This window comes from Molothrus ater, chromosome 2, assembly GCF_012460135.2.
Source record: "Molothrus ater isolate BHLD 08-10-18 breed brown headed cowbird chromosome 2, BPBGC_Mater_1.1, whole genome shotgun sequence".
NCBI lineage: Eukaryota > Metazoa > Chordata > Aves > Passeriformes > Icteridae > Molothrus > Molothrus ater.
In genome coordinates, this window is record NC_050479.2 from 58,293,875 (window position 1) to 58,438,053 (window position 144,179).

The following is a 144,179-nucleotide window of genomic DNA, read 5'->3' on the forward strand; positions in this document are numbered from 1 at the left end:
ATGAAGAGGCAGACTGATGAATGCCACAAAATGCTGGCTACTGAGACAGTGCATGAAACAGATATCTCTGATTCAGGATTTGTAAAGGTTTTTTTTTAAACTAATTGTATAATGTATCTCATTCCAGAAAATCCATATCTCCCATAACATGGCCCAATGTCTCAGCTTGTAAACTTTGCCAGTCTGGTTAGTTCTGATACTGTACTGAGTGGTACATAATTAATTGTTCATAAACTTGTTCCAGAATTAGCTCATTCAACAGCTGTATAAAACTGTGTGCAAAGTTCTCCATTCTGCAAAAAAGAAATGTTAACCAACCACTAAACCTAAAGTTTTCCACTTGGGTTATCCAAAATACAAGTCGGTAAGAGGTAGTACCATTCCACCAAGTTTTGCACCAATAGCAGGTTAACAGGATGGGGCAAAGAAAGAATAAAGCAGTAAAAGAGTAAGGAAAGATGGCAAGTGAATATAGGAAGGCAAGTGAGTGTAAGAATGAGAAAATACAGAGCCTTCAAAAGACAAACCCTTCCAAGGTATACCATCTGGAACTTAACTGAGTCATGCATCTGGTCATGCCATGGGTTGATAGGAAGACTGCCTCCCGTAGAGAAATTGAATCCCACACTTCACTCCCTAGCAGGAAGAATGTGCTTACTGTTACACCTTTATATAGGTGGATTTTTTTTTCAGCTTTAGGATTGTTTGGATGATGCTTGTTCCCATATTGTCATTTTATTTGGTGCGCCAAACAGAACAAGGGAGGGAATACAAATACAATCTATTCCTTATTTTATTCCTTATTTTACAGGAACTAAAGGACAGGACCACAGCAGACAGAATCTCAAGGAAACTACCCTGACCTAGCATATAGGTGAGAGAATAAATAAGTTACTTGCAATCTCTGTCTTATTGGACCTTTTTTCTATACAACAATATTGTCAAGAAACTCGCTTGGTTTAGCACAATAATGCATAAACTTTAACAAATGTTTTAATTCCTGTTTGCTGGGTATCTTGCTAACAATTAAGTATTTTTATAAGAGAAGCACCTGTTTTTTGAGGAAAGAAGGTTGGTTTTTCTTTTTTTTAAAATTTTGTTACGGTTTTGTTGTTGTTGTTTTGTACAGAGAATGTGTCATGAGCTCCTGGAGGTATGAAATTACTTAGTCATACACAATATTTCTTGTCAGCCTCACCCTTTGAGGTGCAAGATAGAAGGAAAGATTTGTTGTATAAATAGAAAGGCACCAGAGATCTCTTTAAAGTGGAGTGCAGAACATTACCTGAGATAAGAAAGGCATCCTTGCATATCCTAGTAATACCAGCAATACCAAAGATGGAAACTGAGAACATACAGATTAGTAGAAAACTGTTTGCCAGTAACATTTTCTGATGCTGAATCTTCCAGAGACAGCATTTTTGCAACTTTCCTAAGTCAAATAATGAGAATGAGGTTTCAAATTTGCCCAGCTAATGCTGATACTAGCCTTGTAAAAGACTTGGTCCAAAGAAGAGCCCCAAAGATGATGAAAAGGACTGGGAAGGCTTACAGGAGGAAACACAGAGAGAACTGGGTTTGTTCATCCTACAGAAAAGTAGGCTTGAAGAAGCTCTTAACATCATGTTCCAAAATTTAAAAGATGGCTGAAGATAAGGCCAGCACTCCCTTTTTAGAGCACAAAGAGGAGAGGCAATGGGTACAAGTTACTCCAGTGGAGATTCTGACTGGATAGGAGAGGAACATTTTCATAATGAGAACAACGAGCCATTGGAATACTCTCCCCAAGGAAATGGTGGATTCCCCCAATAGAGGACACTTCAGATTCTGCTGGACAGGGCTGTGGGCCATGTTACCTACACTGTGCTGTAGCCAAAAATTGTTGGGGCAAATGATCCTCAGAGTACCTTCCAACCCAATATTCTGTGAATCTATTATATGCTGAAAATAAACTGTTTTTTCTTCCTTTTCCTTTTTTTTGTTTTTGTTGGGTTTTTTTTTTGTTTTGTTTTGTTTTGTTTTAGTTTTGGTTTTTGGTTGATTGGTTTGGTTTGGTTCCTTTTTGTTTCCCTGATCAAGCCTGATTTCTCTGTAAAATTTTTGCAGTTGAAATTGCTTTTATATTAAAAATGATGCTGCTTTAGATCTCTAAATCTAAACTTCATTATTCTTTTTTTTAGTTTTGTTATAATGTTCAAGAAGTCACGTGTGTATGGAAAATATTACATTTGGACCTTAGCATAGGACCTGTTGTCCCTTCTAGTGGAATTATAATCACTCAAGAAAGCATACCAAATTTGCTAGGTGATTAATATTGCAGCAAAAACTTTTCTTTTCCCATGATTAAGTTGAACAATCAAAATATTGATAAACTACATTGAAATAAATAAAAATTTGGTAGTTTTAATGTAAAAGTATGCAGTAAATATAAATACTTATATTTACTAATATTAATTTGCTCTTTTTGGATAAGGTTGAATGAAAAGCCTCAGGTTGTGCATCATCATTGCATTTATCAAGTCATAGCACTAATTTTGAAGTGTGTGACAGTATAAATATTGCAGGACACATATAGCAAACCAAGAACTTTCAAATAATATTGAATTTTACACCAGACACACACTTTTCTTACACAACACCAACGCTTAGTGAAAACACTACAGACCACAATTGATTTTAAACCTTGATTAAGCATGATCAAGGAATTGAAAAGAATTTATTTCTGTTTTCACAAACCATAACTCTGTGAATAATCTAGTACTTTTATAAAAAATTATAAAACATGCTTTATTAAAAGTACTAAATATATTTAAATTGATAGCTGTTAAAATAATACCAAGAGACAGTCACAAGCAAGGACAAAAATGAAATTTCCTTAGGAGGTATCATTCATACCATTCAAAAGGGGATTTTTGGTGATATCTCCAAACAAGTTCAGTATATAGCCTGGTGTATGTTTGTACATGTACCTGCATATATGCATGTATATATGTACACTTGTACACATGTGTGTATATATATATATAAATATATATATAAATATAGCGTACTTAACGCACAAATGGGGATGATTTTGTATGACAGATTTACACTGCACAAAGAGTTTCTGAGGATTTGCTCTCTTTCCCTCTCTAGTGTACCTCCCTTCCCACATATACATCGTACGTCTGTTGTGTTCGGAAGAGTTCTGTCACTCTCTTGAGGCTTTTGTCCACTTCTTAGAGGCCTTCATCCTGGCAAGCTGACAGTATCCTTCAATGCTTATGGAATATTCCAATTCTGTCTTTTTTTAAGCACTTCACATTATGTCAAAATGCCATTCTGGGTGGCTTTGATCAAATTGGATTTCATTTGAAAAAACCTGTAAAGACAGCTAAAGTAGATACCTTCCTGAACATGTCTAATTCACTCCAGATTTCTTAGGTATCCCAGCTTCAGCTCTTGATGGCTTTCTTTGATATCTGTACTTACATGGCTTATTTTGATTAATGACATTAATTAATTTTGGGGTTTTTTACCTCTTTAAATAAACTAGTAATAGGTTTGGATTCTCCAACGCACATAACTCAAGACTAAAAGTACAAATCAATATAAAAATATTTTATACATTTTTCATTATCTTGCTTGAAAACAAATTTGAAATTTTGCAATAAATCTTTCCTACTAAGCAATTTGAAACTGCACAGGAGTTCATTATTTTTCTTATTAGCTAAATTTCCATAGCAATATCATGCTGATAAATATCATCAGTGATGCCATAAATTTTACTTAAATTAATACAAACGATGATACTTTATTAGTATGTGCAATGGAGCACATCTTAAATAATCATTAGATTCAAAAGAGTCTATTTTCTTCACTCTGTTAATTTGCTGTATGCATGTCCCGAAATTTACCAAATATCTTTTCAAACAAGCATTACACTAAAAGCTGTCTCTGCCCTTTATTCTGCTCTTCTATGGTTTAGAAAGCACAAAGGCTCAATAGCACTTAGGAAGAGAATCAGATTTTTTACCCAGAATCATACAGAGTATTCTGATTTGGAAAGGACCCACAAGGTTCATCAAGACCTACTCTAAAGTGAGAGTCTCATACAGGGACTGAAGCCACAACCTCTGTTTTATCAGCACCCTATTTGACTTTAGAATACTTAAATAGGGAACATGGGGTGAGAAAGCTGTATGCAAATGATATACCAGATTAGCTAGTGGAAAGGGAGGGAATAAATTATGTGTTCTTTTTAAACAAAAGAAAAACACAAACCAAATAATGTTTTTATCGCTCAAGAGTAAAGCAGTTAACAGATTGTCTAATGGGCTTTAGGGCAGGTCTGAGCAATTTTAACCCACATCGTCTGATACCCTGATTAGACTGTGGAATCCCACAGCACTGAAGGTAACTCCTGCCCTGCCTGATTCCTGGTGACATAGAATGATGCCAAGAGCTTAGCCTTCTAACATAGGCATCAAAGTGTCTCCTCACTTTAAACTTCCCTCCACACCCTAATATGGGAAAAAATGTATGGTTTTAAGAATTTGTTGCTTTATCACTGAAGAAAACTGAGAAGAGACCAAAAAAAAAAAGTAACTCAGAGGGAATAGCCAGTCAGCTAAGGTTGGCTAAGCTATGCAATTGTGCTTTGAAGCAAATGAACCTTACTTTGAACCACTTCAAACAACTGGAAAAGAAAAAAAAATCCTATCAAATCTGCCATAAGGGAAGCATATGTGAACTGCACATGGTCTGAGAAATGGGATAAAGGATCTAAATAGGTCTTTTACTGTCTTTATGCTCTGATTCATGGAAACAAGAGAGTACTTAAACACATGCTTACTTGCAGGCATCTGCTTTACGTTTATTGTCTTCAAATAAGAAAGCCAATAGTTAAGTTTATATGTGGTCCTGGATGGAAAGAAACATAAAACACTCTTTCAGTGAGGTTCTGCCTTCAGTCCCCACCTTTGCAGTATAATCAAAGTAGCTGCTTAAGTTTATTGCAAGTTATTTTTAGGCAAGACACAAATAAACTGTCAAGATCAGCTCTCAGATGTGAAATACAAAAGCTCCAGGTGTATATTGTGGTTTGCTTAGTGTCAGAGATTTGATTCCATACACTTCTAGGAAAGAGATACTGTAAAATTTCTCAAGAGACACTGAAGAAAAAAAGTTTGGGTATGTGCAGGTGAAAAACTATCAAGAAATGCACCTTAATATTTGGGATATTAATTTCAGTACCTCAATTCAGGACAAGCATTTCCCTATTTACACATTTCTCTGATTCACAGTAATCTTTACTTTGTGGACTAATTAAACCCCAAGTCATGGACCACTTGAAAAATAAATAAATACAAAACAAAACACTTCACTGCACATAGATCTACCCTTGGGGACATGATGAGAGACCAAAATATGTGACAGATGTTAGTCACATTGCTTAATGCACTACTGGAAGTTGCTCAGATACTGTCATGAAGAGTGTGGAGTGAGAATCTATATAGATTAGAACCATTTAGTAAGATATATCCTAAACAGACTGATTACATAGCTATTACTGCAAAAAAAAATTGGAGAGGAGGTGATGCATGAGTTGTAGAATAGCAGACTTGTAAATGTCTTTGTATATATATGTTCTCCTAAAAAAGCCTTGTGTCTATTATTACATGATAAGTAGAACAATTGTTTTCAATTTTAGATCATTTATCTATGTTTTAATTTGCCATTCTGTTCATGAAGAATCAAAGATGCAACAGCAAAGCCTTTAGAAAAGCTGCTTAGCACAATAATTAGCTTTTGTATTGAACATAAAAGGCAGTCATGAACTCAGAATAGAACAGTAATAGATGAACCAGAAAAATAGAATGCATCTGCCAGAAAAGATGGGACAGTGTTGTTCATTGAAATACTGTCCATTTCACTCTGGATTCATGCAGGTCGGTTGCAGATCACACAAGATAAACTGTGCAAATTGTATTTGTCTTTTATTGGACACATGAAATTTGCTTAAAATAAATTATACAGTTTAATCAAAAGGAATCTTTAATTGCAACCCCAGAACCACAGAATATTCCACGTTGGAAGGTACCCAAAAGAACCATTGAGTCCAGCTCCTGGACCTGCGGAGGACCTAAGGGTCACACCATGTATCCGAGAGCATTTTTCAAATTGTCCAAATGCTTCTTGAACTGCGTCAGGTTGTGACCACTTCTGTGGGGAGCCTGTTCCAGTGCCCAACCACTCTCTGGATGAAAAACCTTTTCTTAATGTCCAGCCTAAATATCCCCTGACACAACTTCAGGCCATTCCCCTGGGTCCTGTCACTGTCACCACAGAGCAGAGATCGGTGCCTGGCCCTCCTCTTCCCCTCATGAGGAAGCTGCAGACTGCAGTGAGGGCTCCTCTTGAATCTCCTATTCTCCAGGCTGAACAGACCAAGAGACCTCATCTGCTCCCCTCAAGGCTCTTCACCACTTCACCATCTTTGTAGCCCTTCTTTGTATCTTCTAATAGCTTCATATCTTTCTTATTTGTGGTTACAAAAACTGCAGATGAGGCTGCACCACTGCAGAGCAGACTGAGATAATCTCCTCCCTTGACTGGCTGGCAATGTTACTGTTTCCTTAGCAAATTTCTAAGGAACTTGTATAGGATAGAAATTAATAGTATAAATACAATATTTTCCAACAAAGTTATCCTAGCAAGTGACCAGGTCTATTCATCAATGCCCATAAAATGGAGGAAAACTCAGGTGTTCAAAATATTCTGTGTTCACCGAATTTCATAATCAACTTAGAATTTAGGCAGTTAATCCTAATGCATTAACTTATTTAAATAACTGGAATTGGAAAGGAAATCTCTTCCTGTGCTTTTATTTGTTGCTGTCTCTGTGCTTAAAGTACAATGTATTCATCACATATGATGATACTGTTCTGTCTCCTTTTTCTTTGCCAGTTACTCCAGTTATCTCAGAAAAGGATGAAATGGCACTTTATCAAATAACAGCTATTACATAATGGCTTATAAATGAAGCAGGATTGCTGAAGTCAATCGCAGCTATAAATTAAATTTGTCTGTCTCAGACACCAAAGGCAAAAAATGAGCACTTCAGAACAGTTTTTTTTTTTAATCATGCAACAGAATCTTCAGAATCTTAGAAAGTTCATTAAATTTTTGACAATTTTTTATGATTTGCCTGTTTAGTTTTCCACATTGCAAAAACTTTTTTGTTTTTCACAGTATCAAAAATAATGATTCATTAAAGAACCTCTTTGTATGTTTATTCTTTTCATTTTTAATTTGCCTAAATTTACTCAAATTTTGCATAGAATAACCTGATTTTACCTAAGTATGATAATCTAGTAATGAAAATTTCTCCCAGTGTTCTGACACTCACCTCAGAGTCTACAAAATTAGATAGGTGAGATTTCAGCAAAATCCACATTTCTGTTAGTGAATTCATTAAAAAGGAATAAAATACTACTGGTTTTAGCTGCAATGCTAACAGTCATTGTACTGTACTCTAAAGTATCAATTTTTAGTTCCAGAATTCTTTGCAAATTGCAAGTGATAGATCCTCATGTGGCTCTTGGGAAGAGAAAAAGCTGTTGTCAGCCTTTTCAGAGAAGATTCGTTTTGATTCCTAATATATTAGCAATATGTTAAGCATATTGTTGCAGGACACAAAACAAGCCTTTAAGAGAGCTGCATTGTCAGGAACTCCTAACCCTGTTCTAACTGCAGTGGACCACATTGTCTCTCATGCCTTGCCTGAAGCACACAAAGCATAGAGCACTCAACCTGTTGGATGTAAAGATAGTAAAGATAGCTCCAAGAGGAACTCACGTTGATGAATGAAGATTCGGAAGCAGTTGTGAAAGATAAAAAGAGCTTGACTTTTTACTTTAAATCCTTATCACAAATGTTGGATGTGATGTCTCCCACACAGGTATGAAATTTTCTTCCCTAAACTTCTGTTTGAATTGATTGTTGCTAAGCTGGTACTGAAATTCCCATGTCTTGACATTATGATCAGAATGCCTTTGGCTTTCAGGCAAAAAAATAAAAGAGAACTGAAAGACTAAAACACTACAGCACCCAGTAGAAGACAGCCATTTAGAGAAAAGTCAACAGTCTCCTAAGAGAAAGTAGTAATATAAAAATTATTCTGTTCACTTCTACAAAGAAACTGTACAACTCATCAAATTTCCTTTGCAACTTCAATAATTTAAAAACTCATCACTGTAGGTGCCCTGTGAAGTCAATAGAGCTCTAAGAAGCTCCAGAGGTAACTCAGCCAATCCCAATATATAAAGTGACATGAATTTACAGAGACAGTGAAGAAAACCCACAGTAGGCTATTTGATCATATACTTTGTATCAGATATTGTTTTCAAAGATGATTCATCATGTGTTGAACTTGGCTGGCTGCCATATGACCACCAAGCCAATCTCTAACTCCCTCTCCTCTGCCGGACATGGAGAGAATCATAGAATTATTTGTGTTAGAAGGGGCCTTAAAAATCATGTCACCCACTATAGACAGGGGTGTAACCTTCCACTAGATCAGGTTGCTCAAAGCACCATCCAGCCTGGCCTTCCAGGGATGTGTCATCCACAGCTTCTCTGGGAAACCTCTGCCAGTGCCTTACAAATAAAGAATTTGTTTCTAATATCTACCCTCTTTCAGTTTCTAGCCATTTGACCTTATCCTACCAGTACAGCCTCTTGTCAAAAGTTCCTCTCTAGATCTCTTATAGGCCCCTTTAGATACTGCAAGACTTCTATAATATCTCCTTGAAGCCTTCTCTTCTCCAGGTTGAAGAACATCAACTGTCTCACCCTGTCTTCATAAGAAAGTTCCATAGGAAAAATAAGATGAAAAGCTTGTGGGCTGAGATAAAGAAGAGGTGATTACTTATCAAATACCATCACAGGAAAAGCAGTCTTGGTTTGGGGAAAATTAATGTAATCTATTGGAATTATAAATACAGCAGGATAGCGAGAAAACAAGGGCAATGCAAACAATACCTTCTCTTCACTCCTAACCTTTGTCCTCAAGCCTATCTTTACTCCTTTGTTCCTGTTCCTGACTCTTCTGTTTCCCTCAGCCTTTGAGTGACACAGGAGGGATGGAGTACGGGGCATGTGATTATGTAACATTTCATCTCTGTTGCTCCTTCTTCACATTCTTCCACTGTATGCGTGTGGGGTTATTCCACAGGCAGTAGGTCTTAATGATTTGTTCCAGCATATGTCCTCTCCATGGGTAGAATCCTTCAGCAACAGACTACTAGAGCATGGATCCCCTATCAAGCCACAGCTCCTCGGAAAACCTGCTCCATTACAGGCTGCTTTCCTTTCTGCCAGGAACTCACTCTTGGGGTTATCCTTAGGCTGTAGCTTTCTTCAGGTCATCTCCACCTGCTCTGATGTGGGATCTCTCCCAAGCTACAATGTGGATTCCTGCTTCCCCTCAGGACTCCTGCTTCTCCCTCAGTCCTCTACTGCCGGGAGAGGGACAATTTGCATCACTGTGGTCTTCCCAGCAGGCTGCAGCTGCAGGGGAACCTCTGCTCCAGTGCTTTTCTTCCACTTCCTTGATGGTTTTTTCCATCACGTTTTTCTTAGTGCTCTCTCTCACAGTTAATATGCATAATTTTTACTCTTAAATATGCTATCATAAAATTGCCACCAGCTCAGGTTTGGCCAGCTGTGGTCATCTCTGTTGGACGTGAGGGTGGCTCCTGGTCCTTTCTCATAGAGGACACCTTACAGCCCCCCTGCTACCAAAACCTTGACTCAAATCCAATGCATCCATAAACATTTGAAAACATTCTTTAATCTTTGCTTTAGAACAAATCTTATTGTTCTACTTCTTACACAGCTTAGCATCAAACAATTATATCCATTAAATGTGTAATGTAAGGTAATAAAATGGACTTAGACCTGTTATATTGTGGTGTCTGTGTTTGTTTTAAACAGATTTAATAATGGATTTTTTCAAATCACAATTGATATAGTCATAGCATAACACAGTAGAACATATGAGATAGATGCTTTGATCTGCTGCTATTCTACAGCCCTAGAAAAAATCCATTTCAACAAAGATGCATAAATGTAAACTCACAAAAGTCCCAGGGGTATGCTTTAATGGTCATAGCATTCATTGGACATGGCTTCTCCAAAGAAAATTGCACTAGCCTATTGAATTGCTTCTTGTAGTGAAATGTTCTCCTCAATGATTTTCCCAGAGTTCTTATATTTTAATAGCACAAGTATTATTCATTTATTTTATTTTCTGTTTTATTATTTAGTTATTCAGTGCAGTAAAGTTGTTTCATTTTTTTGTTAACCTATTTCTGCCTGAGTGTTTCTTGTAATTGCTCCTTGAAATCTAAAGTTTCCTCTGTCACGAAAGAAGGATAATGTAAAGAAAACTCTACATTAATAATAATAAAAAAATAAAGTATATTTAAATTAAAACATTCTTTCTCTAAGCACACTTATGCAAAACTACTGCACGCAAATCCCACTATGCCTTCTGCATTTGTAGAGGGCCACTACTGAAGCCTTGCTGTATGCCAGAGAATTCACAAAAAAATCTTCTGTTCCATTATCAGTGAAGATAAAGCCCCAGCAAATGGAAATGCAGGGGAGGAGGAATGCTACTCTGTTAATCAGTTGTTTGTAACAACTTGCAAGGGTAATAGCAGCTTACAAACAGCACCTCCTCAGCAACATTTTCCCTGTCATCATCTGCCTGCTGTCCACCTGGGAGCATCAACAACTGGTTCAGAGCTACATAGCACCAAAGCACTGACACTTTAATACTAACAAACATCTTTTGTATTGACAATAGGTCCAATTATAAGGAAGCCTGGGGAGAAGTGATGGAGATAGATAGATTTTCAAAGGTAAGAGCACAACCTTGTCTTTTTCTTATATTTCATATTTTCCATTCTATGCCACTCTTATGGACTTAGCTTGTGTGGGTTCCTTACAGAGGAAGTTACTACTTTTTTCAATTACTTATACAAGAAAATGTGAAAAAGTAACATCACAATTGCAATGATTTATTGCAATTGATGATGATGATGATAATAATAATAATAATAATAATAATTTGTAATAAGCAGGTTCTATTTCCCTTCTGATTTCTCTGACTTAGAAGGGATTTTATGCAAATATCATAAATATCTATTTTTTTTTTCAAGCATCTCCTAGGCAGAAAAGAATAATCTGAGATTAAGTATATTTAAGACTCTAGTTCTATTCCCAAAGAGTCAGGGTAGGGTGACATTCAAGTTCCCTGACAAGGCACCCTAGGCCATGCACACACCCCACTAGTCCTACAGAAGACTATCTGAGTATCAGTGTTCTCACCTTCTACCATTCTTCAGTCAAATGCTAGAAAATATACACCGTAGAAAATAAATCTATATTTAAAACAAAGAAAAAAAAAACCAAAACAGAATAGTACTATATCTTTACAAGTTTCAGATCTTAATAATAAATGAATAATATAGGGAAATTTTTTGGAAACATGTAAATCTGGTAATCATACATAATGTTTAGACCCCTGAAATGCATTTTTATCTATAAGAACTGTGGCCATATAACAAACAAATGTTCTATCTTTCCTTTGGAGGTACAAATACTCTTCTACAGTTGGGTTCAGTCTGTTTTATGTAAATGGGAAGTGGTTTCTATCAAATGAATCCTAAAACCACAGAATTTCACTATTGGTGATGGTAAATCAAGCAGAAAGAATCCTATGTTCTCCTATTTTTCTTTCTAAATTCCCATGAAATTCAGGTGGCAGTGCCCCAATTATTGTTTCATGAAAAGTGTAGTCTATGTATTTTCCTTTTGCTACCAAAATATTTCCCCTGTTGATTCTTTGCAGCATTAATAAAAAGCAAGATGTGTAGCAACAAATGAAACAGAAGCTCACATAAACAAAAATAGTTGACATATACTAGGCCATGTATGGAGGCAACCAGAATTAACCAATTCATCCTTTTTATAAAGTAGTCATTTAAAATATTCATAATGTTATGTTGTTGATAGTGGTGATATGTTTTTAGACACAGCTAGTTCCAGTTTACATTGACATACTGTCATCAATTATGCTTCACCATCTGTGAACATAATTAAGTTTACCCTTAAATTTGATTTTAGAACATATCATTCACAAGTGACTCTTGTTTGCTAAACACACTTGGAATAAGCAAAAACTGAATAACATGAATTTTGAATAAATTAGAAACAATTTTGCATGCAGGCCTCAAAGGGCTATAAATGTATAATTTACCCATTCTCAATGTATAACACACCTGAGCCCTTTCCAGGATTCAGGAACTAACTTAAGCTTTGTATGCCATTATTCAAGTCTCATTTATACTGTTGTCATTGTCTATGACTCTGAATTAAAAAGAGGTTTTTAAATAGATGTAAATGCCATTGACACTACCTTAATGGTCAGTTAAGAGGAATCAGAAGTTATACCTCTTTTTTTCCAGAGGTAATCATTGATATTTCATACAACATTTTGTCAATTTTCCAAAGTCCTGAAGTATTGAACTCCATGGGAAGTATACAAAAGCAACTATCATGGGGTGCTCTAGATCTAACGGATAATCTCAGTAGTTTACATCATATATATTCTGTATCCTTACTGGATAAGCATACTATTTACAACCAATCTAGAATTGCTTCCTGTTTGAACAATTGTGAAATTTGATCCATTTTCCTCTTACATTCTAAAACCATTCCTAAAAATTACCTATTTTCCTGGATGTGCCTTCCTGTTAACCTGTTTGCTAAAATAAAGGTGGAAAGCACACACCATAGGGATTCAAAATAAGTCAAAGTGAATTAATTTAAAAATTCAAATGAAGAGTGGTGTTTTTTTTTTTTTCCTTAATATTCTCCCAGCTCTGATCTTGTTAATATATTAAGAAGAAAACTAGCACCATGAAGAAGCTGTTTACATCTCCTTAGTGGAAGCCTTTCAGAGTGAATGAGACAACAAGCCAAAAATCTATTAGTAATACTATTCTGTACTACCAAACCAGTGTGGCAACCCTGCCTCTTTTACAAGGTCAAAATAAGAGAGTTACTACCAAATCCTTCAAAACTACCATGTCTTAACACCTCTACATCTTCATAGTATTTATCCACAAAGTACCTCTAAGGGACAGCAATGCATTCTCATCCCAGTTTGCATATGAGGAACTAAGACATGGAAACTACAGTGCAGAGTTCAGAATGCACTTATAAATTTAAAAATACAGAAGTCTGAAGGAATCTAGTCTGCAGGAAAGTAAAGGACACTCCACTTGATAGGTGAACATTGACATTGTCTTTGCTTGTGCACAGGGCAAACAGGCCAAAGAGAAATCACTCACTCCTGTCAGGCAACATTCCTGCACAGGCTCTGCTGAACACCAACTTTTCACATGGACTATTTGGACTGTTCAGCATTGCTCTGTCTTCAGGCAGGACTGGGGTTTAGTGCTTCCTCAAATGCTATATAAGATGTCAAGATCAGTTAAAAATGCATTATTTTGAGTGGGATTTCATCAGGTGCATGCAGAATAGAAAGAGGCTGTAAATAAAGCACTGTGCATTTTCTGGTAGATCTCAATTTCTATAAGACAGGGAGATATCATAGCCTAGACCTATCTTGATATTTTTTTTCCTAAATTCTTGACACTGATTTCATAATTAGATGTTAGATGAGAGGTAGGGCACAAATTAATATTAGATGTTGTAGGGTTCTGTCTCTTAATTTGATGTCCTGCTTCTTGGCCCCACTTGGTCCTGATACTAACATTAACAGACATTTTCACAGCCTGTAGCACAACTCAATCCCATTAGGATGTGTTGTGCACAATCAGTCCTGTGGGGGATGTTGGGATTCTTCATAAGCAATTCCCTAGCTGTAACTGAACACACACATTCCTGTGTCTACCAGCAATATTAGCTGAAAGTGAGAGAAAACATTCTGGAGTGTCTGGAGGCAGAAACTTCAGGCACTAAGACTCCTATGACATGCTGGCAGTGGGTTTGAAAGGCAGCTCAACTGGTTCCAACCATAGCCAAGTTCCCAGGATTACTCAAAGAGTGCCATGATGCAAAGCTCTGTGTTTTCTTTAAGCTTCTGATGCCCTTCTCTCTGTTCAGTATTTCATAAGCCTTAAGTATCCTGGCCCAGTGATAGGAGACCCCTGTGAGTTTGGAGAAACCTTCAAGAGATCCTGCTGTTCAGGCATATCTGTCTACAAATCTTGGTATGGTCAGAAGCCATAGGGATAAGCATCTGCATACGATTTTGGAAGAAAAGAAAAAAAGTAGGTCAAAAGAGATATATTTGAAGAAAGGGTTTCTTCTGCAGCATAAAAAAACAGATCTAGCAGAAATTGCATCAGTACTGCTTAAGGTGCCTGAGGGACACAGCAATGGAAACCTGCCAAATCTCATAATGAGAGAGAGGCTACACACACCTGAGGCTAGATGCTTCCAGAAACCTTCCAAATTTTAACCTTTTTGCACAAAGCAAATGTAAGGCCAGTTCAGTGTGGTTAATCCTCCTGTGAGAGGCATTTGGTGGGTAAGCTTCTGTCCAAGAGTCAGAAAGAAATGGGAGACAGGTTAGCAGAGACTTCAGGAGAACAGGATGTGGCAGGGGAAAATAGCATCATTTTCACATCAGAAGAACACAAAAAATGCTTGTTTAGTACCAGTGGTATCAATAGATAGGACTGTTCTTTATTATTGATGTATCAGAAATGGAATGGAAGAAGACCTGAACTAAATAGGATTTCTTTCTTTTACTGCTCACATGTGTTTTTAAAAATACTTTTTATAATACTGGCAGCTTACTATAAGGATGAATTTCTATTAAAAATTTTAATATTGTTGAATGGTTTTAGCCTTTCTCTTCTGAGGTTTATGATTTTTCATTTGATGACCTTGTGTCTTATCTAATTTTTTTATCTCTAATGATGGTTTATATGTACGTGTACCTTTAAAGTTCTGACTCCCTCCATAACGGGATATTAAGCACATAAACATGAGTCAATAAGTGAATGTTGATGATGGCAACTTCTGAAAAATCAAGAAGTTTTACACAAGCTCTAAACAAATATGACTGAAACAGCTTCCTGTGAATACTAAAGCTACAATTTTATTTACTATATTCAATTTCTAAAAACATCTGGAATTTACTGAGCTCATATATGACACACAAAAGGTAAACAATGGAGCATATAGCTGCTAAAGGGAAAGTAAGGTCAAACAATTTTTAGTGCATTTTGGTGTTTCAATTCCTAAAACTCTCCTAATGTGGGAAAGTAGGAAAGGAAAATAGATTAAATAAATAATTTATTAAAATAATAATAACAAAATAAATTAAATAAAAATAGATTAAATAAATAAATTAATCTCTAAAGAGATTAAGAGGTCTGTAAACTCCCAGTGAGGATTAGCAGTTAATATGTGTTAAGAATAGGTTCCAAATGCTCACAGACTTACTTCCCTTAAGTTGCAGCAAGCCAAATTCTTTCAATTGAGGTAAGCATCGTCAGGGACACTGTCTTTTGTTTTTTCTCTTGGCTGGCAATCTCTGTTTTCCAGGGTGTATCAGAAAACATGTATGAGACAGAGATTTAGATAAGTGTGAAAGAGACAGAAAATATAGGTCATAGAGAAAAATCTGTTCAGAGGCTGGTGCCTTGTGTTTGAAATTATAAACTAAAGAAAAGCTAAACAGAATTATTCTGTAAAAAGTGCCTTTTGGAAAGTAAAAGCTGCTCTTTAGAGCAAGGAATGACAAGGATGAAATTTGAGACTAAAGACTTAACTTCTCAACTCATCTTTCTGTCAACCCTCTTTCAACACACCACCTTATAAATCAAGTCCACATGAATCCCTCCCAAGTGAGAGTCTTCTCAGAAAAGTGACAAGTTAGGATTCAGAGACAAATTCCTAAAAGATCTCAGGCTTCCTAGGGTTTAATGCTCTCATTAAACACTGAGGAAGACTTTAACTTGAACCTCCCAATGGTGAAGATATCACAGTAAAATTTCAATTTTATTTTTTTTAGTATTTGATATAGCTTTTAGTCTTAAAGATACCACTTGTTTAGTTTATACTGGGAAAATGATATTTCAGATAAAATTTAATGTTGGACACAAAATCAAGCTCTTTGCATTTTTGCCTCATTCACCTTCAAAAGAAATAAAGACTCTATGTTTGAAAAAAACCCCAGATTTTCTAGTTGATTTATGATGATTATAGAATCCACCTCATGCCTGTTGACTTTCAAACCATGTAGATTTTATGTGCATTTATGTAGACAGTAAGGCATTCAGGATAGCAATAGGCAGCTTTGATTCAAAATATAATAAGCAAAGTTCAGAAGTGATTTGTAATTTTATTTCTTTTTTGACACAATACTATAAACATGAGTTTGTATGTGAGACAATGAAATCTTGCAAGACAGGGTTTTTTTTAAAGGGTGACTGTTCTATATCATACAATATGATAATGCTTTTGTTCCCGGAAAAAAATTTGTTGCCTTTGCTTTAGAAGTCTCTGAATTCATTAAGCATCAAATCCTTTTACAGGAAAATCACTCATTTTGTCAAAGAAATCAAAAACTCTGTGAAGTCTATGTCATCTGAGCATGAGATAGGAGTCAGAGTGTAATTAGAAATATTGATTTAGTTTATTAATTTTTGCCAGAAATAGGCTAAATATTATTTTCTAACTTTTTTTTTAATTTTATTTTTGGCACAAATTTCCACAGAAGTAACATACTAACTCAATTAGGCAAGGAATACAGTTAACAGAGCTTTGATCATAACTGAAAACACTGAGTACCAATTACTATAAAAAAATATTTTCTGGTCTCTGATTAGAGAACTGTAGTGAATTAAACACCTGCCACACTTCACACTAATAAAGAAAGATTGATTTCTTTGGGATAGCTATTTGGCCATAATCATAGCAGGTCAGATGTTGCATACCAGATGTATTCAAAAGCTCTTGGCTATGGTATGTAAATCTTTAGATTTGATTTTGACTCTGAATGCAGTAGTTGTTTCTTGCTCTCCTCTTGTTCTTCTCTAGATTCTTCCAAACCTTTGACACTTTCTGACACTATGCCAGGCATACTTTTTCCTTCTTCATAAATGTTTTGCTTCAAATTCTTGATAACATTTTGCATTTAGATATTATCAAAATAGCTGTTGAACTTTCAAGGCTGCTGATTTGGGCATGGACATTCTCAGAAGAAAATAGAAGCAGCTCTGAGAAGAACCATACAGAATATTTATAATCTTGTGATAGTTTATGATAATGGAAAAGATCTCAGAAAGTTTGTGATAGTTTATGATAATGGAAAGATCTCAGAAATTCTACCTTTATGAAAGAAATACCAAAAGGACACATATGCATTGGTAAGGAGAAAGGAGTTGTAAATATTATATTGTGTGGTCATATACATTTATCTATGCTGTTGCTCCTATGATAAATATGAAGAATTATTGTCAGCAGAGGATGACCAAGACATAGAGCACTCAAACAAAATGTGTACAGAAGGCAATGACGACTAATGAAAGTTGGCTACTGCCACTGCAAGGCTATTCTTGAATACCTTTGAATAGTCATAGTGTCTGGAAAAAGTACACAAAGACTAGAGAGAAAAAATATCACTCCTATATTCAAGAAAGAAAAAAAGGAAGATTTAGGGAACTAGAGTCCAATCAGCATCACCTTAGTCACTCTGAAAGTGATAGAGAGAAACCTCCTGGAAAGATTTTCTAGACACATGAAGGCCAAGGAGCAAGATAGGGGTAATTAGCATGGATTTTCAAGGGTGAAATCATGGTGGACCAACTTGATAGATTTCTACAATTATTGGAATAGTTAATAGATGGTGGATGAGAGCACAGCAACAGATATTGTGTACCCTGACTTCAGAAAGCTTCTGACACTCTCACATAACATCATCACAGAGGAACTGACAAAGTAAAGTTTAGGTTAGTGGACAGTGAGATGGAGTAAAGATGAGCTGAATAATTGATCCTAGAGGAATGTGAATGGTGGCACCAAGTCCTGCTGGAGTCAGTTTCTAGCAATGCAGCTCAGAGGTCTGTCCATGCTCTAATATTCTTCTACACCTTTATCAATGACTCAGATAAGGATGACATCTTAGCAAGTCTGCAGACAATACAAAACTAGGAGGAGAGGTTTATACAAGATATAGTTATGCCACCATTCAGAGGAAGCTCAGTAGACTGGGTGGGTGTCAGCAAGGGTAAATGCCAAATCCTGCACCTGGGGAAGAAAGTTGATGCACCAGCTTATGCAGGAGTGAAACCATCTGAAAAGCATCTTTGCCAAAAAGGATCTTAGGATTCTAGTGGACAACAGGCCAGCAATGCACCCTCAGAGCAAAGTAGTCCACCAACTCCTCAGTTGCACTAGGAGTGTTGCCAGCAATTTAAGTGAGGTGATCCCTCCCCTCTGTTCAGTGCTAGTAAGACTGCACCTGCAGGATTGTGTTCAGCTCTCAGCTCCCACGACAAGAAAGATATAGACTTAACAGATCAAGTAACGCTCCAGAAAAATTGATTTAGTGATTGGAGCACCTTTCACAGAAGAAAAGGCTGAGGGAGACAGGATTTTTTCAGCCTGGAGAAGGTTCAGGGAGGCCTCATCAATGATTTATGTATATCTGAAGGAAGGGAATGATGAAAAGGGAGCCTCACATTTCTCAGTAAGGCTTATTGAGAGGCTACAGGCAATGGACACCAATCAAAATACACAAAATTCCATCTAAACATAAAAAATACAAATCTTTTTTTTTTTTCTTTTGTGAGGGTGGTCAAATGTTCTAAACAGGGTACAAAGTCTCCATCCTTGGAGAAAATAAATAACTTAACTGGACGTGGTCCCAAAAAATCTGCTTTAGTAGGACTCTGCTTTGAACAGGGAGAGTCAGACTAGATTAATTTAATAGGTCACTTCAAACCTAAACAATATTGTAATTGCTATATTTTTCTCCAATATGCAGCTTTATTTATTTACATTGGTTGTTTATTTAATTCTGTGAAATTTAAGAAAAGCCAGTCAGAAAAAATATAGTTGGAGATGTACAAAAAAAGGCAGAAGAAAGAAATGAAATTTATAAGTCAAGAAGTGGCAGTAGGCATAATGATAATTTTAATACTGCAATTACAAGATTGTTAAATGAATAAAAAATGATGGGTTTAATGCTCGCTATTTTTACTGGTTTTCACTGAGGGAGTTAGAGAGAATGTAGTAGCATTCAGAGCTCTACTGCTGTAAAGGAATGCTGTAAGTGGATGGAGTCAGGTGAACAGAGCAGCAAAAGTCTCACAAGGTTTACTGCCGAGCTGTGAAATCTGTCAGTTTTGTCCGTCAGAGAAACTAGAGCTTTTAAACTCTGCCCTCTAAAGCTGGATAATCTGGCACAATAAAAAGTCCATAAGACCCAACTACTAAATGCTTATAGGTTTGAAGAAAGAGCCAGAAAAAAAGGAAATCAAAGGCATTAGCCACCTGTTTTTTCAGTTCCACTACAAATAGTTTATTTCTGCAACTGGTCCTGAAACCTGCAAACAAGGTTTGACTGGCTTGGAATATGAGGGGAGAGAGTTGGATATGTATACCTGAACTTTTTTTTTCAGGGAAGCCTTTGACACTGACTTCCACAAAATTTCCATGGACAAGCTGACTGCTTATGTGCTGGATGGGAAGACCATGAGGTGGGGTAGAAAACAGCTGAGTGGCCAGGCCTAGAGGGTGGCAATCAGTGATAGGGAGTCTAGGTGGAGGCAAGTGACTAGTGGTTTGCCCAGGGGTTATCAGTACTGGGTCCAGTGCTGTATTACATCTTTATTGATGTGGATGATGAAGCAGAGTAAACCTCAGCAGGTTTGCTGATGAAGCAAAACTGGGAGAAGTGGTTTACACTCACCCTGTACATCTTGGACACCAGCAATATGCATTGCTGAAAAGAATTTCAATGACACCCCAGGCTGCATTAGGCAAAGTATTGCCAGCAAATGGGGGGAGATGACCCTTGCCGTTTATTCAGCACTGGAGAGGCCATACTTGGGGTATCATGTCAGATCTTGGACTCCTCAGTACAGAAGAGACATGGACATTCTGGTGAGAGTACAATGAAGGCTACAAGAATAGCTCACATATCAGAAAACTCTGAGGGGGCCTTTTCAGCCTAGAAAAATTAATTCTCCGGGGGATACTATTAATATTTATAAATACCTGGATGAAGCATGAAAACATGAGAGTCAGGCTCTCTTTAGTGGTGCCCGAACCAGAGGCAATGGGTCCAAACTGGAACACAGAACTCCAGAAAACACATTTTACTCTGACAGACAAGAGGGCTGGGACAGGTTTTTCAGAGACCTATGGAGTCTTCCTACTTGAGATGTTGAAAAACTTAAGCACCTGGGTCTAGGTGGCCCTGTTTGAACAAGAGAGTTGGACCAGATGGCCTCCAGAGATTCTGTCCAGCTTCAGCCTTTCTGTGACTCGGTGGAGGTTCTCTACCTTGTTCAGACAAACGCACTGCAACAGCCTTATACACTCTAAATCAGATTCAAACAAATGTAGTCTATAAAACTGCACTATCTATATTAAATTAGGCCACATAATAAAAAATAAACCATTTTTTTCTTTGGTACACTATTATGTGGTCAACTACTAAAAAAACAATTATGAAATGTTATCATGTAGTAGGAGAAGACATCTTTACACATCATCATCATCATCATCATCATCATCATCATCATCACCATCATCATCATCATGATTCACTGGTTAATAATAGCAATAGAGATTTTGAGAAAAACTGATTTTGGTTTCCCAACTCCCTAGAATTGTCTTCCAGCCCTTGGAAACTATGAGTCTGCTAAGAGTTCATAAGCAAGCAGTTTAAATCTGGACATGTGCTGAGCTCTACGGTATATTTGTCCCCTTGTCACTTATTATTCAATACCAACCATGTATGTAAACACAAAAGAATGTAAGAACAGCTGTACTGGATGAGGCTGAAGGCCTTCTAGCCAAGTATAACGTATCCAGCAGCAGCTTGGAACAGGTGGTTAGAGAAAGGGTGAAAGGAGCAGGACAAATATTAAATGATGGTTTCCCTCTTTTTCCTTTTTACAATCAGTGATGTAGGAACTTCACAAGACCAAAGTTTCATCTGGATATTAGTGTGTAATATATAGACTGATCACTCAGCTATTTTTTTATCTCCCTACTGAACTCAAGAATATTTTCTATTTCTTCAGAAAGTAAATGTTATAATTAAATTGCAGGGGTTTGCAGAAAGTGTTTCTAAGCATTCTGACTAAAAACTCTACATGGTATTCCTAGTTCTACAGTTATCAGAAATTCAGAATGGTTATTTCAAATTCATCTTCTCAGTGCCATTCTTGATTAGATTACTCTTTTCATTTACCTTCTTCAGAAGATGAAAAATTGTAATATCAGGTTTTTTTTCAAATGGAATCTGTCCCACACTCCAGATGTTCTTTACTGCATTTTGTACAAGTTTTAGTTCTAGATAAACTAAAAATGAGCTGACAGAAAGAGCATGAAATATCTAAGGTGCAGATCCATGACTTAATATATTTTCCTCTGAATTTTTTCTCCTGCTCATAACTTTAGATTATTTCACTGAATTTTACATGAGAATTTTAATCGTCTTTATGTTGCATGGTCTTCTCCGTGATTAAAAATGAAATGCTTACAAAACTTAGTTACCCTGGCAGAAGATTTGGGCTAACTTTGGATATGCATCAATCCAGCAGTACCAGTAACCTGGGCAGTCAATTGCACAAAAGCTCACCAGTCACCAACTGGGCCAGCCCCAATGGTCTGGCAGACAACTTGTCACTAATAAACACCAGCTGACTGAGGCAACACTCAGTCCACTCACCATTTACATCACTGGTACATTCAGCTATTGGAAACTTAAAATAGCTAGGGAAGTACACATTCACAGTGAGAATACATCATGATTGCAGTTAAAAATGGTAGTCTGAAGAGCAAATTTGGTGACACTGGGTCAGCAGTCACTAGGTGAATGGTTTTAATACATAAAAGTACAGGCTGTACTAAATTTGTGAAGAATTTAAATATGGAAAGCTACAAATAAACAAAACTATTTAAATCTTGTGTGTGCTTGCAGTAGAGTCTGCGTCCTTGTGCTCTTTCTCAGCTTCAGTGTAATTTCTTGCTGTTACTACATCAGCCTCTTCTTCTATTTTTATTTCCATTCCCATATCTTCATCTTTTATTCTATATAGGTTCCCTTTTGCTAAGTAAAATCAATATCTGATGTCCAGTCAGAGGTTCTGCCATGTCCAACTCTCCCACTTTCTGCATTTGGCTATCACTTGATACTTATTTCTGGGTTTTTTTCATCTTTCAGGCTGTTTTACTGGGGTCTATATTAATACTATAACAGAATAAATGTAAGTAATATTCTATACATGACTTGTTGCAACTTTTGTTCCTAATTTCTCATCTGGCAGATAGTAATGCATCAATTTTAGGATCCCAGCTTGTCGCAGACATATTTTGACTAAAAATACTTTAGGATTTTTTCCTTCTGAGAAGCTAAGAGGCCTCAGAGACAGAATGTAAACAATGGTTATCTGCTGCTGTGGAATGCAACAGGTCCACCTGTGATTGGCCCATCTTGGATGTTTATAATTAATGGCCAATCAAGGACCGAGCTATCTCAGACAGAGTCCGAGAGACCTGCCTTTGTTATCATTCTTCTTGTCTATTCTTAGCTTAGCTAGCTTCTGAGGAAACCTTTCCTTTCCATTTCTTTTTAGTATAGTTATAATGCAATATATATATATCATGAAATAATAAATCAAGCCTTCTGATCATGGAGTCAACATTCTCGTCTCTTCCTTCACCTGAAAACCCCTGTGACCACGGTCACAGTAGCTTTCCCTTGTTCTGTACAATGTAAATGAAAAGAATACAGTAGCCACTTAGGAAACTGGGTAGGAGAAGGAAACAGAGACTGCAACTGACAAAAAGATACATTACTATATTTTTTAGAGTTCATTATGCATTACTGCCCTGAAAGATGAATAATAATTTTGAAGGCTTTTAAAACATGTATTAAAATAGTTTTTGTAAATAGCTATAAAATAAAGTCAATAGACAGTACATATTTAAAGCATTAAGGCTCATGAAAACCTTGGTGATCTGTTGCTATGTGATTTGGTTTCTATGAAGTCTGCAGAAACTTTTTTTTTTTAAATTTTATTTTATGGCTAAAGGCAGACAAAATCTTGAATAGGCTTACAACTGGGACACAGGATTAAAATAATTGTTAGAAGGTTGGATAAAGTATTAAAATGGAAAAGGAAAAGCAAATACAGACAATTCCCTGGATAATTTGGATACTATTCAAACCATCAGGTTTTTAGAGGAGTATTTATTCGGTGGTCAGAATTCATGTACATTAAAAATCTAAAGCTGACAATCAACTCCAATTACATGGCCACATGCAAATACACTGACAGTTTCTGGATTGAAGGAATAGAATTCTCCAACTTATAGGGATATTTCCAGAAGCCAATGTGGGAGGAGCTTTTGATTTTCTGTTCTGCAACTTTATACGTTTGCTATTTGAGCTTTCTCTAACCTTACTAGTAATAAGATTACCAATGCAAAGCAACCAGTTAAGTCAGACTTAGCATTTGCTCTGTAAGGCAGTAGAGGAAATTCATCAGGGTATCCACACACATACATTACACTATTTACAGTGGCACTGTGATGAATTCCTACATCAGGACCATTGATTGTTTACCAACATGGATACCACAGGATCCTGGATAGGATCTCTATAATCTCTCCTCAGGTACATGATTAAGTAGCAAATGACACCCACCAGCATCTGGTGAGCTGTCAGGTGCCAGAAGGTGTTTGTAGTGGTAATTTGGCCATCTGCAATCTGTGTTGTCAGTGTATTGTAAGTTATCACTGTCTCAGGCAATATTAACTTGCAATGTTCTTTTGACACTTCTTCAGTGGGTTGTGAAGCAGACATATGGTACAAAATACTTCCTAGCTAGCTCCTCCCACCTTTCCAATAGCAATGACTGCTGTTGCTTATCAGTGAAAGTACTGTGGATTGTGCTTAAGTACTGTGGATTCTCTTCATGGTACTTTAATATTAATACTGCTGATGTATTTTTACCCTGTTTTAGGTGTTCTGAGTCACTTTTGTGGCACACTTCTGCATTGTAAAGAACACAAGACATAGGAACATATGGCCCATGGTAATTACATATTTTGCAAATTACTTAGCAATTATACCTGAAGTTACCAAGTAGTTCAAAAGCAATTACCTTATAACTTGATTTTGAGAGTTTCAGTTTATATGGAAAAATAACTAGACAATTATATTATAGTTATATGGTCATTAAACAATGGCCTAAATAATTAAGATTTTAATTTATTTAAACTTTTTTTAAAAAAAATGCATCTTCTAACAACTTTTGTGCCATTGTTAGTTAAAACAGCTAGATACATTTTTTTTATTTACAGAGCTCACTAAAGGTTGCTGACCCTCAAGAACTCCTTGGACTTCATGATCTTTGTGGGTTCTTTCCAACTATAATTCTATGAAAAGACATATGAGAAAATCCCCTGACTGTAATTATTTTGGACTGTTATTGCTATCATTCTTACTGGAACATGTAAAAAAATATGGGTTTTAGTTTGTCTCTTTTATTTTTGTAATATGTTTTCTCATGGAATAAATGTCACACCTAGAAACCAATTAGAATTTAGAACAAAGTAGTGAAGATAGGAATCCTCTAACCACTCATTTTCAGTTGAAAAGTTTAGTGACCATAACTGTGAACATATTAAGATAACATTGCAGCTAAAGGAAAAATTACCTGATGGATGAAAATGCATTTTCATTTTTAGACCAACAACTTCTGACATGGAGAATTAAAATTAGAAGATAGGAGCCCAAATGACAAATATATTTTGCATTTATTTAATGGGCACTGAACAGTTCAGGGAATTGTTAATAGCAGTCAGGGGCTTTCATCACTGAGTCGCTAAGCTTGAATCTGGCCCAGGTCCACAGTGACTGAAAATCATTACAATTTGATAGTTCTTCAGTGTCCTATGCAAAATGAATTATGTTCTTACTCAGAAACTGATGGTCATTAGTAAAAATTACTACCCACTGGAGAAGAACAAGATAGATAAGCAAAAGTGTGGTAGAATAGGAGTTATACAAAATTAAGATTCGTTATCATAGAAAGAGAAGTATATCTATTTCAGAATATTAAGAATATTAATGTAGACATTATCAAAAGATTTCCTTCTGAAATGTTTTATTCAGGCACAATGATGTGTCTTTTCCAGTTTCCTCTCTTCTTTGAAAAAAATTATAAAGAGTTCTGGCTTTTTGTCCTTGCTAAAAAAAAAAAAAAAATCCAGTTTGAAATTTGGTGTCATTAGTTTTAGCACCATAATCTAAAATAATACACAAACTTTCAAATGTTTCTAAACCTGTAATGATTAGTTCAGCAAAACAGAATTAACACTTCATTTGGAACTGTTTAGGGTACTTGCAAATCTGGCATGTTTGAATGGTGACAAAAGAAAATAACAACTCACCAAACCATTATTTATTAATTGCCTCTTCATTTCTTTCACTCATTCAATCAAATAGAAATCATAATCTGCAAACACTAGTGTGGAGTTTTTTCCTTCCTTTTTGTATGGGCTTTATTTTTCATTTGTGGTTGTTTGATTTTACAACACTCGAAATTTTAAGCATTTCAGCAGTAGAAATTAAGTCTACTGATAAGTGAGTTAACAAGATCTGTGTATCATTTATTATCATTTACTCTGTGGTAAAAGAGGAAAATTGAAAGAAAGAATGTAGATAAATCACAGCATTATTGATTCCTTCAAAAAACTTCAATCTTCTTCAAATAGTGAAAAATATAATCAGCTTAAATATCTCAATGTTTCATGAAGATTTTCTTTATTTGCATTCATCTCTATGGAATACTTTGCTGAAAGCAAATTAAAAGTTTCTTTATTCAAGACAAAGTTGATTTGTCCAATTAAAAAAAAAACCACAATGGCAAACATTTCTACACAGAAACGTAACGTGAAATTTATGATTCTTAAGGTTTTCAACATACTTAGTATGTCATGGAATAAATACTGCCATCTTAGATGGACATTTTATTATTTCTTACTCAATAACTTCACTTCTTGATAGGTATTTCTATGGAAATTCATTAAAATGACCACATGACCAAATTTTCTCATCAGAGTTACAAGGGAGAAAAACAGAGAAGAAAGAAAACTACTTACTCTTATACAGATATTTACTCTGCCATGGTACTTCACCTGAATATTGTTCCTCTAGTGCTGCTATTGTTCCCCTCAAGAAGATCCATAGGAAAAGGGGTTCACAGAAGTGAGCCTTGCACATACAGGTCAATGTGTGTATCCTCTACAGGAATGGTAAGGACCGTGCAAGTTTTTTACTTTCCAGAGTTTCTGAGGACAGGTATGCTGCATACTATTAGGCATAGTAATTTAATAAAGAAAAAAAAAATATAAAATATATCTACTGTGCATTTTGCAAAAAAATCTCAAACGCCTCAACCAACAAATAAATCAATCCACCAAACTTATGCCTGTTCCCAGGTTTTCATCTTTTGAAATTCAACATCCTAAAATGAGCAAACTGTCTCAAATGTGTTTGACATTCAAAAGCTCCCTCAAATAAACTCATTTCCATGTACTATATGCTTTTTAAATTACAGCTTTCCTGTGGATATGTCAATAATACCATCTAACTTCAATTCACAGGGAGAAAGCAAGTCCTTCTGTTAAAAGATTCAAGGCAAAAGCACAAAACAAATAATTGATTTCCATGCCCTGGGAACTAACCTGACAACTAATTTTTCTTCATGGTCCTATTTTCCCCCTTTTACAGTAAGACAAGAGTGGAATATGCACTCATTCATTATTTGAAATATTTGTTGACTTCAAGGAATGTAAATTCTTATTTAAGTAGTATACTTAAAAACTCGTTGACTTCCTGTCATCCCTTCAGTGCATGTTTTAAAAATATATGCCCTTTCTCAGGCTAAAGAAATAGTTCTATATAAAGTAAGCTTTATAGAAGGACTCCATACACTCATATTTCTAAGTGGATATATGTGTGTTGCTCTCACCAAGACTCTACTGGCTTGTATCTTTTCTTTTTTCTCCCCTGTCCCCCAACCTTAATACGCTTTCCTTCAAGCTATGAAGGTTGAGGACCTTCAATATACTAATTCACAACTAAGTGGAATTTCTATTCTTTAGGGGAACACAGTTTTGAACATAACCTGTACAGAAATCCGGGTCTTCATCATTCACACCATTACAATTCAGGATGCCGCACCAGAATTCTCACAAAAAAAAGATTTTAGACATTATTTTCAGCTTAGGAACCTAGGAGACATGTCTCACAGAAATATAGATAAGAAAACTAATAATAATTAAATACAAATATTCAACACAAAAGATAAGATTTAGATAATATATTTCAAGAAAATTATCTTAACATGGTTTCTGGAAAATTCATCTTAATTATTTTATTGGCCTTGTGAATGACTGATCTTATTATGTATCTTGTGATTCAGGTTTTTCTAGAATTGCTGATGCTTTCCTGAAAAAAAAAACCAAAACAAAACTCTTTTGGATAAAGGACTTTATCAAAGCTTTGTGCAAAAACCTAACGAAAATTTCTGATTGATAACATGTGCTAAAGCATACCTTTTACTAGAAGTAATATTAGGTTGCACTGAAAACATCATAGATTTCTTCAAGGAAAAGAAAATAAGCACTTGGAGGTAATAGGAAACGACAGTGAATGTTGCACCACTGCCTGAGTTTTCTGAAGATCGTAGATGAGGACTATGAGCTAATGTAAAACATGAACTTGGTTGTTAAAATAAATATGTGCAAATTAATAGGTACCTTTTTATACAGACAGTTTGGCATACTTAGATGATTCTGTGTTAAATATTGCAGTGATTGGAGAGCCTGTTAAATGCAAAATATCACTTACAACCAAAGATGATTTTGCAATTGTTATTCAAATAAAAGCCCAGTCGATTGCAGGAATCAAACCTTGGAAAAATCTGAATGGAGGTGTGGATTCTGCTACAGGATGCAGTAATTTCCAAACAGCTAACTTAATTAAGAACTTTTATTTATTAAACTTTTCCACGTAATGCAACATCCCAACCAATGTGAGATCCAGAGAGGAGAGACAAAGATGTGAATACAACCTCAATCTTCCAAACTCTGCCATTTCTCCAGGGTAAGCACATAACAAGTTAAGGTTCTACTATCTGAAAAATGATAATTTTTCTTGATGTCTTGAGGACAAAAGTGAATACAAAATGCAGTAAGGAAGAATCAAAACAATCATTGGTCCTGAAAGACGCTAAGAAAGAGGGATTTTCATGGATTATTTGCTTAGAGTCCTCTTGCTGTGGAACTACTCCCTCTTGCTTGATTATGCCTGTGTTTAGAGAATACACATTGAACATTCATTGCAAATAAAGAAAAATGTTTACTCATTTAAAGAGAATCTTAGTTTCTCATAATTTCTCCTCATTAAGAAAATAGCAATATGTGACAACATTTCGACAAAGTATTAAAAATAGAGTTATAAAAGAGTAATGGAAATAAGAACAAATAATAAAATGAAAAAAACAGGTTTTTTCATCAGCTTAAGTAAAAGAATAACAACATTTACTTAAGTACTTTCAGTTACTCATAAAACTAAAAGGCTTAGTTTAAACATTTTTATTGGGAATTGAGAATATAAAGAAAATACAAGGCCAAAACTAAGAAGCATACATCTGTTCCTCCTCCTTTAGTCCTTTTCTTTTTCAAAATTTAAAATGAATTATTCATTTAGCTTTGGCCTTATAACAAAATATAAGATCAAGATTGCAAAAGACAAGTAAAACTCAAAAACCTTTTATACAATTTATTATTTGAACTTGGAAAATTATGCCATCCTTAAAAATGTAGAAAAAACCAAACTTCTGCTACTGCAAATACAATCACTTTGCTTTCACATGTCACGATGATTGTCTCAGATATAGCCCACTTATACTGAATGGGAAAACACTGAATTAAAGGCAGCCAGGGAATGAAAATTTTCAGAAATTTCTCAAGATCTTTTGACTATATGAGGATTGGTCTTCCTTTGGATGTATAAGAAAATTAATTCTATTTTTCAGAACATCTCTTAAATATTACAGTGATGTACACAGAACTGAAGCAGGGTGGAAAGTGCATGTATCTTATAGGATTTTTTTATTATTGCTATTATTGCATTTTTATTATGATTATTCCTGATGCTTTGATTTCAAACTTTTTGGTTAAGCAGAAATATTCTAAAGGATTTATATGTCAGACCAAAACAGCTTGAAAGTTAACTGCTTACAGCAACTGGCCACAAACAAGCTACAGAGAATTAGTCACAGGAATTATTCACTGGATGATTGTGAATAATGAGCTAATTTAGGAAAATCACAATCTGTTCATGGACAATTTGTGAGCTGAAGAGAGTTAAAATTCATCAACTAAATTATTTGTTATAAATTATTCACCAAGCTCTAATGAGCACCCAAAAATATGGCTGCTTATCTGAAACTTATTCAAATTATCCAAAGTGTTTCTGTATGTGTAGGAAAGCCAGAAATATTCTTTTGTACTTTTTAATATCTCTTAACAGCGTTTTCATTTTACTTACGTTCCAAGCTAAAAAGTATGTAGCACAGAACAATGCAAAACGAAGAGATTTTAACAAGGAAGGAAGGAACACCCTATTTCACATCTAAAAAGTATTTTGACTGATTTTAATTCAATCTTATGGTGAAAGCATTCTACTTTAGTTCATTCTTTTATTATAGCAGTTTGCATTGCTCAGACTTCTGATTCTGATATATGTAAAAATAAAATAAACTGACTAAAAATGTTACTGGACAACATATTTCCATACTATATATTCCTGCCAGTCCTAATTTGACTTTCTAACAAAAAATTCACCTGTTGCTGTCTTTGTTATTAATACTACTACTTTTGCTGTATCTTTTCAGTCTCTCACCACATAAACAGTGAATACATCACTTTTCCTCTTTATCTAGCAATGCTGGTGATAAATGTTTCAGTAATCTGTGACTTTCATTTTTATGTGGTTTACAGTGACTATCAGGGAGAGAATAGTGACAACACTATAATAACCTTCCTCAATTGCAGTTACATGGTCAACCTAACTGCTACAAGTGTGCTGGTTAAAGCACAAGCACAATGTGTTTCTGCACGTTAAATGCAGGTGCAACTGCATCTGCAGTCAGCAATGAACAAGTATCACAATGGATAATATTTAAATACTTTGATGCCAGACTTGACAATTGCTGAAGACAGTAAAAAGATTTAAATTCATTTTAAAGGGAGATAGAAAAAATATTTTGGGTTGTAGTTGTGGAGTGTTGACCTTGGTTGCCCACCAGTTACCTACCAAGCTTCTCTGTCACTTGTCTTCCTTGGAGGAAATTTTTTCCAAAATAAGACAAAAAAATCATAGGCTGAGATAAAGACAGTTTAACAAAGAAAGAAAAACCTTTATATGAAAGCAAAGAAAAAAAAAATTTCTACTTCCTTCATGCCACCTGGGGGAAAATCCCATCAGTGGCTGAACATCCCAAGAAGTGGCATGTTCAGCCACTTCCTGGGACCAGGACCTCAGTACACACAGAGCTCTAGTTTAAAAGACAAATGTCTTAGTAACAAATGCCTCCCTGTTCCACTCTTTCCATTGTCTTTGTTGCTGAGCATTATGTCATCCAGCATCTCTTTGGTCAGTTTGGGTTGGATGTCCTCACTGTGCCCCTGCCCCAGATTTTTTCTCACAGATGAACAGTCCTAGCCTGGAGAGAGCCCTGATGCTGTGCCAGATCTGCTCAGCAGTAGCCAAATCACTGGAGTGTTATCAACACCTTTCTGGGTACAATTGCAAGGCACAGAACTATGTGGTGAAGAGGGGAAAGTTAACTCCATTCCAGTCAGGTGCAATGTGGCAATTTATCTTACATAGTTTCAGTAACATAATAGAAGGTCAATTAATTTCATGCAATTTTCTAGATGAACAATATTTTAGGTTAGTCACCATAGGCTTCCCTCATATTCAGTGAGAAGAAAAAAGCATGTTAACAGACTGATTTTCCCCAATCATTTTAGATTTCCTATTTTAGTATAAGATTAATTCCATTAAGGGAGGGACACACAGTGCTACAGTGGCCAGAGAAAGACTCTGGACTGATTATCTCACCTAAATCTAACTTCTATACATCTATAAAGGACATGAGACTCACTATAAGCTGAGACTGCAGTTTCCTTAACTTTTTCTGCAGTCAGTAGAAAGAGAAAAGGGCTCATCTAGAAAATTACTTTAAAGTTCAGCTGATCTGACTAACATCTGAAGATTTTTTCTTCTCTCTTTTGATTTTGTGGTAACAGGACTGCAAAACAAGGAACTTCTGTCACGTATAGAAAATTACAAGAGAAAAATGGTGAACAAACTTTAAGGTTTAAGGAGCATCAGCCAAATTTCCAAAATGTGTTAAATGAATGTGAGACATAGTAACTGAACTTTGGCAACATTGGTGGATTTTTCATTATGTGAGATTGCACACAATATTTCTCACTTGTTTGTCAGTGTTAATTGCTTATTATACTTCTGTGATTTTGTTTTAGTTTTTGTTGGTTTGTTTGCTTGGATTTAGTTTTGGTTTATTGAGGAAAGATTTAGAGAAGAAAAGAGGATCACTGCAGGACTTACTAATATACAGAAAACTACTCATCCTAGGACATTGACCCATTCTCAGAGTGAATTTCACATTCAGGCTGTCAGCACATTGTCAGCACAGTTACCTAAACATATGATTCCAAATACTGAGGTTTTTTTCAAAAAATCATCTGTTCTCACTGAAACAAAGTAGGTATTCTCAAGGTACAACTCATAGCCTGTTGAAATCAAAACTAGATGGATACAAACTCTACTGATGCGGCTGATATGATTACTGTTTATCCAGTATGATACATGAAGTCTAGGTCAATAGGTCAGATTTAGATACCTAAATTTTAGATATCTAGAATAAAAATAATCCTTTTATTATTTTGCTCTGGTTTAGTGTTTTGTTCTATATTAGTGCTTGGTTTGTCAGTACAGACTGGGAACCAACAAGCTGTAAAATAGCTTTTTGATGAAGGACTGGTGGTCCCAGTGGATAACAATCTGTTTATGAACTAGCATTGTGCCCTGAGGGCCAAGAAGGACAACGCTCTTCCATGTTGCATGAAGAAGAGCATAGCCAGCAGGTTGAGGAAGGTGATCCCATCCCTCTAATTTGCCCATGTGAAGGTACATCTGGAGTGCTGTGTCCAGTTCTGGACTCCTCAGAACAGGAGAGACATGGAGCTCCTGGAGCAGATCCAGTGCAGGGCAAGAAAGATGATTTTTACCTCAGCCCATGAGTTTTCTCACTTTTCTGATTCTCTCCCCTATCCCACTCAAGGAAATTGACCAAGTGCCAGTGTTCTTAGCGGCTGGCTGAAGTCAAACCATGACAAATGGTCCAAACAAAGGTGAATTTTAATGTCATGATCTGGAACTGGAAGAATTGCCACCCTGGGAAAATACTAGACCTTTTCAATCATTCAGATTTTATTGGAACTTCAAAAAGGGTGTCAGAAAAGCTGAAGATTTCTTTGTATTGAAATGCAGAACACCTGGATGAAAAATGGAAGCAGAGAGGGAATCTGAAAGAAATATGAACACATTAGCAAAAACAAAGATGTTTTTTCAGAATAAGAAAGAATTTTCAAAGTTTTTCAGAATGGAAAAAGAAAACAAACTTAACAAAAAAAAACAGGAGAGATGAAAGATTTTTCCAAGCTCCATCTCTTTAGATTCAGTTGCAATTTCTAAGTTAGACATTAAGCAACTAAAGAAGGGATTTGGGGGTGACCCACATTAATGAAGTTGAGAGCCACTTTTCACAGATCTATAGTAGATCCAAAGTTATAGATTTTGAACCTGCTGCAAAAATACTTTATTCAACCTCTCTACAATGTGAAAAAGCAGCCTCACTTTCAACTAGTTCATTTATGCTTTTTTTATGTTTACTTATAAATAACTGTATAAGGAAGGATGAGCTTCCAGTTAAGTCACAAAATCAAGTCGTAGGAGATAAAAATTCAATATAACCAACTGCCATATTTTGTCTAAGTAATTTAAAACAAAAAAAATATTTTTCCATCTCTTATTCCCATCCAACTTGAAAACGAGACTATTGAACACTTCACAAGAGCATTATACAACTAAGTGTTCTGCGGAATTCAGATGTTTTTGTGATGGGGTAACATAAAGATAGATAGCTAAGGATTGCAGAATAGAGTATTTCTACTGTAACTGCTCAGGATCACTGTTTCCACCTGGATTCTCCAAAATACATCACTGTCTGCTAAATTTCATGCTCTCGTATATGCCAAAGATAAATAAGATAAAGCACCTTTCACTGAGTAAACCCTTTATTTGGTATAGCTTAGAGCCTTGAAAGCTTTTACATAACCCTAAAGCAATAATTGTGACCAACAGTTTGCATTTTGTAGCTTATTACTCAGAGATCTACAGTTAGCAACACTGTCATTTCCTCTTTAACTGGGAAAGGTGAAGATTTTATAGAAATTATAAGTCAAAAATGTTTATCCATATTTACTTTTAAATTATCAGCAGCATAAATGCAGAATAGCTCAGATTTCAGTATTTTTCACAATGGCACACAAGGTATGTGCTCTGTAAAAAAAGTTCAATTTTTATACATATATATGCATCTGGCTTTCCTAGACAATTACTATTTTAAGATCGACATTATAGTGACTACACTTGTATCTTGACTATTGAGTATCTCATTATACAAATACTGCTGATTTTTTTTCCTTAAGTCTATCGCATTAATTTTGTTATGATAGCTTTATTTCAGTAACTCTGACACTGTATAAGCTCATCATGATCATGCTTGAGAAACCTCTAATGGTGATAAAATTGTTCTTCTATTTGCTTTAGGATGATGTCTACATAAATGAACTAAATAAAGCTAAACTTTAATTGGAAAAGTTTATTCTTTAATTGAACTGTAGATGAGCTTGTTCACTTTGAGCTCAATTAACACTCTAATTGTTGAATACAGTTGGACTGATAGTACAGCTTTAAAATAATGTGAGAAGGGTACATATACCTTCCAGGTCCTGTGCTGGTGATTATGCATATCACAAAATAAAGGACACACTGCCAGCTCTGTAGCCACAAAATCTGCCTCCAAATCTCACTTCTATAATATCTGTCTCCCATTTTAGGAAAGTTCTTCTTTATTTTTTTTCCCTTTTTTTTTTATTTTTTTACACCTTGTTTGTTTGGGGTTTTTGTAAAACTTTTAAGTAGTGACACAGGTGAAAGCAAACCCAGCCTCTTAACAGGTTGTGGTCCAGTACACATGGAAGTTGTGCAGCCATGTAGGCAACTCTGAGAATTTGGACAAAATCAGTAGCAACATGAAAATATGGGCTTACTGAAAGCACATTCAGGTCAATGGTTATGAGCTATTAAATTATATAACTATATTAGGCCTCAGTTCTTTAGCACATTACACAGTTAATCTCACTATCTCCAATGAATTCAAAGGAGAGACATGAATACCTGATGTCTCTATCTTAACCTTGGATTAGTCTTCCTACAAAGTTTTATATCAATTATGCTTGCATGAATATATATGCTCATTTTTATCCTGCCTACAGTAAAAAGTCAGATGTATTCAGAGATTAGATTACTCTTCTTTCTTTATGTCTAAAAACTTACAATGGGCAAGTTTTGTCAGTATTTGAATATGAGTTGCTGGCCTTTAGGCTATTGATTCTTTACACGGATTCTCACCTAGATTCAGCTGGACATCAGGTGTTTGCAGTGGCTTATCAGTGAAGTCAAGTATTCTAAAGAGAATTTACCTGGGGCAGTAATGACTCCTTCCTCACCCTGCACTTTGCTCTAGATGGTGCTGAGTGCAAGTAGCCTATTAAGCAGTAACAAGTCCCCACACCTCCACCTCATCCAGATAAGCACAGGAAAAGTCTGCCCCTTGTGTCACCTTACTGAATATGTCCAAATGACATAAAAGAACAGTGTCAAAAGGGGTAAGTGAAGAGAAGGAGCTGCCTACCAGGATAAGTGAATTCCCTAACTCCAGCAGTTGTCAATGGGTTGGGCTTTTTGACCTACCACTCAGCATGATCTTTACAAGTCCTCTCAGCAGTAATTTTTAGAAGGTTTTTCTTTTTTTTTACTTCATAAGCTCCCTTAATAATGATTTTCTTACAGAGCTTTAAATTTAGGTGTGACTTTAGGTATGTGAGTTTTCGAAGCACATTCTTTGCTAGTCTAAGTTCTCATGCTGATTTAAGCAGAAATATAATTAAAACAAAGCAACTGCTAAGAATTTGTAAGATCAGAGCTTAAAAACTGTAAGGAGAGAAGGCAGAAATGTGTCATTACAAACCTTTAACAGGAAAAGTACATCTTTTTGCTTTAAAGAATACATAGATATAGGCATATGCAAAATCATTACTACCGCTCCAAACTTTCCTCTAAAATCTAAATTGAGTTTAAAAATAAAGAAAATTAACCTATCACATTCAAAAATCATACCCTTACAGTTCGATATCATCCCAATATATCTAAGTGAGGAATGGAAACATCCAAGTGTCTGTACAGTTGAGAGAAAAGAGGAACCACAAAGGGATGTACTACATCAAGTATAGAAGTTTCTCTACTATTTTAATTGTACTAGAAACTTGGGATTCTACACATATAACTTGAATATTTTAAGGGGGCATCACTGTAATGTTTTATGGAACTCTAAATTTCACTGTTTTTCAGAATTCTTTGTAAGTGAATTGGAGGACAAATAATAAACACTGACAACTCAGTTTTTAGTATCTCCTTACTAGCAGGATGTAAATCAGAGCTCCTCAAGGCTCTTCCAGGAATTGAAAAGTCATTTTGGCGTTTATGAGAATTGATCCCAGTCATATCAAAAGACCAAGCTATCTATATCAAAAACTGTACCTTGACTATTGTACCTTGACTATATTCTTCCTTGCTTGCTGAAGCTCTGTCAGCACTTGAAGATGCACACTCCTCTCTTTCTTGTCAGAGTTGAAAATTTCCAAAGCCATAAGAAATATTCTTTAAATAAAAGTTTTGTTTGAGGCTGTTTAAACTTTTGTCAGTGATTAATAGTAAACCAGTATCTTTGGTAAAACCCTAATAAAATTTAATGGGAGGAATCTAATATTCTTGTATTAACAGGGAGAAAACCACCTCCTCAAGTGCCATTTTCTAAGATGTTTGACCTTATGTTTTGGGCAATCCAGCAACAGAATAAGGATAAAGGCAACAATCAATGACAGAGCAGAATACACTGAATTACACTGTAAAGTTAGATGCCTGCATGAACTCCAGCATTGAAGAAAACTCTTCTTAAAGATCATAGACCAGGGTTATAAAGGACCTTTAAAGGTCATCAAGTAACCCTTTCTCCTGCAATGAGCAGAGACATCTTTAACTACACCAGGTCACTCAGAGGCACATCCTACCTGATCTTGAAAGTTTTCAGGGACAGGGCATCTACCAGCTCTTTGGGAAACATGTGCTAGTGTTATACCAGTCTCACTGTAAAAAAAAAAAAAAAAGAAAAAAAAACACCCCAAAAAAAACAAAACAAAACAAAAAAACCCAAAACTTCCTTCTATCTAATCTAAATAGATATTCTTTAAATTTAAAACCATTACCCCTCCTCCTATCACAGCATTCCCTGATAAAACTTGTCCCCATCTTTCTTACAGGCCCTCTTCAACTACTGAAAGTCCACAATGATGTCTCCCTGGAGCCTTCTCTTCTTTACCTGAACAACCCCAACTCTCAGCCTAACTGCACAGGAGAGGTGCTCCAGCCCTCTGATCATCTTTGTAGCTGTCCTCTTCATCCTACAGTGACTACACTGTTACTGATTTATTTTATGTTCTACTAGTCCCTCAGGTCAGGCTCTATTTTTCTTATTCAGGGATAAAACCTCAGTTGTAGACAATGGGTATTGTAAATGGTCAAGACATAAAAAAAGCTGAATAGGAGAGAGACATGAAGACAAATGATTGATACCATACCAGAACAGAGCCCTGGCCTTGGCAGATATGCCATGCAGCATGAGACAGGCCACAGCAGTATTTTGGCAGAGGGCTGGGCCCAGTTAAACTCTGTTTATACTTAAATGGCTCCCTGCAACTTGCCTGTTAATGATAAAGTGATTGCCACGGTGACAGCAACATCCAATTGCCAGGCACTGTGGGAATTTCAGCCAAATGTATCTTGCCCATGAGCAATGTGAAGCAGAGAGGTCATATACACATCAAATGTATCTGTGACTGAATGTGCTTTGGCAGCCAAGTCTACTTAATCTCCATGCTATCAATTCATTTTCAAACCACAACAATGTATAAAACAGGAGCAACCACTTAATATCTGGCAGAGCACATAACAAAAGTGAATCCATGTAGCATTGGTCAGCACATGGCAGAAGAAAAATGAGATATCAATGAGTCCATTGCTACATATGTTAAAACCAAAAAAACCCAAGAAAAACAAGATTTTACAAACTTTTTATCTTTAGAGAGAAATAGCAGTCCATTCCAATCTTGCTAACTCAACAGTCCCTGACAACAGTTTTTCTTGTCCAGATTTATGTTAATATTACACTCATTAACTTGGTAAACCTGTGAATTCCAGGCTGTTAAAACCAGATTTCATTCAAATATACTGGCCAACAAAAGAATCTTAGCAAATCAGAGAAAACATTAATTAGCTTCTGTTTCCCTATTTTCTTGTGGATTTCCCCCCACCCTTTCCAGCTTCTCTTTCAAAATATCCTTTGGCTATCATTTTCTACTTGTCTCCCTTTTATGAAGATTTTGTCCTTCAGAGCTTCATTTTCAGTTCTCTGTCTTATCACCATATTAAGTTATATGTCATCCACCATGATGACTCACAAATGTCTTTCCTCAGCCTTGATTTAATTTTCATACTCTATTTCCTGATACATTATCTGGATTGTCCTTTTAATTGTCAAGACTTAGCATTTGAAAACCTGAGCTTTTCTCTTTTTCCCAACTATAACCAATTTCCTTCTTCCTTGATCTACTCACACTAACAGCTAGTAATTTGGTCCATTCTATTATCCACTCCTTTCTCCCCTTCAGCCTTCTTACGGCTCAACTGGATTTTTGCTTGCAACACACACTGGAAAAAATCCTTCCTTTTGATACCCACAGTTAAAAATGAAAATGCCTCATATACCAATTTTTCTTACTAATAATGACAATGTGCCTACAGTTATTACCTGAAAAAATAGCCTTTCAAAAGGTTTTAAACTTACATATAATATTCTGTATGCAATTGACTCTCTAACCTTGTTTTTAAATAATAAATAATGGGCAGCATAAATATTCAGTGAATCAGTATAATTCTTAGAGTAGGTCTAAAATAAATACTAAGTCTAAAATAAGTAGGTTGGATCGTTCATCCCAACTCCAATGTACCATTTCATCAAATGGGTCATCCTATTTCTTCTCTCTTACTGCCTGTTCATAACTGTGACAAAAGTTTTTAATTTAGAAGGAACAGACACTCTATTTTTTATCTTTTTTAAATGCCTGAGTCTTTTAGCAGTTACACATTGTGGTGGTTTTAACAGCAGCTGGAAATTAAATACCCAAGAGGCCACTCCCACTCTTTCTGATAACAGAGACAAAAGCAGAGACTACAGGTTGAGATAGCAATTTACTGAAGCCTAAAAGCATTGAGGTAAGAAGTGCACAGTAACAACAGCAATATTGCTAACAAAACAACACAAAAAAGTTGTTTTACCCACAAAAAGGTTTCAACAACCTCAACTTAGTTCCATGTGGCTGTCAGGACCAAAAAAAAAAGATACCAGAATCTTCCTGTAGGAAGCTCCCTGCAGAGTTTCTTTTACATTACAAGTTTAAGAATGCTTTGTCTTGATGATCTTTAGAAAGTAGATTTTTACATTTTCAAAAGATGTTATAATTTCAAATCCAGCAACACTGTCATCCAGTGGGATATACTATAACTTTGGGATGTTGCAGGTATAGAAACAAGCACTAATTACCACTGCTGTTTTAATAACTGTGAAGAACTGTAATTCACCTCACAATAAGTGTGGATACTGTGAAAAAAATATATTAAGTGACTGTTATTCTGTATTTACGCATTTCACGTTAGTCTACACTTTCTACATTCATTACACATTCTACTTCTGTAACAATTGTAAGATAGATTTTCTGCTTTCATCTAAAGTCATCAAGTACTTGGTTTACAAGAGCTGTTCTTCTTCTTCGGCCCTGACAATCCCACGCTCTTTAAACACTTAAAATTTTGTATTATTTTCTTTACAGTACTTCTTAGATATGGGCTTCTTTTCGCTTCTTGTTCTCCAATACCTTGCAGGCAAACTACCCTTTTCTCCATTGAGGGAATTGGTAGTGTGCCACCTGGGATCAAGGCATCAACACTTACCTTTGCTGTGAAAAATGAAGCCAGCTTTATTACTCTCCCATTAGCTTTTGTTTTCATCTGTTGTTCACTGAAATGTCTGTACATGCCCTCTGAGATAGTTTATTATAATGTGTAACAAAAAAAATTGTTAAGAGACACATAAAAACCTCGGCAATGAATAGAAAGTGGACCTAATAAGAATATTACTAACCTAGACTATAACACACTATACAGTGGTATCAAATTGTTTACTTATGTAAACTGTTGAGCTGGTGTCTCTTCTTCCCTTATTCTATTCTTGCAGAGGTCACCATTTTGGCATGTGTGGTTACACCCCATTCCTTACAATTTTACACCCCATTCCATACAATTCAAACTATGAAAGAGAATATGATGCACCTTGACACTTTTCAAGTGCTGGCATTGCTGTAGTTTAGAAGAAAGAAAGTACACAACTTAGTAGAAAAACAAAATAACTGTTCTTTAGAAAAATGTCACTACTTCAACATTTGTCTAATCTTAAAACATGAATGATATACATTTTATCCTTAAATATTAGAAAATAATAAAAAAGGATGTATAGAATATTAGATTTTTCCTACTATGTAAAATAATGTGAAATTATACCATTAAGTGATGCATTTCTGCTTCCTCAAAAAGCAATATTTGACATTTCAAATTGGGATGATAAAACAGTTTGCTTTGTTAATGTCATTTCCTGGAAGTATTCAGAACAAGTATGCTTCTTCAAAATAAATTTTCTGATATAATTGTATATAATGAATAAAAATCAGGTTAAATCATAATTAAAATAAAAATAATTTATTAAAGTTTGTCCTTAACTTAAGTAATCCATTAAGAGAAAAGATTAATTTTCTTGAGTTGAGCATCTATATGTATACTTGTCTCAGGAATCATGTTTTTAATATGAAGTTTTACAGAAGAATCAGCGTAAAATTTATTACTTCAGTTAAAAAAAACATTGATTCTGTACAGTGGTAATAGAGTCACTGTCTGAAGTAGCTCATCAGTTGCAAAATTGGTTTTCAAATTACAGGGTTGGTGTTGAGATCACCATCTTGAAAGGGCAATTCTTAGCACTATTAACTACGCTCTCAAACAAACTAGATTCTTTCTTTAATCATTGTCAACAGAGATTTGTTTAATAAAAATTGTTATGCCTTAAGTACTTCAGCAAGTCCATAAAGAGGGGAAAGACAACACTTGCATGAACACAAATCTCTATATATGAAGTATAAACATACATGCACAGAGGTATATATACACCTCTTTCGGTATTTGAAATCTAGCTGTTATTGATTTTACTGCAGTTATTTCAGATTCTTTTCCAGATCTTTTACATGAGTGCTGAGAGTTTTGATAGGGCATACCTAATTGCACCTTTCTTAAGTTGTGAGGAAAGTGTGATCTAAATGAAACAAAAAAAAAAAAAAAGAAATCCAGCTTATCAGGCTTGGCTACTGAAAAAGAGGGATAGAGAGCAAGCAGTGAGAGTGCATTAGTGAGAGCCAGCAGGTCACTTTGAAGGCAAATTGCATGCATTCAGAGCTGAAAATACTCCCATGAGACTGTCACCTCTGCAAACAGTGAAGTTCAGGCTGGTAGGCTTCATGACATTATGCTACATTTTATGAAGTCACATGCCAAAAATATATTATGCCAAATTAATTCAGTGCTTTGTAGATACAGTAATTTGGATATGCTTATGACAACAGCTCCTGGCCAGGATATTCAGAAACAGATTTGTCAATATGGCTTGCAGAACTTGTCCCAAAAAGCCAGGCTGCAAGATGACATATGAGGAAGTAAAACTTCTACAGGTGACCTTGTGCCACTGTATTTTGCATTCAAACTCTTATTTTCCTCTATGAAAATAATATTAGAAGTATTATCCCTTTTTTATATAACATTTTGGAGCTATAATAGTCTGGTTTAAATGTTTAAGGAGCATGAGAGCATGGTGGAAGTATAAATTGTATCAGAACTTTGTGCTTCTGAATGGTTTCATACATGCTTCTTGCATATCTCTTCACACCCTTTTGAAATGTACCCTCCCCTCCCTTTCATGCTATCCCTAGTTTACCATGGGACACAATGGTTTTGTTTGGGTTTTTTTCTAGTAGAATGAAGTGACAAACCAAGGGAGCCTCAGTTGGCAAATGGCAATGAACAACTAAGAAGGGCTGTGTGATATACTGATAGAAAGGGATGAGGAATTGTGCCATCGAGGAGTTCAACAAACATCAAGGAGACAATGTTCAAAGAAAAAAATTCAATTTCAAATTTTTACTAAAAATACACTGGCTTGAAAAATTGCAGAATGTTATCAAAGGTTTAGTTCTATGTGTGCCGCCTAATTCCAGAAAATACACATCAGTAGATTTTTCACAAATATTTGACAATCACTTGCAAAGCAGGACTCTGAACCTTTTGTGCAGTCTGAACTGCTACATGAAAGGATATCTTTGCAGTTTACAGAATACATGACAAGAACAGGAACAGAGATGTGAAATAAAAAGAATTTCCATGGCACCTACTTAAATTTCTTGTTAATTCATATCAATTAACACCATTACTAGCTGAGAATAAAAATGCCTATAATTTTCTCATAAAGTAATACTTTGTTATGTATTCTATTATATTTCTACTCTAACTTGCAAAGAAAACTTCATTGTATCACCATTTCATTTGATTCAATTCCTCCTTTGCCTTTTATATAATGGAACTAGTCACTTGAAATTCTCCTTGGAATTGCATCTCTTGCTCTGCTGCACACTGTGCAAGAACACCTGTCTTGCCAAGAAAACAATGGTAGACAAGGGCAATTTTCAGGATGGTATGGCTCTGGCCAATTAGAATTAATTGGAGTAAAAAAAGCAACAAGTAAAACCAAAACAAAAATATAGCCAGTTTAAAAAGATGTTTATACAAATGTTAGAACACATGACAATTTTAACATAGGATTTCTTGGTGGTAGATTGAACTATTTGTCTGAACTCCTTTACTTATCCTTCTCATCCTTTCTGAGAATGCAGAGGAATGGAAGAGAGCTTATACTAGGAAGGAAAGGACAGAATAATTGCTTTGCCTTATGATTCAGCAGGCATCCTCAATTTTAGAAAGGCAAGTAGAGAGATAAAAAAAGACTTCAAATAGACATCTGACCATGCTTTAGAGGTGTACTAATGTTACTGTAAAAGCTGGCTTGTACTGGGCAATTAATTCAGCTATAAGTGAGAAACCCAGCCGGCTCCATAAAACCAGCCTCTGGGCGGACTGACAGGAATCTCAACCATTTACATTCCAGCCTTAGCTGCAGGCACCTCACTGGTCTGGGAGCTGGGCAGTGTCAAAGATCAGACCAATGAGCTATCCAGACCGAATTTTTCAAATGCCCTTTATAGAGAGGGGCTCAAGAAATAAAAGCTCCCTGTTGCCACACGGACATCGGGGAGCGTGCTGTCCCTGTCTCAAACCACCAACGCCACAAAACACATTGAATTATTAAACATAATATACTCAGTTAGCAGTAATCATGCATGTGAAAAATACAAATTATCCTTCTCCAAAAAAAAAGTAATAAACTCCACAATTTGTTAAAAATCTCAATAAATATCTTCAGTGAAGTGAGACATAGAGAAGTTGCCCCACTTTCCAAGACATTAAAAGTCTCATTCCATTCTCTTCATGGTTTCAACACAACACAATTCAGCCGTTGCTGAAGATCCTGAGAAAGCTAAGTAACACTAAGTTGAAAAAATGCTTAATTAATGGCAAAGTTATGAGTTAAGATACTTCTACTACTGAAGCTAATACTTAGGACCCAGAATGATCAGAGTTTGGAAGAAAAAGGTTAATGATATTGAGAGCTGAGCCATACTGTCAATAAACAGAGGGCACTCATCAGAGTTCATGTTTGTGGATCCCACTGCAATATTTGATCTTATGATTGCTAGTTTATTTAAGAAATGTGTCAAGTTAAAATTAAAACACTATTAATATTTGATTTTTTTTTCTTTTTTGGTCATGATTTGTGTTCTTACTGTGGGAAGAGTGTGTTAATTTTTTCTGTGCCTTACAGTTTTGGTTCTCTCATCATCCAGGCAGGGTACAATATGGTTTCTTTCCAAAGGCTCCTCGCCAATGGCTCTCAGAAGCTGTTTTCAAAAAGAAAGTGCACTTGCAGTTTTAATCAATGTCTTCAAAAAGACAACTGGGAAGTGTTTCCACTGAGGCATTTGTTGTATACCATGGCATACATGTGACTTCCAACATAAATTCAACTAAATCGTTGATACTGTTTTGAACTTTGTTTTCCCACAGTTTTCTCATCTCTTGACTATCCACACTCTACAGACATTAGTTTGAACTCAGTGTGTATGTTGACCTGGACTGCATTCAAAAAGATAAAAAAAGGCTTCAAATAGAAGAATGTATTTCTATTGAGAAAGAAATTGAAAGAAGGACATATATGTCATTATCCAACCCTTTCTTGGCCTGGGAGGAAATGATTTTCAGAATGAAGAATAACTGACTGAAAGCCAACCCTAGAAATACAGAAATGGGGAGAAGGTATTTATTGGGACTCATCCTCATACAGGCCACCAATCATTGACATTGGTGCTTGGCACCAGTTTCTTATCCTACTATAAAACTTTCCTACCTTCTCTACGTGGGTTCCCATGGGCAGATCCTCACAACACTGACTCCTTTTCTCTTTCTTCAGCATGGCTGGGTGACTCCTTCCTGTCTCTTGGATGACCACCAGACCCTTCCTCCTCACAGCACAGCCAAAAAACTCCAGCTCTCCTCTCAATCAGCTAACCTACTCTTTTATAACACCCATCCTTACCGGACACAGCTGTGGCCTATTAAGGGCCGGCCTGTTCGAACTCTTTGGTAATTAGTACAGCTGCAACTCCTCAGGGGCAAGATTGCCTTCAGCACTATCTCTGTTCTCCTACAAGCCATCCTCTCACAGGTATTTGTAAATCTCACACTGAGAGTGAAATCTTGGTTGTTTCAGGTACAAAATCACAATTAGACAGTTCAGTGCACTCTTTCTAAAATACACCTGCATTGCTTGGTGATCATAACATCCTTCACATTCCAACCTTTTTTATCTGGCTACAAGTCTCTAGACTGACCAGCAATATATCTCCAACCCATCCAGCTTCAACCAGTTCAATATATCTTCCTATCAACACAAACAACTACAAATAATGGGGTTTTTTTCCCCCAATTTACACTCCTTTACACATGAAAAGTTATAAACGTTCTTAGTGCCCTGGTTTTGAGACTAAGACCATAGAAACAAAAAACTATTGAGGCTTGAAGGGACTTCTGGAGGGTCACCAGGTTTAACCTCCTATTTAAAAAAAGCCACCTAGGCTCCTGGGTGTGTGCCCAGGACCATGTTCAAATGGCTTTTTAATAACTGCAAGGAAGGAAACTCCACAAACAGCTGTTTTCAGTCACCTCACAGTGAGAAAGGCCTTTCCTGGTGTTCAGACATTTGCTTGATCTGTAATATAATCCTTTTTCAGAGGTAATATAACTCTGTGTATTGCCACCAAAAGAAAGCATTGCTGACTAATATCTGACTCACAGCACAACAACATCCATTCTTAGTCTGTACTGGTTCAAGTTAGTCTGTCTCACCTACAGGACTTGGAATTTTTATTTTCTTGATCAAGAAAAATTAAGGAAAATAAAAAATCTGAAGCATGGGAAAGTATACTGAAAAATAAGAAAAAGTATGAAACACATAAAAGAGCAAATGAGGACATAAGCTACTTAATAGATGTACTAATGAGATCAGAGACTAAAAATGAAAAATACCTGATATGACTCCAGGAAAGGCAAAGAAATACTTGACTGTATTCTGTTTAGACTCTACTTCTCTTTGCAAGAAACAGGGATAAAATGAGGGGAAGAATAATAAACTGAAAAAGAGATGTCTTATTGTCTTTCTACTGCTGCAAAAAAGTGATAAAAGATGGAAAAGTAACAAACCATGGAGAAGTCATATTGCAATAAACAAAAAGGCCAAAGTGAAAGACTGGACAAACACAATTAGGAGGAAAAAGATAGGAAAAACTCGAGGAAAAGGTAGATTTGACATTCAGATTGCTGCCATATAATGGGTTTGACCTTTAAATTACTGAATTTACATTTTTCTTATCTCTGCATTGTACTTAGTTCTAAGGGAAATTTTACATTTTAAAACACTTTGATCAATCCATCAAATTGAGCTATTTATGAACCTAAATAAAAACAACTGCCATTCTTAAAATGTATTTTTTCTAAATTTGTACGCTGTAACTGCCAACAAGGAGCTTACATGGTGCTGAAGTTAGTCATGTATCTTTCTGAGGAAGAATTTTTTGAGATTTCTCAGAACAACAGTTTAGATCTAAGTCAATATGGCCCTTATTAAATTAAATTGCACACATGCTGAATCCTTGATATCACATTTAGTTAGTCCAAATGTTCTGAAGAATTCTGAGACAGATGATATTTAGATTTTATATGCCCTGGTGATATACACAACTTTTCTTATTCACTTGTTTTTGCAAATGCAGAGATTAGGAATGCAGCCAGGTAAATTTCTTCTTTTTTTTTTTTTCCTTCTCTTAACTCTCCTAAATAGCACAGAGCAAGTAAAAAGCAAATCTAGAAAATCCTTGGACGTTTGGAGGAAAATAACTTTGTTAAGGATATATCATGGTTAAACAGCATGGCATTTGCAGCAAGCAAACTTATGAACTTGCCAGCCTGTAAGTTACAACCTAGTTTGAACTTTGCATTACCTTGAAGTATTTCTCAGAGAATACAATACTGATTCTGTACTTTGAGGGGTGGGTTGTAATAAAGTGTACCTATGTAACATTATGCAGTATTGTGTTTCATTCTGTCTAGTAGGGTCTATAAAAGTTACTTATTTCAAAGAACATTGCAAACATACTTAAATAACAGTATAGCTTCACAGAGTGAACCGTTGAGAAAACTTGCAGTAAAAATCAAAGTTGTCCAAGGTTACAAGTAAATTAATTTAGACTCAGTGCCTTAACAGGAGCTTCGAAAGTTCACACTGCATATACATTTCTAGGTAATTTCTTTTCTATTTTTCATGTTAGCAAACAAATTTATATAATTGCTCAATTTAATTTATCTATCTTGCTTACTTTAGGTTAGATCCTCAAGAACAAGAAAAAAGACAAGAAAGAAAAGTGAACTGAACAATGAATATTTTGGTAGTCCCTATTTTCTGTCTCTTCTTTTTAGCATTGTGTTGGATTTACATTGACTGGATTCCTGATGACTACCCAGATGTTGTCTCACTCCACATCCTTGACTAAATAGAAAATATTAAAAACTCATGGGTTTACTTAAACAGAGGGAATTTGCCTTCCAAAATGGTCGTATCATCACATGGATGTGTCATCACAAAAACTGACTTGGTGAAAATTTATTGCCAATTAAAACTATAGGACTGTGAGAAACAAAGACAAAAGTAAAACAACACCTTTCCCCTACCCCTTTTCCAGGCCTAGCTTCACTATTTCTTTCCCAACTACTCCACCTCCTTCCCTATGGGCAGTGCTGGCAGGATGGGGAATGGGGACTGGGTTCAGCAGCAGTCTGGGTTCAGCTACTCCTTCCTCCTCATATGCTTTGCTGGCTCCTATGGATCCTGCCCACAGGCATCAGCCCTTCAGAAAATGTCCAACTGCTCCAGCACGGATACTCCATGGTCTGCAGGGGAATAACTGCTCTGCTTTGGTCCCCTCCAGAGGCTGCAGAGGAATGTCTGTCTCCTCCAGTCATTGGAGCACTTTCTCCTCCTTCTTGTCTGACCTTGGTGTCCACAGGGCTCTTTCTCACATGTTTCTCCCCACCCCTCACTGCCTTACAGTGTTTTCCCCTCTCTCCAATGTGTTTATCCTGAGGTGCCAGCACCTTGGCTAGGAGCTGTGGGGCTCAGCTGCACCCTGCAGTGGGTTTACTGGAGCTGCCTGGAACTGGCTGTGAGCAGTATGGGACAGCTCCAGCCATCTTTCACAAAGGCCACCTCTGCAGCCCCCTACTACAGACACCCAGACACCTGCACTCAATTCAAACAACAGCTAAAGTGACACCTCCCCCCGCTTTAAATCTAAAAATACAAGATACAATAGAAAACAAATAAAATAGAATATCAGTACTATGATGACAAAACAGCGCAAAATTTGGATTACAGTCAAACTGGATCCTATTGGCCTCTAGAGAACAATTTCCTCTACGGTTTTGAAATTCTATGGTTAAAATAGATCTAATGCAATGACAGCACCAGTAAATTAGCCAGTTAGACTATAATTAATCAACAAATGGAAAGGATATTGCCTTTATCAATAGCTATTTAAAAGTTAAAACCTTAAAAAGAAAACTAATCACACAGATTCATTATGTGGTTTATGAGGAAAAAAAAGGCAGGAAAAAGAAATTCAGAGATGGCATGACTCAACTCTCAAAGCTGATGACCCCTCTTGTTCTTTTGATTATGAGCAAGACCTTGATTAGCAGAGTCTTGCTACTTTTCTAGATCCCTAACTAGCTTCAATATCTCTTCTAGTGGTGCTATCAATTGAGATTAATCCCTATTCAAATTTCCAGTTTCAATATCAGTGAAACTGAGTATTCATATTCTAATATACTTTAGGACTCTTACCAGGACAAGATATGCTGTTCATCTTGCTCTTTTTTATTTTCCTTGCCTATTTTCAGTTGTTTTATTAATTTTGTTCAATTGTAAATTTTTTGATAACTACTATCTTCCTTATAATTAATTGTGCTATTCTTATTGCAAGGACATGTTAGTCCCTGATCAAGCTTATGTGGTCTCCTCAAGATACAAATAATAAATTAAATCAAATCTCCATACATATAGTCTGACTATTAAAAAAGGCAAATATTCCTTTCAGATTTTTCATCAGCAAAAAGCCAGCTTTTTTAGATACTGCCCTTTATTTTATTTTAACTGAATGCTAATGTTGGAACTTTATCTTTTATTTATTTCTTGCTATTATAACCAAAATGTTTCACTGCAGGTACAATACAACTAATGAAAAATTGCTTCTTGCATCCTAAAGCATGACTTAGGAAGTAAAATCTCAGCCTTTCATGAGCTTTAAAATGTTTATTTAGTGAAGAACCCAAAATCAGCATACCTAACTTGTTTTTGACTTAAGATTGTGATTTTAGATGTTGTGAATTTAGATCACTTCTTATAGTAATGTAACAGGTTAGAAGAATTTTTCTGGGAAACTCACTTGTAACCAGAGGAGATTCATATGTAGTTTCCTTTCCTAACTTCTCTATCAATCTAAATATTTGCTGACTGATCTTTTAATGTTTTATTTTTATTATATTTTTTATTGCAAGATAGTATTTTGCACAATTTAAGATCATGTAGAATGATATGTATGTTTCTGATAAGAAGTCAATCTACAAATTTGATTGATAGAATATTTTCTTGAGTGCTGAACACTACTTTGTTTTCAATTTCTTTGTGTGCTTCAATCTGTTCTTAATATCTGATGCATTGAACAGCACACAAGTTCAGTACAGTTCCTTCAGCTGAAAGCTTGGCAGAACACTCTTTAAAATGCATCAAATAACAAGCTTATATTATTCAACTTTGTGTAATGTAGATTTAGTGTGCATATTTTTCTAACATCATTCTCTTCATTCCTTTTCCCTTAATTCTGTTTTGAAGGTCTTAGATGTTTTTCCATAGGAAATAATATAAATAGATAGTATGCCATTTTAGTTGTTTTTTGCCTTTGTTAGTGATAACAGTAAGGCAATTTGATATAATCTGCCTGGGGATCTTTCAGTGATTAAAGTAAAAAACATTTATAAAGAAACTGAATGAGATTTTTTAAGTGAACAAAACAAATTTTTCATAATAACATAAGAATTAAGATTTCACAGCATGATCTTGCTACAGAGATGCCAAGAAATAACATGGATTATTAGAACAAAAATGAACTTTTTACATGCTAAAATTATCTATACACTACAAGAATGTTAAATGAAGATAGAAAATTAAATTTAAAAGCATTACCTCATGAAGATCAAAGCTAAGGATGCAGTCAGGTTTAAAGACTTTGAGAGTTTATTACACCAGAAATAAACAAAGTAATTTCTTTCTCAAAATATGAGATGTGGGGAACTTGTTCTTCACAGACCCCAAGTGGACGAATAAAGACTCTTACATGTGCTTTTCCACCCCATCTGGCTATGTATTGTAAGCCCACATTGTTAACAAGGATATAGGGTTTGTCCCTAGTAGTTCCTGCTTTGGTGTAGGCACTTAGGAAGTAGATGAGGTGAGGAATGAGTGATTCCCTACTACAGAAAGAGAGTGCTACTTGTTATTACTCCAGCAGAAAATTACGCTTACTACTGACATTTACATTTGGCAGCGCTATGTCATTGTTGCAAGGTGGATTTTACAAGAAGGGCTGCAAGGAGGATCTGGGGAGCTACAGGTGTGTCAGTCCAACTTCAGTTCTGGGGAAGGCTATGGAGCAGATCAGTTTAGTTCCATCACAGGACAAACAGGAGATCAGGCTAAAAGAGCACAGATACCTGTGTCAAAACACTGTCAAAGCCACAGAAGAAACTTGCCATAAAATAAACCACCACAGTGGGAATTTGAAATAAGCTCAGAAGGCAGGAATTTGCAGTAAGAAAATGATGATTCCAGGCATGATGGAAGTAAGGTCTGGTTAGCACACTGTGGTAAATGCATCTAGAAAAAAATTCTCACTGTAGCAAAGTGGGAATGAAAGCTACTGCTCATACACCTGTATGAGATAGGAGCTACTGCTCATATCACCTCAAATTGTGGGAGCATCATCTATGCCCTGTGGATACCTGGAATTTGGACTGTATAAAGGTGGTACCCCCAAAAGGACAGCTCTGGGACCCCCATCACTGCTGGGGTGAAAAAGGACGAACTGGATTCTGCTGGATTAAAGGGTGGTCACTATCTTCTTCTTGATGTCTCTCTCCCTGTTTCCCTTTTCTATTTCATTATATCTCTGCCTCCCTTATATATTTAAATAAAATCCATATTATTAACTTTGTTGTATGGTCTCATTTGCATCTTAATTCCAGTAGAGACATTTCTCCCTAACTGGATCATAACACAGGCCCAATCAACATGAGTTTGAGAAAGGCAGGTCTTGTTTTCTTATTTGACTGACCTGATCTCCTTCTATGAAAAGACCACCCAGGTAGGTGATAAGGGAAAGGGTGTGGATGTTGTTTACCTATTCTTCAGTAAAATTTTTGACACCATTTCCCATAGCATTCTCCTGGGGATACTGGCTGCTCAAGGATTGGATGGAAGTATTCCTATCTGGGTAAAAAAGAGGCTGGATGGCCAGGTGCATAGTGTGGTAGCAAATGGAGTTATCCAGCTGCTGACCAGGTACAAGGGGTGCTCTGCAGGGCTCAGTATTTGGACTGGTCCTATTTAATATCTTTATCAGTGACCTGGACAAGGAGATAAAATGTGCCTTCAGACAGTTTGCAGATGAAACCAAGGAGGGCAGGAGTGTGGATCTGCTGAAGGGCAGAAAGGCTCTACAGTGATGTGGACAGGCAGGATTGGTGGGCCAAGGCCAATAGCATAGTATAGTAGAGTTTAATATAGTATAGCATGGCATAGCATAGCGTAGGAAAGCATGGCATGGCATGGCATGGCATAGCATAGCATGGCATGAGGCCAAGTGCCAAGTCCTTGCACTTTCTACCCATTTCTAAAAATGTGTGCAGTATTTCCCTTTGTCCAGTCACCAGGGACTTCATCTGTCTTCCATGGCTTTTAAAATATCACAGATAGTGCCTTGGCAACTACATAAGCCTATTCACTCAGGACTCTGGAATGTGTCTTGTCTGGTTACATATACTTATTTATGGTCCTCAGGTGGTCACAAATCTGATTTTCTCTTATGTAGTTAGGGACTTTGCTCCTCCCTATCTCTGTAGTTCATCCAGTCAAGAGATGCAGGAAGAGAGGTTGCCAGTGAAGACAGACCAAAAACATTGCTGAGTACCTCAGCTTTTTCCTTGTCTCTTCTTATCAGTTTGTCAGCCTTGTTCATCAGTGGGGGCACACTTTCTTTGACCTGCCTTTTCTGGATGAAACACCTGTAGAAGCCCTTCTTGTTATTCTTTGTCCCCCTTGTCAAGTTCAGCTCCAGCTGCACCTTGGTCTTCCTCACCCCATCCCTACACAAATGGGTAGCCTTCCTATACTCTTCCCACAATACCAGCTATGAAATACTGATTTAAAATAGATTTCCTGAAATGACAATGTTTATTATCTAGTAAGTAAAGAAACAATGGTTTGGAAAAGCAAATATATAACTATATATAACTAAAACAGAGACACAATGCTTTCCTTCTAAAGTAATTCTTATGCTATTTGGAGTGATCTCTTAAATAAGCATTGCCATTGTGAAACCGAACCTATAAAAGGAGTGGAAGATGTTTTCTTTTTTTCTTTGTTTTCTTTTGTTTGGTCGTCTGTTTTGTTTTGTTTTGTTTTTTCACTATCCAAATGCACTTAAAAAGATGGTAAATTAAATAATTTTTCCTTTAGCTGAGTCTCTTTTGTCCGTGACAGTAAGTGGTAGGGATTTTCCCTTTGTCTTGATGCACAAGAATTTCAATTTTATTTTCTTCTTCTGCATACTTCAGGAAGAGTAGTGAGAGAGTGGCTTGGTAGGTATCTGCCAGCCAGAAAATGTCAACCCATTGCAGCAGGTTTCAATGTTAAAGTCATATATTTCTAATAAGCTCTGAACATATATTTAACAAGCTCGCAGTATTCGGGTTTTCTTAGTTTTACTCCCTTGACACATCAGGTATTATTTATTATTATATCATAATAATTACTTTATTTCATATCTACTGCTTTAGGAAAAACAATTTATGATATATGGTCTTTGATTTGATTGGTTTTCTTGTTTGGCTGATTTTTTTTTTCTCTTAAATTTTCAACAAGTTCTGTAAAAGATGCTAAAAAATCCATGTTTTAAACAGAAATATCATCAAATTAGGTTGTGTGAGACTAAAAAACATGAAAACTGGCATTCAAATCTGTGAAGAGATGCTGTGTACACAGAGAGAGTTTGTATTTCATAGAAATTAAAAAAGCCTAGTACATCATACCTTCCAGCTTTGCGTGACATTCCTAAGAATTTAAGATTAAAAGATCAGTGACACTAATCAGTGCACCGGCACATATGCTCTGATGACTTGTTGCCAAGAAAAGTCAATAATTTTCAGAAAAAAAAGATACCTGGAATATTTGGAATAAATATGGGATAAAGTCCCCTTCAGAAAGTGCTTATTTAGCATATCTATCCTCTTTAACCTGCTTATTTGAAAATTCTGCAAGCACATTATGTTAACTGCACCAGAAAGGCAAAGGTGTGAATGGATATTAATAAATTATCATACTTTTCATGACAAACCAGAAAATATTCTTTATAAGACACCACATTCACAATCATAGGACTAGCTTTTAAATACTCATGCCAAAGCAATTTATTTTGCCATTATTCCAGACCTTTTTATGATCTAGTAAAAGTGGGTGAAGACATTTCCTTCACTCCTCCTTTCTCCGTGTATAAAACACATTAGGGGAAAAAAAAAATCAATAATTTTTTTATTGTGGAAAGAGTGAATCTTTTTCACTTTTAGCACTTTATTGTCATTAAAGTGACAATAAAGTGCAAAAAGTGAAAAACAACAAAATATCTTTTTATTTAAGATCATGTACTGTCTCCCTTTTACAAGAAAAGACTGGAGGGATAACAAAGGTAGTGATGAAACATGATATAGGCAACATATTTCACCAGTCTTTAAAGTCTTTAGGCATGGTGCACAGTAAAAGTGTAAAATATGCAGTAGAACTTGCAAATTGTGCCTTAAAATAATTCTACTAGAAATAGCTTTTAAATTTTGTAGGAAAACATCTCTGCAAAGCATTCCTCTTTTCAGATGATTCATTGTCTCCATGTTTAGGTATTATGGGAAAGATAAATGCTTCCATTTTGATGTTTTAAAGCTCATTAGTTAAAAGCATGGAATGAAAAATGTTTTAGTACTATTTTGTTTGAATTTCAAAATATTCAAAATTTATTATTTGATTTAAGAAGACCTTTGCATATTTTGAGCCAGAAAGAGTATTGAACATGAAGTTATCCATATAGAAGCAAATGATGAATTCAAAATCTGCTGCATTCTAAGTGACTTGCTATCACTAGAATGGCATTGAAATGCTCATGTTGCGGGGAAGATTTTTTTTCGCTTTTGTTGTAAATTGAGTCATCAGGGAAGCCCTATGTATCTGCATGTATTGTTATCTAGCTACATGCCATGGACCTAGAAACTGATATAGAGAGCATTTGGATTTCTTAATACACCACTGTTGGAGTCTGAGACAAAATTAGGACGCTTTTAACTAGTAATCATTCAAAATGGCAGCATTAGCTTTTTTCTTCAAAATAGTCTTGCTATATAGTAGAAGAAATGTATTGTATTTGAATATCTGTATAGAGGCTTTGCCCCAGAGGTCCCGGTTGCCCTTGATGGGCTGCAGCTGCGATGTCCTTAATTGGGCTGCAGCTGTAACCAATGAAGATGACTGAGATAAAAGGGGGTGGGTTAGCCAGTCAGGGAGAGTCTTGGAGGAGCTCTGAACTGAGAGAGAACAATGTGTGGAAGAAGGAGGCTGTGCTGCTGAAGATCTGCAGCCATGAGAACACACCAAGGAGGTGTGGACTTTAGAAATCTGATAACAACAGTATGGGACTCTAGAAGTAATAGAACAACAACATTGCTATAAATCTGGAGAGGGTATGCAGGCCTAGTTCTGGAAAACACTTCCAGACATACAAGTATAGGAAAATCAGACAGGGTCCACTAAGGTGTGCATCATGTTTTACTACCTTGATAAACCCATATAGTTAAATAATTAGCTAGGTGGTTGAGGGGAGAGTGATGAAGGTTGTCTATCTGGGCTTCAATAAGGCTCAAGACACTGTCTTACATAAAATCCCCATAGACAAGCTGCTGGAGTCTGGGCTAGATGAGCAGTGGGATGAGTTAAAACATGAGCTGAATGCCTGAGCCCAGAGGCAATCAATGGCTCAAACTCTAGTTGGAGGCCAGTGACTACCAGTGTACTCCAGGGATCAGTACTGTGTTCACACCTGTTTCAGATCTGCATTAATTAATATAGATGATGGTGCAGAGGAAAATTTGGCAAGTTTTCTGTTGATACAAAACTGGGAAAGGTGGCTGATACCCCAAAGATTCATGCTTCCTTCCAGAGGGACCTTGACAAACTAGAGAATCCAGATGAGAGAAATGTCATGAAATTCAACAAGAACTGCAAAATCCTGTACATGGGAGAAACACCCCTAAGCATGAATATGTAAGCTAGGAGCCACACAGGTGAAAAGCAATTTTGTAAAAAGAGCATTGTCTGATTAAAAGGGTGTCTGATTGAACAGGTGCCATCAAGGAGCCCTTGCTGCAAAGAAGTCCAATGGTATGCTGGGTGCATTCAATAAAGTTTGCCAGGAGTTTCATGCAGGTGATGAAACTCCCTTTCCTCAGCACTGATGAGGTCACTCTTTGAGTCCTCTATCCAGTTCTGGGCTTCTCAGAATGACGGAGATACAGAGATACTGAATAGTCCAACAAAGAGCCCCAAAGATGACAAGGGCACATGATTATCTTTCCTGTGAGAAAAGGCTGAGGCATTTGGAACTGTTCAGCCTGGGGAACAGAACTATCAGGCATAAATGTGTTAAGAGAGGATCTAAAGGAGACAGAGCCAGACTTAGTGGTACCCATCCACAGAACCAGGGGCAATAGGAAAAAACTGAAACATAGGACGTTGTGCCTGAACATCAGGAAACACTTTTTCACAGTGAGAGTGACAGGTTGCCATGGAGATAGTGGAATGTACATCATTGGAGATATTGGAAAGCATGGTCCTGGGAAACTGCAGGTGGCCCTGATTGAGAAACAGGGTTTAACCAGAAGACTTCCTTTCTCTTCAGACTTCCATCCTCAATCTTTCTGTGATTCTGTGACTGTGATGTTGTAATGGACTTTCTACTCCTTTGATCATCAGCTGATTATTGTGAAAAAACCTAGAAAGGGGAAGCCTCTAAAATGTATGAAATTGCTGGTAAAATTAGTGTACCATAGAGTTCTATCTTAGAGACATGTCAGATGCCTACTCTTGCCTTTGAATGGACTTTATCTATGGGTCTAAGGGTCTATGACTAGATTTCTTTGGATTCCTTTGTTTTCAGCTCAAAATAAGTTATTTAAGTTGGGATTTTTTTATCCCAATCTTATTTCTTTCTAAGGAAGTTTCTGAAAAATAATCATCCATTTGAAGAGGAGAAAACCAAGACTTTTTAAAAAGAAAAAGGATAATTATGATAATAAGACAGTATCTTTATGACAAAAGGGATAAAATAAATAGGAAAAAAGCATGTGGAAAGTACTTGGATGAGAAAGAGGGAGAGAGCAAGAGACTGCATATGAAATCTAGCTGAGATTCTAGATGTGAAACAAAAACTATACCTTCCAAATAGTTCACAGATAAATTTTTCTAGTGTTTTGGTTGAACAATGTACTTATTTAGCACACTATCCAGTTTGTTGATATAAGAAAGGGAAGTAGGGTGCGAAAAATTAAATTGTATGTCCATTGTAATATCAAAAAAAGAAGGTATCAATATTTTATATCAATATCAAAAAGAGTAGTTAGTAAAAGTTGAAGCCTTAGTCATAGATGACTGACTTCTAACTCTGATTGTCATCCAGAGATAAGAGAGCCAAAAGGCTGAGATTCTTTCTGAAGATCTCCATTTAAAATAGTGATGCAACATGAACTGAGAATAATCTCTTCATGATTTAATCTATAAACAGATTATGACTTTTTTTTTCATGCTGTGATTTGCCAAAAAAATTTCTGTATCAAATCACACATATTTCCTTTTTTTATAAAGGTAATATTGAAACTGAAATTCTGAATGAAAGACACTTTAAGAATCATGAAATATGACAAATTGTTAAGACTTTTGAAGTTTTAAATTTGCTACAAAGAAAAGAAAAATAATTTCAGAATATAATAGCTTAAAATTGCATATTGTTGCATAAAAATAATGTGATTTTGAAAAAAAAAAACCAACCTACTAGAGTTTTTGCATGTGTTGACATAGAAATTAGGAGAAGTTTTAACTGCTCTCTCTAATTCCATGAAGACTTTGTTACACGTCTTACCAGTTATTGAAGTTGGCAGCATCATCATACTTTTTAAGGCTGAAGGACTTGGGATGGAAATAATCCTTTCTAGATGTCCTTGATCTTTCTGTATAGAAAAAATACATGCTAAAATAAATGTATGTTTTGGTTTGATTAAAAAAAAAAAAAAACAGCCAAACCACTGTATTTTTTACTTAAGAACTTCTTTCTAAGCACTGATTTCAGATATCTATTTTTTTATGGTCTTATCTCTTTGAATGGAAAAATAAAGCAAGAGAAAAGAGCACTTGAAGTTCAGCCCTTGCAAGACAGCAGAGAGTGATGAATAGATCATTCTATATCCTATTCTCTCTGAATTAGTACCTTAAACCTTATTTTTAAAGCATTTTTAGCAAAAACATATATTTCTATATGACATGATTATTTATCAGGTGAGCCAGCTTCTTTTGACAAAAGCTTCACATTTTCTGCAAAAACCACTGGTGAAGTATTAGGCGACCTGAATCTCTCAGGCACAAAACACTCTTCCCTTGAGGTTGATTATTTGGCTTCCTGAATATGTCATTTTGAAGAACAGCAGATACATCTTCCAGATTCAATTATGGAGAGGTGACACCATCATTTCCTCTTAATATAACAGTTTATCTTGTATTGTGACGATCAGGAAAGCCAATCCTAATGAACAAAATGTCAAGCATATGGGGGTAGGAAAGATAGCTGAAATGGCTCATCAGATCAAGGTATGAAGCAATCCAACCCAGGAAAATTAAATAGCAAATGATTGTTGTGTGCATAGACTGGATTCATCTGTGCATACAATAAATTTATTGTTTTAATTTATTTTTGAATAAAAAAGCAACTTCTTGGGTTTAAACACATCACTTGTCTTTAATAAATTTGTCATTGCCGTTTCTTTATCATATATGAATTTGAGAAGTAATCTTATTATAGGGAAAGCACAAGTAAATCATTAATGTTTAATGTTTGCAATGTACACAAATTGTATATGCCACAATCTTTTTAGTATTTGATCATAGCATTTGCCATAAATGAGGATATGGAAAAATTACTTCATCTTTCCCACACATTATGTGTGTGACTATGTGTGTAATTTGCAGTGTCTAATATTCAATAAGTTCATTATTAGTGTTTACAGAACAGGACTCAAGCGGCAGAAATCTAACTATTTCAGAAGGAATAAGACATCATAATCTGAAATTAGGATAACAGTTATAAACCTTTGCTCTGATCTGCCCTGAGAAATAGAGGGAATATGCTAACAAATCCTAAACCAAATAGAACGGGCAGTATTTGGAGGCCCTAGGAACCAGCCTTGTATTGCACTACCTCTACAGCTTTATGCAGCAATTAACAGAGTGACAATAAATGTTGTTGTTCACACAGAATCATTTAAGTTTGAAAAGACCTCTGAGATAGAGTCCAGAATTTGACTGATCATTAACTTGTCAATTAGGCCACAGAACTAAGTTCCACATCCAGTTGTTTATTGAGAAATTCCAGGGATGGTGACTCCACCACCCCCTTCAGCACTCCATTCTAATATTTAACAATGCTTTCCATGAAGAAATTCCTCCTGATATCCAACCTGAACACCCTCCTTTACACAGCTTGAAGCTATGTCCTCTCATCCTCACACTGGTTGCAGGAAAGGAGAAGGTGACCACCACCTGGCTACAACCTTCTTTCAGAATGCAAAAAGGTCTCTCCTGAGCCTCCTTTTCTCCAGGCTAAATATCCCAAGCTTTCTCAGCTGCTTCTCACAGGACTTACTCTCTAGACCCTTCATCATCTTTGTTGCTCTTTTCTGAACATGCTACAGCTTTTCAAAGTCTGTGTTGCTGTGAGGGGCCCAGAACTGAGCACAGGACTTATGTGCAGCCTCACCAGTGCCGAGTACAGCAGAACAATCACAGCTCTGGTCCTGCTGGCAGCACCATTCTTTATACAGTACAAGATGCCATTGGTCTTCTTTGCCCCCTGGGCACAAGACAGTTGTTAACAAGCACCCCCAGGTTCTTTTCTGCTGAGCTGCTTTTCAGCCACTCTGCCCCCAGTCCATGATGTTTCTGTGAGACTGACTACATCACAACTTTCCTTCTGCACAGTGGTTTCCAGCTCCTCCTGTTTGTTATCCATACCATGTGCATTGGCCTCAGTGCACTTCAGCTGGCCTATGGATTTTGCCCACAAATCTGGCATGCCACCACTAGGCTCATCTCTGTTGAGCCTGGTCTTATCCCCTTCTCTCTTCAAACCAATTTTGAAGCCCGTTCAACCAGTCTTGCTGACTCATGGGCAAAACTTTTTTCCCCCTTTTTTGATTGAGAGAACCTCATTTGTCTCCATCATGCCTTGTTGTGTATAAACCACCCCACAGTGAAAATAGCCAAAATTTCGTCCATGGCATCTATCTTTCAGCTACATGTTGATCAGGTGGATTCTCCTGTTCCTTTCAGCATTTTCCCTGCAATTAAAGGAATGAGGAAATTCACCACCTGCCCCTTGTGCCTTCAACCCATCCTTTAGATTGTCCTAGGACTTATCTATGTCATCTCTTGTAATCACTGCAGCAAGCAGTGGGTAGTAATCAGAGGGCTGGAGTAGCCCAGGCAGACTCTTGTCTCTGTTACCTGGGCCCAGGGGGGGCAGCTGCTTGTTACCCCCCTGTACAGCCAGATTCAACCCTCACCCCTGGAGGGTGAGTTGGTGGGTTTGAGGTGAGTTTGCCTCAGTTGCTGCCACTAATTCTGCTGCTGCCTCGTTGTTTTGGACTTTTTTCTAAAGAACATTATCTCTAAAATTTTATAGATGTTCTTGCTCTGCCATCAGGTAAAGCAAAGACCTTTTGAAGTGTCTTGTGACAAAGAAGACACTAGACTAGTCAGCTAAAGATTTTCCAGCTCCTTTGTCCTAAATTTTATCACTAAAATTTAGTTTAATTTCCCATTTCTGACAAAGGAGAAAGACTGAATAATCAGTCAGCTGAGAATGCTTTTTCCTGAAAGGTAGGTGGAGAGAAAAGAGAAAAAATAGCTCAGACTTGCTCTGTCCTGAAGAAAGTATTCCAACTTGTATTATGTGGAATAAATAAACTTTTTTTTTTTTTTGCGTTTTTGACCTCATGATTAAGAATCCACCCACCAGAATGTAAAGATTTGTCATTTTGCACACTGGTGAGTAAAAGTATTTACAAAAGAAATGTGATTCCACTTTAAGTGACTCAGAAGCCTTTTTTTTTACCTCCTACAATAGGTTACAATTAAAATCAGTCAGGAAGAAAAATAAAATTTAATTTTGATTCCTGTGTAGAACCATGAAAACTGGACTTTACTTAGGTATTTAATTAAGTGATTTCAGGTCTCCTCATATACTGAATTTTGAAACAAAATGAGTTGATGTTTTTGAGGACCTATTGTTGAGCTTTTAATTAACTCTTCTATGCTGAATTTGGAGCAGCAAAAGCCACTGATATTTCAGTGAGAGATCAGTGCTTCTGTGAGAAAATCTTCTTGTTAGCATTTACTACATAAAACTTTAAATTATTTCAAGCATCAAATTAAGAAAGTCAATCCAGATGTGGTAAGAACCAGTGTTTCCCACGAATGTCTCCTACAAACTCAGGAGATCATCATATGAATCTATTAATGGATTGTCATAATCTTAAAACCACTTATTTTCTATACATGCATTCATCCTGCAAGTTTAGAGTATTTATAGATGCAGTGAGGCTTTCTAACTACTAGTGTGTTTGTGAAAATTCCTTCCCATTGAAAAATACAAATTTTAAATTCCAGTTACCATTCCATGGTTCTTGGCTTCAACTGAGTTCTTGTAATCAACTAAATGTGAGCATTAATTGCTTGTTTTAATTTTTTAATGACATTTTTTTAAATTCTTGGATCCTAAAGGAGCAGCAGTCTGTAAACTCTGTATATTTTCTTCCTCATTACTTTCTCAAGGACTATACCAGTTATGAATTTTAAAAATATTTCAGTATAATAAGACAATTAAGTTTGGTACGTAATGAAAACAATCACAAAGTTTGTGGAAAGAATAGCATGCTACTTCTATTTTATCAGAGTTAATTTTGTACCTTGAGATTATAAATGCAGCAAATGAATTTTCTGAAGTTTGTATGTTCCTTTTCAGTTGCCATGTCTGGAATGCTAAATACTTATTCCTCTATTGTATTTCAGTCCTTTTATTGCTCAGATCTAGAGAATAAACACATCATTACCATTACAATCCAAGCTGGGGAATGAGTAAATCAGAAATTGAAAACTCTTTGATGTCCTATATCATGTAAAATAGGTAAAGTAGCTAAGGAAGACAAGTTCCAAAGTACCTTTAATTCAATTTGTGTGTAAGAAGGCAAGAGGCATTGCGGTGCCTAGGGGAAGGTCATGTTGGAAGTGCAGAGCCTGATTTAGAGCCGAAGGCCATCACACACCTGGTCTTATCGAAAGTTTCAGAGAGAAATGATGGAGTGCATTTCAGGCTGCAAGCACTGCAGTAAGGACAGCCCTTTTCCCGATAAAAGCTGAATAAAAGCTTGTAAATCTATAGTGCCAGCGGATCTCTTTCTCTCTCGCACTCACGAACTTTAGCCACCTCCATTTTCCCTCCTTCCTCCTAGCAAAAAGAGATACAGGGTAACTTTTTATTAGAAAACTAAACAAAAGGAAATTCAGTATTTGATCTGATCTTATTCCTATACCTTACAGGCTTGTAGGGTTTTTTTGTTTCAGGCTTGTAGGTTTTTTGTTTCTTTGTTTGTTTTTTTCTTTTTTCTTTTCATTTTTAAAACAGAACTGACTACAGATCTTGGATAAGTGAACACTGTCACTCGTTAAGTAATTGCAAAGCATTAAAGTCAGTGTGAAAAAGAAAGCAAGAGAGCTCCAGTGTGTCTTTTGTCCTTTAAAGAATTTCAGGAGCTTGTACATTTTGTATGCACAAAACACAAGCATCTTTTGTGGTCCTTCCTTTCTCATGAAGGCTAAATAGAATTCACTGTGAAAGAAATAGAGAACAATTATTACTCAATTATTAATATACGCACATAAATGTTACCAGGTATGTAATTTTTTGCTTCATCTGAATGGCCTATATTTTAAATATTTTTAAATAACTTTGCAGCTTGATGTAATTATTCTAGTAAAACATAACACCACATGAAGAGCTTGCTGAGCTGTATAGATTAAACAATATGGTTTTGTGGGTTTTTGTTTTGTTGGTTGTTTTTTTTTCCTCTCTCTTTCCCTTTTACTAACACTTATATCAGAATTATATCTCTTTTTACTTACTACTGAGAATTTTAAAAGATTATAATCACTCCTAAATTGTTTGGTTATGTAACTACAGTGTAGAGAATGCTAATAGTAATTATCTACTGCATAAGTTAGTACTGCAGAGGGAGGTATGAATGATTATTTTTCATTTAAAAAGTGACTCATTTTTCAGCTTCTTTCATCATTACAGTCATTGGACATACCCTTTTTTGTGTATGCATTTTTAGTATGTGTGAGCTAGCACTTTACTGAATCAGTTTTGGTAAACTGTGTGAAGAACAGAATTAGATAAAGAAAAGACAATGTGAAAATCAAAAGCCTTGAATAAAGCTTTCCAGCTCTACCTATAAAATTATTTATATATATATATATAGGTGGTTTTGCTTTTATTTAGTAGGAAGAGCTTCATGATAAGAGATCGAAACTATAGCTTCCACTAATGTCTTTTGCTGCAGTAGACCTTTTATGTTGCTCTTAAATTTTGACAAAAAGTTATTGGTTTTGATAGAAAAGTATGAAGGCTTATATGTTAATGGGATTATACTTACATATATAGCTATTTGAGAAAATACTGTTGAGTTTTTTCCTATGTTTTGTATAAACAGAAAGAGAAAAAAAACCAGAAACAAAACAAAAACCACCCCGCTACTATAAAAGAAATTGTATGTTATATATGCTATGGAATTAATTAAAGATTAAAGTTTAAGGGAATTTTTGAAGGCCATTAACCTTCTTTCATCATAAATATGTATTCAGTATTGCTGTGGATCAATGCAGTACTGGGCAGTAAAATGAGGCACTGCATACAAAGCTGAAACTAATAAACAAAACTTTACCAAGTATCTACATGCACAGTAAATAATCTTCATGCATGAAAAAGTTAGTTTTACAAAGTGTGCATATCCATGAGGTTTTCCTAATATTTCCAAACCAAGTTCTCCCAAAGTTTTTTTTTAATATCACTTCATTTCTCTCTATTTCTTATTTTCCATTTATTTCTTCTTTTTCCATTGGACAAAATATTATCTTCCTTTCTTCCTAGTAGCCCCTGATAAATTAAAATTTAAGCAATCATTTGAAATATATTTCTATATTCTATATTTTTAATGTACTTCTATAACTGGTCAGATTTTTTTTGTACTCAGACTCTGAAAGCAAGCTTAAATAAAAATACATCATAACTTCTATGCCTTGAATCAAACTGTAATAATGATCTCTCTCAAAGAAACTTTCCTCCTCAGTGGAAAAGATGGCTGATATGGCTGATGAACAGCTTCTGCCTGCTACTGGCACTACACAGTTTGCACATCTTCAGAATGAAAAGGCAAAAGGCTGGGTATGAGTCATTCTTAACTCTTTCATTTTCCTTGGATATCATTAAATTATTATAGAATCTCAGAAAAATTCTAATGATGAAAATATTTTTCTTATTTTCCATTCTAATTGAATAAGATTTTTAAAATCATAACCATAAATTTGTATACCATAACACTGCTAATATAATTCATTTTTATTTTGTAAAAGGATATTTTTTTTTCCTAGCAAGAGAATGTAGGCATCTAGAATCAATCCAAAGAAAGAATCACACTTGATAAATGGACTTTTAAAAGAAAAGTGTACCTCACACACACAAATGCTTTTTAAAAGGGAGTCAAAACTATTAGGAAAAAACCCAACTACATATACAGGGTGTAGGCATTAAAAATAAAAGACAATGTTTCTAGATCTAATTTACATATGCACATTTATTTTATATGCTTTAATTTTATCTAGCCATATAAAATGACAAGTTTTCGTCACCTCCTTAGTTTGATAGGTGAATGTCAAGATATGATATCGTAACTGCATCTACTTGCATCAAATAAATAATGAGTTTTTGCTGAACTGCAATACTTGACCTTACGAGGTTTGCATCTTCAAAAGTATTTCAGACTGCATTTTCTATTAATCCCTTGTTGGACGTCATGCTTATTTCATAAAAAAAGACTCATTCCTTCTGCTTATAGCACTCTAAACAAATACCTTTCTCATGTTGTGACATTTCTGAGTCCTATACACACTCTCAGAAATCAAAAATGTCCCTCAGTGTTCTTTTCACATAGTATCCATCTTTTTCCAATTTAGTTTTTAAAAATTTTTAAGACAAATTTGAACTTGTTTATTTATGACAATAAAATGATCAATACTAAGGAGAAGATTTGCATAGTACTTATGACAGAAGACATTTCATATTGCTACATCTTGTCTTAGACGTGTTAACTACCCAATTTAAAAATGTGTGAAAGGGCCATCCTCCAATCTAATGATAGACAGATAAAGCAGAAATGTGCTAATACACCCAGAGTTATCGTTTACTCATCAGTGCAGGAAATTAAAGATAAAGCACTTGATTTCACAGACATTCACATGAGTAAGATATTGAATATGGCACAGTCATCAAAAGAAATGCCATATGGAAACCCATATGGCTCCATAGACAAGTGCTAACAGACTTATGATTTGCTCTTAAAAAATTAAAAGGAACAGTGCTTTCTCTAATGAACAACCACTGCATGGAAAAATGCAACAGAAAGACGATGAAGGCAAAGCCAGAAAAGTAGAAGGGAAAAAAACCAAACAAACCACACTTTATTGGTGCATGATCACTTGTCAAAATTTCCATGTAGAGAAATAAATATATTCTACAAATAATTTATTGTAATTCCTATTTTCTTAGTCACTTTTACACCTTCAAATTTTATGACAATACTCAGAGTAATTGAGAAAATAAAGAAAACCAGACATTATCCAGAACATAAAGAAATAACTAAATTATTGATGAATCTTTTATTTTGTTCGAGGCAGGCTGTTGGGATTTGCCATAAAACTGACCACAGTCATCCTGGACAATTGCTACAGAGAAGCACTCAGAGAGTCTTTGTATGGTTGTTGTCTTCTATCTGTAAATTGTTCCTGAATCCCACCACTATCATCATCCCAGTAGGATGCACAATTTGTGCCTTCTATCTCTGGAATAGAAGATAGAAGAATTTGATATGGCTACATTTTCTGCCTCATAATGTTTCACACATTAAATTGTGAAATGATAGAAGAACTTAATTTGGAAGTGTTCATAAGCCACATGATAAAGTCAAGGAAAGCTCATATTTTCAACTAAGTTTCTCCAGGCATTATTCAGAAGAGCTCTGAAAATATCTGAGCAAGGAATTTCTGAATCTCTGGGGAAAAGTTGGCCCAGTTTCTGACCACTTTGTTTGCTTTTTTTTTAAATGTTGCCAGTTTCTTAACAGCAAGAGGAAATATTCATTGATGTAACTTGCATTCATTCTTCTCATCATTTTGCTGTGCCACACAGAAAAACTGAGTTAGGTCTTCTAAACACACGTTCAATAATGAAAGACAATGTTAAGTTGATGCCTTAGCAATCTGTTCTCTAAACTGAACAAAGCCTGTGCACGCAGCCTGTCTTTGTGTCATGGTTTGACGCTGGCACAATGCCCGTGCCCCCATGAAAATATATGCTCCCTGGTGTCTGCTGTGAGATGTGACCAGGAATAAGCAAAGCAGGCCCCCACTTAGAAATAAAGAAAAGAAAACTTTATTAACTAAACTACAACTCTAAGTAACAAGAAACACACAGGGAAAATGAAAACTTTCCAAAAACATTTCCTCCTCCCCCCACTAAATTCCAATACATCCATCCTCCAAATTTCAATTCTCAGTCCATCACCACCCTTTAGATAATCAATTCTCAATTAATCAAGAGGAGAGGAGTCCTTCTTGTACCATGGGCTTCCCCTGGAAACACAGCTGAAGCCTCGTGTGTTTCTGTGTCACTCGTGGCACTGCCCGGAGTACATCTGCTGTCGTCACCTCTTCCTTTCATGTCCAGTGCTCTCACCACTGAGCATGGACTAGAGCTGCTTCTAGGGTCGTCCTTTTAAGGATGCTTTGTCCCATTCCAAAAAGAGCACAGTCTCACCTTTGGGACACCTGTCCCCCCCAAATTTCACCCCCTGGGGCCAAGGGGTACCAACACTGAACCCTCTTGGCTCTGAGCCATTGCCTCCCCGGATGCAGTTTCTGTGTCACAGGAAACATGGTTCTGTCCATGGCTATAACAAGAAGAGTCCAGTTAAAACCACTCCATCATCTCTTCCCACCTAAGATTCTTCTCTACTCTTCTGCATCTTTCACTTGCCCAGACCTTCACACTTGCACATTTCCTTCTTCCATTTCATCTCTATCTTTCTTCTAGGAAAGGTTAATGTTCTGCAAAGTTTTCATTGTCCAAAAAAGGGTTAAAAGCTCAGGCTCTGACCGCTCCCACAGTGGCCGGACACCTTCTCGCTGCATCCACCCCCCCCGCTTCCTTTCCTTCCCAGCCGTGCTGCCGGCACATGTTTATCAAGTTTCAAGGTAGCAGTCACAGGCACAGGCTGTACTCTCTCTCTCTCTCTCTCTCCCACCTTGGGGCAGCTGCCCGATACCTCCTGGTGCTTCTCCCACCCTTCCATGCCTGGGCCTCTTCACCTCCCATCTCTGTCCAAAGCCCTGGCCTACCTCACCCGGATGCATGGCTCCCCTCCCTCACCCAGCAGCAGCAGCTGGGACGGGGGAGAGATCCGAGCTCTTTCCCCCTCAAAACCCAAGAGAGCTTCCCACGGGAGTTCTCTGCTTTTCAACCCCTGTGTTCTCAGAGGTGTATCCATTGTCCCCAGTGGCCACACCAGGTGCCAATATTAAAATCTGAACATTTATTGGTGACCACAGCATAACCCAGAAAACCTACTTCCTGTCAAACCACAACTCCTTGTGATACTCTGGAATCACAGAATCACAGAATCAAGTTGTTTGGAAAGACTTCTGAGACCATTGTGTCCAGCCTTTGACAGATCACCTAGAGCAGAGTACAAAGTGCCATGCCCAATCCAGCCAATACACCATCTCATGGATCTCCAGTTCCTTGCTCCAGTTTGTAAACTTCTTTCTTGTACCAGGGAGCCCCAAACTGGAAGAAATAGCCAATTTTTTAAACAAACATATGGTAGTTAAGTTGCTGGCTATGCTTTCATGGTAAAGCCAAGGTGGAATTTAGCCATCAGTGCTATGTTTGGAGAGAATAATTGGAGTTTATGAGGTCATGAGATCCCTTGTGACCTTATATATTCTGTAGTTTTTCAATTTAAAATGTGTAACAAATGGTAGGAGGAGGCAAAAATGCCATATCTCATTGGGCTGAGGGCAGCAGTTGAATTCAGCAGCAAATCACAGGTTTGATATGACTTACATCTTCTGCTTCTCAGGACAGGTCTGGGAAGAGAGCACATTTCTGACATGTCCAAATTCTGCAGATTATTGGTTTTTTTTAGCTCTCCAAATGATAACAGTATGAACAAAGCAATTTTTGTAACATCTTCTCCAACATCTCTTTTGAGTAACTCAAAAAATAACTTCAAATTGAATGGAAGGAAAGGCCTGCCCAAATCTGAAGTTTGTGAGAGATAGGTCCTCTAGCAAGGATAATTCACACATTAATATTGATTCTTTACAACTGGTTGACAGTTATAAAAAGAGTATTACATGCAAGTCAGACATGAGACCTCTTTAATATTTGTCCTCTGATTATCCCATTATATATTTACTTTTTAATGGTAATTACTTTTTAACTACTTCTCATAGTTTTTATGGTCTTATTTGTTAGATAAGATATTTCTAGATTATCATAAATAGTATTTTTGTAAACTGCTGAATGCCCTGAAAAGTACAGTTTTAGTTCATAAATATAGACCCAGTAGCAAGAAATAAAATATGGCTACTGTTGCCCCTTAATAAAAAAGTAACACATATTTATAAAAACCACATTTAAGCAAAAATTCAGAATATTTTTGTTATCATTTTCTTTCAGTCTCACGCTCAATTTTATTACTATGAGTAATAAAGCCTTGTAATGCCATCTCATGAAGAAAATAATTTTTATTCATCTGGAACTGTGTATTTTCTTCCCTGAATGATAAGATAATCAAGTAATTTCATACAGAACAGTAAGCCAAAGACAGAGGCAGGGTCCAAAATAGCAATAACTTCGAACACAATCTTTTTTGTTATTTTGAGAACATACAGTCAATATTGAAGAGCCAAAGGGACCCCTTCTTGTTTTAAAGTTACTTCCCAGTAACAATTAGTTACTTTCTAGTAACAATTACTTCCCAGTGTTAAACCTGGGTTTTAACTGTATGTTTTGTTCATTTTATGTTTTAGTTTTTCATTTCAAGTTTACCTGTAGGGTGTAATGCAAGACATTTAGGAGAAAGAAAGCTATTAAAAAATGCCATGAGTGTATGGCAAGCATGTATGGCAAGGAATGTTGGGTGGGGAAGAGTATTTTGTCCACTATGATAATCTACTTATTAAATTGGAGGAAGAGTTACCAAAATGCTAAATTAATCTAGAACTCTATGGTAACACTGATGATGAACTCACAGGAAATGCCTAGTTTATTTACAGGTAAACTCTACAAATATGAACTGTGTTTTGTGGGAAATGAATGTTTGAAAAGGAAATGGTGCATGCTATGAGAAGGAAGGCACTTTAGGAACTTGTCCTGAAGCCATAAGTCAATAAATATTATTGTTGTCACCAGCAGGAAAATTCAGGCCTTTATGGCCTAATCTAAGCACCCCTGAACCAAATAAGAAACTTACCACTGACTTTGATTTGCTTAGAACAGCCGTAAGGAAAAAAAGGGAGACTCAAAAGCATAAGGGGCAGTTAGGTGTCCAACTCCCACTGAGTATCAATATCATGCATGCTGTCTCTAACTTTGGAAATAGTACTTTAAAACAGGATTTAAAATATTTTTCTTTTGTTTAGCAAAAACATATATTATAGTAGTAGTTAGGTAACTTTCCAAACCCTGTGGCAACTGTATAGCACTGCATATATTTGGGTATGAATTAATATTTTTACTTTTTTTTAATGTTGGCACAGTTATTCTGAAATTTTGGAAGCACATAGGCAGCAATATTAGCTTTCTTTTAACAGGAAGAAAATGTGTTTCATTTAATATGAAGATACATGCATTTTTGCACTATATTAGGAAGCTATGTAATTCACTGAATTATACCTCCAGGATCAGGTCTGACATATTTGGTTGTACAATTTTACAGTCAGTAAAAGTCACAGAAGCCCCTGAAACCATAACAACCTCTGCATCACACTCATTGCATATTACCTTCAAGTCACAGGCTATTTTGTTGAAGATGCTCACATAATGACAGCTTCTGTACCTTAGTCCTTAAAAACAAAATGCTTCTTGCCTGACATTTTCAATTTTTCAGTAATTTTTTTCTCTGCACAATTTTATTATTCCTTTTTCTTATTTTACATTCTTAAAAAATAAACATTTACATCAAAGAAAAAATCAGTTATGAAAGGAAATAGATGGGTTGAAAGAGGCTGAAATAGATTTACAACAAAAAAAGATGACGAAAATTGAGTGCTGAGTATAACTCAGTGGTTTATGTCATGCCTCTATACTCTTTGGAAGAATTATAAAGCAATTTCTAAGTTTACATCCCCTAGAAGCATGCCTGTATATTCTGGTGTAAATAGAGCTGTGTGTTTCCCATTATGCTGAAATTAAACACTCCCTAAAATTGTTTTCCATGATCCTAAGTTTATATATCTATATATATTGTATTTCTATCCTCTATGGTTTCAAGAGATATAACCTCAAACACATGAAGACACTGTAAACCAATGAACTGTCTTTTGCCTGAGGCAAGTAGAAAACCAGAATAAAGCCTCTGAGATGTATGAATTACCCCATTCATCTCACTCTGAACCTCCAAGACTCTTTATATCCAAGGAAGTAAAATTTGCCACTATTTTTCCAAGGATTTTAATGTTCCCAAAGATGAACTTTATTGATACTCAATCAGCCAAATATACATTGATGGATATAATATGTATCTAAAATTAAAATATATCTGAATGGAATTATTGTTTCCTGTGTTTCTGGTAGTAGGCCAAGGGATTTTTCTGCTTTCTTATTTTTTGTGGATAAGAGAAAATGTAGAGTGCCACTCAAAGTTAATTTTTATGCTCTAAAACAAACTAACAAAAACCCAAAAGAACCCTGTGATTTTTTTTGGTGGTATTATTTGTTGTTTATTTTTTTTCTCTGAAGGTGGGAAAACAGGGAAAATCACCATGGCATAAAAAATTTTATCTTAATTTCCATATAATCCTTATATTGAACATAATAATTATTTTTCTTTGAAATAAGCTTGCAGAATCTCAGAATATAAGTTGAGACGGATTTACTATTTCCAGTTCTGTATGCTATTCATATACTTAATTCCTATACATCTTTAAAATTCCTGTAGTCAAACACAAAAATCATGCTAATTAGTACTATAACTTAAGCTTTATAGATGTGTGTGCTGTTTGTGTCATGATAAAGCATTTGGGCTAAATTATATGTAGTAATTTGTTATTACAAAGAAGTTTTCAGGTTTTTTTGTAAAATCCATATAAGCTCTTGCTGTGTGATCTGGATCCTTTGCTGCTACCTAGTGTTGAAGGCAGCTTAGTCTGAGGGGAGAGGTGGGTTAGGTGGCCTCCTAGATGGGCTAGATGTCACTCCCAATGTATATAAGTCTATAATTTCTTGATTCTGATCATAAGTAATATACATTTTGAAGAAAAAATTGTATTTAGTTTAATAAATCCTTTTCTTTACACAAAGCTGTCGAAGGTGCTTGATATTATGAATAAAATTCATATTTCTGTGATTTGTTTTATTGCCAACTCATACTGCAGCTGTACTTTTCCAAATTTTTCTATTTGTCAAATCGTTGAGCTAAATGACATTCAGTTATTTACCATGTGTTGGTCAATTTTATTGCCTCTAGATGAATGCCTGAAAATTAAATCAATATTAAAAAGAAATGCTCGAGTGAATAGTGAATAGTCTTACAAATACCCATAAGCTTTGGAGGTTTATATATGGAAATAAGGGTATTTTCTGAAGAAGGGCAGCACTTGATGCACATTTTTGCTGATAGCTCCTTTGCACTGATGTTCATGTCTGGATGCTTCTTTCAGCACTGCCCACATCTGTTCTCTTCTACCTTGAAGACAAAAGTGGATTTCTGCTCCACCTAAAAAAAAAAACCCAGAATCAGAGCTGAGTTCCTAAGATTAAATCCAGAAACAAACTTTGACAAAATCTAAATTTCATCTTGGTAGCTTTGCCTCAGAGCAAATGTTGTTATGAAAAGCTATAGCTGATTCACAGATTCAAAACCTCTTCATATGTCACTTGAAAATCTAATTTCAGCGTATTATTATCCACCCCATAAGGTTTGCCATGTAATTTAATTTCCTTTAGCTTATGGACAGGGAAAAAAAAAAAAACAACAATGAAAAGCAGTTATTTTAAGACAGAAACACACTGCATGACTAAGAAGTAGAGTCTGTCTGGAGCTGCTAAGCAATTCCTTTAAGGATGAAATGTATTCTTTTCCTACCATGTTAAACTAACTAATATTTAACTGTACAGATATAGTAACAATATACATAGTTCCTAGAGTACATTGGGATGTTTGGATACAAATTAAAAAAGAAAATAAGTAATTAGGCTATCAAAGGCAACTGTAGCGGAATTGTTCTTCAAGACAGATGTTTCTGTAGTTTAAAAGAAAAAGAAAAAAAATAACTATATGAAACTCTATAAGAGATAAGATGAAGATGTATAGGCAAGAAAAATTATTGAAAATTATGGAAAAGTTAAAAATTAGGAAAACAAATTGAGGGAGGAAAGGATGTTACTAAAAAAGAAGAGGTAAGCCTTCAAGAACTAAAATGGGGCAACAAAGATGTGGAACATTTAACTTAAATATAATTAGTTATATAAAATATAATGTGAATACAAAATTTAAAAATTAAAATTTAGTGTAAAATACTACTAGAATAGAAAAGCTTCAGTTTGAAGGTGCAGTTATCTACATAGTAACTTCCCTAAATTTCTGCTGTCATTATGATCGAAGAAGATTCAATTCAAATGAAATGAGTGTGCCACATACAACACTCAAGTTGTGCTCATTGGACAGGCTTGCTGCTGTACATGATATAGAGATTCCCATCTGATTTCTATCAACCACAGGCAGGTCTTTTATAGGTCTTCTGTCAGACCTGCAAGGCCCTGAAATGTCTCAGACATCATAAATTACCTGAAATAGCACTTATTGCCTGTGCAAGGCCTAATGTAATTAGCTGACTCCATGTCTGTACCTACAGTGAGATGAGTAGGTGTGCAGATTTCCCTTACTGTCTTGAATTCAATTTCACCTGTCCTGGGAATTTTGACACAGCCCATAACTAGGAAGAAAAAATTAGATCTCTTAATCTGCAGGTAATTCCAGACAGATTGCTTAAATCGTAGTGCACACACAGGCAGAAGACAGAAACTGAAGGCTTTTGAACAGCAGTGTGAAAAGCAGGCAAATAAAAGCATACCAACACACTCTAGTTAGCTCTTAATTGCATTAATTTTTAAGTACAATGAAGAATATCTGAAAGCTAAGTTTTTGACACACATCTTGCTTTTCTGATGTGAATGCAATGTAAAGAAAAGCATGATGAAGCAGATTATTCTTAAACAATTTTTTCAGCATACAAGCAGTATGTTATGGTTTAATCAAACAGGTTAAATTATGGTTTAATAAAGTGAAAAAGTGTAGCTACTTTTTGCAGTAGTAACCACTGGAATATATTAAGAGGAAGAATAATGATTTTAGTGCAGTGGGTGTTCCTTAGATAGGACTCTGCTGCTGTGAAAGCTTAAGCCAGAAAAGCTATCTTGAAAGTGGATTGCTTGATGACAGACTGTCAGAATGTATTAAGGTTCTTAAGATAACAAGAAATGCTATGTGATAGGTAAAATTGCCTTGTGTTTGTAACTTACTGTGTCATTTTGAATGTTGTGATAGGGGATGCCTAATATCGCTGTGATGTTCTTGGTTCTGAAAACTGACTTATTAATTGCATTACTGACATTCTGTATCATGGGCAAGCTAGTGTTTTTTCTGTTAGTTTTTAAGTTCTGCCTTAGCAAAAATATATTATCCTCATTCTTCTTGGATTACCCCACCATTAGTCAAAAGTAATATAATCTCTCAGATGTTTTCAGAGCCAATTAAGAGATTAGTATCATAAGTACCAAGTAAAAACATACATCTTTTATTTCCATTTCTTCTTAATTAATTTCTCCACACATCTCAGTTTTCCTGAATTAACTTGTATACAAATATCTTGTTAAGAGATAAATATTATTATTCTTGACCATTATATGAAATATATAATATCAGGAAAATCTGTTCTCTTACAAGAAAAGTTCCCTTGCTTAAAAGCTGTGTTTTGAAATTTGTCAGGTTGAAGAGTCTGCCAGAAGGACAACCTTAATTAAAGCCAACAGAGGGGAAAAGTTAAATAGTGAAAAGTGCTTAGCTGTTACTCATAGAACTTCAAGTTAAAATCAGAAATAATAAGGGTAAGTGACTTTAAGGATAATTTCATAAATGTTTTACTACTCCATCCCTCTCTGCACAATTCTTTTAGGATTCTTCTTTAGATAGATAGTGTTCTTTGTTTTTGAGTAAAGTTCCCCTGATGTCTTTTAGATATATGCTCTCCCTTCATTTCTTGTTTAGCCCCATGAGTACTACTAACATTTTTCTGCAACAGTAACTTATCTCAATCTGAGGAGTTGTCCCTCAGAGTATAAATTGTATCTAGAGTGCAGTTAAACTATATTAGTAAATGAGAGAGAGCTAGGGGAAAAATTGCTGCATTAAACATTATTAATTTGTTAACTGCTTTTCTGGCCCTGTTGCAGGGGGGTCTATTTTCTTCTAAGAAAGAATACTGCTGCCTCTCAGCATCACAGTGCAAGAGGTGCTGTACATCCCTTGATCATAAGGCAAAGTTTTCCACACAATCCATTTTTTCTTTTCAATCTATCTAGTTAGGCTTGCCCTGAAGTCAGGAAATAGAGACAGAAATATGAGAGAGTGGGTATGAGAGTTAAGCAATTTCTGAGGTGGGGGAATTTTTTCTATTTTGAGGGAATCGAAAGGAAGATATCTAAATTCTTAAACAACTCATTAAAGCACTTAAAGTAAGGTGGAACAAGTATGGACTATCTTGACTCCATCTGATAACTGATCGGTGCCTTGTCTTGAGTTTTTCAAGCTCTCCTTAGAAACATTAACTCTTTACTTTGTCACTGATAAAGAATTTCTGAGCTCAAACTCTGTGAAGTTTTTGGGTTTTGTTTTGTTTCTTTTGTTGTTTTGTTTTGTTTTGTTTTGTTGAGAGAGGGTTGATGGGTTTGTTGTTGCTTCGGAGTGGCTTTTATTGTTGGTTTGGTTTTGTTTTCAATATACAGAGAATACCGTGGTGGTTAGGAGTTTAGGCTGAGATTTACATTAGGACACGAAGAGTTGAATGTCACTTACTGTTTTTATGTCGATATATAAAATGCTTATTAGAACTGGCATCATCATAAAAATTATTTCCTTTCTCTAAGAGAAAATGACAAGGTGGTCACTGTGGGTAACTAAACACCTTTACTGGCCTTTAGTTGCTTGCATTTGTTTTCCTGAAGGATTGTTCTTTCATTGTGACCTGCCTTACTTGATCCTTCTCTTCCTGACTTCTTTCTTTCCTGCCTTCTTACCCTCCTGTCCACCTTTCCATAGCAATCAATTTGCAGGGTTTTAAAATATTTAATTATGATAGCATGTAGTCTAGTTCACCAGAAATAGGAGATTAATACTTTAATAAAATACACTTTTGGTCGGAGTTAAAGCAACTTACACAAGTAACTGCATTGCTCTCAGTAGATATTGTCTTTCAGAGTAAAGCAAGACACATACAAGCTCAGTGAACTCAGAATGAAAATTACATTGTTGCTTATTGGTTATAAGGCTACACTGCACTTTGTCTTTTTTATTTTTCTTTGGGTCTGTGTCTCATAATGTCCTCATAGGCAAACTCGTGAAGTGTGAACTGGATTAGTGAACAGGGAGTAGACTGAGAACTGGCTAAACAGCATCAATGTCTAAAAAGTGGGTGTCAAGAGTGAGGCAGCAGGCAAAAACTGATGCACAAGAAATTCCATCTGAATACGAGGAAGAACTTAGTGACCAAGTACAGGAACAGATTGCCCAGAGAGGTAGTAGTATCTCCCTCACTAGAGATACTCAAGAACTGTCTGGATGCAATTCTGTGCCATGTGTAGTAAGATGACCTTGCTGGAGCAAAAAGGCTGGACCAGATGACTCTTTCACTGTTCCTTCAATCTTACTCATTGTGTGATTCTCTGTTTCTATTATTCTGTGGTTTGGGATTTTTTCGTTTTTGCTGCAGTGTCCTTTCTCTTCCAGCAGTGATAAATATGAAAACACTCTAGACTTCTAGAAAAAAAAAAAAAGGTTGCTTACTCATGATAGTAGACAAAGGAAAAATAAAATCCTCAGCTAACATTTATTGTACTTCCTTTTCTATTTATGGTTTGGGATTTTTTTCCAGCTTTTAAAAATGAGTTTTGAAACTTTTTGTATGCTTGACAAACTCCAGTATGCTGATATATTATCACAATCATGCAAAAGTATCAATGATAAAAAGCTTTATACTGGTTTACTTTAACCTAAATTGATGTAAGATATCTATCGCAAAAAAAACCCCAGCACTTATGTACCAATATTTATGTGATATTCACACATCTATATATTATTGTATCCACCTTACACAGGAATACCAATGCACCCTTTTCTTTTTGACATTGAAATGCTTTAGGCAAATAAAGAAAAATTGTATTGATAAAAATATGACAATCCCTCTACCATTATTTTGGAACTTGGCTTTTGGTACATGAAGTTTGAATTTTAGTCCAAAGGAAGAATTTGTGATTGTTTTCAGAACCGAAGCTATTATTATTGTTTTGGTGACAGATTTGCCACAATAGCTTTTTGGAGCTGAGGGGTGAACATCACCAACCAGTGATCAGCTCCTACAAGCATAAGAATTGATGGTATAAAAAGGCTTGTGCCCAGCAGCCGCGGAAACAGCTGCTGTCTGCTTGGGTTAAGCGACTTTTTTGCAAACATGACAGGGACTTCCTCCATTTACTACAATTAAATGTTCCAGTCTTGCCCTATTAAAGCCAATGATTTAGAAAAATAAGCATATTTAAAATTCAAATGCATACAATTACAACTATACTGTTAATAATTTTGGAAGCTCTTTCACAATTTCATGCTGCAGCTCTAATAATAATAGCCCATAAGCATAATTATAGAGACTTCTGTCGCAGAGATTTGAGTCAAACTGCTGCAGGGAAAGCCAATGGACATTTTCATATGAGCTTCTCCATATGTGTCGGTGAAGATTTTTTGATGCATATCTAACCTTTCCACACATAGAAAAGCATGTTGTTTCTTGATTTTGTGAAATTTTACCCCGTGGTTCTTATACATGAAAACATATTATTGAATGTCATAAGTTACATGCAACTCACATGTTCAAGGCTTTATGGAATCAGACATATATATTTTTAGCTTCTTAGACAGAAAAAAGAGGGCTATCCAGTTTGTCTAAATAAAGCAGAAAAATATAGTGTGCTCTGTCTTAAATTAGTCTTACTCATTACTGTGAGTCAGAAAAAAAGTATTTAAAAACACATACATCAAGAGAGCTGCTGACCTCTTCCTCTGGAGTCACTGCAGGAAAACCAGAAGCAAGCAATTGGGGATACCAATTATCCAGGTGATTTGAAAGGTAAATGAGAGGCTTTTCAGTTCCTGTAAGTTAGCTGAAATGGAAATAATTTCTGTACTTATGTAAGGTGAAGTATTTTGTAAGGGAAAGTATGGGTAAGGAGACTGAGGCCTCTCTGTAAGGAGCAATGATTTCCTGAGCAATCTCAGAAAGTCACATTGAAATAGGAAAACATCTACTAGGGTGGGGTTTTTGGTGCTTTTTTGTTGTTGGTGGTGGTTTTGGAGATTTTGTTTGTTTGGTTGGTTGGCTGGTTTTTTTTTTGGTTGTTCTGTTATTGTTAGCAAAAATTCATATAGCTTGGATGTTTGCCTAAATTTTGTAAATAAACCATGACATGCATACAACAGCACTTGCAAACATTGCAGTTAATTGTTCTTTTTTTCTTTGTTTTTATTGGTTTTTTGAGAAAACTGGGAGCTGTTTAAAAAACATAGTTTAAAAACAAAAGGACACAGTTAAATAGCATTCAAAAATACAGAAATTCTGAGATGTTCTCTGTAAAACACATTATCATGTCAGCACCTTATGCCATCAAATTTCTCAAATGTCGGAATTGTGTGGGCTTAAATAACAGACTAAGTAATAATTTGCCAAATAAGCCCCTTGCTTTAATGAACGTGTTAAATATGCCCACAATCAATTAACTACAACAGGTTTTGATCCCATAGTTCATCCATTTTCCCTGTACACTGAATGTGAGTAACTAAAACTGTATGCCAAAACTGTGTGATTTCCTTGACCATTATAGTCTTCTTAGTGAGCTAATTTTTAGCTGTTTCTCCTTTTTATGATGATTGCTGATACTGTTATAATGATTGTCAATATATGGCTAATTTTTTTATCCTAGAAAGAATAAAATAAATGAAACCGAAGCCTTCTTTTTCTCTCTCCTCTCCCCCTCTTTCTTTTACTTTGGATTATACAAAAAACTGTCATCACATTAACCTCAGCCATCACATTCTATATAATCATGTGCAATAAACCAAGATCATTTGCACTAAATGAAAGAAATAAAAGCAATTCCAGCTCAGCCAAATCTGAACACACATGAAACTTGAATTACCTAATGGCTCCCAGAACCTTATGCTGACAATGCCTCAACCCAGGGCTTATCAGGATCTCCAAAATCTGAAATGCAACCCCAAAGAGACATGGCCATCATAAAAAAAACCAAAACCAAAAACAGAAAAAAAACCCAAAACAAAACAACAAACCAATGAAAAAAACCGCAAACAAACCAAAAAAGAAAAACAAACAAACCCCTTCTGAATAGTGACTTCGCTTCCATTCATTAAGTAAAAAAGATGGTAAGAATATTTTCATGTCCAAGCAATTATTTTTCATCTTCTTCTTACAAACTGTATGACATTAGATAACTCCTCAGTCCATTGTTTGTTTCCCCCTCTTATTTGTTTTGGATTATGAACTATTTTAAGCAAGAGCTTATTTTACAAGCACTATGATTATTAGGAAAATGCATTCCTAAAATATTGACCTCTAGGTATTACAGAAATGTTATTACTACTGTTGCCCAAAATGACTCCCCTGCAAATTGGAAATAGTTGTATCAAGTTGCCCATAAATGAGCATAAAAGATGGTGTAATAATGTTACAGGCCTGAACTCTGTCCAATTAAAAGAAATATTTACCTGGAAGTATTGCAGCATGGAAACACTGGGGGTCATCATCATATGTTTTGATCACATTAATTTCTGTCAGCTTCCAGTCTTGTACAAGTGATGAACTCTAGTGAAACTGTTATAGTCATTCCTGATTTCCATGGTACTGATGCTATAGTCTGTGATAACCTATGTTTCAAAGTTTAGCACTTCTTACAGATACACCTGTCCTTTATTCTGGACTTCAAACAATTTTTTTAAATTTGTAACTATTCTCCTTCAGCAAGTTACTATCCAGCCAAATTTCAATTCAGATTGGCCTAAACATCCAGAAACTTCTAGGAAGAAAATTCAAAATTTAAAAATTATTGGGTAGTGTAGGTAGAGGCAGTTGTTTTGGTAGTTCTTTGCTTCTGCCTAAAATAACATTTGCTTTACTTTTCTATTTTCCTCATGGTTACATAAAATTGTTAATATAGTGGAACATGATAGTGTCCCCAAAAAGGAAATTAAGAGTTTCACTTACTCCATTGGAAGCTTAAGCCAAATAATTTCAGCTGCCTGTGTGATCAGACGGTGTGAGGCAGGGGTTAGGGTAATAAATTGATCAGCACTGTACCTAACTTCATTAAAAGAAGAACAGAAACAGTACAGTATAACCACTTGAAATACATACACTTTAGTTTTGAGAGAAAAATTTTGAAAATAAATGTGAACAAAGATGTTAATTAAGGTCAGTTATTTTAGCGTGGCAATTTTACCGGCTGTTAAAAAATCAACTCTATAATTAAGCTATATTTTCATAAATTTTTTCATAAATTTTCCAAGGGAAGATAAGTCCAGAAATGGGGAAGAAGACAAGGTAATAGAGTTTTAAGTCTGGCTGAGAGAACTCAGATGAATAATCTTGAATGACTGTTTTTCACTCAGCTCCTAAAACAAGAACCCACATATCAAACAAAGCAGAGTGTCAGTGTTATATGAAACAAACTGTTTTATATTGTGTCATCTTTTGAATTGCATCAGTCCTCTGCATTAAGCTCTTCCTGTTTAAACATGTATTTACTGGACCCTTTGTCAGAGACTGAAATTTTGTGGTTAATGGCTTAAATATTATTATGAAGGACTTTTTGCCCATTATGGCAAAACTGTATAAATCAGCTGCAGCCACCAAAATCCACTCCTCCCTGAATACGCCTCCTGACTGGAACTTTGGGCCGTGAGTTAAGCTGCCTAAGAGAACTTGAGATAAGAGAAGGTGACACTATTGTCCAATTACCTCAAGACTGGGGAGAAGTAAATGAGTCTGAGAGAGAAGAATTATATGTTCAAGAAAACCAAACCCAGCAGCTGTCCTGAAAATCAGCTCTGGCAGGGTTAAATGTGGGGGAGGCCACAGCCCACAGACTCATCTGCTGAAGCCAGGTTTGCACAAACTCCCTCCAGAATGAAAGGGGGAGCAGGAGAGTTTTGGAGATGTGGTGTAACCCCTGGCCAGGGCGAGTGAACATCCACCCTCCCTCACACAAACAGGCCCAATTGCAAAGCCCCCAGCCCAGGAAGGTCACACCACAGGACATTCACGTGAGGGCAGCTGAGGGGGTGTCATCATCCATCAAAGACCCCCAAAGCGCTCACCAGACTCATTACTGAGGCCCTGCAGCAGAGAACTGCACATGCTCTGTGATACCAAGTGACATAATGCTTCCAACTTAGCCCTCCCCATGGGAAGGTACCTGAGCATTCCCGCCTGGCCCAAGTGTATATTAATCCATTGAACTCTTATGTTTTCCAGGGGACCCTCACCTCTGAGAAGACCAGATGGAGAGGATCAACAGTATGCCATTGGGATCCACGGAGTGGTGATATTATCTGTCTATCTGTCTCTGTTTCTACCTTTCTCTCCCCCAACCTCTTTTCTATTTCCTTCTTTCACATTTCTTCTTACTTGCTTTCTCTGTAGTCCTACAATATTTTTGTTGCTTCCTATACCATTCTTGCAGTTCAAATATAGATGAAACCAATATTCACTCTTTGAACTTTTCCAAGCTCGTGATGAACTCTCCTTTGCAGTGAGCAAGCCCAAGTGGTGATTAAAATACAATAAATGTACGCACTTAAACAGGAATCTCTCCTACTCATCTCTGAATTGTACTAGATAGTTACTTCAGGACTCCATTTATGTGTTATAAACATGAGACAGAGTATCACCTTAACAGCATAAAGATTATTGTACTTCAAAATGGATGCAATGATAAATGTTAGGTGACTCTTAGGATCAAATGATGCTTGATACTGTGGGTGGTAATGCTTATGTTAATTGCTCACTTAGCAATGCACAGTCATAGTGATTTAATATTACAAAGTTTTTGAAAAAAAATCTGCATTTATACACCTTCTGGCAAAATACAGTCACATTTTCTAAATGTAACATTTGTCTTAGTACTATGAAAGGACTGTGCAGTGTTATTTGAAAAACACAAAGAATAAGCCTGGTCCAACCAAAGTCCACATGATCCAACAATCCTTGATGAGGTTGTTTTGATATATATGCCCTAGTGGGAGATTTGAAAATATACGGACACAATTTAAAATAAGGTAATTCAGGATCTAAATAAGAGCCCTTTAGCTTGAGCAGAAACTCCATGCAGAAGTATTAAATAATATTATTGTTCTAGTGGGTGTTCATTCATAGTCCAGGTTTGAAATGAAGAGTCTTCTCTCCAGGAACAACATTGGGCCTCCTGACTTGCTGTTCTGTGTGGTTTATCTCATTATAAGACAGCTGAGGTTGCATTATGAAGTATCTCCTTCACCTCAAAATTGTATGCACTGCATAGTGAGCTCAGTGAAGCTTGTTCAGTGATGTCAGGTATTGTCTTCATTGACTGCAGTAATACAGGCTTTGACTGGTGACCTACTGCCTTATATCAGATTGGCTGAAGTAGTAACAGTGAAGAACAAAGAAACATCATTTTTATTTTGCCCACGGCAGGATCAGTCTGCTGCAGTCAAGAGTCTCCAGTAAGCAGAAGAGACATCCACATGGATATGTACAGAACAATCCATACAGTAATTTCACGTTTACATAATTTAAGTATTTAATTTCTTATAAACTTCAGAAAACTTTGTTCAACAATTGTTTGGTGTCTCTTAGAAGTTGTCCAAATTCCAATTTCCTATCATCATCCATGTAATTGCTCTCCATGAAATTCATGTGGTCTGTGTCCTCATGTCAAATAAAATCTGCAAACTGCAAACTGAAGCAGCCCTTCATTGTCCAAAAATCCTTTCTGAATTTTCCTCTTGGCAGACATTCATTAAAAAACTTCTGAAAAAAGATATTTTTCTTGGAATTTCTAGTGTAATCTCTGATTACAGTCTCTGAGAACAAGATTTTCATTGCAGCAAAAGTAAAAATGCATATATTGGTTCTTGATGCAAGTTTTTTCTATAGTTTCATCTCACTTCTGCTGTCTTCCTTTCATGAATATGTAGTGTGTAAGTCTATGATGCTAGAAACTGTAAGGAATGAACTCTTAGTTCTCTAAAGACCAAATATGAACATTTTAACTTAAATTACTTGCACACACTATAATATTCAGGCCACAAATACTTATATGTGGATTCTTCTGGCAGAAACTTGCACTTTTTCTCGCATTTTTGATGTCCCAAGTTTTCATAAAAGATTTTAAGATAAAATCACTCCAGCCACTTCACCTGGTGCTACCAAGAAGAGCTGGCTCCCTCATCTTTGTAAGCTGCCATTAAAACAGTTGTGAAGAACATTTAGATTACCCCTTACCCTTCTCATCACAAGACCAAAATTTTGCCACTTTTGATCTGTCTTCAAAGGCCATGAAGTGTGCCTTCACCATTTTCGACAGCATTCCTTACTTCTTCTCCATATCCATCTTCAAATACTTGACCCAAATGCATGAAGTACTCTAAATGTGATCACCATTCCACTATGCAGAGGAGAATAATTTCCCCTCTTATACCATACATTCCTGTTAAAGTAACCAGGCATGCAAATTCTCTTATTTACACTGAAAATACTTTGTTGTCTCACACTGAAGTTGGTTTCCATCCATTAGATCTAAACCACTTTCAGTATGGACAATCAGATATACAAAACAGATTTATTTTTAAATAAGAAAATAAAATATTTAGTTGTTTTTTTCCAGTGTGACACATATAAAATTCAGCCTCTGGGATAGGAATGCTGGATAGAAATGGTACACAGGTTGGAAAACACCTCTATAAGTTGTCTACTCCAAGCTTTCTGCTCAGAGCAAGGCCAGGAAGAGCATGCTCCTTAAGAGTATTTCCAGTCAGATTTTCATTTCTTTCAGGGATCCAGACTTCACAGGTTCTCTGGCTATTACACTATTGGACACTCAAAGTATTTTTCTTCTATTAATTTATTTTTTTTAATATCAATCTTTGCCCATTGCCTGTCATCCTATCACTGAGTGTGAATGGTAAGATATTCCTTTAAGTGTCCCCTTGGGTATTTATCCTTGTTGATATGATCCCCCTGAGCCTTCTCATCTCCATACTGAACAATCCCAGATCTCTGAGCCTCTCCTTGTGACAAATCCCTTATTTAGCTCTGTGGTTCTTTCCTGGACTTGCTCCTCTATGCATGTGGGGGGTTTTTTGTGCTGTTGACCCCAGCCAGCACTAGACCCAGCACTCCAGATGTGTGCTCAGTGCTCAGAAGAGGGGAAGGATCACCTTACCTGATCTGCCAGGCATTAGCTTTCTAATGCAATCTAGATTGTTGTTGGTCTTCTCTGTTGCAAGGGTGCATTGCTGGGCCATGGTCAGCTTGTTGTCTGTCCCGAGGTCCTCTTCTGCAAAGTTCCTTTCCAGATGGTCAGACCCAAGACTGTACAATTGTATAGAGTTATTCCTCCTGGATGAGGGACTTGGTGTTTCTCTTTATAGAACAGCATACAATTCCTGTTGGACTATTTCTCCAATCTTTCAGTACACCTGAATGGCAGCACAACCACCTGGTAAATCATCCATTCTGGGTTTCAGACTACATGAAAACACAATGAGAGTACCCTCTGATTGTCCTGTACACTCCATTATCCTGCTCATTAATGAAGATGTCAGTAGTACTGGGGCCCTGTACTGATACCTAGGCCTCAAATTAGACTCCCTTCCAGTGGTCACCACACCCTGAGCCTGATCATTCAGCCAGTTTTCAACCCATGTCAGTATCTCTTCATCCAGCAATAGCTTGACATGAGTATCTTATGAAGGCAGTGTCAAAGACTTCTCTAACAGTAATTTTTATTGTGTTTAAGTAAAATTTCTTCCAGGAGCTACATTGTTTTGTATTCTCTCTGGTATATCAAGTGTCCTGTGGGCAATACATTGATTAGATATTCATCATATGTACAGCTCATAAAGCCTGATTAATCTAACTCTATGCTGCATATCAGCATTAGAAATGATTTATAATTGTGATTGCTATCTGGGAGAAAGCATGGTATCTCTTGATTGACAATCTCTGTTCTTAGATTTTTTTAGTTTTTAGACATATTACAGATATGATCATCCCATAAAAATATCTGCTGTGAATGTTTTATTATTTGTAAAGAGAGTAAATGATAGTAAACTGGCAGAATTTTTAAAATCTAACAATTGCACAGATTATTAGGTAACCCTTTTTTAACCTTATAATTTCTCTTTTCACTCTGTCTGAATTATCATATAAAATCCTTGATGATGCTATGCCTCTTCTGATGATGTTCATTAAATTAAAGACCTCTAGACACTGGGAAATGTACTGTTTTAACATGGCTTTTCATCTATTTGATCAATTGTTAGCATTGGCACTTCAAGTAGATATGGGCGGATTTGGAAATCTTCAGCTGGCTTCATAGAACACATCCACAGCTTTCCCTGCAAAGACAGAGGTTGTTATCCAGCAACATCTATCACATGTCATTAGATCTCTATGAAATCAAATTATCCTATAGTAGCAGAATGACTTTTCAAAAGCATATTAGCAATTACCTAATAATTATAATACAACCAAAACTAGAATAAAACAATTAGATCAATTTTATAGTCTTTGTTTCCACAGGAGATGAAGACTAATATAAAACACAGTAGTTATCTTGAAGCTACATTTTTTTTTGCAAAGTTGGATTAAAACAGCTAACAAGCATTATTCATCATGGTACACCCACACTGAAAAGTATCTATTCTGGAGAAAGAGAAGTTTCAAATTCCCCTGCTTTCTACCTTTTTTTTCAAGCTATATACAATTCATACAAATATTTATCTTCTAAACACAAGCTACTTCTCTAACCCTTGTATTGGTTTTTTTAAAAAGATTAATCTCTCTGCATTCTTCCCATTGCAGAAGTTATAGTTCTTAGGTTTTCCTAAAGCCTTTGAACCTCTGAATAAAAGATGCTTTAAGATCAGGAGATTTCCACACCCAGCTCCTTCCCCCAAACTAGTATTCCTGATAATAAGACTTACATAAAAAAACAGTAGAGGGGAAGATATCAGCATACTAAATTTCCCATTCTCATTAAGTTACCTCATTCTGAAATACAGTCAGTGGAATGAATTGTCTTGGGTTTGGACTTACATGTGGAGACTAATTAAATCCACATGGTCAGTTATGAGAAGTTTTCATAGTTTGATAGAAAGTCCTGTGCGTAAAAAACATGTATTGCCTATTCAAAATATATAATAAAATATTGGATGCCTACCCATTACTTCATCTCTAGGTTGCATTCAAACTCATCAAAAAGTGACAAAAAGAATAATTTTGCTTTAATTTTCAAGGCCACTAATAGCATCATTTGGTGGTATATTGGAAATCCTTCAGTGCATGATCCTCCATGATTTGTCTTCTGTGTGGGTTGCTAGAAATCTCAACGAATTTTAATCAGTTGATACAGTACAGAAATGGTTTATTAAAAGATGTGCATCTGTATATATACATTTATATGTGTGTGTTGTTATTATAATTTCTCCAATAATTCATCATTAATATGTATCTAAGGCAATATAACTAACATCTCATTTCTTTGGTTCTTTTCAACTTATATAAATCTGTGGGGAAATTAAAGTAGTATCTGTTCAATGACCCTCTGTGTTTAGCATTAATGGTCGCATGGAATTAAAAGAACACTTAAATCTTAGATACCAGTATAGGAAAAACATGGACCAGTGAGTATCAGATATCAAATCTTACAAACTAAGGAGTTAAAATGTCAAAAATAATTTTTCCACTTCACTATTATCTTCAGGCATGTGGAGGATTCAACATGAACCTGTTACTGAATGACAAACAGAAGATGAATCCATCCAATCCCCAAGCCACTGCAATCATATACCAAATGTCATTTTTTTGTGGATAAGCACAGAAGTTTCAAAGCAAGATGCTGACAAAGAGAAATGTTGTACAAAGGATCACACATGTTAATATTCCCCTCAGTGGAAATATTACACAGGCCAAAAGAAAAACCATGACATTCCCTACTCCTGGGGAAGACCTTTCAACCTTTTCTGACTCTCTCTGAAATCCTGATCAGAATAAAATATGAGCAAGTTACTGCACCAAAATTAAATCTACCACATGAACAAATAATTATTTCTTTCATGTCTGATAAACAGAATCTCATGTGTTGTTAGTCATAAGTAGCATATGAGAAAATTCAGGTGGAATTTGAGCAACAATATAATGTTCATGCCAATGCCTAAAAGGGTCTTAAAAACTGAATTGAGTAAAATAAGCAAAGGTACTAGCAAAATATACATGGTACCACATATTTAATTCACTAAGGTAAAAATGTGTGAGTGAAGCTTCCTGATACACATTATCTGTAATTTCCAGAGGCTATTACGTGATCAGTTGCACTTCTACAAATAACAGAAGAGGTAATGACAGCAGTCTACATGGAACCCTTCTTCGGTGTCTTAGATCCAGGAGGATCAACTCCAAGCAGTCCAGCAGGTAACATTTCCTGACAAAACAAAGCAAAACAAACCAAAATATCAGTGTTTTGACAAAACCACCATTCATTTCTCCCTATTAGATGGGATAGAACTGTATTTACAAGTCAGCAATACAGAGGGCATATAATAAAAAGAAATCACAGCCAACAATTCACTCATTTCTATTCTGGGGATATAATATTGCTCTCTATTCTGGACATTTTCTTTGAAGGATCATCAGCATGTCTTACTAATAAAGCCCTTTGCCTCCATTTGGACTGAACTATTAAAGGAAGGAGAAAACCAAAATATTATTTTAGTAAGAGTTATAGGGATATCAACAAGTAATAAGGCATAAGAGCAGCAGATGTCTTGGGCAAAAAAAAAGGATGCTGAGAACCCACCCACCCATATATGGTTTGAATGCTTTATTTCAAATTAATACTTGTTTTGTCCCTTGGGCTGAAAATCATGCTGGAGTGGGTGCACACCGACTTCCTGGGACACATAGACTCATTAAAATTTGGAGAAGACCTCTAGATCATCAAGTCCAACCCAGAACACTGTGTTCACCCCTAAACCGTGTCCCCAGGTACCACAGTTTTGAGTGTATTTTTATCTGAATGGATGAAAGCTGCATTCTCCTAGAATGAGAACCTGAGTACAGGAAGTTGATATGATCAGATTTACTGCAGAAGTTATGCCTCTGATCCAACGTCAAATACTGATGTAGATATACAGACAGGCAATTTCTTTAGTTTTACTGACAGATTCAAATAGCTGTCAAAACATGAGTTACATTTACAATATGGTGGGGGGTGTTTTTCTTACTATATAAAGTGATGAATTCTATTCAGTGGTTTGTTTTTCTTTACTTTTCTTTTATTTTTTAATAAATAAGATGCCTGTATGAGTGGTCACTCAAGCAATTATTTTGTGTGTGTGTGTGTGTGCATTTTGCTGGATTTAGATGTAATTATTTTTCATTTGAAAGAACACAAACATGAAAAACACAGAAGAGATGCTCACAATTTAGGAAAAAAATATCTGCAATACCTACCATGAAGTGCTGGGTCAAGCTTGGCAAAAAGCTTAATGTCCACCCAGTTCACATCCCCAGGGATATGCAGAGGAAAAATAGGAAGAACAGTTGCAAGGATGATCATGTGTCAGGATAGACAGGAAAACAGCTTGTTGACATAAGAAGAAGAAACTTGAGGAAAGTTAATTTATTTTGAAGTAAAATGACCACTCAATTACTGATTTTTGTAGTGGGAAAAAAAAAAGAAGTAAAACAATAAAAGAATATCTTTCCTTCTTTTCTTTCCCAGGAACAACTTCACTTTTTTGTCTCAGATTCCTCACCCCAAGTTCTGCAGGAAGATGAGGTGGTGGGACATTACAGTCAGCACAGAGAGGTTTCTTCTTCTGCTGCTTCCTCATCTTCCTTTCAATTTTTCCACTGTGGCCTCTAAAATGGGATGCAAGGAATCTCTGCTCTGACACCTGGTGCACCTCCTGCCTCTGGAACAACCTGTATCCAGCACAGGGCAGCTCTGATTGCTTCTTACAGAGGCCAATCTTGCAGCCCTCCACTTCCAGTACCTGGGCATGTCAACCTAAAGCACATAAATGTTGTCTTTTCCATGTATTTCTAAAAGGCAGAAGTTAGAGAGCTAGCATCACTTTTTCTCCACCCTTTTTGACTCCTCTCAAAAAAAAAGTATCATATAAATGAAATGGTTATGCTGTAATCCACACTAGTCAAGAATGAGCTGGAACTCTACCCACAGTTTTGGGCAGGAGGTTGAAAAAAATTATACATATATTGGAGGGAATTTAGAGGAGACACAAAGAAATAATAGAAGGTTAAAAGGCTTGAAAATAAAGAAGACATTTGAGAAAAGGTTAAGTGAACTGGTCACAATCATTCTATAGACAAAGAAAATGAAAAAACACTATTTTCCTTGAATCCAAAAAGCTATAGTTTAAGCAAGACAGAGACCAATTGGTCCCCTTAGACAGTCAGAACAGAAAGAGGAATTATGGGGTTCAGTGGCAGAAGAGAATCTTGGATGAAATATTAGGAATATATCTTAGAGCTATGCTAATAGTCTAGGAAAAGACTGAGTTACAGGGGGTAAAGTGTAATTGGTCTTAGTAGAGATTTTCGAGGTTAGGGTTTGACACTTATTCATAAGAAATCTTTAAGCAGGCCTGAAATAAATTTTTTTGAACTGACCAAGTAATCTTGACCAAGGAACCTTCTAGCCCAAATCATCATTCTATGTATTTCCATGCATTGTGAAAGGAAAGCTCTCTGGCAGTTCCAAAAACCAGACATTTATTTTTGCTAAACAGGCTGTGATGTGTCTGCGCACTGGGGAAGGGAGTTGGAAACAGGAGGTGTTGCAGTTCTAATACGTCTATTTACTTTCATGAAGTGGTTGCCTTAATGCACATTCTAGGCAGATGGGTTTGTTGATTTTTTTCATTATTTGTTATTAATTCATGATGTTTGTAGGGTTATAGACACAAAGCAGTGACTAAAGCTTGCTATTTAACTACAGAATGAGACATATTGTCTCTTCAATGCAGTACATTTCCAGCTGAGAAGGTAAGAAGAAAGTTGGGTCTCCATATCCAGACATCTTTCTACTGGGGTTACATGCAGATAACTTTTACTTGTAGTAGGCACTCTTTCACTTATTCTAAATCAATGTTTTCAACCATTTTCTTATTGTTAATGTTTTTTCCCCTAAGAATAGAAAAGAGAAATTATTTTTAAAATATTTCATGCTTTTGTATACAAATATCTCTGTTCTGAAATGAGATTTGTATACATATTTAATAAAAAAAACCCCTTAATAACCACCCAGTAATCATTAGGAATACATGTGCATAGAGAAATATATCTGCAAAAATATTGTTAAAAGATTAGGGTCTTAAATACAGTTTCTAGATTTGAAACAACTTCCTTTATCTATGTATAACTCTTCTGGCAATACCTTGCCTCAGATGGCAACTAAGTATCACACAGCACTCACTCCCCTACACTCTCCTTCCTGTGGCATGGGAAAAATCAGGAAAGAAGTAAATCTCCTGGGCTGACATAAGACCAGTTTCATAATTTAAACAAAGTAAAATATAGTATTACTACTAATAATAATTATAAAGAAAAATGGAGAGACAGAAATGAAACCCAATAAGGACAGGCAATGCACATTGCTCACCATCCACTGACAAAGCCAGCCCATCCCTGAGCTGAGATTGACCCCTCACAGCCAACTCAACCTGCTTTATACTGAATATGATATTCTATGGAATATAATATCTCTTTGGCCATTTCAGTTGTCCTCCCCCTGCTCCCACCCAGCTTCATGTTCCCCTGCTGACTGGCAGAACATGGAAACCTCAACAGTCCTTGGCGTAGAGTAAGCACTTAGCAAAAGCTTAAATACCAATTTCTTATCAGCATTATTATTGTACTGAATCTAAACCACAGCATTTTACCTGCTACTAAGAAGAAAATTAATTTTTTCCCAGTCAAAATGAGGAATGTAACTCAATGAAACCATATTAAATAAGTTGACTAGAATATATAAGCCTCAACCAAAAGCTGAGGCTTTATAAGCCCTTATATGGTGTTGCTCCGTGTGACTCAGAATCCTAACCCCAATGTAGATGCGGAATTCTGATTTTATTCTTCTAGGTATTTATACTATACTGATGTAAATTGGTTCTTTTCAATGGAACTACTTTTTAATTATATTAGTTTTTTATTTTTAATATACCAATAAAGCCATCCTTTCTGAAGGTGCTACATATATCTTATGAAGTAAAGCAAAAGTCCCATATCTGCAGACCCTTGAATTTATTCTTGTGGCATGGAGCCATCTCTGTTAAAATATATATAACAGTTATTGAGTTATTTTTTATTTCTGGCATCTGGTCTGCACAGTCTGGCACTTATTAGATGATTTTATTTTATTTCATTTCATAGGTGTTACCTTTTCAATTGCTGCCTTTAGGTTTTCTTACCTTTGCTTTCCTTATCTCCACCATCTTTTTCCTGTTCCAGTCAGGGATTGGGACAGTTTCACCCTATTTTCCCACTCCAGACATTGTCCCCTTGCAGGAGTTCTGTCAGTGCTCCCTGAAGCATGTAGTTCTTCCTGTCAGTTTGCCTCACAGACCCATCAGAACCAAACATTTCAGAAGCTGGTGTCAACCAAATCTTGTCTTCCAACCATTCCTTTCCATTGCAGACTGGGAGTATGCTGAAGCACATGCTGTTATTTTGTTGTTTTCATCAATCTGTTGTGTGGTTGCAGACTAAACTGTGGCTTCTTACATTATGATTTGCATCATCAAAAGCTACAGTGAAAGAGAAATTTATTCCTTTACATGGAAATCTTTGGCAATATGTCATATAAAACAGGCCCAAATGAGAATTTGGAATTCTTCAACAGCACTTTCCCCAGGCATGAAACATATATTTGATTTTCATACAAAGACCCATTTTATCTCCACCTATAATACCTTTCCAAACTATCATCTCTCACATTAGTTTCTCTTTCTGCCATGTGATAGTAAAATTCTCTTTCTGCCGTGTGATAGTAAAATTGCTAGAAGAATCTCTCACTCTGTGTAGGCAATATTGGTATTTCCTACCAAAGATATAAAGACAGTTATTTGGTTCAATCTCTAAAGATAACCTTTCATTACTACATAAAATAAAAGATTACATGGAATAGATATTACTCACCTCATTTTCTGAATGTGTCCTTACTTCGCCAGTTTCCACAATAGAAAATAAAAGGATAAAAACTCCCCACAATATTGTGTACTTGGCATGTTATATAGTATGTGCTATAAAAATTATAAAGAAAACTGTTGTGTTTTTCATCTCTGAAGCTACAGTAAAAACTGGACCCAGAGGGTTATGTTGAAAATAACTGTAAGGAGAAACAAAATTAAGGGAAAAAAAAAACTTGGCAAGAATTTGGGATTAACCTCTTCCTTGGAGTGGTTCACAGTTTTGCTGAGAGGGAATTTTTGGTTTTATTTTGGTTTTTTCATACAGTGCACCCTGATATTTGCTTTTTGCAATCTGAGAATTATGATGCAGGTTTTCTTCTGATTCTGAGGTTTGTGGGCTTTTTTTCTTTTTCTTTGTTTTTTAAAAGCCTGTTACTAGTTTTCACCCAAAGATTCATAATACTTACATTCACAGACACACCTTTATCTGTACCCTTGTTCAATACAAAACAATTTTTGTCAACAGCAGCCTAACAGTCTACCAACCACGAAGTACAGGTTTTGGGTGTTTTTTTCTAAATTACTACTGTATATGAAGAGAGTTCAGCTATTCAGGAAAAGAGGGTTGTTATCAATCATTTGCACTGAAAAGACAATTATGCTTAGTGTCTTTTTTTGTTCCAGTCTGAAATTAACAGGTCAGTTGTGATTACAGAGTTAACACTAGTAGACTCACTGAGATTAAGTTTCTATCTAAGACAATAACATTAGAGAGAACTAATAACTGAATTTAGTTGAACTAGGACAAAGTTTTCAGAGGTGATGTTGGAGTCAGTTTTCTGCCGTCCTTAAAGGAACTGTAGGGCCACACCTATATTATTAGAAGAAATTATGCCCATAAATATTCTTGATGTTAATGCCATTCACCAAACAAAAATCTTAATCCTTATTATTGCATTCTTTGATCCTCCAAACATAGTGGTCACATCTCAAATATTTGTTAGAAATACTTTTTGTACTAACATATTAAGTATGCACAGAAATTGTTTAGGAGAGTGCACAGAAATTGTTTAGGAGAGTAAACATTTACCTGGGAACAAAGCTTATCATAGATTATTCTAGAAATTAACAGAACAGAGTTGAGCTCAGTTCATGGGAATTCTCTGTGGTAATACACAACTTGCAGTTTCTGAAAGGAATATTTCTGCTACCTGTACTCCCAGTTTTCTGATTTCACATGTAAAGTCCTGTGTTCCTGGATTTCTGCATCTCATTTCTTTCAAAATTAGAAGAATACCTTTTCCTACCAAGACACAAAAGTATTTTCTTGCTGTTTCATATATTTGCAGTCATTCCTTATATCTACAAGACCTACCTTATATAAATTAAATCTTTCAATTTGTCTAAGATCCAAAGCCTCATTTGCCATCAGAAGACCATAGTAACTAGACTATGGACAAGTGTGACTATGGCACTTGCTTTCAAGATGATTCTCTTTAGTGTTGTGCTGGTTTTGCATTAATTGCTATTTGGTGAAGAGGGAAAAAGGTCAGCCATAGAAGTGATTCTCTGTGAGGAAAATGAATAAATGATTCCTCATGGATGCACGGGTGTTTGGCCAGCATGAACCCATCACAAGTGTAAAGAATGTTTTAGAAAAGGTGGGGAAAAGAGTCTGATCAATATTACTTAACATCCAGACATATCCACTTGTCCATCCTCCCACAGCCCAATTCAGAGTGACACTACTGTTGCTTCAGTGAGAGCACTGATGATGGATCAGGAAAAAAGACACTTTGAAGAAGTAACATTATTGCTACATCCTTATTCATCAGAATTGGGATGGCTGCCATCATGTTGCCATCATGAAGGAACTGTTTTCCTCGTCTGCCTTTCATTCAGAAGCAGCCTGACATTCTGACGGTCTTGAGACTGCCGGTTTTGTTGCTATTCCTGTTGTTGTCATTTGTTATGGTTCCTTGTCTCAGGCAGGAAGTACATGTGTGTATAGAGGAGAGGCAGTGGTAAAGGAAGATTCACTGGGAGGTTCTTTAAACTCAGCCATGGAAAATTTTGCAAGCAGCAATAATTGAATGCAGATTGGAAGCTGGAATTTTGATATATATTTTGTACTTAAAGATTGGTCCAGTACCATGTTCTAGACTGTTCTAAAGTTTTCTGAAGTCACTGTAAAGACTCTCATTGAACTCAGGCAAATTTTATTTCCAATTTTAAGAGTAGATTAGGTATTTCCTTGCTTGGTCAGTGCAAGCTAGTCTCTCACAAAGTGCTATGAGGCACAGTTAATCTTTCTGCAGCATCCTAAGCCTAACACTGATTGACTTATAGCAGATATAATACATAGGAGGCTAAAATTTTTCTCCCCCCAGAATTTTTTTCCTCTCAGACTTCATGAAAAAGGTTGATTGTGGCCAGAGGCTCAACTCAGCTAAAATTAACAACATGTAGACTCAGACAGAAACAAGAATGAAGAGAGAGCAAGCAATTTAAAGAGTATTTAGCTAAAGCTAAAAATATTTAAGACTGCTGGGCTTGAAGAAATTTATATTACAGAATTGCAGGACTTCTCATTCTTATCCCTCAACTGCTACTTATTATTTTTGAGAAGTGAGTAGGGTTGATTTAAGTCTGAGAGTCCTAAGGAATTATAGTCCTCAATTAAACCAGATTCCACTAAAGGGGAAAAGTGGAAACTGCAAAAATCTGTACAAATGAGCAGAGAAACAACACAAAGAAATATTCTGCTAGCTATTTGTTAGACAAACATTGCGCAAGTACGGAGAACACAATAGTGAAATAAGAATCAGAAATTACAGATTTGTCAACAGCAAACTATGTAGAACTGTCTCAGTTGCATTTTTTGAGAAGTGACAAGGATGGGACAGAGTTGTTAGAAATCCACAGGAATCTTTATCTGGCAAAAGCTGTTGACACAACCCCATGTGTTCTACGTGTCATGATTGTAAAGTGGATGGTTGGTCGGTTAAAAAAAAATTAAATAAATGCATTAAAAATACCAAAAAACCCCTTTATCAATAGCTATTTTTTTCAAACTGGAAAAAAATTTTCAGATGAGGTCTCCCAGGGCTTATCTTCACAATGCAGTGCTTTGTTATAGAGAGCTAAGCTCATGCAGTACTATTCAAAGGCATTCTCAGGAATGCACCCTCTTCAGCATTGATTAATTTACAGATACAACTATTCTGATTTTGAATAAAATTTACTAGAAATTTATGTTTATCCAGAATGGCACAACACTAAGTGTCAAATAAACCTGTCTTAGAAAAAATACTATTTATCATTTTTGTTTCTGTCTTGTATGGTGAAACAGGAAAACTCACTTAAATATGTGGGTTGTCACCAATCCTGGCAGCATTATAAAACATTTAGAGAATAGGATTTGAATATAGAATGATCATGATCCATTGCAGAAATGGTCTCAAACTGATAAGAGTAAATTCAATATAAAAGTAGGAGTAATGTCATATTAAAAAGAAAACAATTGTGTAAGTCCAAAATGGAGATACGAAGTTGAGGCCAAATAAAAACATGAGGTTAATTAAAAAAAAAAAATCAATCCCATTTTGAAGTGTATTAAGAAAATGGCTGTTAAAAAATAATATGAATATTTCTTCTATCCTAATTAAATCTGACCTGGAAAATTTCTGTAATCTCTGCAAGATTCTTTCTTAGAGTATCCATTGCCCTCAGAAATTATTTTTCTTTCTTATACAATAAAAAAACCCGGTGGTTTAAGTTGCACCTTTAAGATATGTGGAAGGTGAACCTTTTAAAAGTCTAATTTTTCTTGTTTCCAAGCCCCTTTTAAATAAAAACTTGAAACAATTAGAGAAACTTCAAAAGCTCATAAGATACTTAGATGCTGTGGTAAAATAGAAAAATTTTATCTGCTTTAAAAAAAAAGATTAAAGAAACTCAATTTGTTTGATCTAGAAAAATGAAGGCTGGTGTAGACCATAACATCAGTTTTTATATGCATAAAGGATAAGCACTGAGAGGACAGCAACTAGTTGTTTTTCAGATCAATGAAGAGCAGGACAGAAAAATGACGTATCTAATTTTCACTCAAGCGTATTCCCATGAAACACTGAACAATCTTATTCTAGGACACAGGCATATGAAAGTGACAGAATAATTTATTACTCAGCACACAAAGAAAATTTTATCAAAATCACGTCCATTCATTTCTACTGGACTCCTTGTAAAATAAAATGGAACTGTAAAATAAGTGTATGTATCAAAGTCTGGTCCCACTTGAGCAATTGGCTTTGCTGAGATGTGTCTCTGAAATTATTTCAATTACTTAGTGAAAGTGCATATTTTTCCCTGGGTCAAATCCCAAGTAATCTTGCAAGTTTAGTAGAAATGCTGAAGAAGGAAAATTCAAATTTAACTAATGATCATTTTGTGAAATCAGAATACAATTTGAAGCAAAAGTTCAAAATACACTTCAGAAAATCAAAAGGAACTAGTTTAATGCAGTCTCATTCTGTGATAAAAACAAGAGGAAAATACACTTTGATGTGAGAGAAGTATAAACTCTTATCAAAGAAATAGTATATGCATTATGATGTGACCAGTGAAACAGTAAAAGACATACTAACCATTGTGATATCCCTCATGGTTAAAATTACCTGTGCTGCTACACAAAGAATAAAATATTCCTCACTTTTCCTTATAAATGAAATCAAAATGTTTGCTACAATTAACTTTTCATCTCTTTTTCTCTCCTGTCACTGCCTGCATCTTCTCCTTATTATTTCCTTCTTCATTACCTGCTCCCTCATACTGAACTCTTACTGAGAATAAAAAAAAAAATGAGCAATAAATCTTTAATCCAATTCTGAGCACACAGAGATTTTCTGATAAGGCTTACATTTGGCACAAGTAAGTCCAAAACAAAAGAGCAGATGGAAAGGTGGCTTAGCCTCTTACAGTCCTGAGGTCTCACTTCTGAATCTCAAATTGTTATAACTTCCTAAGAAATCTTGCAGAATGATTGCTGTGCAATCACACAGCAGTGTTCCACTACACATTGATCCAATGATAAAAAGGATCAGTGTGTCATGTATGACATGCAAAATTGAATGAAGTAAGTTTATTTTTAGTCTACTTTTTTAGTCTATTTTTCTGAATCAATTGCACTTGTCTTTCACCTGTGTAATCTGCTTGTTTTCCTCACCAATGCAGATCATCTTGATGCATCCTATTTAGCATCAGGATTTACCAATGTAAAGACAGCTCTTTGCTAAAAAACATAATTACCTCAACATAGACGCTAATGAAGTCTAGATAGAGACTCATAGCAAATAGTTGTTAATTTGAGGAAATAAAGACCAAATTAGGTTAATTACACTTCCTCAGCCAAAACAATGGTAAATCATGATTGTAACAAATATTGTCATTTTTTTACTACTAGGGTTTCAAGTACCATCTGAAATGAGAAAATTGATTTGATTATTAAAAAATGTATGATTTCTGAGATTTCAGAAGGAAGAGAATGCTGTTGTCCATCACAAGGAGTAGAAGCATTCCTAATGATACATCCAGTTGTCGAAGGTGAAAGTTTGAAAATCTACCCTTCCAGAAGGGTCACTTTTCCTTTTTTAAGTAATTTCATCTGTAACTAGGGATTTTTAAAGAATTTCAAAGTAACAAGATGTATAGGCGACAAGATCATCACCAATCCTAGGGAAACTGAAGTTATTTGTGGTGACAGCACTAAATGATCTTCTTCACAGTGATGGAATGAAGTGCTTCTGGCTGAGCCAGGGGCTGAAATGCACAGGAACAAGATTTTCCAATTCAAGGCCCAGATGCAAGAAGCAGTAGACTTTTCCCTATTTGCCCTTTTGTTGCTTTTGAAGCATTATGCACAGTGTTATGCATATCACATAAAATGGGATTCAGCCAACAAAGAACCCTAATGTTTTAGCTACTGACAAACAGTTTCAAGGCCTTTCTTTTTCACTCTGCTGCCCCAGAGAGTAGTCTGGGGATGAGCAAGGGAATGGGAGTGAACCCACTTGGGACAGCTGATCTCCCAACTTACCAAAGGTATATTCTGTACCATATAACATCATGGTCAGCAATTAAACTGGGGGGAAATTTTCTGAAGTATTTGCTGTTTGAAGGCTGGCTGGGCATTGATCTTGTGGAGGTGAGCAAATCCTTTTACAAAAGCATTGTACCATTTTGTACAAAATCACTGTATCTTTGTACCATTTACAAAATCATTGAGGTTGGAAGAAACTTCTAAGATCATCGTGTCCAACTGTTACCCTAGAACTGTGTTATCCCACTATGTTCACCATCAAACCATGTCTTCAAGTGCCATACCCACATTCTTTTTGAACCCTTTCAGGGATGGTGAGTCCACCACTCCTCTGGGCAGCTGCTCAAATGTCTGATCATCCTCCACCAATTAAGAAATATTATAAGAAATATATATGAAATTATTCTATTGTGTTCCAAAATCCACAAGAACTGTTTTATCAATGAAAAACCTAAACAGTTTATCCTAAACTTATTTCTGTCTGTCACACTTGCCCTTGTTCTTCATCTTGACCCACAAGGTCTTTTTTTTTTCCCCTTCTGATTCTCTCCCTCATCCCTTTGTATGGGAAAGCAAGTATCTGGGTGGAGGCTTTACTGTTACCAAATTCTCAAAACTTAAAAAAGAGTTGTGATGTAAACTTGAAAGTTAAAAAAATATTGCTAGCTTCTTCAAGGCTTTTTCTTTTCAAAGTTATAAATACAGCATATTAAAAAATATTTATTTACTATAGTTTTAAACAATTGCAAGCATTATCATCAATACTAATTCTTTCATTTGCCACTTCATTTTAACTGCAGTCAGAGGAAGACTATTCAATGCATGAAAAAAAAGCTCTTATAACATACCATAGCATGGACAAAGATCTAGCCCTTGCTGCTGCATCTGTATAGTTTACTTTTTTTCACAATACTATGAGCATACAATAGGTGCATATACAGAATGGAAAATGGAGTTTCAGACCAGTTCCAACGAGAATGAAACTCAAGTCTCCTAAGTAAAAAATGTGCATATTGACCTCTTAGAGCCCAAGTCATAAAAATATACTATGCCTCAACATTATAATTTTTTAAAATTCCCAAGTCTGAATGATTTCCTGATATCACTAAAGTATTTCACATAATCTACTTTAGTGTTTATATTTTGTTTTGAGAAAACATGACATCTGTAATATTCTGTAGAAACTATATAACAAAATAAAGAAAAAGAAAAAGGAGAAACAAATACTCAAGCTGATATTAAACTACATATGTAAGAGCAAATTTAATATGTTCCTGGAAGACAGAGGAGAAAGTACAAGGTCATCAGACTGTATCTTGATAATTGATTAAGCCACATTATTTCAAGTTGCTCATTGCAGCTGGGTCACTTTATTTATGTAAAGAAACCAGTAAATTCCACTGGGAATATTGCAGCATCCATACTATCCCTTCTAAGAACCTTACAACTTACACTCTCTTTAAAAAAACACAAACAAAAAACTCAATCTCAAGAGGATGCAGTCCTCTCAGAACCTCTGTCCATATTAACTTAAGAGCATTAATAATCCCATTTGGATCTTCAATTGTTAATATGAAGAACTAGAGAAACATTTGAACCTTGGAGAGTTTTGCCTGCGTCACTGAATTTGGGAATGGCTTAAGGCTGAAATTCATCTCACCACACTTTGCATATTTAACATAGTTATGTATTTAATCTAATCAAGTTGTAAAACTCTCTCTTCTGCAGAGAGTTAATGGGACTCTTCTGGAAGGTACATTATTTGACTCCAGCAGAGACACTTCAGGCTCTTTCACTGTTGCTTAAGCTGAACTTAATAACAAGCTGCTTGTGAAATGGGTTCTTCTACATCTTCCACATTTCCTTGTGCATTCCTCTTTCTTGTGCAAGCATAAGGGTTAAGGTACCAGTTTGACTGAGTTGCTTGAAAATTAATCACTATTCTGCTGGGTTTTCTTTAAGATGAGCTTCTTCCCTGGAGCAGTGAGAATTGATTCTGGAGCCAGACATAAGGGGAAGATTTCTCTCTTTTTGGCAGAAGCCCTCAGTCAGCGTGGTTTCAAATTTTATGGCATAGTTGCTTGATTAATCGATTTTATCTAATTGAGTTTATTTAAGATCAGGCTGGTTTTGACAGAGATTTTTTTTTCACTCTCTTTCAGGTCTCTGCCTTGTTTTCTTCTGCTTTCCTATTAGTGATCCTGTTACAAACTGGTTTAATCACCAGAGGAGAGAAAAGAGGACTAGCTCACTGTGAATGAAATGGAAGGAAATTTGAAGGTTCAAAATATTCCCAAAAAAAAGAGACAAAACCCAAACAAAATTAAATGTTGATGGTAAAAAATCGATATATTTTTTATTTAATTGTAAGAGAGACAAAGAAAGACAAAAAATAGAGAAAAGTTAGAAAGAGATGAGGTTACTTTACAAAGCATAGGATCGGTCACCACCACACTGCGCTACCTCCTTGCTGCTGAGACGGGGTGGGGAGAGCGGAGCAGGTTTTGCCCTTTTTTTCTGCTGTTCGGAGCGTCTCAGAGGGAGCGGTGTGGCAGGGATGCCGCAGTCCATGCCCCGGGATGCAGGCGCGGTGCCCGGGGCTGCGGCCGAGCCTCGGGGCACTCGCGGCGCTCTCTCTCTCTCTCTCTCTCTCTCTCTCTCCCTCTCTCTCTCCCTCTCTCTCTCTCTCTCTCTCTCTCTCTCTCACTCTCTCTCTCTCTCTCTTTCTCTCTCCCTCTCTCTCTCCCTCTCTCCCTCTCTCTCTCTCTCTCCCTCTCTCCCTCTCTCTGCCCACAGCTAGCTGTGACTCCGGCCCGGGGCTGCAGGGTCGGGGCAGCCCCAGGCGGGCGGTGTCACCTCCCGAGGGTGTCCTGCAGCAGGCCACGGTGGTGGGGGGAAGGCAAAAGTCAGGGTTTCTGCCCCTCGCTTTCCACGCCACGTTTTGCATCACTTTCGCCGTCCTTTTTGTGTGCCTCGAGGCGGGCTACTCACAGCCCATCCGGCACAGTTTTCAGGTGTTCGAGAGTGATCGTGATAAGCAGACACAATGACGAAACACTTTTTGAAGCCTTTCTGCTGTTATCAAGCTCTTACAGGTGCGTAGCCCTGTATAAGGAGAAGGGTAGCAAGGAGAAGTGCGGGTGAGCAGTTTGATCACCGAGTAGTTCAATTCACTCCACAAGTCAGTCAGGGTTATATCCAAAATGTAGGAGAGACAGAAAAAAAGGCTGGTGAAAAGATTGGATGCAAGAAGTGCAGGACCATAACTTTCAGTGAAATCCAGATTGCTATCAGATTCTGCTGATAATAAATATTCAGGACAAAATATTGAGGACAATTTGCCCTCCTGCATTACCTTTTACTTCAGAGTTCATAAAGAAAGAATGGAAAACTAGTTGAGATTACTTACCTTGGGGTTTGTGTCATACAAATCCCATCTTACATGACAAGAAATACTGACATATTTGATCTTTAATCTACTTCTTGAATTTCTCTTAAAATGAAAATAAATAAATAAACAAAGGGGAAAAAACCCCACAGCCAAGAGGACATCAAACTAAAAATCTTTACAGGCAAGGTTTGAAAATCAAATTGCCTCTCTCTTTCTCTGCTTTCCCCAACAACCATAATAGTGTAAAATATTATTTATTTATTTTTATTATTACTATTTTTAATATACAAATGGTTATATATTGCAGTTATTAACAGAGAGTGTCTAGAGATAAATCACATCTTACTCTTTCATTAAAAAAACAAGTTGAGGATATCACAGATCTGATGTCAGGTAGAAAGTGTTTCCTTTTTTTCTGTATTAAAATCAGTTTGATTTATTTTATGCATGATTTCTGATAGCATAACATTCTAAATATGTCCACAAAAATAACTGCTTTAAAATTTCCACAGCTATGTCAAGAAGCTAAGGCATTGAAAAAAAGGATGTGAAGAGAAGAAGCTTGTGAGCTGAAAAGTGGCTTAAAGAGTGAAGCCCACCAGAGTGAAATGTGGTAACAAACTCAGGACTGATAATATTCACTGGCAGAGGCTACTGTCTAGGAAAAAATTCAGTGTATTACATGGGCTAAAGAAAAGGATTTTGCACTCATCTGTGAAAGATGTAGATGCAAACTAGAGCAAGTAAAATCTTCAGCTGGATTTTCAGAAGGACAGTAAGAAGTGTTTTCTTAGTAGCTGGATTTTCAGAAGATAAATTAGGATATTCATAACTTAGAGGAATTTTCTGACTGAGGTTTCGTAGAAATCTGGGTTTAGCTGTTCAAAAAATGCGGCATGTGAAGTTGTTTAAGTTAAAATTTTTAGAAAAAAATCATTCTCAGTTATGACCTGAGTTCCATTCCTGTTACTTATTAAAAAAACAATCTCTAATACTTCTTGTCTATTTTAAATAGCTTTGTCCCCTGGAACTCTCTTTGAAGGGAGAGAATAGTCTTTCTTGTCTTTCTGACTTGATTTCTTTTTCCTTGAAAAGGGTCTTACATCTACATGTAGATCCAATGCAGGAGATAATCTATCTTCTATTGCCAGCAAAAATAAATCTGCTCTGGACTTACCTGCACTGCTGAAAAAAAGAGAAAAGCAATAGTATTGACACTTAGATTATAGAGATCTGATACTCTTAGATCTGGGTAGTCAGAACTGCTTCGTACAGGAAAAATATAAATAGACTTACTTAAAAAGGAAGATATCATGAGTGGAGCTGCACTGTGTGTTTAAGAACAACTTCTTTCTACCTGAGTTATAAAAACATTTAATCTAAATCCAGTACTTCAACAAGAAATCCTGAGATTCACTCACTTAGGGACTTCTCACGCTGTGGTGATGGTACATGTGTAGGATGGAGATGCAAGGCAGTGCCAAGTCTTCTGAAGGCCAGACAAGCAATGCAAAACCACTTACTAACAGAGGGGAGACCTACAGCTGACTAAGGAGGGTAGGGAATGAGTGACATAGACAGATTGGCTGATAATAACATAGATGAAAGATATTCTCATGTCATGCATAAATCTCTGTGCAGAACTTAGCAGTGGATCCTAGCAGAAAGTGTCTTAAATTATCAGTGGTGCAAGACAAAAGTACATAAACACACACAGAGCCACAGAGTAGTGTTCACTGGGTTACTGAATATTGGTAAAACTCAAAGACAGAGAGAAAAACACAAAGGTAGCTCAAATTAAATATAGAAATTATGCTGTGTCACTACTATATTTTTTTAATATTAAATAAATTTACTACATTAATAAACTTAATTTCCTTAAGGCACTTTGTATATATATAAAATGGCATATGGCTATCTAAATATAATAGTCTTGAAGGGAAAATAACATGACAATATTACAGCACTAACAGTAGATAAGTGGAAATAGAATAAATGTTTTTTTTTAATTGAAGGTAAATTAACATATTATTCTTCTACTATATTTCTTTATTTTATCATCAGCTTCTCAAGCCACTTGTTCCAGTTCTCGCCTTCTTATAGGCCCAAATATGTGGATGAATCATCTTCATCTGCTGCTGCTGCTCATTTGCTCTCCTTCTTAAGACCTGGTTCCAGCTTGCTTTTAAAAACCTGTGAAAACACAATACAGGTAAAAGGACAATCAGTTCAGGCAGGAACAATCACTGCTTTGGCTTAAGGGTATGGCTGCCAGCCATAAGCACATCTGTCATATTGCTTTGAAGAAAAGTGAAGCTTCATATAGGGCCAGAGATGCATTTGCATAATCCTTTTGACAATAAGTGACAGAACTGCAATAAGGTCTATTTTGGACTATAAAAAAATGTGAGCTGTGAGGGAAGAAGTTGAGGTGGGAATAATAAGACAAATATTGAAGTGGAAATAGGAAAGAGCAGATGGCTTAGACAGATAATCTGCATAGTAGAAACAAGTATTATATATGAATGCCTTTCCTGAAAACGGGAATTTTTATACTGGTTTAGGTATTTCTGAACAAAGCAAGAGCACTAGAAAATTGACATAACACAGGAAGATCAAAAGATGAAGACATTTTGGAGTATAAAAATAGCTATAAGACAGTGCATTGGATTCTGCTGTGGAAAAAAAGGAACATTTTAATTACATGGGAACACTGCATGTGAGTGTTAGGAATATTGGTGTGTGGGACCTATAGCCAGTGTATGATCAGGACTACTTTGTATTATGTGATAATGCATAGATATGAATGATCCATGCATAACAAATCAGTGTTAAGTATTTAAAGAATTTATTCTTTTAATATCCTTACAATGGAAAAATATTCAAAACTGTATGTTGTCAGTATATTCATATTATGTACATACTTTAAATTTATTTATAACACTGAACTGCATGTTGTAATTATATTTAGAGATGATCTAAATTTTGTTTAGATTTACTAAACACATTGTTGTTATTGATGTTGTTTACACTTTGAATTATTGGCAAATTTTGTAATTTGAATTGTCTCATGTGTAATGGGTCAGATAAATCAGATGCTTTTATTTCCAGAACTTGATTATCAAATACACTCAAAACAGATTATTTCACAAATGCAAACAAAATGTTTCTGCAAAAAATGTATCTAAACAAAATGTAACAGTCCACAGGAGATACAAAGTGGTTACATTTTGATTCATAAATACATTGTAGGAACAGGAAAATAAAAACACAACTAATGTTTTCAGTATGTCAGATCATAGCTATCATCAGCTCTCAAACCCTTTTGGTGATTTACTGTGGTGGAGTAAACTCATATCTTGGCCCATCTCTTGAAAATCTAGGTAACTAGGGATGGTCTCTCTAACACTATATGCATCCTTCTTTGGGTCTTACTCTTAGGAAAAGAATATTGATACAATCTTATTCACTCTTGTGAATTACTTTCTGAAGACTTTACTGCAAATTGTTGAAAAGATCTTGCTGACTGGAACAAATTCTGTGCAATCAAGGACAATTGCTTTACAGTGGCAAATGAGCATTTATTGGATGCTTGTGTGCCCACGATCCAAGAATGAGCTATCAAGACCTCACACAAATAATGACAATATTCAACCTGAGCTGCAGATGCGCGTATTCCTTTTACAGGGCAGTCAGCATGCAAGCATTGATCTAAGATAGTTGGAGTAAATAAGATTTCAAATTGTTTAAAGCAGGAGTTATGACCTACGTTAGTGTTATTAATCCGCCTATCCTTTAAGCAATATGAATAGAAATAGTTACATTCAACTCAAATATTTCAAATGCACTAAAAGACAAGAAATTTTAGGTCATATACTTGCAGTACATATATATATAAAATTAGGTCATATACATGCAGTATGGCAAGGACTTCCTGCTTTGCTTCTGTGCTTCCATAAAATCTCTCATCTGTTTCAGACTTGGGTCTACAATCTGGTTATCTTTAATGTCTATATTCTATTTATTTTAGAGCTAAAAAATGTATTATATCATATCTACATTATACTGAATTATATATATGAATTATTTTATTTTCACATATCAAAACTGAACTGCTAGGCTTGCAGCTGCAAAATGGAAAAAAAAAATCCGAATCAGAATAAACTCCTTTATGCAGAAAGAAGACCTTAGTATTGGTGTATTTGTGACTTTCTGGAAAAACAAAACAAAACAAAACAAAAAAAATCACATGACTTTTCCAATTATATTCTCCTTTTAATGTGATCCTAAGTAATATGATTCTATACTATCTTGCTTGATGCTGTTTATTTTTTATAACATCCTATAGAAGGGTTTTTTTTCTTTTTTTTTTTAACTTCTAAAATGAAAGTAATTAAACATAGTACTTTATGCCCACATTGTCCCTGAAGAGGTTTGCTCCTCAACCAGATGGCACCTTACCTCCTTGCAAGGTCAGTTTAGAGACTTTGTAGCAGCCAAAGTTAATGAGAATAGCAAACATAACATATTTTTAGTAGAGAAGTACCTGCTGACCTGTACTGCTGTATTCATTATACTGCTGGCACAAATTATATTTCTCTTGCCCACAAATGTCTCCAAAGACACAAAACACACACCAGAATGGAATAAGCTGACTTGTGCACTGAGCTCTTCATAGACATGACTGTTTTTAACAGGAGAAAAACAGAAAAAACCTAGCCAACCAACCAACCAACCAACCAACCAACCAACCAACCAACCAACCAACCAACCAAAATCTCACCCCCAATAACAAAAAAAAATCAAAACAACAAACCCCACAGTGCAAGCCCCTCATAAATAGCTACTCTGTGTTAAACATTATGTGATAATCTGCTTTACTCAGCATGAATGACTCTTTTAAAAAATTATTTCAGTAAGACAGAGCACTCTTACCACCCATCAAGTGGTACTCTGTAAAACAGGCACAAACAGTGCAGCCGAGGAGTTAATCAGATCTCTGGCTTTCCACCCTTTGTTGAAGCAATGTTCTTCAGTAACCCCAACAGCCTATCTACATACCACATTGACATTTTTTTTCCGACCCTCAAGCACTGTTTGCTTCTTTCTCAAACCCTTGTGATATGCAGGAATGCTCCAGGCACTGAACAAGTCAAGAATTCCTCTTGGTATTTGCTTGAGTATTTTCATTGAGAGATTTTCCTTTAATCAAAATAAATAGTCTGTTTCATGCCAAAGGTGATCTTATTGACAGATCCTAAAAATGTTAAACGAGAAACCTGTTCTGTAAATGTTGCTTTTCTAATTTAAAATCATTACAGCACTGGAGCATTGACATGGTGTTATTTGTTATAATTTCTTGTTTGGTTAGTGTAAGTTATTCCTGTGATTTCTTATTTGATTTTAGCTTTATTTAAAATCATTAGCAAGCATTTACATTTATATTTAGAATCCTGACAGTGAACCAACACCTGGAAGTAATGGAAAACAATACTGTTTTAATATTGGGTTTGGAATTTGCTAAATTAGATCTCGTAGCTTTTCAATATTCAACAGATTCTTGTTTCTAAGTTAGTTCTTTAATAGATTTCATATTTCTCTTGGTATTCAGCTATTTCTATTTTTTTCTGTGTTAATTCATAATATGTGCAATGAAAAATGAAGCAATAGTCATAAAATAAGGTGAATAACTAGGTGAGGTAGCATATGGACAATTGGAACACATCATTTTAGCATAAAATCCTTGGATTATAAGCCTTGCTATATTTCTAAGAGAAGTCAGGCCTGTGGTTTTGCACTCTGATTTTTAAAAATATATTTTTATTTAAAATACATAGAAATCATCCCACAGCAGAAGTATTACTGAGCAGAGCAAGATCATGATCATTTCAGAAAATAAAAAAAAATTAGTTACACAGGTATATAAAGACAAGCCATTTCATAGATTGCCAGTGCCTCTTATCCATATATTCCACATCGATTTTATATGGAAAATTTCAAGAATTTGCTTTAGGAATATATCTAAAACAGAACTGAAGACCTTTATAGTAACAATATTGTTGATTTATCTAAGAACCTTCCAAAATCTTTCCTCAATTCATGTTTAGTTTCAGCCTCATGGAAACTGAACAGTTTTAATCTTTGGGTGCAGATAAGTAGCATTATTATTGAAATAGTTCAATTCTGATGTAATCCAGTTTAATTTATTTCTATATAGTTACATCAGTGATAAATAATATTAATGAAGGTAAGAGTGTATCACAATCTCCTGTTATATAAGTAGCAATTAAAAGTGCTCAAAATATAGTCTTGAAAATTTGAGTCTCTTCTATAGTATTTGAGTCCAGACAATAAGAATGATAATGCATAAAGTATTTATTTATAAGCAGTTAACATTATGAAACCAAGGATTTAATGATAACTGCTGTGTAGGTACCATTTCTATACAATCTGGAGGAAAAATAGTCTAAACATTAAACTTGCTTATTTTTAAAACCCTACAAATCACCACTTTTTTTTTTCTTCACAATATGATTTTTCTTATTTTTGCCAGTTGTCTTTTGTACATTTATTATAATTCAAATAATGAAATTTAGTATATAATCATAAAATCACCACCCCAATAAAAAAAAACAAACCAAAAACCCCCCAAAAAACCCAGCAACAAAGCCCCCAACAAACTATAATCAATAATGCAGCAGACTTAGGTTTTTTATTTTTCTAAAGACAAAACATAAATTATCCATCTTCAGAAATACAGAATTCACTAAAATACACCAAATAGCATTTACGGTGGGCTTTTCCTGTTAGAAATCTCAAAGTCTTGTTAAGGTCATGGTAGATCTCCACCCATACTTTTACCGGTTCACTGTTACAAATTTTCTGGAGGCTTCACTATTTTCATAGTGATCATGATGAACCTTACAACTGTTATGTTCCTTTTTTTTTTTCCTTTTATTTCACATTGCTGTGTGCATAATATTGTAAGAAATATTGTATTTCTACCATGAAATTAAAGGGCAGGCAGGTGTTCAGACATCCCCAGGAAAATAGGGCTTCATCAGATCTAATGTTGACTTCTGAAGACAAATGTCATCACTCCTAACATCCTCCTGCTTTCCTTGGCTGAACATGATGCCATCACAAATCCAAAAGCTAGGCCCCATACAAGCTACTATGGAGAAAAAATAATTCTTTCTCAGTGAATACCAGTACACTGTGAGATCAGAGATGGTCTGTTTTGGTTGTTAGTTTTGTTTTGCTGTCATGTATTTCCACATGTATGTTTTTGGGCTTCATAACTGTCCCTTGTTCTGCAAACATCTCAAGGGTTGAATAGTGAAATTAAACATGTTTTAGTTAAAAAAATTAAAAAATTATTTGCTTTGACTTTCAAAAGCAAAGGAGTCTCTGATCATTATTTGGTAGAGAATTATGTGCAAGCAGTGCACAAGCAGGAAAACACAGAAAAAGCTTGGGTTTTTTTGTGCTTATCTTAATTCTTTTATTGCTTTCTTCTATCTGAAGACATTTCTAATTCTAATCTCCATTCCCCTGGAGTATTCAGCGTATTTAATTTTAGTCTTTGAAAGCTGTGTTTTAATGACAACTGTGATGGCTAGACAATGCCAAGAGATTTCTGCAAAAGGATCTTCCCCAGCCTGGTGTGAACTTCTCATTATTCTGTCCTTACCGTTCTGTAATGGGGAAGACATGCAGCTTTTAGCTGTCATTATTCAAATTAAGCTGGACTGACTGTTTACTGTCCCTCCTTTAGGTGGAGCTCTGATGACCACGCCCAGCAACCACGCTGAGATGATGTGCCTTTATCCTTTCACCAGGAAGCTACTTGTCTCAAAATCCTTAGCAACCTCTCACTGAGATTTACAGAGAGTGAAAATAGAAAGGTCACTTACAAATTCCATGGGAGGTACACCCCCTCCCCTCCGCTTCCCTCCAGTGTGAGAGAGGCATTTCTGAGGGCCTGGGGGTGTTTACACACTGCCACCTGCTGCTCTGATCGCCTTGATCTGAGTTTGCTCTGCTCTCGGCAGCACTGGTGATCTGCTCCTCTCTGCCTAAGCCTGCTTGTCCTCCTGCAGTTTGATCCAGAGCCCAGAGGAGTCAAAGACTCCTAAGACTTCCTTTGGCTTCAGTGGATTTTGGAGTCTGCCAGATACATAATTAATTTATTTCAATGGGCTATGAATCAGGCTTTTTGTACTGCCAGATGTATAATTAATATTTCAGGATGAATTCCAGGTAGCTTGCTGGTTTGTAAGGTTCTTCCTACTGTCTCAGTTCCTGTCTTCTGTGTAGTAAGGTCATAAATTAAACTCTTATATTCTTAAAAGAACAAGCAAACTGATAAAATTAATAAAACCGTGTTTTGATGCTTTTAAACACTTAACATTTCCAAAAGAAAAATACCTCAAAGGACATTGCAGTCTCAAGACCAATAGTTTTTTCACCCCAAAGTCTCCTAATGAGGTTGTTTTTACACCATCTCATAAAATATATCTTTGGCTACAGTTTTATAATTCTTTATAACTTGAGGGAGACTTTCAAATTGTTGTATTTGAAAAAAAACATAGGTGAATATAAAAAACATATAAAAAAACATAGGTGAATTTCCTGAGATTACACATGGTTGCAAAAGTCTTTCTTACAGCAATGATTTAAAAGTGGTCAAATGAGAGAACTGGAGTATTTCATTCTTCTGCAAGGGCTTGTCCTGAAATTAAATGCATTCCTTTTCTATACCCATGCAAGCAGCATTTTCTTCCTTGGAAGTCTTACACAGACTCCAAGACAAGACAGCCTGCTAACAGAGTCTCACTCCTCAAAAGAGTACAGTCTGCAGCCTACAGCTGCCACAGTTTTTACTAATGCATCCTCTCACCTTTTTAGTTCAAGGCAAATTTTCATTTTCCCCAAGTGTTGTTTTACACCAGAAAGGTGTGTCTGCTCTAGCCTTACAAATTAAGTGCCCACCTAAAATAAACATGCTGGTAAGGCCACAAAGGAGCTCGGATGCATTCTAATTGTATTTCATGTCATTGGTACAGCTTTGTCAGCAAACTGACATGTAAAAATCAGTGGATATTTGAGATAGTTAAGTACCAAAAGTGTTCTGTGATCTGACCAAAAGAATTTTTTTCTTTCACTGATCACGTGCCTAACTTTTGATTGGATGACCCAGACTGGTTTTCCTTTTTTGTTTGTTTGTTTGGTTGGTTGGGTTTTTTGTTTGTTAATTTTTCTCTTTTTGTTTTCTTTGTTTTTGTTTGTGAGGTTTTTTTTTGGGGGGGGAGAGGGTTTTCTTTCTTTTTTAATTTCAGATAAATCAAAAATATTTGCAAAGCTGTGCTCTGACATTCCAGCAAGTATTAGGAAGAAAAATAGTATTGCATTATATTTCCATTGATTGTTGTTCCTGATTCTCACATGATAGAAAATTGTATATAAAGAGTAACTTAGAAACTGATTCTGATAAGCCTTAAAGATGTGATCAACCTAAAAAGGAAATCTTAACAAAAACTTTAAAATTCACTGCTGGAGCTTTCTTTCCAATAGTTACTTCTTTGATTTCAGTAGAAAATCATAAGCCTCATAAATTAAGTTCATTTTTTCAAAAATAGGTTATTTTTATTTAATGAGGGCAGTTTGTAAACAATGAATGATTATCTTAATGAAATTCACAAACTGCTTCATGAATCACCAAGTCTTGAAAAAGATGGAAGCAAGAGTAGAGGAAAAAATCTTTCTTGGTAATATTATGATTTATTTTAAGTGTAGGAAGTACTGCATGGCTATCTTTTAAAAACTGGGAGGTCATCAAAAGATTGTCAGGTACTGAAGCTCTCAAATTTTGTTTTAAATATTTTGGCAGTTGCTATTAACTAGGGTTTTCTGCTGTTCTGTGCTTTAAATAGACAATGTGCAAAATATTCAGAGCTGTTACTGGTGCTTGAGGATGAGTCCTATCCACTATTGCATTTTCTCTAAGCTTTAAAGAAAAGTTGTTGACACAGTTTAGCAAAAACACTTAGTCTCTTAGATATCACTCTGCTTCTGAATAATCTTTTTAGTGTAGAGATCAAAAGAAAAGCTTTCATCATAGATCTTGAATTGGACTCTAATCAGTGTAAGAGTTCCATAAGCTTCAGTGCAAGACCTTTTCATTTTTCTCATGTGAAGATCAATTAGATCATAAGCTTTTCAGAACAAACATCAGATTCTTTCAGTGTTTACTACACTAAACAATGCAAAGCACCACAGTTTTGGCTTCAAGAAAACAAACTGTAATTGACATGTTTGTCTCAGAGTATGGAAAGATCAAAACCAGTGAACTACTTTCACTACTCAACTATGTAAATTGAATCAAGACTAAACTAGACATAGACAGTCCCACAGATCAGGATGAGTGCACAGGTGTTAGATGCTCTTTTAAAGATCACATTCTTATTTTCAGTTTCAGCAAAAATAGTTTGCCTTCCCTTTGATTTTAAAAAGGCAATGTATTTTGTTTCCTCCATGGTAGCGTGGAGTTATTTTTTTAGTGTAAGTGGACAGGAAAGGTATAAGAGAAATGCTGCCATGCCAGAGTTTTGCTAAATTATATCTTTGGGAGGAAATATGACTTCATCTTTTATCTTTTCCCCTAAAGCACAAAATTCTTATTAACCATGTATGATAAGGCAGTGTGTAGCTGGAATTCCTACTGTAAATAATATAAATTGCACATTTGGAGAACTTATTCAAACGTTATTTGAAGCCGGTGGGGATCTTTCCATTGATTTTTAAAGGGTTAGAAATCGGCCTTTAGCCTTGCTTTCTGTTCATGAATCATTCAGAAGCCAATCCTGATGTCTAGTTATTTTGTAAGTATTGGACAAATAGTTTGGACAAGCAGCTTCTGGCCTATGGGATGTTTCCAAAATGTTAATTTTGACTGTTTGCTGTTCAATATTCATAATGTGTGATCAGTCATCTACATCACCATGATATTACATCTATCTAATTGACAGGCTCCAACTATCTAAGCTATAGCATCTATCCATTTACATTCTTACAATGGAGCAGCTCATTGTTGTAGTATATGAATGAATAATAAATAGCAAATGTTGAATGGTGAATAATGAATAGTAAATAATTTATGCACTCTGGTAAGATTTTTAAAACAAATATTCACTTATGCTAATGCCTGTAAAAGTTTTGGATTTGAGAACACTTTTACTAATTTCAGCAGCTACAGGAAGATTTTAAAATAACATGTAATAAGTTGAATATTATTTATTATTATATTTTGAACTGAAAATTAACTTCTTTTTTTAAAAGTTTTGGATTAGGTGTGAAGTATAAAAAAGGAAGGCATCTACATTATCGATAACAAAAGTGGTCAAGGGCTTTTTTGACTTTTGCTTTTCTTCCACTCAGAGGCATCCTGGACCTAAGGGAGTACTGATGTTCCATATTTTCTTCTTCACATCTGAGTTAAACATGTCCTCTGGTTTAACTGCCCAGGCTATATACTTCATTAGCTTGGGAGAATCAATATAAATATTGCAACATAAAAAAAAAATAAAATTACAATTCTTTTGAGTCAATTGTATCTTAAAATATAAGCATCTCTCAAGATCTTGAAGCCTGTTATTCACCATATTCCCAATCATGATTGTTCCTAGTGTTTTTTCCTTTCTCTGGTAGTATTTTCTTGTTTATTTATCTTTTTGAGGGGGGGGGATTAGGAGGATTTTTTAATTTTTAGTGGTTTTTTTGGGTTTTTTGGGGGGTGGGTTTGGTTTGGTTTTTTTAGGTTTTTGTTTGTTTGTTTTAGGCTTTTGTTTGTTTGTTTTAGGTTTTGTTTTTTTTTTCTGTTTCTGGTGTTGTTTTTTTTCCTTCTTTTTATCGTAGGTCTTTGGATGTTTTAATTGTACTTTTATGTTGTCACTGTTCCACTCATTGACTTTCTTTTATTTTTCTCTGTTCAATTTTTGTTTTTTTTTCTAATTTTCCCACTACCTTTTGTCAACGTCAGTGTTTTGCACTTTATTTTACTAACATATTCTTTATTCTTTTCAGTAATCACTTTCTCGTACACAGCTTCCCTCTTTGCTTGCCCACCTTTTTTCCTTATCACTTTTTTTCCTATGTATCAGCCAAGTTGTCTCTTGCAGAAAAGGTGGCAAGTGATTCTGATGAAAACAGAACACTTCTTGCAAACCTCGTAACGCATGGCATATTATCAATTGTATTTCTAATGCTCACGGATGTCTTCCTATCCTCTTTGGCTGCAAATCTGTTATTTGTCATTTTCTCTAATTCATTTCATCCAGGGCTCATTTCCAATAAAATCTGCCTGGCACCTTCTGCCTTGCAAGGCTACTTTTTTTCTGAATACTTATATCACTCTTAACACAGACTGAGAAGACTCCTCCACATACAACTTCCACCTCTTGATCTTTTATAATCTGACAATTAAACCAAAACAAGATAAATTATGAGAGAATGACTGAGAGCTAATCCCTAAGTCAAATCAATGCCTGGCTTAGTGAGAAACCACTACTGCAGATTTAGAGGCATTTGATGTTGAATAACATCATAATCAAATCCTGTCCATTAGACATAATTAAATCCCATTAGTAATGTGGCAATACAAAATATCTTTTAATTCTCCAGTCTGACTGTGTCACGGTGTATTACTCTCTGACCTGGTTCTTTTAGCTTGTGCTAGGTCTGGCTGGGATGGAGTTAACTGCCCTCCCAGCAGCCCATACACTGCAGTGCTTTGTGCTGGTAGTTAGCACAGGATCTCTAAGCCACCAGAGTTTTGGCTACTGCTGAGCAATGCTGGCACTGCATCAGTGCTGTCTCTCCACACCAGAACACACCTTTCCCCAAACCTTCACAAAGATCAATAGGCTGATGATGGACAAGAGGTAGGATGGGAAGGACACAGCCAGGACAGCAGATACAAACCTACCAAAGGGACAGTCTGTGCCACAGGACACCAGGCTGAGCAATAAAAGCTAAGAGAAAAGAATGCGCATGTGTATAAGACATTAAATATTAAGGAATCTGTCTTCTAAAGTAACTCTTATGCCACTTGAGGCCCGTCTTCTCAGTAAGTGACTGGTATCACCTGCTGATGGAAGTAGAGAAAGTTTTTCTTTGTTTCTGCATGTGACCCTTCTTTTCTTTTTAGTGCTTTTTTTATTCTTTATAAATTTCTTTCCTTTCTTGCCTTTGTCTTGACTCACCAGTTTTTTATCTCATTTTGTTATCCTGTACTGCTGAGGAGGTGGAGTGTGAGAGCAGCTTTGTGGGCACTCATTAGCCAGCCAAGGTCAACTCATCACACAGATATTTCACATGACAGGAGTTTAATATTTGAATACCAAATTTACTTTGAAGATATTTGAAACTACATGGGGTTTTCATTTAACAAAGTGATACAGCAGCATACTGAAATCACAATGCAAGCATGATATAAAAATTAAAGAATAAAGTTGGAACACAGTATAAATTTGATTCCCATTTCCAGTCTCTGCATGCTACCTTTCAGCTTATTGGATGAGTGAGCCAGCACAGTTCTCCAAATGAGGAGTAAAGATGAGCCCAGGAAGAAGGGAGGGAGAGGTGGAGGGAAGATGGTTCAAGATTTAGTTTTTACATCTCATTATCAGAATCTGATTTAATTTCTGATAAATGAAACTAACTTTCCCAAGTTAAGTCCATTTTTCCCATGACAGTGATCAGTGAGTGATCTCTCTCTGTCCTTGTCTCAAAACATGAGCCTTTTGTTGCATTTTCTCCCGGCTGACCTGTGAGGAGGACAATGACAGAGCAGCTTTGGTGAGCGCCTGGCATCCAGCCAGGGTCAACCATCCCAGCTGAGGACTATACAACAGTAAAAAAGAAATAAAACCAAAACAAAAAGTACCCCTAAAAAAAAAAAAAAAAAAGATAAAAGAGGGGCTTACCATCTATGTTTGGAAATTCTCACTTTTCGACACTGTCAGCATGCAAGTAAAATCAAAGTGTTGGTAACTTTTTTTCAGTTAATTGTGTTTATAAACAGCAATTCCCAGTAGAGACTGAAAATGGCAACAAGTCAAAGGTTTAATCAAGATGATCTTTGATTTTTTTGTAGGAGCAGCACATTTTTCTACAAACTGTGTTTAAATTTACCCATGGCTGACAGAAGATGTACTAGGAACTTTACATAACTTCTTTTTACCCTTCTGTCTTAGACAAGCAACTGCTTCAAGAATAGAGGAGAAATTTCACCTGATTTTTGTCCTGAGATGCAAATCCTTTGTTTATTTGTCATCCTAGGTAGAGTTCTGAGCTGCAGTGTTCAGTATGACTATAGGAGAAACAGCACCTACAAGAAAAGATAAAAATCAGTGGAACAAAACTTGAGGAAATATACTGAGAGGAATTTTCACAAACACACATGAAAGTTGTTGCAGGGAGGAAGAGGATAAATTATTTTCCAAGTCCTATTCTTTCAGATTACCAAAAGCAAAGGGCTTGAAGTGTAGCAAGACCAACAGATTTCTATTGATAAGTATGCAAAGCAAGAAGGGACAATGAGATCCTTGGGAAAACTGTAAAATTCTCACATGAACAGACATAATAGAATAATTTTTGAAGCAGATTACATACATATCTGTCAGGAATGTTACAGTCATATTAAGTCTTCATAAGGCTAGAAGTAGACTTAGGTAGCCTCTGACAAATCTTTTAGAACAGTTTTCTATGACTCTATAGCAGAAAACTTAGTTTCTGGAATAACTGTTGAACTTGTTTCCTTTCTGTAACAGGGAAGGGTCTTTGCTGCCTTGGTTTAGGAAAAGTTCCCCTGACAGATCCCTACACAGATCAGATATTACCTAGCTAAACATTTGCTATGCCAATATAGATATGCTGAATGGATACATTTCCTTTTTAACTACACTAATCATCTGAGGATTTATAGACAACAAAGGGATATAGACACACAGAGTGTATGATTCATCTGACCTACTTTAGATATCTATTTAAGGAAGTAAATTCTGTCCTTAAAGCACCGATTAATCTCCAAAAGAGCGACTAGGATTTCTATCTCAAATGAAAATACCTTAAATGAGATTCCCATCCACTTTTGCTAAACTTATGATGGCAAGGTTGATATGAGCACTATATAAAGAAGAATAAATGATATGTTTGTCCCATGGGAGTCCTGATGGACAAAGTAACTATCATCAGAGATGAGCAATTTATTTGAGGTCTGTAGTGCTTTTTGAGATGGCCTGACTCACAGCAACAATATTCTGCAACTTCAGTATATTTCACAGAAATTTTTAACATTTTGCTAATTTGTTTTATCTTTTCTCCGCATATACACAAACTTTAACAGATAAAAATGACACATCTCAGGCTGCATCCAGGTACACTATAAATGTTGGGAAGCAGTTTCACTATGCAACCACTGCAAGCTCATGATTGCAACAGAGAACCTTGTGAATTGAAATAAGTAAAAATGAAAAAATTGCAAACATCTTAGAATTGAATCACTAACTGCATAAACCTCACTGAATTTTGAGGAAGTTTTACTGATTGTTTTTTATAGCAGATTAGATCTACTACTGCCAAAATTAATGTTCCTCTTCTCTACATTAAATAACATGTTCTTATAAGGAAGACAAGATTGTTTTTTTTTTTACTTCTTACAAATAAATCAAATAATGCTTTCACTTTCAGCATAGACATAACCCATTATTTAGACTGTTAGAAAGAGAAACAGTATGTTTTAAATCAACTTCCCATCAGATTTTTTTTTCATTTCTTTGTTACAGATACCACAGTTCTAGAAAAATTAAATGCTAAACATAATTTTATTTCTTCCCTGCAAAATAAATAAATAAATTTATTGAAACCACTTGCCTAGAGCAATTAACAATTAGAGTTTTACAAAACTGTTTCAGACAAAGTAGAGGCTTCATTGTTCATTTTCTGAGATCAGATCCCAAATCCAGCTGTATTCAAACAAAATAAATTGCAGAGAAGAACTTCTAGAACTTCATTTTAAAGGAAAATTGACAAAACACAGGTGATTTCTAGATGTTAGAGAGTAATGATGCTTATTTTGTATTTAATACATGCTGGATTATTAAATATTAGTTAAAATATAGCACTCATTTTTGTTTTTTTTTTTTAAAGGTACCTCTTCTGGTTCTCTGGGATTTAGCAGAATTGGATCCTTAATCTCCTGTGAAACTGTAATGGTACCTTGTCTTGCCCATACAAAATTAATAGAATGGCATCAGCAAATATACTAATTGGAAAATTAGAGAATATGCAAAAAAAAAGACTATGAGCATTAAAAAATTTGCAAATTCTATGCCATCAGCAGAGAAAAGATTAGGAGACCATTTCTGATGCATTAATCATATTTAGAGTGATGCAGAGGTCAATGGAATCAAGAAACTTCAGCATGTGCATAAAATTGAACTTCAAGGCTACTTCAGAAGAGAGAATGAAAAAGATAATTAGTTTAACATAAAATGTTAATTAAATACAATCAAAAAATGACCACAGGCCCTATCACCCATTTCAGTGTGTAACAAGAAAATACAAGCTGTGATTCTTACTACAATACTACATGTGAAATTATCTCAGTGGCAGTATCCAAGAGAATAGACGTGTCACTGGCACTACACAAAGAGATTCTGTATTTCTTCAACCAAAGGATTTTGATGTCAAGATCTTGTTCAGCATCCACCACTGGTTTCCTATGCCATTTCCATTTCCTCAGACTAAGTGTAGTGCAAATTGACCTGAAGTAGAGACTGAATGCTGTCATTTACTACAGAAAAGAGCATTGCTTATGACTATACATTGTTCTTTTCTCTTATATACATTTGTGTTTGGATTTAGCTGATAATTACTCTTCTGACATATACCTTATACCAACCAGGTGCTCCTTTTCTTTCCAGTTACATCTGTAAACATAACAGTTGACATTTTCATAAATCACAGGTGCTGAAATTACTCAGTATGGACCAGATCCTGAAGCTGTTGCCATGTCAGCACCTTCTTCAACAAAAACATAGAATAATTGCGGGAATGGTTGTTTGACCAGTTGAGGACTGAATAGAAGCTGGTAGGGGTTTTTATTGCCCAATATTACATGATTTTGCTCTATGCATTTTTCATAAAGCTTTAGAGAATTTCTGTGCCAGCAACTCAAAAGTATTACTTATTTGATTAAAACAAGTCCACTAGAGGCAAGTTGAACATTAATGTTCGAGATGAATCTGATGAAGACTGTTGAATGTACAAAGGTTCCACTAGGCATAAAGAACTTCTGTAAGTATAGAAACAGGAGGATGATGAGTAAGGAAAATGTGGGCCTGTTGTTGAGTGGACCGGGGGCCCTGGTCACAGTGTATGGACAAGGCTGAGGTACTGACAGCCTTCTTTGCCCCAAATTTCACCAATAAGACTGTTCTTTGGAAAGCCAAGACCCCAGAAACAAGGTAAATCTGGAACAAGATAATTTTAGAGACTGATACAGATTAAATTTAATTACATGATCTAACCCAGCTGACCAAAACCTGACCTTTATTTTACATCACAACTATCATAAATAGTAAAGACATTTAAATACACTGTACCAGAAACCAACTTTAATAGTCAGTGAGACTAATAAATTAGATTGTTTCTGGGCAGATATCATCTTGTGATTGACATGATAAAGGTCCTAGGTTTTTAATTTAACAGAGCAACTTTCTCACAAGAAATATGAAAGCTATAATTAATTAACTTGTTACTATCTTTATGTCAAAACATTGAAGCAAAACATATGTTTTCACTAAAACCTTTCAAGACTTGAGGACAGCATAGATTTTTTTAAATCAACTTAACACTATATTCTAAAAAACTGGCAATAATTAAATCCTTGTCTATTTAGAGCACATTTTTAAACAGAATTTAATTCCAAATTAAAAATCAACATCCACCTTGTACCTTCAATTTCTGAGGAAAGAAGTATTTCCATGGTGTCATAAAATGCAAACAGCAGAGTTAAATTTCATTTCAAATTTTAATAGGTGGCTATTTATTGAAGGAATTGATTAATAACATATAAATATTTTACAAATAATTGTTACAGATTTCAATTTTTTTTTTCCAAATCATGTTTTAAAACACAGTTATCCAGTATTCTGGGAATAATGACTGTAGAGTAGTTAAAAACCATCTCAGATTCATCTTGAGTCAGATAAGCTACAGCATTGGAGCCTTCCCCTGCTTAACATTGCCTCAGTTAGTTGTGTGCCTAGTTGTGTCCCTCAGTTAGTGTGTCCCTGTGAGGAGAGGACATCCTTAGCAATGTGGGGATAACTCATCAGTGCCCCTGGTGGCTCTCAATCAGCCTGTGGTACTTTTTATTTATTCTACTATTTAATAGTAGGCTCAGATGGGAGGCTTCTAATTGAGGAGAAATAGAGCTGATGTTTGCTGCAGAGAATAGTATGTTAAAGGTGATTTGAAGTGACACATATCCATTTATCAGAGTTTATAATAATCTTCAGAGTGGCACCAAGCTGTGTGGAGTGGTCAGTGCACTGGAGAAAAGGGATGCCATCCAGAGGGACCTGGACAGGCTTGACAGGTGGGCTGATGGATGCTCACAAAGTTCAACAAGGTCAGCTGCAGGCTCCTGCACATGTGGAGGGGTAAACCCAGTTCCAAGTACAGGCTGGGCAGAGAATGGATTGAGAAAAGCCCTGAGGAAAAAGACTTGCAGATGTTGGCTGATGCGTAACCCAACAGGAGCTGCAATGTGCACTCACAGGCCAGAAAACCAGCTGTGTCCTGGGCTGCATCAAACACAGCATGGCCAGCAGGCCAGGGACTGTGATCCTCCCCCTCTACTCCACTCATGTAAGAATCCACCTGGAGTGCTGCATCCAGCTCTGGGGCCCCAGATTGAAGAAGGACATGGATGTGAAGAGGCAAATTCAGAGGAGGGCCATAAAGATAAACAGTGCTGGAGCACCTCTCCTGTGAAGACAGATGGAGAGAGATGGGGGTGTTCATCCTGAAAAAGAACAGGCTCCAGGCCTTCCACTACCTAAAGGGACTACAAGAGAGCTGGAGAGGGACTTTTTACAAGGCTCACAGTGATGAGACAAAGAGCAATGGCTTCAAACTGTAAGTAGATTTAGATAAGAAATAAGGAAGAAATTCTTTACTGTGAGGGTGGTGAGGTACTGGAACAGGTTTCCTACTCAAGTTTTAGATGCCTCATTCCTGGAAGTGTTCTGGGCCAGATGAAATGGGACCCTGAGAAACCTGGTCTAATAGAAAGTGCTGGAACTACGTGATCTAGAAGATCTTTTAAACCCAGCCCATTTTATAATACTGTGAAACAGTCTGGACCTAGCAAACTAATCACCCCACTTGACTTCTTGCAGGACAGAGTAATCTTTCTGACCCACATGAAATTTCAAAAATGTCAACACTCATTCTAGACATAGTTCCAGCAGTTCTTAATTACTTTTATTTTGAAAATTATACAACAACCAGAAAATCCCTTTAGTTTCTGGCCTTGCTATTTTGTGTGTCTCTGTGTTTCCCTTATTTCTCAAAGTTTATCCATCCCTGCACTTAGACATAGTGCTATTGCTATACCTTTCTGCTGCTAAACTATATAATACTGAAATTAGTGAATGTATGTTTAATTTTGTCTTTTGCTTCCACATTTCAGTAATTGGCAAACCAGTAATTGAAAACTTTGTAGTGAGTTTCTTTCAGGTATGATCTGTACTATTATTTCAAAAATTCCTTGATCTTTGGACATTTCAGCAAATGGTCATGGATCACGTTTCATGCTGCGCATTTGTAACGATTCTCCAAGTACATTTCTTATCATTTTAGTATTGACAACACAAAGTGTATTTTCATTAGGATCACTGTAGATAAACATATGCATAGATTAAAATCAACCTAATTCTTCTTTATGTTGATTATTATCATTACTAATAAGCAATGTCCTAAATAGTGAGTTTATTTTCTTAGAAGTTTTATATGTATTCATCATCTAAGCCTTCTTCCTGAGAATAGCCCAGTGCTGTAATATTGGTTAAGTGGTGAATGGATATAGATATTATAGTTTCATTCTTAGGAAAACTGGAGAGAAGAACTTAAAGTAACAGAGCTGTTTTTGTTGGTAAGGTTCTGAGAATTTCTTAAAAGATAAAAAGACACAACTCTAAAAGGCTGAGATAGAACTTGTCTCCTTTTTTATGCATAAGTGTAAAAGAAGTGAGAGGAGTAGCCCGGGGTGAGAAATTGCCTGGCAAGAAGGAATATTGTGTACTGGACCATACATATGGAAGACATAAATATTTATTTGGAGCTCATTCATTGAACTTAGGTAAGGAGATAAAAGAAAAAATTGCTGAATATCTGTTTCTATGTACTGTCATTATGAGCCACAGTAAGTATCTTACAGGATGGCTTTTATACAGACCAGTAACTCAATATTCTTTGCATAGCTTGTAAATCTTTGTTACCCATGCAAACCTATAGACTTCATAGGTTCCTATACAAAATTTAATTGTGTAAACTTCAGAAGATGTATTAAACAATTACTATAGAACCTTTGGTCAGAAAAGTAAAACAAAAACAAAACTAAAAAACTCCCAAAAAGAGACCACTATTTCCCTTCTATTGCTTTATTATCTATGTGGATGTGTCCTGGAGAAAAACGTAAAGTTAATTTATGGTAACCACACAATTTATCTTTGAAATCTTCAGATCATAAACCTTACCTGGAAACATGAGATGCAACTGTAGAAAAAGCTGTTCTATAGGGCCAGTGAAGCACCCTGGTGTCTGTATAAGTGTTGCCGGCTCAAAAAATCAATGTTTGAGCCAACAGATACTGAACTAATGCATGAACAGCTATTGCTTCTACAGGAAAAGCTCAGCACAGTCACTTGTGTTCTTCCCAGAAACTGTGCACTTTCTGGAAAGCAGGAAGATTTGGAGCATCTCGAGAAAAAAAGACAATGGTACACAGGACATCCACCTTCTCCATGGAGATGGAAAGCCTTGGCTCCAAATGCATATTTTGAAATAAAAAACTAACCCCTGTTGGAATTGTCTCTGTGCTTATTTATTAAAGGACTTTATTAAAGACATCTAATTTCAGGAGAGGGCTTTGAAAGCCAAATGAATTAAGATGTCTCTAGACTAAAAATGCAGGGAGTAAATTCTGGAGTTGGAAGGAGCATAATGATATGTCCAGCTCAATAGTAGATTCATTTCCAGCTACCATAATATTTATAGGTCCTGGTTTGTGGCCTTCACTTTTTTAAGTTTTGTATATACAGTTGTGGCATGAGGCTTTCTCCATAACTGGGAGATTTGCTGTGAGATAGCCCAGCATATTTGAATTTCTGAGAGAACAGATTTTTTTTAACCTTTCTTAGTGTTTATAACTTATGCTGAAGCTTATATTGGTGCTTCCTTTCCACTATGAATAACAAAAATTGCAAACATCTTTCATGACTTACCGACTATATGAGCTGATGCTTGAATGCCAGCAAAAATGCAATCATCTTTTGGGTGCTTATGACTCACAAAATTTCTTCTTCATTACTATTTCAGACTAAAATATTGGTCAGCCTGCCTGATCTTCCTTTGTGAATATGTATCATTCCAGTTCATACCTAAAAGAGAGCACTTAGTTTTCCTCGCAAAAGCTACCTTCTGCTCCCTTTCCTGAATTTGTGGAACTTCTAGTCTTTCACTCAAACCCAAAATCTCAAAACCTGTCCTTGAAACCCACAACTTGGATGTGCTTCTTCTCAGTGTGATTTCACTGCTCTCTGGATTTTGCAGGCTACATCTCTCTTTTTCTGTAGTGATGTCTACCTTCCTTATCCAACCAAGATACCTAAGTAGCTTTATATAACATTTTCATTTGTCTTGGCAATTGATTCCTATTTATATATCTAGAATTAGTCTTCTTCTCAGTGATATTATTTTGGCAATGTCACTTCTTTTTGCATACCTGTACTGCTCCTTGCTTTGTTTTGTTGCATCAAGTATGAAATGTTGTTTCTTTCAAAGTCCTGCTCCATTTATCCTCACTTGATCATCATTTCTTGTTTAAAAAGTCACATCCTCATGCCATTATGTCAGCCTTCCTTCCTTCTTAGTTCAGTATTCAAACATTGCCTTTCTGAATATTTTGGAATGCATTGGGTTTTCATGGCAAGGTTTTGGCAGTGTAGGAGCTACAGGGGTAGTTTTTGTGAGAGGCTGCCAGAAGATATTCCTGTGTTAATGTCCTGCTTTCAACCAGGACAGGATTAATTTTTGCAGTAGCCAGGGGGCTAATTTTCTCACGTTGAGTCTATTTTGCCTGTGATAGTCATTGGTAGGTGATCTCTCCCTGCTCTTATCTTTATCCATGAATCTTTTTTATATTTTGTGTTCACTGTCCAGCTGAAGAGGTGAGTAATAGAGCAGCTTTGGTGGATATCAAACATTCAGCCAGGATCAACCCACAATAGAGAAGAACTTCATATAAATGTGATCAAGACTATTTCATTAAGTTCCTTTGATCTTCTTCATCTTTGGGACCTCCATTTAGAAATGTGCTAATGAAGATGACTAAATGATACCCTTTTATTGTATTTCTCTATCTCAATGCATAGTTTGTTTTGGGTTTTTTGTTTTTTTTTTTGTATTTTATTTTGGAATTTGAGTGTCTGTGGATTGGGAAATGGAAGGTTTTCCCATCCCATGTTTCTGAAACATCTATAAGATCAGAATCCAAACACTGAGGCAAGATCTGAACTATCACCTAACTCATAACATATGTCCAAAGGATAACAAAAGTATAAACACAAATTTCTCTATCAACTGTTTAGGGCCTAAGAGACAGATACATATTAATTTTCTCTAGAAATCTAGTCAAAATCTCAGAACCCCTGCTGCTACATATGGGCAGATCTGATATTCTGGCTGAATAAAGGATTTAGATGTATATTTTATAGTTAAAGTCACATGGGGACCACAAAATAGCACATTTGTGCTAGAGAAACGTCAGTATTCCAGACAAGAGTGGGAAGTTAGCATTAATTTTTTCTAATTTGGAAATTAGACATTTTGTGTTATGGGACACAAACTTCACAAAAGTACTAAACTATTAAGTAATTAGATTGAGAGTAACAGTACCCTTCACATATGGTAAAGAGAGGATTTTTGGCTGTTAAAAATATCAGTTTCCAGAAGAAACCTCTTGAATGCTCTATTCCAGATTCTCTGCAGTCTTACATGACCAGTAGTAAAAATGAAATAAGAGCTTTTTGCCTTGACAGCCATAGGGAAACATACAAAATACATGTGAAGGAATATGTGCTCTGACAGCTTTTTTTATCCAGAATCCTAACGGCATTAAGTATTTTAAGAGACTAGGTTTATTTTCATCTAGACCAATGTACAGCTTTTCTGGACCATTCTTAAATTCTGGTGTCATCCCCTTTTCTCGCCTGCCTGTAATCCCTGTGTCCTAGCTAATCTAAAAAGTAATTCCCATGTGACAGCTTCTAAGATAAGGATCTATGCCTTAATTTCTGCATCCTCTGAATAAATCTGTCCTCAATTATCTTGACTATTCTTATGTGAGCTCTTTGACTTTGTGTATGCTATTAAAGCATACTTATACTCCAATGAGCAATCTGTAAAAAAATGTATAATTGGATTCTCTGTGTGTTGTCTCTCATTAACTCTGTCTTAAGTGTACACTGTTGACAAGTTTTTAAAAAAACTGAATACCTTTTCTGACAGTCAACCTTGCAAATTCGTCCTTAGATCTGCAAGTCAAATTCTGACACTATTTAAATTCTACAAGTGGAGCTTTGTTAATAATGCCTTGATTATCTGTGAGCACAAAAAAAAAAAAAGCCAGCAACCACCACAGTAGTTCATATTCTCACAGGCTCATAGGCACTGGAGTATGGTGCTAAGAAGAATAAAACAGTAAATATACAATCAGTACAATAAGCACATCTCTAAATAAATAAGTATGTGTAAATCATGCTAACTACATGGAGAAATGAGGCATTTAAATGTAAAATAGTTGTAATTTTAAACATACTCAGTATTTCAGAGAAAATATTTAGATGTTTGTTCATGTTCATTATGAAATTAACAAATTTTATGTGACTGCTTTGTAACACTATCTTGTCTAAGTAATAAACTACTCTGTGATGTTACATAAAATACTAATTTTTTCAGTAATTTTTTGAAAGATATGTGCATGGGCAAGGAATTAATAGCAAAAAAATTCTTTATCATATTTATTATATAAATTTTATACATAATATCACAAATGAAGGAGACATAAAAAGAAAGAATTTTAAATCCACCTTTGAACTTCTTTCTGTGTTTTAGAATGCCAGCTGCTACTGGCAAAGCCTAAGCAATAATCCATCCTCCCCAAGTCTTCAGTATTGCTGGGTCCGAACCAGACTCAAGCTCAATGCTGCCTTGGCTGTTTCCTGCAGGGATTCCTGTGGCTGCTAAGGAATGGATGGAGCTCTGCATATTCTAGTCCACCTCCCTTCCCTTGTTTGATTCTGGCATGACCCTGACATGCCCCGCACCAAGGAATGGGGTAACAGATTGGCTGTAAGGACATTTGTCCAACAGAATTTTGTGTGGCTTAACAAGAATCCCCTTCCACTCTTTCTATCCTGCTTTTTCAGCTCTGTGTTACATTGTTAAGCAAAACTAGTTTTAATGAGCATTTGAATATCTCTTCTAATTGTTTTTTAAAATAAGATACATATGTATTTACTATGTTTCCTATTCTACTGTACATACAAGTATACGAATGAACCAATGCACAACATAATCTGTTCTCACTCCCCCTGAGGTACTTGGAAACATATTCTAATGTTATAATTGCATTTTTCCATATAGTTTCCAGCATCTTTTTGTTGTGATTTATAATACAGTATCAAGTATGAGTTAATACTTTAGTCTCTCCTGCATTTATTACCATTCTTTCCACTGGGACCAGCAGGCAGAGGAGATTCTCATTAAAGCTCTTGGTTGTATTAAAAGCTTCTAGTGCGACCACTGATAAACTGCTTTGGGAGGAATCTTACACATGAATCTATTTTTTCCCAATTAGTCTTTGATATTATTAGGAAGGGTGGGGTTTTGTTTTTTTTTTTTTAATATTAACATGCTGTTGTCTGTTTCATCGTCTGTTTATTAAATGTCCTTTTATTGACTCCTACACCATGAACAAACTTTTCTGATAATTTTGATCTTTTTCTAGTGGAGGGGAGTTGTAATTATTTTTACTGTCATGTCTAATTTTTCCCCATGTTTAAATGTTAATCCTGTGAGAAACAGACTGATAATACTTTTTTTCTTCTACTATTTTCAAGAAAATAGAGCTTAAATTATAGTCATTATTTCATTATTTAAACCCTATGTTTAGATAGTACCTGATTTGATTTCACAGACTCTGCTAATGCCAAAGTGAAACTAGTTTGACAGTACTTGTTGATGGCAGAAACCATAATTTCTTATAAAACATCTTTTTTCCTTCTCTCCTAAAATGAACCAAAGCAAAACAAAACCTCTCTGTGGATGAAATGCAGACTGCATTAAAATAACTCAAAAAATTGTTGCTAGTTTCAGTGAGGTAAGAATTTTATCTTTATTGCTTGTCATCTTGTTTTATCTTATTATTCCAAAAGAGTCTAATCCACAGTCATCAGAAATCACTGTAAAGATTCCTGCTGATATCATGTGACTCACAAAATTTAATATGGTTTTGTGGGTGCTATTTAATATTTACCTCAGCTGTTAGCCAAGGAAATATAAGGAGATGACAACGTATTTTCATGTATATGCACTGAAGTTTGCATTCTAAACCTTAGGTTTTGGGGTTATTTGTGTTTAAAATATTAATTGACTGCAAGTGAAATGCTATCACATGCATAAGAATTTTGTGGCTGCTAACAAACCTTGTCTTTATTTTTAGGGGAAGAAGAAAACTATACTGTTCTCAACTAAAAGGACAACTGTGATTTCTTAAATAGAAGGAACATAATTACTCATGCTGGATTTGGGCTAAGAATTGAAAATTAAAACTCTGTCTCTTATGAAAGTATCATGGGGCTTTTAACAACCAAAAATTGTCACTAGCTGACATTCATTTATGCATTCTCTGAAAACAAAGTTAGTCTGGCTTCAAAAACATTAATTTTCCATAGCACGGCTCTTAAAATTGGATATTTATTTTAAAATAATTTCAGCTGCAATTTTCAGAGAACTAGGATTAAGGAGTGATTGGATCTCTTCCTGAGGGTTATTTGTGATCACTGAAATTAAATCTACATGAGTATTAAACCTACCCTTTAACTAGTATTACAAGATAAGTTGCTAATTACTCCAGCTCCATTAATACTCCAACTGATAAGCATTTGTGCACTTCAGTTATTTTCTAGGTACATTTTTTAAAATATTCAACAGGTATAATAATTTAATCCCAAATTCATTCAATCCCCTTGATTTTAAACACAAATGCCTATTCTTCTCCCTAGGAAAATAGTGCTTTTTTACACAGGGTTGAAAAAAACAAAACAAAACAAAACAAACAAAACAAAAACAGAAACAAACAATCAAACCCAAAAAACTAAAAGAAAACCAAAACCCTAAACTCTTTGTGTCATCAAGTCCTTGGAGTTTTACACCCAGAGGGGCTTACCATGGAAGGATAATATATATAATCAACATGTGAAGGAGTCTTCCATAACAAGAACATCTTGCATTTTTATTTTCTCAAAAATTTCTAAATATGATAAGTGCTGTGTCACTAGCAAGAAATGGAAATAGATGTGAGAAGAACTTCACCGACTTTTCAAAATACAAACTGTTAGGATGAATTCTGAGAAGTTTCTTCATTAATGGAATGATAATTATGTATTGTTAAGGCAGCAGAGAGGTTGCACAGTTAAACAACCAATAGACCAGATGACATTTCAGCTGTACAGCTGTCACAGGCAGGTTGCTTACTCATATCTGTTAAGCTTTGTAGGTTTTTTCAGTTGCAAGAGGCAAACTGTGGTGGGATTCCACGGAGGAGACAGAATAAAGTATGTTTCAGCCATTAAATTTTACAAGCAGTTTATCAGCTGGTAACACAGAAACCTTGGGTAGCAGTTCAAAAAAGGAGCCTGACAAGCACAGATGCTCATGTGAAAATTCTTCACTAAGCACATCTGAGAGCTGGAATTGCACAGTGCATTTTCTTTTGCAAAGAGGCTCTTCTCAGAGTCCTTCATTGCTGCCTCAGCAATTGTGTTTCAATGCAAGCTTTCTCTATTTCCTTTTTTTTCTTTGTTAATTTGGTCTCTTTTGTTTCCTCTTGATTTCCTGAAGAGAATAAGCTGTCTGGCAGTACTGCCAAAAATGTTATAACAAAAGCCCATTCCTGTTGTTTTAATTTCAGAATAAAAAGGCTGAATTCGGCCAATACTACTTCATTTAGTTGAGGATTATTGAAATGTTCATGGCAGGAGGAGAAAGTTAATAGACTGACCCAAGTAATGTTGATTAATTGAATTAGGAACCTGTGGGTGAGTTCTCTAAAGTTACTGAAAGTGTCTAATATCTACAATAATATTTTTCCACTTGCATTAATAGACAAAAAATGGCTACTGGCATGAAATATATGCATAAGTATAAAAAAATTGAATAAAGGAATTTGTTTTCCTTATGGTCTCTGTGTCCCGTGGTTGTAGTTGTGCAATACATCCACAAATACTCAATAGATTAAAACCACAGAATTGCTACTGAATGCAAAATGATGCGCACATTTTAAGAATGGACAAGATCAAATGGTAAGATCAACAACTGATGTAATATTCCATCTTTTTCTTTTGTATTAGAAAAAAATACAAAGTTTTAATATTATGTATTATATAAATATGTATTTATATTATTTGATACTAAATATTTCAGTACAATATAAAATATTTTTTATTTACTAAAGAGCTGAAACTCTACATTTCCAGGGGTTTTGTGGTTTTTTTTCAGCTTTAACTATCACTGTACAGGGTTCAGAGGGCATCAAAAGGTTCCCTTTGAAACAAAAATTTCCAATTTGGAATGAATTTTAGTTGGATAGCAATATCTGAATTGTTGATCTCACCTTCTTCAAACCAACTCTCTGTGGCCTCTAAGCCGACATGTCTTTTTCTACATTCATGACTTACTAGTAAGTTAGGATGTTATTCATAGAGATTTAAGTATGCATTTCTCTCTGAAGCTAACTTTTTCCATTACCTTTACTTCATTAGTTTATACTGAAATATATTAAATTGTACAGCTCTGCTTTTAGGTTTTCTAGAATATTTATTTCATACTGCACTTCTAATGGGCTTTTTTTTTTTGCTGAATAGCCATCAAACAATTTTGATGGAAAGTTCTGTTGTGGTTTATAAATTTTTCAATTTCACTAAGCCCATACCTTTAAGTTATTGGCTATTTTGTATGTTCTTAATAATTGTTCTTAACCCTATATAGTAGGTTTTGTTGTTGTTTTTTTTTTCTTTGAGACAATAGTCTGTGACCATTGAGTATGGGGGAAAACATCATCACAGAGCTGTTAGGATGAGAAGGAAAAACATGTTTCACAGACCTCAGGTTAATTAAGGCAAGCAGAATGAAATTCCCTCCTTCAAGTTCAGCAAAGAGAACATTATGAGAAATACCATACAATTTGTAATGACCACTTTTGTTCAGCACCTTGTTTTATGTTTCATCTGAAAGATGAGATCTCTAGCAATAGGATTACATCTAACATGATGTCTGGGCAGTACTAAGGCTGTGAATTATTGTCAACTGCTGCATTACTCACTAATAGTGTCTCCTTAAATACTACAGAGGTCCACAGAGGTCTTCCTTCCATCTGTATACAGACTAGGCTGACGTCATTTAATACAGGGGTTCTTGTGTGATTACAATTTAAACCTGTTTTTCTGCAGCACTACAGATGATTACATTATCTCTCACAGCCAGCACTCTGAAATGGAGCAGCACTCTAGAAATACACCCTTTTGAGGACAATCTACAGTTTGATTAGCATCGCAGTTTGGGGCCAATGGGGTGCCAGGAGTAATTCTGTAATAAACCTCTGCATTAAACACTGATAGAAGAGCAGAAGTGCTGTTTAGGCATTCCTCCCTCACATCAAAGGGGAAAACTGACAGGGGTATAATGTTTTCAGGCATGAATGGAGTTTTGGATCTATACCCTAAGTACTGGCAATCATAAACATGCTGCCTGGAAATCAGAATAATTTATACTATCTTTAAGTCTGGTTGAATCTTTTTCAGTCTGTCTCCCTTTTGCTATCTGTCTGCTCAATGGACAATATGTCTAATTTAAGTTTTATGGTTAAGGCAGAACTTCAGCTATCTGCTTGCAGCTCTAAGTCGAAGTAGGTGAACTCAAACAAATATGCAAAATATTTTTGTAGGGCTGGTGTACAATTTTCAGTGGAAATGTTATAGCATTTCAGTTGGCACATATAGGAACAGTCTTTCATAGAAAAAATAAATTTATTATTACTATGCCAATTTTGATGACATCTTCCCTTAAAAGCGTTTACAATGTTTTTATTGAAAACATTAAGGCAAGTCGTTATAAAAATGCTTCAACTTGCTCTTTCTCAAAATCATTCTTTGAATTATGTCAATATTTTTCTTTTGTTATGAATCTTTCATGAAAAATTTGGATATGATTAAAGGCTGTTTTGAGTTCTGCCCCACATAAAGTCAAAGGCTGTGTAGTAAGACTTCTTTCATGCCCTCATAATTCTTCTTATGTGTTCTTTTCCTTGTATCTAGGTCTGACATTTTTCCTAGTCTTCCTGTGAATCTTAGTCTTTGTAAACCATCAGTAGGGTTACTCTTACAATAGAAGGGTCTAGGCATTGATCTGACAAATCCCTACTCTCTTGGTAAGTTTAGTCATATAAGAATATCTTCTCAAGTCAATGCCATTTTTTGTGATGATAAATTACACAGGTGTTCATTATAAAATGAATCTTCATTTTTAATAGTTATAAACAAAATGGAAACAGATTTGCATTCTATAGTAATAGTGTTTTCCTGTCAAACTATTTTATTGTCCTTTCACTCCACAAAACTTTAGAGCCATTTCCCAGGAGAAAGCCTTCAGCAAAGTAGAGACACTTCAGAGCACAGCTAGGTACAGAATACAAGAATTATAAAACTGTCATAAATGTCAGGATGTATTGTAATCAGCAGCACAGTAGCTCTGCCTGGAAACCAGCCATTTATTCTAAGGAGTTCTTTATGGTCTGGTAAATTGCATTAAATTTAAACAAGATTGTAATGACATTTTATACAAAATAATATTTTAATAATCCAATACATTGCCAGTTTCATGGGAATTACATTTTTTTATTATTCCATATTATCTTTCTATACTTTATTCTCAGACTTTGATTTTACTATATATGCAAGCACATCATCTCTCTTTCTGTTGTACATATACGCTTCCTTGCACAATTCTTTACAACATCAACACTCTGAATTTAGTCTCCCAAGTGCTAGTTTTGCACCAGTGTGTCTTCATTCATCGTGGTGGACTTTCCAGAAGTTCAGATGACAGCACAGAAGATCAGAGTGAAACTCTGTAGCTCTACAATTATTTAACTGGTGTATAGTTTAGTTTTCAGGTGTATGAAAACTAAAGCTCCAAAAATAAAGCAACCTCTAGGCACAGTAAGGAAGCAAAGTCAAACAACAGAAAAAAAATCAGTGCGCTGGAAAAAAAAGACTATTTCTGAAAGAGAATAATTAAACAAGCAGAAGTTAGAACAATATAAAAGAATTCTACATTTCTTATAGAGAACACAGAAGGCAAAATTCTTACAAATGAATAATTAATATTTAACCCTTATGTAGTCTAATATACATTATCTGTGCAGCTATAGTTAGCCATGTTAACAGAATAATTGCTGTTCTGTGGCAGACTGTTCTCTCCCTCTGCTCTCCTCTTTTCTTCTGTCTCCCCTACCCATCCCTGCTTCAGTTTATTTTCTGTTACATGCCTTAAACTTGCATCCAACTTTTCTGTTGCTTTTGACACTTTCTGTAGTCAAGTAATGGTGAGCACAGGTAATATATTATTTATTTATTGAGCACCGTGCACACTGGGAGGTAAATTAGTATTCTGTCCCTCTCCCTCACTGCTAGACACTGCACGCACTTGGAACACATTACCACATTAGACCAGTTGTGAGGCTTTAAATTAGATTTGTGACTTGGAAGTCTGAATAAGAAAACTAATAGAACACAAAACGAAGCAGAGGGAAAATGAGATTAATTATCTACAACATTTGGAGTGACCTGTTGCTGATGCACTGTGTTGTAGAAGGCTATTTTTGTGCTACAAATGTGCCTTAATTTTGCCGACATTAAGATACTTGAATGGTTGTGAAAACACATTTATTTACAATTTCTAATATACTAGACTTATTTTTTTATATTAGATATTTTAAAAGTGTTGTATAATTTTCCCCTCTGATGTTTTGCTTTACTATTTTGAGATAGGATGAATTGTAAACACCACAGGGACTGTAGAAAATAATAGTTGAAATAAAAATTTGAACCCAAATGCTGAATTACAGGAAAATTAGGTAAGAATTTTTAATGTAAACATCTTCATTTTGTGTCACATTAAAAGTATAAGAGAAAATTATGTATTCAGTGAACGCATCAATGCAGTTTTTGAACAGGGAACTGTACACACAATGCAAAAACAGATAAGTTTTTTCACCCTTTCCATTTTCCTTCTCACCCATGTGAAAGGCTGTCTCACATTCAGTATGAAAAAATAGTAAAGACGAACACAGGCAGTAGCCAAATTGCACATTTACAAGTCTGATTTATCATCACCTCTGCAAAGGCTGAGCTCTCGCTTCATTTCTAAAACTATTTCCCAGTGATTTAGGCAATTCAGGTAGACTGAGACAATTCACCTGCAAGTAGTATTGAGTTCAGGGACCTATATTCTTAGATCATTGAGTTTCTTTTACTTGTTCCTTATTTTTTTCTTACTTATTCCTTACTTCTTTTCTTATTAACTGAAACTGCTGATATTTATTAAAGGCAAATTTATGGTGGAACATCAAAAAATGTTCAAACAAACCACAGACTTCCCCTAAGGAATCTCATCAGTTTTGCTATATATTACTCCCTCTTCAATATTTGTACATGTTTTTCTTTACATAAATAGCCTTCATCTACTGTAAACACTTATTTTTACAATTTCAATATAATTTATTTTTTCTAGTTTATTGGATTAGGAAAATATTTTCTACTGTGTTTGGACTTTTAGGAAGCTTGGCTAAATGAATATCTAGTTCCTGTACCTATGCAAAAAGAATACATATTAAGAAGTAGTGTATAACCCCAGTGTATTTTAAAAATTCACTATCTAAAACTGGAAGAGAAGTTATGGATGAAGAAAAATGGGATAAAACCTCTTTCTTTTTATATTCATATATGCATGGTTATACTGACTACACCCACACATAAATATGTATGATTGAAATGTGTTTAAGATGTTTTGTTGGGTATCCAAAACATATTTTTTTCTTCAGAAAATATTTACTAAAAACATCTGACTTATAAAGAAATTTTTTTTGCATCTTTTGGTTGCCATATTTTGAAAGAACAAAGGTATATTTTAAAAAAAAGTAATGTGTAAATATTTATAGCTAAGGAATTCAGACAGTTGATAAGGATAGCTAAAATAAATATGCGTGAAATATATATATATATATATATATATATATATATATATATATACACGTGTACCTCTGTTCTGATGTGTGTACTCCAGAACCACACCAGTTAGTGGCATTTACTGATATGGATATTAAACAGAGATGTCAAAATCAGGTACCATGATGCAAAAAGGGCAGAATTATTTAATACATGTTTTTGTTGGGCATCAGCAGGAAAACAATGAAAACAAAAACCCCTTGGAACGAGACAGAAGAATAAATAATGGGTTTGATATTAATAATTACATTTATTACAAAGAGTACTAAAATGTTAATGAAGTTTAGCATTTATTTAAATGCAGAACTAGAATGCTCAAATCTAAGAACACCCAAGGAATTATCCACAAATGTCTGTGAGCTGTTTAAAATATACATTTTCAAACAGAAACAATGAAAAAGTCACAGAGAGTTTCAAAACAGCTGAACTGCTGTACTGGTGTTTTAAAAGGTTATAGGAGAGGAAATTAAAGGACAGCTAGTTGATATCAATCTCAGACAGTTATAAAAAAGCTGGCATGGATGCAATCAGTAAATAACTAGGAGTTCAGTAGTGTTCAAAATTAATGTAAGCCAATGCAGTTTGATGGAAAATAGCCCTTCTTATATTCTTATACAAATTCTTTACTGTTTTTATGAGGTTACAAGTTTGGTTGATAAAGGTCAATATGATGAATAAAATATTCAGGCTTCTGTAGAGTACTTGACTTCACATCAAGTGATTTCATGGTCTGAAAAAAGATTATTATAAAGAAAGGTATCCATATTTCATGTACATATAATTGTCTCTAGTACTAAGTTGCAATAAGAAAATAGATGAGAAATCATTAAGCACTATGGATGAAATTTTGTGTGGTTTCATGAATATATCTCAGCCCAAGGTTATTTACTGTCTGTATTGGTAGTTTAAAATAAAATATAAATGAAGATTGAGTAAAATTACTGAAAACACCAGAATAGAAAGTGTGGCAATAAATAAATAAAGAGGTAAGCCAGGTAAACATATTAAGGTGAGACATATTATTTAGTAGAATGAAGTTTATTTTAACACTTTACTTTTTAAGATGAAGGGGTGAAAAATTGTGTCAGAATAAACATCAAATCACAGTAGTGATTTGAGCTGATCTAACAACTAGGTGCTTATCCAAGCTGCACTCTCCCTAGACTATGAAAAACACAGAGGTCTTCTTTCTCTTTACCTGTGCACTGAAAAGTGAGGTTTATTTTTCCTCTACCACTTCCAAGAAGTAGAATGAAATAAGAATATATAGTACAGGATACAGCTGACGTTTTGACATACAACCTTTACACTTCTGCGGCATTTGCCACCCATGACCCTGCCTTTCCTGCTGCCACTGACTACAGCTAACATGATTTTCCCAGGGTTTTCATTCTAATCCTTACTTCCAATTTTGCCTCTCACTTTGTACTTCCTTCCTTCATCTCAAAGGTATCTACATTTCAAGTCCACCTGTGAAACCTCATGTCAGTACTGTTCGAAAGATAATCAACAGAATTCATTTACCCAGACATGATTCAGAAATTAAGCTGCATCACCAGCTATGCAAGAAGAAAAGTAGCATTTCTGCACCACAAAATGAGATTAATGATGCTATTACTTGACTACTATGACAAGTTCTGGTGCTTGTACTTTAGGAAAGATGTTGCAATTTTAGAAGCTTTTGAAAATAATAACTGGAATGAGGAGGGATGAAGAAAATGGCTCATGTGAAGAAGCTGCAAAAGCTTCATGTATTGAATTTCTTCAAGGACATGATTTCATCACAATCTGCAAATGTCTAGCTGAGAAACTTTATGGCATTAGGCAAAATGAGATGCAGTGGTTTGAAGGCAAAGTCAGCTAAATTAGACTAGATATAAAGGTCATTTCAGAGAGATCTAAACAGAACAACTTCCTAGGAAAACAATGGCTTATCTATTTAGTTACAAAATTAAGTTACTTAAAAAAATCAAAAAGAAGTTAGTAACAGAGTTGCTAAGTGTGCTGCTGTTGTCTGTATTATATAAAATAAATAAGATTAGTAACTGTAACAGTCCTCTTGGTTTTAAAATCTTAGCAATTCTCTATATACAGCCTTTGCTCACTTTTGTATGCCTAGTGCTTTTTAGTTAATGGCTAAAACATTGAGACAGTCACTGGAAAGTGTATCTGAACACCTTAAGTGCATTTTCTATGGAATTTGGAAAGTCATCTGAAGAAATTTTTCAGAAATAAGCTTCAGAAATGACAGTGGTTCCTATTTAAGGTGAAGAAGCTTTCTTACTTATAAGATAGTCCTTCTCTAAGCTCAATGTTTGTGTGCTTACATCCTGCATCCATATCTGCTTTATCCAGGAGATAAAACAGCCATCTTTGAGAAAAGGGCTGCTGAGTATCTGCCACAGCTCTGACACCCAAGTGGACTGCTAGCCACTCTAGGTGACTTAATCACCCATGCTAATTTCAGAATACAAGCTTTCTCAGCTCTGGATTGGCCCATACTGGGTAATTGTTTGGTGTAGTCTTGATAATCTGTAATGTGGAATTTCATCCCAGGACCATTTTCCAGAGGAAGACACATTCGTTCCTTGACCTTCTGGGTAGACACAGATCAGAGAAACGCCACTATGTTACAAGGATAGTTTGGATTATTTTCATTACTCATATTAAAATTTTCTTATTTCACATGAGACTATCTGGGGCTCATTTGGAATTCCTCTAAAAAGTTTAAAGTAATGCAAATCAGAGACTATTTTATCCTGCAAGCACAGACTCTCACTTGTTCACTAGGAAGGTGCATCATTGAAAATTTTATAATGAAAACCATAAGAGTTTCCTTATGGAACATGGCCCATGTACTGGTGTCTCTGTTCAGCCTGACAAGTGTACAAGAATTTGCAATGAGCACCGCACCTCTTATTGAGTGGGTTGTGATAGCCATGTCCAGTCATTTCTTGAGCACTTCCAAGGATGGTGACTCTACCACCTGCCCCGGGCACTCTGTTCCAATGCTCAGCCCCTCTTTCCATGAAGAAATTCTTCTTGATATCCAATGTGAACTGCCCCTGGTGCAGCTTGAGACTGTTCTCTCGTTCTATTATTTCTTACCTGGAAGATGAGGCCAACTGCCTCCTGGCTACACTCTCCTTTCCAGTGGTCGTAGAGATGATGAAATCTTTCCCGAGTCTCCTTTTCTCCAGGCTCACCACCACAGCTCCTGCAGCTGCTCCTCATAAAGTTTACTCTCTATACCCTTAACAATCTTTATTGCCCTTCTCTGGACTCACTCAAGCACCTCAATGTCCTTCTTGTAGGGAGGGCCCAAGAACTGAAGACACAACTTGAGGTGTGGCCTCACCAGTGCCAAGTTCAAGGGAGCAAACACTGCCCTGTCCCTGCTGGCCACACTATTGCTGATATAGGCCAGAATGCCATTGGCCTTCTTGGCTGCCTGGGAACACATTGGCTCATGTTCAGCTGACTGTCACCCAACACCTCTAGGTCCTTTCCATTGGGCCTCTTTCCAGCCACTGTGATGATGTAGTTGTCTTATTAATTTCAAAGGCAACAAAATCTTAATATCTGTCCTGATGTTCTCTTTTCTGTGCTTGATTGTTCTGCTTACCCATCCTTGAGGCTTTGTCTGCTAAACCAGCTACAAAAGTTAATGGACAACAAAACCCACTTAGCTTGGAATTAAGATGCAAGGAAAAAAAAAAGATTAGATAATTCTTAGCACCAATTCAGATGCAAAAAGAAAAAAAAAAGGAGAAAACAATGAAAGGGACAATCTTAAAGTATTAAAAAAATACTAAGAGGTTGAGAATAATATGTTCAAGTCCTTCAAGTGAGATTCAAAAAATAAGCTTAGATCATTCTGCAACTCTGTCCTTCAAGACCCTTTAATTTGGGCTTCTCCAGGTATTGTTGCCTGATGCACCCATTTTAGATATGAGTGAGTGAAAAAGAGAATGGTTTGATAACCTGGTGGCTAAGTACCTGCATAGATGAGGAAGAATATAGCATCCATATTCTATCTTTTATCAGCATATTGATGTGACTCAAAAGACCTTATTTAAAAGGGAAATTAAACTTCAGTCCAGTCTCTGTTACAGAGTAAGTAAAAACAAAAAAGGTTTGTATTTCTATTCTCTTAGGAGAGTAAATGAATTAATGAGGTAGACAGTAAAAAGGAGGTCTTTCCATCTCTGTAATATTTTTAATGTGTCCTCTAATTACTTTTATTCTTTGTTTCTAAATTCAGTTCATGGGTGTGGGCTTTTATTTGTTGTCATTCTTTGTTTTATTTTATTTATATTTAGTTGCTTAATAAAGATAGATTTTTTTAAGTATTCATAGGACATAAGACTTAGCATGTAGGCTCATCCAATTTCCCACCACTTTCTTAATCTAATTGAGCTCATGAATATGTGTGATCACACACACATATCTATGCATACATATATATATATGCACCTATACTTTCCAAAGGCCTACAACAACAAATCTGTGATTAAAGAACAACCATACAATGGCTCAGATTATTTTAATTCTTGTTTTTTTCACATTCCAAAAATTAGGCGTAACAGCTCCTTTTCTCTTTTCTACGTGAACAGAAAAATAGTAAGAAAGCTCTAGGGAGAACTTATGAGTAAACACTACAGAAGAACAATTTGACTTTCAGGTATAATGGTTCAAAGCAGCTAGAAAGTCCTAAAACTGATAATAATGATGAAAGGGAGGATTTATTTTATCAAAAATGTAATATAATATTATGAGGAAGAAAAAGGCTATCATTGGTATTTATATCTTTTATATGTTAGCAGCGATACCAGAAACAAAAAACTAGAGGACTGACAGTCATAGAACTGTAAATATTGAGAATAACCAGGATATTCAGAAAAAAACAGTGAGATCAAGTTGTTCACGAAGAGTAAGATAACAGTATACAAATTATTGCTTCAAAGAGTAGAAGAAAAGGCATTTTTAGAGTAGTGTAAGGAGTGTTAAAAAAATATAATATAGTTCAATTTTCTGAAAACTATGTAAGAATTTCCAGTTACAAAGCTGTGTCAAATGTGTAATAGGGAAGCTTTTTTTGCTTAAACCATTTAAAAAACGACCAAATAACATACTTTGAAATAATATTGTACCAGAAGGAGGAAGAACTAGTAGACTTTACCCTTTTAAGATGTCTCTGTCCCTTCAGTGCTTGATCCTAATCCATTTAATTAGTTATGAAAACATTAATCAATAGGCTCTTTTCTGCTAGTTCAAAAATAGGAGCTTCTGAAACAGTTAATGCAAAAATGCTATTTATATAACATCCATAAATTTTTTATTTTTGTGTTAATAGATGATACTACACTCTTTTGTTTTAATAGATGGTACTACACTCTTATTAAGTGTTTCTGCAATTTTTTTTTCTTCTGAACTGAAGAAATTCTTAACATTCTTTGGAGAACAATCAGGTCTGTATAATAGTTATGAGAGTGTCTACAGGTTTTTCTGTGGATTGTGACTCCTCCTTTTTTTTTCAATTTTGAAATAAGGATCAGAGTTTATGATCCTTATTCTTATTCCTTATTCCTTATTATGATCTGCTGTTTTAAAGACAAGTATATTTACATAACACTTCATAATGCTTGTTTTTCTTTAAGACACTAGAAAGGATATTATAGTTTATATTCATATGGCTGAACTTGCCTGTTAATGATAATATGAGAAATGACAAAATGTCTTTGAGAACATGAAGTAGCAGTGTGTGTACAGTGTGTACATTTTATACAGGAATCCATTTGCATTGGAAACTGGTTTTGGGTGAGAGAAAGGAAGATTATTAGAAATGGGGTGTAGATAGGCACATACTAGTGGTGCTGAAACAACTGATACTGAGAAGAGAAAAAAATGTGCAAGTCAGTTATTTAATATTATTGAGGTTTGACAGGGGTATCTGAATTCCAAAGAAACTAATATTATCTATTATAAACAGACAACTTCAATGGCAAAGCACTATTAGTCCTGTACAATCTTGATGTTAATCTTCACATTGCATTCTTTTTGCATAACAATACTTTCAGCTTTTCAATATTTTTAAGGCCAATCATTTCTAGTAATGACAGTGATAACAACTATTAAGTACCCATTTTTTTCCCACTGAACTAATAATGAAAATAGTTTAGCAGAATACATTTAAAGTGCTAGTCTATATGATCTTGATGTTAAGAAACACTAACACTTATGTCTAAAACTATTCTTATTTTTATGTAATAAAGGAAGTCTTTAGCTGAAATGAATAGGTTAAATTTCAATTAATCATTTCATTAAAAATGCTGCTCTGCTAAACATAAGATAAAAATATCTTCTTACCCTTCATTTCTTAACTATGTTGTATTACCACACATTTCCAGCTGTATAACAATTAAGATATGTATTGAGAGAAGAATCTAAGGCATTAGTCTTTTTTTTTTCTTGAGAATACATGCCAAATCATATATTGACACTCCAAGAAGGGCCTTAGGCTGTTCTAAATGTTATTAATGACTCTTGCTGGGTTCAAAGGTCTTTTGATATGTCCTGCATAGGAATTGGATGTTCAACTGCTAAACTGGAGATTTGAAAGCCAAGGTTTGGATCCAGAAATTGTAAAGATATGGCCAAGTGGTACTTTAATCAACTTTCCAGTTATTATTTATGTAAGAAAGCTTTTAGGATGTTCTGTAGATAAAGAACACTTTTTAAAAAATATTTCTAAGAAAACAACAATGTTGATATGAACACATATGAGAGAAAAGTTGCTCATTACTTCATAATACTCACTATCTCTGACTGAGAGTGAAAGCAGCAACAGCAGTATGCTTTTCTGCAGAGGACACTCTCCATTTTTGGCAGACTTTGACAAATTCGAAAGCTAGAAGCTTTGAATCGGGGTCACAACCACTATTAAAATCTAAGTGTTTCAGCTACAAAGAAAATACTGCATAACAGTTTCAAATTGGCTTTTTTATAAAATGGTGATGTTACAACCATAGTGTACCATCATCTATGCAAATCAGACTTTCTAGAGTCAAAATGTTAGTTTGCTTTTCATGAATCAATTTTGATCCTGAAATAAGTAGGCACCTTTCCAGCTGAACTTACTGAGAGTGACAGCCCTGGTCTATGATTAGGCACATTGGTCAACATTCACAGTAGCAAAAATAACTGAGATGCCTAAAACAGGTGAAGTCCAGTTGCTGTTCACTCTCTCAAATGCTAATAGTGAGAGACATGGGAACTTTCAGCAGGCATTTTGTGAGGGTGCCTGCACACTCCCTTGGCAGATAGGTAGGATAACTTAGAAATAAAAATGTGAGTGCACATGGAGATTGCATGTAGTCAAAATGGTCTGGAGGGTATTTGCACTCAAAATGATCACATTAAGGACCTAACTGCAGCCCAGACAGGGCAGCCCAACGCCACAAAGGATGCTGAGGAAGGGTCTGTACCCACAGTGAGCTGTCACATGCGACCAGCACTCAGCGCCACCTCACTTCTAGGTACAGAGGACCTTGTAGGGGGCTTTGTCATACATCTGGAGAGGTCACATCTCTCACAGGAGATGAGCAACTGGAAAATCTGTACTGCTGGAGAGGGATGACACTGGCCTCTGGTTATAGTATAGGGGAACTGTAGGAAGGCACCAAAATTTTGGAAGATTTAATCACTTAGGGGTGTTTAGAAACTTGTAGGAGCTTATTAGCATTTTGTAAGTGTCCAGTGTTGTGGTTTAACTGCTGCATTACTGCTATTGATCCTAATATATAGCTCACTGATTTCTGGATAATTAAATGTCATTAATAAATCATTAAACTGCTTTGATCTTAATTTCATTTAAACTATTTAACTGAGCAATTTTTCAGACCAATTCAGGGTATCTAAATGTTGAAATACCTTCAAGAGTTTCTGTTCCTCTCCACTAGCAATAGTTTTTGACTGTTCTAACTTGGGAGCCTTAGAGAAAAGATGGAAGTATATCTGAGTTAATGCAACTAACAACAGAATCTGAATAGGTATCTGCATTGCAGGGAATGAAGCTGCAAGACTCCATCCACATATTAAAGAAGTTCTCACAAGTGGAACAACAATCCCTGGGGCAGGGACATTTAAATGAGAGAAACTGGATTTTAAAATCTTGTTCTGGAGAGCTGTACTGTTTCTGACAGTGAAAGATGGTTGCTAAAAGCTCTCAAACTTCATTGAAGTTGCTAAGCAATGATCAGGAAAAAGAACTACATTGTCTTACCAATATTGTGTAAGTTTTCAGGTTTTCTTGTTCTATTTTTCTCTTCAAGGGGTGAAGAAGGACTGGATGATCATGAAGGTTGATACCTTTTGGGCTACTTTTTACAAAGCAAGGACTACAGGGAAGTGTCCACACATCATGAAAGTGCTTCTATTTTGCATAGATCAAAAAAAGAAATAGAAGAATTAGGTAGGGCAGGCTATAAAGGGACCCAATAAACAAATAATTTCAATTATCTCATACAAATTAAGTAGGTCTGGTCTCAGGACGTGTAGCCAGAGAAAGAAGAGGTGCAAGGGCCTTACACAGAGAAAAAACTCTGTTAATTATGATGCCTGGCAAAGGATTTTTTCTTTTAGATCACTACAAGCAAATGGCTCTTAGTGTTTCCCCTAATTATTTTCATTTTAAATTTTCATGGTGCAACACAGCCATTCAAATGTAATTAAACAACAAAACTATTTTATGCAATGATGTCTCTTTTTTTTTCTCTTAGTCTGGCTAGCAACATCTTGCACAGGAAAACAACAGGCATGCTGCCCCAAGCTCTACCTGCTGTAGACACAGCCAGCCCTCCTCCCCCTCTGCTGTCACTCCTGCTGAGACTAACAGCAACCATGTGTCATCCCAGCTCCTCCTAAACTCGCTGAATCTCCTGAGAAGATCCGCCTGTCTCTGCAAATCTGTTAACTGATTGTCTCCTACCATAACTAACTGACAAGACGTAATACATTCTCTTACCTGTTCCCTCTTAATATTCATGCACACTCCATATACAATATGCACCAAGTGCAACTGGTGTCATAGCAGATGGATAGAGCAAAAAGTGCATATATTAGAGGAGAAAAAATCACGGGGTTTTTTTGTCCATTTTCTTTTCTCTTCTAAGTAAGCAAAACACTTATTATATTTTGTTTACATTCAAAGCCCCTTGGTACCTAAACAAGATACAACAATTTAAGATATAGATTTCCTTGTATTTATTAGATTTTGAAGAAGAACAGTAGCTTTTTATTGCTCACATTTTTGAATAACTATTACATTTCTATTCTGCCAGAAAGACTCACTTCTGTTTGCCAATCAGTGTCAACAGCCAATCTCATCAATGTAACTGGACGTTTATTTCACAAAATTAACTTACATTCTGGTTAGTGTTATTGATTATGACAAGTAATACTGTAGGATTACTAACTAGGTAACTTCAAACATATGGAAAATCTCATTTCTGATTTCTCTACGATGTGATTATCCAGGAGAGAAAGTCATAGTAGAAAATGGTGTTGAGTTTAATAGTCATTGAAATATAAAAAAATAATTGCTGCTCTACTGGTACCTTGATATATAATGAAACAATACATACTTTAAGAAGTCTCATATTGTATATCCTTATGGCAGGCAACTACTTCCATGGGGAGCATTTTGTAAACGGAGGAAATTAACGGGCTAAAAGCCAAATTATCACAGACACTGACAAAAGCAAGGGAAAAATCAGTGTGAAGGATAATACTCCAGGCTTGACTTGTTCCATTATGCTTAGTCATTACAGAGAGGCTCTCAGGTCACTGAATGATTTGTTCTGCAATACCTGTAACTGTGCACAATAGGCTAAGTGAAAGGCAGTATCCATCATAACTTTAAATTGCCTTGCTTTTGTCAGTTCGTGCTGTGCCTTAAACATTACTTAAGTATACTACGGGGAATATTGTTATTAAAGACAGATTGTTCCTGAATTATCCAACCAAAAAGAATCTAAAAAATATACCTAAAAG